This window comes from Phaenicophaeus curvirostris, chromosome 1, assembly GCF_032191515.1.
Source record: "Phaenicophaeus curvirostris isolate KB17595 chromosome 1, BPBGC_Pcur_1.0, whole genome shotgun sequence".
Taxonomy (NCBI): domain Eukaryota; kingdom Metazoa; phylum Chordata; class Aves; order Cuculiformes; family Cuculidae; genus Phaenicophaeus; species Phaenicophaeus curvirostris.
In genome coordinates, this window is record NC_091392.1 from 194,218,322 (window position 1) to 194,332,135 (window position 113,814).

At 47.2% G+C, this 113,814-nt stretch overlaps 4 protein-coding genes across 4 annotated transcripts; 3 read left to right on the plus strand and 1 right to left on the minus strand.

The window, feature by feature from the left end:
* The first annotated feature begins 17,978 nt into the window (after nt 1–17,978).
* On the plus strand, nt 17,979–21,248 carry LIPT2 (lipoyl(octanoyl) transferase 2). Its single transcript, XM_069850029.1, has 2 exons — nt 17,979–18,414; nt 20,565–21,248. Exons 1-2 carry the CDS (start codon nt 17,979–17,981, stop codon nt 20,795–20,797), a joined length of 669 nt encoding a protein of 222 aa, XP_069706130.1. The 3' UTR covers nt 20,798–21,248.
* An 823-nt stretch (nt 21,249–22,071) lies between these two features.
* Nucleotides 22,072–24,592, plus strand: KCNE3 (potassium voltage-gated channel subfamily E regulatory subunit 3). The gene is made up of 2 exons (XM_069883380.1): nt 22,072–22,280; nt 23,759–24,592. Exons 1-2 carry the CDS (start codon nt 22,233–22,235, stop codon nt 24,083–24,085), a joined length of 375 nt encoding a protein of 124 aa, XP_069739481.1. The 5' UTR covers nt 22,072–22,232; the 3' UTR covers nt 24,086–24,592.
* A 15,025-nt stretch (nt 24,593–39,617) lies between these two features.
* PGM2L1 (phosphoglucomutase 2 like 1) lies at nt 39,618–79,945 on the plus strand. Its single transcript, XM_069883340.1, has 14 exons — nt 39,618–39,767; nt 56,145–56,312; nt 61,951–62,057; nt 64,096–64,180; nt 65,159–65,242; nt 66,837–67,030; nt 67,974–68,163; nt 68,431–68,528; nt 69,362–69,542; nt 71,113–71,206; nt 72,637–72,766; nt 74,039–74,228; nt 74,791–74,924; nt 77,045–79,945. Exons 1-14 carry the CDS (start codon nt 39,657–39,659, stop codon nt 77,145–77,147), a joined length of 1,869 nt encoding a protein of 622 aa, XP_069739441.1. The 5' UTR covers nt 39,618–39,656; the 3' UTR covers nt 77,148–79,945.
* A 10,484-nt stretch (nt 79,946–90,429) lies between these two features.
* Nucleotides 90,430–93,611, minus strand: TPBGL (trophoblast glycoprotein like). Its single transcript, XM_069858348.1, has one exon. It carries the CDS (start codon nt 93,609–93,611, stop codon nt 92,568–92,570), a length of 1,044 nt encoding a protein of 347 aa, XP_069714449.1. The 3' UTR covers nt 90,430–92,567.
* Nucleotides 93,612–113,814: the final 20,203 nt, after the last annotated feature.

Genomic DNA, 113,814 nt, shown 5'->3' on the forward strand with positions numbered 1-113,814 from the left:
CGAGCTCCATCAATCCTGTGCAGCCAAGTAAGAGCTGGGACACAATGGGTTTCCCGCTCACATAGAATCATAGAATCATAGAATCATAGAATCATAGAATAACTAGGTTGGAAGAGATCCACCGGCATGCATATGTTTAAATTTTTCCAGAAATCTTCTGCCTATTCTATTAATTTCCAAGGACTAATTTTTATCTTATTATGAACGTCACAACAGTCAAACCTCTTGCTGATTTGGAACTTGGGAGCCAGCTCTGCCTGATCTTGCGTTTTAGGTGGGGAAAGACTGTAAACGGGTGATTACAGAAGAAGAGACAACTGTTCAGGAGAGATCAGACTGAACACAAGATGTTATCATCTCCGAAGACTGAGCAGTGTCTGGAAAAAACCACTGAAAGAAACCATGCTGTCAGAGGGACAATCTGTCTAACTTTCAAAAAATATAATTACTTCAGTGAAACTTAACTCTACTTTAGCTTGAATAAAAAATAGTCCACTTTTTATAATAGTAACTACTTTTTGTATCAATTCCATCCGTTCACATGTCCTTACAGCGTCTGCAACCCCTAGCAGCCCCACAGCCCCACATTGGCCCCTCAAAACCCCATGGCCCCACGTCATCCCCTCCTGCGTCCTTACGCTGTCCCCTCACAGCCCCACACCATCCTCTCACAGCCCCACAATCCCATACAATCCCCTTGATACAAGAAGTTTTTCCAGGTACTGTTCATTCTTCGGAGATGATAATGTCTTGTGTGAAGAGTGATCTGCGCCAAGCTGTTGTCTCTCCTTCTGTGATCACCTCTCTTTGCAGCCTTTCCCCATCTCAATTGCAAGGCCAGACAGAGCTGGTTCCAAACCTTCACATTAGCAAGAGGTTGTGACGTTTCTAATAACATTCGAATTAGTCCTTGGAGAGTAATAGAATAGGCACAAGATTTCTGGGAACATTTATACACGTGCATGTGAGTGGGAAATGTATTCTGTAGCTCTTGTCTTGCTGCACGCAATTGATGGAGATCACTCCCTCCTGTTGGCCAGGCCTGCATTAAAAGGGTGCTTGCTTTCTAAAACTCCAAAATTAATCTTAGAGAGTTTATTTGCCAGCATTTTTGGTATCACCCTCACATATCCCTGCACCATCCCCTCACAGAGTCCACAGACCCATGGCATCCTCTCACGGTCCCCATGCCATTCCCTCATGGACCCCTAGCCCCACACTGTCCCCTCACATGCCCTTACACCACGCCCTGATGGTCCCACAGCCTCAAGCCATCCGCTCACCTGTCCCCACGCGGTCCCCTCAAAGCCCAGACACCCAGGGCAGGATGAGCCACGGCGCGGAGCAGGGAAGGGTAAAACGCCCCATTGCTGGGAGTCACCAATTTGCCTTTTTTCCCATTTTCCATTTGTTTTTCAGCCTGGCCTGTGGCCCGGCAGAAGCAAACCAGGCATCAGAGTCTCGCTGCTCCCTCCACAACAAAACGCTGCTGGTGTTAAAGGACACGATGAGGTCTTATTTAAAAGCGTTCCTATTCTCAGTTACACCATCCCCAACTTTCCACTGAGAAATTTGCTTCTAGTTTGGTGACCACTTCCAGCACTTCTCTGTGTGTTTTTACTAAATCACTTTATGCTTTTTTTTAATGTAAATAACAAATGCTGGAACATGAGATTCCTAATCTTTGGTTCCAGGTCTCTAACTCCCAATTCCATCCCATTTGTGTCCTGTTTTTAACACAGCTTCACAGCAAGCAGATTTCTTCATTGATATATCGATATTGTTTTCTAAGTACTTCTCCATGATGAAGTTAATTTAAAATCTGATAACCTATGAGGTGGTTTACTGTGTGCCAGAGGGATTCTTTCAGTGTGGATTACACTACATTTTATTCACCACGTTTCTTATTGATGTGTCCTGGCTGGTTTTCTGTGTGGTCCCACGTGGTGCCTGGCTGGGTCTGAGAGACCTTTACCACCTTGTTTTAGCTCAATGAATTGCTTTTTTTTCCATAGACCATTTAGTTAGGTTAGCAAAATATTGCCTACAAATTGAGCCTAAGATTTAAATGATTGAGAATTGTCTATAATGTATGAAACTGCCCTGAGCCAATTCCATAGGCCTCTCCCTTCACTGAGAAAATAAAACAGCAGAAACCTGCTCCTTTGTCACTGCATGCAGGTGGCTTACCTAATTTTACTGACAGTTAGGTATAAGCCACATAAAAGGAATAAGTTCTTAGTGTCTAACACTGCCACGATATCTGGTTCCTGTGGGAGAGAATTGGTGCGTGTTTCCTCTGCACTCTACATTTTTAGGTGGGCTGCAGCACTGAGCTGAAAAATGTGCTTTTACGGTCTGAAGTGAATTCCTCTGACAGAGATATCACTGAAATGTTATCTTTATGAACATATAGATGTTTTTCTGATTTATATATTATCTCTAGGAGTACTGGCTTCTGGAAACTGAGAGGTCCACATGGAGTGTCACGGCTTGCAGGCTGAACCACTCGTCAGGAGAATTTCAGATGAAACTTGTGAAATAGCAGATATAAAGAGGGATACAAAGAGACCTGGAGTAAGTTAAGAGATTTCCCTGACATTGTATATCAGGTCAGGATGGAGGAAGAGAAATAGAATCACAGAATCATAGAATCAGAATTGTTAGGATTGGAAGGGACCTTAAAGATCATCTAGTTCCAACCCCCCGGCCATGGGTAGGGACATCCCACTAGACCAGGCTGCCCAAGCCCCCATCCAGCCTGGCCTTGAACACCTCCAGGGATGGGGCATCCACAACTTTCCTTGGCAACCTGTTACAGTGTCTCACCACTCTCATGGTGAAGAAATTCTTCCTAATGTCTAGTCTAAATCTGCCACTCTCCAGTTTATACCCATTCCCCCTTGTCCTATCACCACAAGCCTTTGTGAATAGTTACTGTCCAGTTTTCCTGTTGGCCGTTTTCAGGTACTGGAAGGCCACTATAAGATCTTCTCAGAGCTTTCTCTTCTCCAGACTAAAAAACCTCAGTCCTGTCAGCCTGTCCTTGTATGGGAGGTGCTCCAGCCCTCTGATCATCTTTGTAGCCCTCCTCTGGACCTGTTCCAACAGCTCCATATCCTTCGTATGTTGAGGATTCCAGAACTGGACACAGTGCTCCAGATGAGGTCTCACAAGAGAGAAACAGAGGGGCAGAATTACCTCCCTCAACCTGCTGGCCACGCTTCTTTTGATGCAGCCCAGGATACGGTTGGCCTTCTGGGCTGCAGGTGCACATTGCCGGCTCATGTCAAGCTTCTCATTGACCAGCAGCCTCAAGTCCTTCTCTGCACGTAGCTCTCAATCATGTCATCCCCCATCCTGTACTGAAATCGGGGATTGCCCTGACCCAGGTATAGGACCTTGCACTTGGCTTTGTTGAACCTCATGAGGTTCTCACAGGCCCACTTCTCCAGCCTGTCCAGGTCCCTAAAACCAGAACCAAGGTTCTGAATGGGGTTCTTAAACCTAGAACCAGAGTTTGCTGATCCCATTTGTGACTTTATGCTCTGAAAGTAGGCACAGATCAGTTTTCAGTGCCAGCATCAGCACCTGTCACAGTACAAAACAATATCCTTGCAACCTGGATAACGTTGTCATTTTTTTTTCATCATAAATCTACTGAATGCTACATTCATCTTGGAAATAGCATAAAGACAGCATTAACTGACTGGGGAACTGCACAGATCCTTATGGACTGTAGTGAATGTTACTCACTTTTGCTCATTGAAGTAGAAACGTGTAGCTACAGACTGGCTCATTAACTGGAGTGGGGAGCTGAAGACTAGAACTTACACTGTCTCCTACCCCTGCATGGTAACGCTTGTAAATGATCTTTCACAGGTGAAATACCTAAAGTAATTTAAAAAGAGAAATGTGAATGAGAAGTAATTGCACTGTAATGCAGCAAACTGGCAGATGCTGAAGAGCATGTGCCTGGTATTTCTCTTCCACAGCTGCTGTTGGAAGGCTGTATGAATCCTAACGCTGGATCTGAATATAATTTGGAAGTATCCCCCTAAAAGTTCAATAATACTGTTTTGTATAGGATCTTCTGTACTCTTACATGTGGCCCTGAAAAGTACGTAAGACATACATTCTTCTTTGTAGGAGTAGAGAAATGTTATCCCCATTTCAAAGATGACTACACTGAGACACAGAGAGGTTATATGATTTGTCCAAGAATCTTTCAATAGTCCCAAGTGCAAAGCTCAAGTATCCCTACTCCCAAAGTTTGTTTTTGTTTTTTTTTTTCTCAAAGCACTATAAAGGATTCTTTCAAAGATTGTTTGTTAGTAACAGAATGTCTTGTACTTACACCTGCCCACAGCCAAAACCACCAGCACCAGCAGAAATTGAGCCTGAGGACTTGTAATAATGGTTGTTTCACAAGTGCTTTCCAAAAACTGAAAAAGAATGGGCAGAGTCTCTGGAAATTTATTATATATAGTTGCTGGCAAGCATATGTCTGAGGAGGAATTTGAGTGAAAGGAGTTCTGTTAGAGTTTTAACTAATGCCATATGACAGGGGCTTCCTTGAGCAACGGAGCAATGCTGAAGGGAGAACAGCAATGTAGACATCCCAGCGTCAAAGCACAGTTAATTGACTCTGTTCAAAACTCACCTAGGTCCAGGCATCCATTTCCTTTCGAAGCTCATCAAATCTATTAGAGACTTAGGAAAATCCAGTTTTGGGGCAGAAATTCATCCTGTCTGAGCAAAGTGGAGGATTTCAGTAACAAAACAGAGGTCCTGAGACAGATGCATAAGGAAATGCAGAGCCTGACCTTTCTCCTGCCTTCCACTAAGATGAGTTACAAATAACCAGGTAGAACAAGTGGGACCTTTACAGCAGGAAACCTGTGTGATGGATGCGTCACGGCTAAGGAAAGAGTCAAGACGATGACTCCTTCCTAAACCATACCGAATGAAAAAGCTTAGCTGGAAGACTTACAGTCAAACACCATCAGAAAAAGTGAGAATTAGAATCATAGAATCATTTAGTTTGGAAAATAACCTTAAGATCATTGAGTCCAACTGTAAAACTAAGACAAGTTTCTAGGCTTGCAAGGGTCATAATCAGTACAAGTGAGTCCATAAACTAGAACAAAAATTGATACTGTAGAAGACAGCTATGTTTGAGACAGATGCGTATGTTTGCATGAGTAAGTGGTCTTTTCATGTTCTTGTCTACACATGTTCATAATAAAAAAATCTTGAGAAGCTCAAAGAGTGAGGCATCAATTATACCAACAAAGGAGAGGCAGCTAAGAAGCTACTAAGATAAGCTTCAGATGGAAGCAGGAATACATGTCCTCACTGACAACCAGTGGAGAACAGCAATGTGACTGCTGACAGCTGGTTGCTGTCTGTCTTAGCCAAATCACTCCTGGCACCCCCAACAGTGCTAACGACTGTCTCCACTAGCGACATGGAAAGTTTGAGATACCCAGCATATGTGAAGACACCTACATTTAAGTGTCTTAATCTGGCACTGGTTCCCAGTCCACTTGCATATTTTGTGGTGTCACAGTGTCACATGCCTTACTGAAAAAAAATGTTGCATTGTTAATCACAGAATCATAGAATGGTTTGGGTTGGAAAAGACCTTAAAACCCATCCAGTTCCAACCCCTCTGCAATAGGTAGGGACACATCCCACTAGATCAGACTGCTCAAGTTCCCATCCAACCTGACCTTGAACGCTTCCAGGAATGGGGCATCCACGACTTCTCTGGGCAACCTGTTCCAGTGCCTCACCACCCTCAGCATGAAGAATTTCTTCCTAATGTCTAATCTTAATATTCCCCCCTCCAATTTAAAGCCATTCCCCCTCATTCTATCACTCCATGCCCTTGTAAAAAGTCCTTCCCCAGCTTTCTTGTAGGCCCCCTTCAGGTACTGGGAGGTTGCTATAGGGTCTCTGCAGGGCCTTCTCTTCCCCAGGCTGAACAAGCCCAACTGTCTCAGCCTGTCCTCATAGCAGAAGTGCTCCAGCCTTTGGATCATCTTTGCAGTCTTCCTGTGGACCTGTTGTTGAAGATTCCAGAACTGGACACAGTACTCCAGTTGGGGTCTCACAAGAGAGGAATTGAGGGGCAGAATCACCTCCATTGCCCTGCTGGCCACGCTTCTTTTGATGCAGCCAAGGATACAGTTGGCCTTCTGGGCTGCAGGTGCACATTGCCGGCTCATATCAAGCTTCTCATCGACTAGCACCCCCAAGTCCTTCCCTGCAGGGCTGCTCTAAATCACATCATCCCCCACCCTGCATTGAAACTGCAGATTGCCCCGACCCAGGTGTAGGGCCTTGCACTTGGCCTTGTTGAACCTCATGAGGTTCTCACAGCCCCATTTCTCCAGCTTGTCCATGTCCCTCTAGATGACATCCCGTCCTTCTGGCGTGACATCTGCACCATTCATCTTGGTGTCATCTGCAAACCTGCTCGGGGTGTACTCAATCTCTCTGTCTGTAGCATTGCTGAAAATATTAAACAGCACTGCTCCCAGTATGTATCCCTGAAGGACACCAATTGTCATGGATCTCCATCTGGACATCAAACCACTGACCACTACTCTCTGAATGCAACCATCCAACTAATTCCTTATTCACTGAACCATCATCAAATGCATCTCTCTCCAATTTAGAGAGAAGGGTGTTGTGGGGGACCATGTCAAAGGCTTTGCAGAAGTCCAGATAGATCACATCCACTGCATTTCTTGTGTCCACTGATGTGGTCATCCCATCATAGAAAGCCACTGGGTTGGTCAGGCAGGACTTGCCCTAGGTGAAGCCATGCTGGCTGTCACTGATCACCCCCCTGTCCTCCATGTGCTTTAGCAGATCCTAGGAGGATCTGTTCCATGATCTTCCCAGGCACTGAGGGTGACAGGTCGATAGCTCCCAGGGCCGTCTTTTCTGCCTTTTCTAAAAATGGGCACAATGTTGCCCTTCTTCCAGTCACCAGGGTCTCCCTGTAACTTTTCAGATATCATGGAGATCATATAATGGTATAAGCACTTTACTTTTATACTTCCTACAGTCTTTTGAGCCAAGATTTCTTGCACTTTTGTATCGAGACCCTTTGCAAAACATAAAAATGCAAAGTTTAAGCATTGTAATAGAAAAAAGTGTATGAAGCCATCTGAGAATGTATCAGCCAGAAGAATATAATCCCTGCTAACACCAAGTACTTGTTATCACGCCTAAACAAAAGATGACTGACGTGAATGTCTTCAGAAGCATCATAACTTATTTCTCATGTTGAGCCACATTAGTAGCTGGCCTTTCTGACTTCAGGTTATTAACTAATACTCACACCTCCTGCCAAGAATATTCTTGGGGCTGTTTGCATGGGAAGATTGATGGAAGAGTTCCCTTATGAACTCCTGTTCTTGATGCCTTTTATTTCAAGATAATTAGTGTGCCTCAGCATGGAGTGTTTGACATTTATTCCATAGTAGGATGGGCACAGAAGGAGTTGTGGCAGAACAGCTTGTTTTCTAGCAGTCATGCAGATCTGTTTCCACAAGCAGACAGGTTATTAAAGAAGATAAACAAGAGCAACAGCCAGGAAATAATGGAAATCCTCTGAAGAATGACTGATAAATCATAGTTGAGTGGGTAGGAAAGCATCTCCCCAAACACAGGGCAATGCACAGCTACGGCATCTCAAGGGCAAGCAAGCAAGGGGATAGTAGAAGCAAAATCTTAGATGCCAGCTCAGCTGTATCACATACTGTGCCTGGGGTGAAAAACCAGGATCTGTTCTTCTCTCCTCCCTGTCTTATACCCTGTTTGAAGAAAATAATTAGAAAATCTATGCTACACCTTGCACTGCAAGATCTAACCTCTGGAACAGGCTGAAGATGGGTCCTTCGATATCTCTGTGCATCTTTACTGCTAGGGAGATTCACCTTCATAAAAAGGCTGTTTAGTGGCGCTGGGGGAAAATAACCAATAACAGAGTTGATAACTGTGAGCAAGAAACAGCAGTTCTGAAAAAAGACCCACTACAGTTGTCAGAGGGGTTATCTACTTAACAGAGCTAGTAAATGGCCGAACAGCAATGACAGCTGAGGTGGTCTGACCCCACGTTGCAGTGTGGGCACTGCATTTCCAAAATCCTCTCTTCTCATGCAATTCCCTGTCTGAGTCGGTAGGTGACAGCTGGGCACCATGCTAGCCTGGCAGCCCTGGAGGTGCAGGCTGCCAGCCTGGGTGATGAAGCTCTGCTGCTGTTGCTGGGAATAGTGAGACAGCTATGTTAGCCTGCAAGCCAAAGCTTCTGGTGTTCTTCCCTGCCTGCTTCCCACCACTCACCATCTCCTCCTTATTGCCAGCACAGGCATTTGTGCTGTATGCTGCCAACTGGGTCAGGAAAACCAACTTAGATTAAAGTAAACTTTTTCCTGAACTAATTTTAGATTGGATCAATCCCCCCAGAATCAGCATGCACCATGTCACAGAAACGGTGCTGCTGAGGAGCAGCAGGATGGTGGCATTGCTGTGTCTGGCAGCACTGCAGGCTTATGTCAGTTTAAAGTGTCAATGGAGTTGTGGCATGAATTGGAGAATTGGAGAATCCCATAATTGTTTAGGCTGGAAAAGACTCTTAAGACCATTGAGTTCTACTGTAAACCTAACACTGCCAAGTCCTCCAAAAGTCATGAAGTGCCATGTCTATACCTTTTTTGACACCTCCAAGGATGATGACTCCTCTACTTTCCTGGACAGACAGTTCCAGTGCTTCACCACTCTTTCAATAAAGAAATTTTTCCTAATATCCGATCTAAACTTCCTCTGGCACAACTTGAGGCCATTTCCTCTTGTCCTATGACTTGTTACCTGGGAGAAGTGACTGACTGTCATCTTGTTACAACCTCCTTTCAGGTAGTTGTAGAGAGCGATAAGGTCTCCCCTCAGCCTCCTTTTCTCCAGACTAAACAACCTCAGCTCCCCCAGCTGCTCCTCCTGACCCTCACCAGCTCCGTTGCCCTTCACTGGACTTGCTCCAGCAGCTCGATGTCCTTCTTGTATTGAAGGACCCAAAACTGAACACAGTATTCTAGATGCAGCCTTACCAGTGTTGGGTACAGGGGCACAATCCCTTCCCTAATCCTGCTGACCACACTATTTTTTAATGCAAGCCAGGATACTATTTGCTTTATTAGCCACCTGAGGACACTGCTGGCTCATGTTCAGCCGTCTGTCAAACAACACCCCCAAGTTCTTCTCTGCCAGGCATCTTTCCAGCCACTCTTCCCCAATCCTACCACATTGCGTGGGGTTGTTATGTCCCAAGTGAAGGGGCTGGCACCCAGCCTCATACAATTGCTGCTTCACAGCAGCTTCAGCTCATTCAAATTGTGGCTGAAACGGGCCCATTCCCTTTCATCCTCACTGCATGGTGTGCACGGGCACTTCTGAAATCACCTGCTGTGATGTCTTAAAAAGCTGCACAAGCTGAAGAATAACCCATTATAAACAAATACCTGGGTTTGGGGTGAACAGCGTTGTGTAGTCCCACAAGCAACTGTTCTTTTGCACAACTCCAGAGGGCACAGAGCCCCAAGGAAGAATTGCTGGTTGGAAAGGGCACGCGGCAACAGCAACCACATTTAGTAGGAGTGCACCTTGCTCTGAGCAAAGTCATTCACTTCATGAGAACTGCAGGCAGTTGCAGATCCTTCATTGAATGCGACAATTTTCTACCTGGCAAAAGCTGGGGAAGGAAATTGCACACTCTTAATAAGTGTTAAAATAAACTCACATGACGCACACAGCCCCACAGAGTGCTAGAGTCTTTCTTTTGTGGTCACAACAATCACATTAGTCAGCTGGCATTGTGTTTGTTTTGCTGGTAACAAATTATATACATCCTCTTCCTCCTCCAGTCCCATGCACTTTCTCTCCCACTCTCATTCTCTCTTTTTCTTCATTTCACTGTAGCTATTCCCATGCTGCAGCGTTTTGCTCCTGGGTTGACGTTTGTGTTTGGTTTATGGAAGAAGTGTGCAGGTCTTAATACGTTACTCATTTTTTTTTTTTAAAGAAAGGTCTCTTTTCATCTTTTGTGGTTTTTTTCGTCCTTTAAGTTTCCTGCTTTGAGCTGTCTGGATGGTTTCCTGACCTGGGTTAACATACCTGGTTATTTAGTTATATAGTTTATATATATATATATATAGTTTATTTATATATATATATAGTTTATATATATACCTGGTTATATAGTTAACATACCTGTAAATTTACACTTTTCACCTTCAGGGCACAGTGTGTGCCTTGGTATTGCAGTGTGGTTTGAGGGAAAGAATTAATTTGTTCTAGCTGAGGATTTATTTTGTTAATTAAAATGCCATGAGATCTGGTTCTGATCTCACTCACACCTGCTTTATACTCTGAGGTAACTAGATGGGCATAAGTTGGAACAAGAGAGGTTCAGACTGGATATAAATAGAAACTTTTTTCCATGCAGATGGTCAAGCAGTGGGAGAGGGCCCTGGGGAGGTTGATCATCACTATTCTTGGAGATTTTCAAGATAAAGCTCTGGATAAAGCCCTGAGCAACCCAGACCAATCTCAGAGCTAACACTGCTTTGCACAGCAGGTTGTACTTAAGACCTCCTGAGGTCCCTTCTGACCTGAACTATAATCTTACGAGCCTCCACGATCCTGTTTTGCAGCATGGAAATGGGAGAAGCAGCAGGTCTCTAGTATGGAAGAAAAGAGATGGAAGGGTAGGAGCTTCATTAATGCCTGAAGATTTATGCCGTTGCTCTTTGCATTCAGAATCTAGAAGCGTTTAACAAATAAAGGCAAACACAATTGTTTCCACGTGATACATGAGCATCTTATAATTCCTAACTAGTTTCTTCCCTACTCTAGGTCTTTAGTTTGCACAGCTTATGTCTCTCCCAGCTCATTTTCCAACAGAAGGTCACCAAGTGCAAGGAAAAAGGATCATCTGAAGAAGTCATTCTAGAGGGATTCATCCCAGCACTTCCTGCCCTGCTGCACAGCACTCTGGCTGCGTGAGAGAGGTGATGCAAGAGTGACCTGCTAGCTCTGCAGTAAATTAGATGGCATTTGGGGCTCTTGTGCACCCCAGTGCTACATGCGATCCTCTGCTGAAGGCAGAGCAAGCAATGGTTTGTTAGAGGGGATGTCTGAAAAGATTGCCCAGACCACACTAAACTGACTGTGAGGAAGGATGAGGAGCAGGGAGGGTGGGAGGTGGTGGCCTCAGTTCAGAGGAGCTGACCTTGACCCACAGAAGTCCTGGTGGAGTGAGGAAGAGCCAGCAGAAATCAGTGTTCCAAGCTAGTAAGACAGAGGCAGCCATCACATTGCTATCTGAAAGGATGCTGTGGTGGGTTCGTGGCCTCTAAGTCCTGCTTTAGCTCTGATTTGAAGAAAAAGGCAGTGCCTCGGACCCATACCTGTTGCTCGTGATGCCAGACCTTCTCTCCTTGTGACACACAAATAGCAAGCACACAGACAGCACAAACTGCAAACCTGCACCTGAATGCAGCAGAATGCAACCAGTCTTTCATATTTTTTAAGAATATTATTGATTTAAATATGACTAGAACAGCAACTGGTGTGAATCTATGGGTCCCAGTAAAAATGGAGTGGGTCTCTGAGGTGTCTTCTCAAACAAGTTTCCTTTGTTACCACTGCAGCTCGCAGCTCCCAGACAAACATTTATGGGTTCAACTGCTCCTTGCCACAGAAAGCAAAAGAATCAGGCCCAGCACCTGACAGTTGGAATAAATGATCTTTTTGTCTGGTTTGGTGCCTGAAATAAGACCTTTTGAAAAAGGCAACTGCTTCAAAGCAGAAATAACTTCTCTTGGGGGATTAATCCCAGGAAAACATTCTGAACAGGCAGGGTTTTGGCAGCAGAAAGGGAAGACAGAAGGAGTGGCAATTTTTACAGCCCCACTGTCACTTTTTCAAATTTCTTTGCATAAGGCACAAAGAGAACAGCATCAAATCGAAGGCACCTCGAAATACATGTTCAGTAGAGATAAAAATGAAATAGCTGGGACTGGGATGTGAAGAACTTTGCTTACCAGGATTGTAGCACCAAGCCTTGCTAGGTTAGCCATTAGCACGCACTTCTGTTTTCATAACATTAATTCCTGCCCGGTCTCTGCTAATTTTATTGATCCTCTGTCCACATCAGTCCCTGCCTGCATCGGTTCCTGCCTGAACTGTGAATGCTGGAGTGGTGTAGTCTGGCACAGAATCTGCAGTGGTCACAGAGCTGCAGGCACTTGGTTCGGGACCGGGTTCTCCTCCTGGTCCTGAGTTGCGGCACCACCAGGACTGCATTATGATATCTCTCTGCCTGTTTTCCCACTGGTAAAATGGATTCCGGTCTCCATGGTAAAACATTTTGAGATTTATCGATACACACTAGCTCTACATTTTTCTTCCGCTGTTGTGTTAACTCTGAAATTTAAGCTTCAGCTCTCCCAAGGTATGAAAAGCAGAGAGTCAACAAAACAAGGGTACTTCAAAAGAGCTGCATTTCTAAAGGACACACTGACAAGCAGATTTGACTCCCAGATGCTGGAGATATGTAACAACCTAGCAACTGACCTGAGCAACTTCTGCTCTTGCCTCTTGAGTCAGAGGCCGTGTGAAAGTGCATGGGAAAGTTATAAATCTAGCAAAATTTGAGGCTTGGCTCTATGTGTGATTTGTACCAAATTCACTTGGGTCAGGTAGCCAAACAGAAGCTATTTAATACGGCAGATGAAGTTTGTAGTGTTTTCAGAGCACACAACTAGAAGGTAAAACACCCTCAGGGCACTAAGACGGTTGTCCCTTGCAGCCAGCCTTGCTCTAATCTCTACACATCTCTACTGCAGCTCTGGAGACACATCATCGAATCATAGAATCACAAAAGGGTTTGGCTTGGAAGGGACCTCCAAATATTATCCAGTTCAACTCCCTTGCAATAAGTAGGGACATCTTCAACTTGATCAGGTAGACACAGCCCTGTCTTAAATGTTTCCAGGGATGGGGCATCTGCCACCTCTCTGGGCAAACTGTGCCAGTGTTTTACCACACTCAGTGTGAAAGGGGAAGGTGACCTCTGACTGGGTGACTGGCCAGCAGCTGGGGGCAAACTAGAGTTGAGAGCATCTTCATCGGCTCAATGAAGGCCAAACAATGCGTCCAAGCTTTGTGAGTGGAAACACCAGCTTCTAGTGGCGTGGGAAGCTCGGAGGAGCACAGCTGCCTGCCATGCTGACTCCAAGACGGGTCAAAAGATGACAACCACTGGGAGAAGCACGAGCAACACAGAGACTCACACTGGCTCTGACCCACCTCCGCAGGCACAGCACGTAGCTTCCTTAACTACTTCCTTAATGAACCCTATGGCGCATGCAGCCCAGAGCATAGCCTTACATGTGCGTTTACTTGGTTTTTTTCTCCTTTGTCACAGCTTCAGAGGACGTGGTTTTTTTTCAGTCAATGAATAGATGGGAGGCAGGAGTAGTTCTGCCTACAAGTCACGTCCACTGAGATCCTGCCTGAATGAACTAGAGATCTCAGCCTGAGTGATTCCCTCACAGCACTTTTAGGGAAAGATTTAACATGGAATAAGATTTAGTGTAAATGTTTGTCCTTCCAAATAAATGCAAGTGGCTGGTTCTTGCAGGAATTGTATGATGCTAGTGTCCTGTAAAGGAAACTTGGCTGACCCTTAGACGTTACTGTACAGGAACCTGCAGGCATGCAACTGCTGTAACGGGAATCAAGGAAAAGCAAGCCGACAGCTTGAGGCTTCCCAGCACCATGATGGGAGACCTCCCCATCACTGGAGATCTTAGAGACCCAGGTGGATGTCAGTGAGGATGGCCAGCCAGGATCAAATCCCACCAGGCAAGGGCAATGGAGAAGGTAGCCTCTGACCTCCCTCCAGCCTTATGGGAGAGGGAAGGCAGGCAGTGACAGTTCCAGAACCACAGTCAGGGATGCACCAATGCCTTTGGGACAGGTTTTATCTTCTGAACTTGTGTAGCCCATAGCATGGCTGGGCTGTAGTCTGAGCTTTGAACTCCTCTATGCTTCAAATAATCCTTGTTATTAGTACCTACAAACAGGGCAGAGTTGGTCCCACTTCTGGGGTGGCCCTTGAGTAAAATTTGCTTAAAAAAAAAGAGTTTTGCTCAAAGCCTTGGGGCTACATGGGAAGGAAGTTGCTGTTGCTGTACCTGGAGGTGCAAGGGCAAGCCCAGACTTGGCACTCTGCTCCTGGCTCTGCCTGTGATTCCGGGACAGCTCTGTCACCAACCTGTGGCATCTCAGCCTTGCCAAAGTCAACAGGAATTCTGTCCCGGACTTAACTGAAGCCAAGATGTTGCCCTTCGCATCCGCCTGTAGCTCTCTGTGAACTGTAACAATACCTTTTGCCAGGCACCTGTTTCACAGCCACCACCTTTGTCCTCCCCTTCCCTTCCTGCTATTAAACCCTGACTTGCATTAGCTCTAAAGATCCCCATGGGAGGCTTTTGTGCCGGAAAAATGAGCTCTTTAATCAAAGCAATTGGTGAGAATTCAAGATGCTATGTTAAGGTTTGAGGTACCTGAAGGAAAGATAGGGCAGAACAGCAAATTACCCTATAATGAAGAAAAAAACCCCAGCACTTCAAAACCACTCAGACCCTGATAGGATAAAATGTGAGCCATCTGTGACTCCTGTCCATACACATTTCCTCTTTGCTTCAAAAGCAGGATACTGACAGTAAATACCCCAGCAATGAAACCACGCTCTTCTCTGTCATCTTATCTACGAGGAACCCAGATCTATTACACAAAACTCTCCTTGTCTTACGCATGCAGTGGCACAGCAAGCCAAAAAGGAAGAGCATTTGGCTTTGATCTCCAGGCAAGAAGTTGATGCTTAATCATAAAAAAAGGAAATAACTCGATGCACACACAACGTTGGTGCAAAATATGAGTCTCTCCTGACAAAGGCAGCAATCCTGAAGCTGGTGATTGAGGTGATGATCCCACCCAAATCAAGCCAGGTGCTGCTCTGTGTGCTCAAATATAAGCTGACACAATGACCCAGTGGGGTTTATGGTGTTTTTGCCCCCTTGTTTTGTTTCCCCAGGCTGTATTTATTTTATCAGCCATTATAGCGCTCATTCATTTTCATCAAGAAAATGAGTAAACAAAGGGAAGTGCCTTCCCTTCCTTGCAAATACCCGCACAGAAGTGAACACTGATGTCAGATGACGGCTGAATTACCTGCAGTGGCCAAGGACAGATTACCAGCAAGGCGTATTTTTGATAAAAACAAGAGTTTATCAACACAGACGGTTGCTCTATAAAATCAAAACACACTTTCACACGCTTAGTCCAGTTGATAACTTGGTCTGGGAACAGCTTGCTTGGGTTTTAATGGTTGACTCATTAGTGATCCGACCAGACTGCGGTATTTTCTACATTTGTAATAAAAAATCAATGTGAGAACATTTTATCGCATGGTGAGTAATTACTGTGCAGATCAGTGCTTTAGCAGTACAATAACTTTATTTACAGTCCATGACCTTGAGGTGTCACCCCAGAATCCCAATTTTACCCCATTTTGAGTAGGTCTGTGATTGCCCAGCCCACCAGGCTGCCCCATCCATGTGCCCTGCCCATACCCCACTTGCCACTGGTGCGTTGTCCCCTGACCTCTCCCTTTCTCCCCTCACCCCCGGTGTGCTGTGCCCCACACCCTATGGCAACAGGGGCTCTGTCTCTGCTCCCCGTGCCCTTCCTGCAGCCCTAGGCCCTATCAGCCACCTCCAGCCCCCTGACCTCATCCTCATGCTTTATCCCCCCTCCTTAGGCCCCAGCTCCTATCTTTAACCCTGTCCCTGGCAAAAAAAAACCCCAACCCTATTCCCAGCATCCTATCCCCCATCCCCATCCTTTTCTTCTATCCTGCACTGCAGACTCCATTCCCTGTTCCATGTCTCGGGCCATGTCCCGTCCTCCATGCCCCAGTCTCAACCACCGTTCCTTATCACCCTGTCCCCATGTCCTGTGCCTGTCCCCTCTCCCCATCATCTGTGCCTGTCCCCTGCCCTCCATCTCTGTCCCCTCTCCCTTATCCTCCGTCCCTATCTCCCATCCCTGTCCCCCACCCCCGTCCCCTGTCCTCCATCTCTATCCCCTCTCGCCTTGATGTAAGAAGTAGTTACTATTACAAAACTTGGAATATTTGATTTAAGCTAAAGTACAGTTAAGTTTTGTCTAAACAATTGTGTTTTTTGAAAGTTAGACAGAATGTCCTTCTGATAGCATGTTTTCTTTCAGAGTGTTTTTCCCAGACATTGTTCATTCTTTGAAGATGATAACATCTTGTGTGAAGTATGATCTGTGCTGAACAGACGTCTCTTCCTCTGCAATCACCTCTGTTTGTGCTACTTTCCTATCTTAAGGTCAAGCAGAGAGCTGGAGCCAGCTCCAAATGAGCAGGAGTTTTGACTGTTGTGAAGTTGATCATAACATTAAAATTAGACCTTGGAAAGTAACAGAATATATATAAGATTTCTGGGAAAATTTATATACATGCATGTAAATGGAAAATATATTCTGCATCCAGCTTTTTTCTGGTTGCACATGACTGAGGGAGATTGCTCCCTCCTGTTGCCCAGGCCTGATAAAGGATGCTTGCTCCAAAACTAGTCTTGGAGAGTTTTATTAGCCAGCATTTTCAGTATCACCTGAACCCGCACCTCTGTCCCCCATCCCATCTTCCATCTCTATCCCCTCTCTACCTCTACCTCTACCTCTCTATCTATGTCTATGTCTATGTCTATGTCTATGTCTATGTCTATGTCTATGTCTATGTCTATGTCTATGTCTCTGTCTCTCTATATCTCTGATGCTCTGTGTCTCTCTCTACCTCTATCTCTAATTCTCTCTCGCTGCCTCTATCTGTATATATCTCTCATCTCCCTCTCTCTCTGTCTCTCTCTCTCTATATATTTGTCTCTATATCTCTGTCTCTGTTGCTCTGTCTCTCTCTATCTGTATATATCTCTGTCTCCATGTCTGTCTCTACTTCTCCGTCTCTGTCTGTCTCTATCTCTATGTCTCTGTCTCTCTCTGTATGTCTCTATATCTCTGTCTCTGTCTCTGTCTCTCTATATCTCTATCTCTAATTCTTTCTCTCTCTGTCTATCTGTATATATCTCTGTTTCTGTTGCTCTCTCTCTATCTGTATATATCTCTGTCTCTATGTCTCTGTCTCTACTTCTCCGTCTCTACGTCTGTCTCTATCTCTATGTCTCTGTCTCTCTCTGTATGTCTCTCTCTCTTTATCTCGGTCTCTATATCTATATCTGTCTCTCTCTATCTGTATATCTCTACCTCTAATTCTCTCTCTGTCTGTCTGCATATATCTCTGTCTCTACTTCTCTATCTCTGCCTATATCTCTCTCTCTATAGGTCTTTGTCTCTATGTCTCTCTATCTCTGTCTTCATATACATACTCTATCTGCACAGATCTCTATCTCTATACCTGTCTCTCCCTCCCTCTCCCTCTCCCTCCCCCTTAATGTCTATATATCTCTGTCTCTGTCCGTACCTGTATATATCTCTATCTCTATCTCTATCTCTATCTCTATCTCTATCTCTATCTCTATCTCTATCTCTATCTCTATCTCTATCTCTATCTCCATGTCTCTGTTGCTGTCTCTCTCTACATCTGTCTCTGTCTCTCCGTCTCTACCTCTAGCTCTGTCTCTATCTCTCTGTCTGTCTGTATGTCTCTATCTGTCTCTCTCTCCCTATCTGTATGTATCTCTATTTCTACACCTCTGCCCCGTCCGTGCCTCCCTCCCCCTTCCCCTCTCCCTCTGTCACCGCCTCTGTCCCTCCCCTCCCCGCCCCCTCTCCCCGCCGCCCCGCCCCCCGCCATGGCGGCCCCGCCGGTGCGCGCGCTGCGCCTGGGGCTGTGCCCGTACGCGGCGGCGGTGCGCGCGCAGGAGCGGTGCGTGGCGCGCGCGCGGGGCGGCGCGGAGAGCGTGGTGCTGAGCGAGCCGGCGGGGCCCGTGTTCGCGTGGGGCCTGCGGGGCGCGCCGGGCGCGGCGGCGGCGGCGGCGCTGAGGGCGCGGGGCGCGGGGCTGGCGGCGGCGCGGCGCGGCGGCCACATCACCTTCCACGGGCCCGGGCAGCTGCTCGCCTTCCCGGTGCTCGACCTGCGGCGGCGCCGCCTGCCGCTGCGCGGGTACGTGGCGGCGCTGCAGGCGCTGGTGCTGCGGCTCTGCCGCCGCCTCGGGCTGCCCGCCGCCCGCGCGCTGCCGCCGCCCCTCACCGGCGTCTGGGTGGGCGACAGCAAGCTCTGCGCCATCGGTGAGCGCGGGGGGCACCGGGGGGGGGTGCATTGGGGGGTGTGCGTTGGGGCTGGGTGTGCGTGGGGGGTGTGCCTTGAGGGGTGTGCATTGAGGGGTGTGACTTGAGGGGTGTGCGTTGAGGCGTGTGCATTGAGGGGTGTGAATTGAAGGGTGTGAATTGAGGGGTGTTCATTGATGGATGTGAATTGAAGGGTGTGCGTTGAGGGGTGTTCATTGAAGGGTGTGCGTTGAGGGTTGTGCAAATTGGGGGTGTGTGCACCGGGGTGTGTGCATGCATTGATGGTGTGCATGCATTGAGGGGTGTGCATGCATTGAAGGAGGTGTGTGCATTGAGGGGTGTATGTGCATTGGGGGGGTGTGCATTGGGGGGCCGCATTGTGAGAGTGTGCATTGGGGAGGGCACACGGGGACTGTGAGTGCTGGGTGTGCGAGGGGGCAGGTGTGAATGTGAGAGTGTGTATGTGTATTGGGGTGGCATGGGGATGCGTGTGCATTAGGGGGTGTGCATGGGGTGGCACAGGGGCAGCTGTTCACTCAGGGGTGTCTCTGTGCATTGGGGGGCACAAGGGTGGTTGTGCGCTGGGGGTTGTGTGCATTGGGGAGTGTGAAGGGGGGCATGGGGGTGGGTGTGCGCTAGCGAGGTGGGGAGGAATGAGGGTGGCTGAGGGCAGGGGTGCACTGTGGGTGTGTGTGCATTGTGGAGGGCACAGGTGGGTGTGAGCATTGAGGAGTGTACGGAGGCGTGGGAGGGTGTGTGTGTGTGTGTGTGTATGTGTATGTGTGCTCTGAGGGGGGGCACAGGGACAGGCTGGCACCAGTGTGTTTGTATGTGACATGGTGGGGATGTGGGCATTGAGGGGTGTACATGGGGGCGTGCATGCACCAGGGTGTGTGTGTACTGGGGTGTGCATGGGGACAGCTGTGCACCAGGGGGTGTGCAGGGGGGTAGTCATGGTCCAGGGGCTGTGCAGGGGGGCACTCATGCACGGGGAGGGTGCATTGGGGTGTGCATGGGGGTAGACATGCACTGGAGGGATTCAGTGGGGGATTGCACGGGGGCAGCTGTGCACCAGTGGCATGCACGGGGGTAGATATGCACGGGGAGTGCGTTGGAGGTGCGCAGGGGTAGATATACATGGGGGGGTGCTTAGAGGGGAGCATGGGGGTAGCTGTGTTCCAGTGGGATGCACGGGCCGGGGGTGTGTACTGGGGACATGCATGGGGGCAGACATGCACCGGGAGTGTGGGCACTGGCATGTTTGAGCATTGGGGAGTGTGCACGGGGCTGGATGTGCATGGGGAACACATGCACTGGGGCAGGCATGCACGAGGCTGTGTGCACTGGGGGGTTTGCACTGGTGTAGGCATGCACTGGGGGGGACACCAGGAGGATATGTGCACTTGGGGGATGCATACTGGAGGGGAGAGCATGCACTGGGGGTTTGCACTGGGGCATGCACAGCAGTAGATGTGCACTGGAAGGGCAATTGTGCATTGGGTGGGTGCATACCAGGGAGGGCATGCAAGGGGAGGGGACAGGGGATGTGTACCAGGGAGGCTGTGCTCAGGGACAGGTACAGCATGAAGAAGGGTGCACTGGGGACAGTATGGACAGAGGGGCATGCACTGGTTGGGGAGGCACAAGGGAGTGTGCACTGAGGGTGGGGGGCAGCACGAGTTTGGGCCCCTGTAGCCCAGCCAGGGCCTTGCGCCCGGTACTGGGTGCCTGCAGCCTGATCCCCAGCCTTGCCCTGTTCCCCTGACCCAGTCCTTACCCCCTGTGCCGTTCCCCCCTCAAGCCAGGCAGGCCCTGCACTGCAGTCCTGTGTCCTGCAGCTCTTCCTGGAGCCCTGCTCCCCCAGCCGCGTCCTGCAGCCCAGACCCCCATTTGCACTGCAGGCCCCTGCCCGAGCCCACCTGGAACCCCAGTGGTGGAGGTGCTGGGGGACACGGGGCTAAGTGGAGGGAGCTGCACCCCATCTGCCCCAAATCTGGGGAGTCTGTCTGTAGGTTAAGGGTTTTCCCTGGCAGAAGTGGGGAGCATGATATACCAGGGGTGGGCAGGTTATAGTGGCCTGAGTAGTGCAGTCTGACACCGGGGTGTCCCTGGGAACAGGCACTGACGCTTGGGTGCTTTGGCTCCCACAGGGGTGCACTGTGGCCACTACATCACCTCCCATGGCCTGGCGCTGAACTGCTGCACTGACCTCAGCTGGTTTGACCACATCGTCCCTTGTGGGCTGGAGGGAAAAGGTGTCACCTCGCTGAGCCGTGAGCTGGGGCAGCATGTCACCGTTGATCAAGTCCTCCAGCCCTTCCTCGACTCCTTCCAGGAGGTGTTTCAATGCACCTTGGTCTTTTCGGAAGACCCCGAGGACTAGAGAGCCACAACCTATCAGCAAGGTGTTTTGGCAAACTTGACATGACCAACAACGGTGTGACAGCCACATGAGGCTTTATTGTGAGATGAACTCTCATGCCTTTGCTTATAGACAGTGTGTGAATGGTGGCACAGAATTTTGGACTGTTGCTTAAACATTGAATCCTCTGTGGGGGCTGCTCTTTCCAGCCCCAAAGGTCTCCATCCGTCAGCTGAGACCTCCAAGGGTACCATGTCCCCCATCATTTGCTGAGGAAATGCCCAAACAGTCACTGTTGTGTTTTGGTTTTTTTTTTATTTCCTACCTCTCGCTGTCAAAACATCCAAAATCTGGGTGAACACTCTTACACCCGTTGGACAAGAGGAAGAGGGACTGGTTGGTTAATCGTCCTTCCTCACCACTGTGTAAAAAGAGGCAGATTTTCTATAAAGATTGTTCCTGGAAGCTTTGACTGCTGATCCTTTGCTCATTTATTTACCCCAAGACCTTATGAATAACGACCTTTTTCTCACCGTGACCCTGGAGAAATCCTCCCATGGGAAAGATCCTTGCCGTGATGCTGAGACAGGTGGAAAAAATGTTGATAAGAGGCTGTAAAAGGTGAATAAATGGAGCAATGCCAGTGTGATGGGAATGCAGGAGGAGGAGGGGAAGGGGTTGGCCTACCACAGGAGGCACAGCTGTCCCAGAGCCTGTGGGAACACACTGAAGCGATGAGCCATCACAGCCAGGCGGTGGGGACCTGCTCCAAGTGGGTCTGTGGTGCTGGAGGAGCTGCTGCCGTGGTTGGTGCAGGTGGTGCTGGCTCTTCCGAAATGGCTGCCCCGGCTGCTGGGGTTCTCAGCAGCTGTCCCAGAGGAGGGGATGCAGCCACCCTGGGGCTGCAGTGGGACGGGTGTCCGTGCCCATCTACACAAACCCATCAGTAGACACAAACTCATTTTAATCAACCAGTTTCTTAAGGAGTAAGAAGCCAGCCTGAGACGAGCTCCCCAGCGCTGCCTGCCACCCGTTCGGGATGGTTGTCACTCTCCAGGAGCAGCAGTGCCCAGTCTGGGCTCCCGGGAACCTTCCCCCGCTGGTGTGCAGCACGGCGGGCGGGCAAGGATGCAGCTGGGAGCAAGGGGGCTGGAAAAGTCCCGGGGGTGGGCGATGGGGAGGGAGAACCCCAATTGGTGGGGCCGGGTTGGGTCCCGGGGAGGAGGCGAGCGGGGACGGAGGAGGGACAGGAAAGCGTGGCCAGCAGCGTGTGCCGGGAGGGAAAGGCAGGGGCCGGCTCTCCCGGCCCCATCAGGCTTCTGGCACACGGCCCTTGGGGCTGGGGACGAGCTGGTGTCCCGGTGCGGGTGGCTCTGGCGGGTGGCTCTGCCCCGGGAAGGGGAGGAGGCTGCGCGGCACTCCCAGCCCGTCCCGCATCCCTCGCCGCCGCCCCGCGATGCTGCAGTCCCGGCTCAGCCTGGCGGCAGCGCAGGAACCACCCTGGGTGAGTGCGATCCCCCTTCCCAACCCGCTGTCCCCACCAGCTGTCCCCTTCCCCGCACCCTTGAGTGAGTGCGATCCCCCCTTCACACCCCTCTGTCCCCACCAGCTGTCCCCATCCCTGCACCCTCGGATGAGTGCGATCCCCCTTCCCACCCTGCTGTCCCCACCACCCATCCCTGCACCCTCGGGTGAGTGCCACCCCCCTTCTCACCCTGCTGTCCCCACCACCCATCCCCACACCCTTGGGTGAGTGCGATCCCCCCTTCACACCCCTCTATCCCCACCAGCTGTCCCCTTCCCCGCACCCTCGGGTGAGTGCCACCCCCCTTCCCACCCCGCTGTCCCCACCACCCGTCCCCTTCCCTGCATCCTCCCCATCACGGTGTCTCCCCGTGCTGTACCCCATCTGTGGGTCCCCTCCTGGGATAAACCCAGGTCTCGTCCGGAATCCTTAATCTCTCAAATTCAGCCTCCTTCTGCTTCGAACTTGCTTCTAAGTCAGGAAGACAGCCGGGTCTGAGCCCGTCCCCGTGAGCTTGTGGCTGCTCAGCCCCTTCTTCCTCCTTGCTTCCCGGGGTTTCCTCCTGGGAGGTGCAGCTTGGCTTTGGGTGACCCTTTCTGGGGGTCTGTGCGTAGGGCAGAGCTGCAGGCGCGGATGCTCGGGAGTGGGGGGCGTGGGGTGGATACTCTAGGGGATGACAGTGGTTTGTGGGGCTAGTGTGTCCTGGAGAACGGTGCATGTGGGTGCCCGTGTCCTGATGTTCCTCTCTGTACACACCTGCTCAGAGGCCCCGGTGAGGCAGGGGGGTTTGTGAGGGTGCAGAAGACACATGGGGTCCAGGGTGGGCTGGCAGAAGGGCACCACGTCCCAGGAGGTGTCAGAGGGGGTCTGGGACCCGTGGGGAGGGAAATGCCCTGGGAGGTTTAGGGCAGCGTCCCCTTGGGATGGGTCCACAGGGGTGTTTGGGGAGCTGTGCCACCTGGCTAGGACCAATGGGGAGAAAACAGGGCTCCCACTTGCTCACACCAGTGGGCTTGATGCACGGCAGGATGAATCCCAGAGCTGTTTTGTAGGGTGGGATATCCCAGCCTCTCCTCCCCTCCCGGGTCATCTATGTGCTGGCTTCGCACCCTGCTAGTGTGCAGGACAGGGGTAATGCCTGCCCTCCCCACACATCCCTGGGTAAAGCAGGCTTTGAACCCAACCATCCCAGCCCCCTGGAACAGCTGTGTGTCCCCTTTTGGCCCCAGGCATCGGGAGGAGAGGGGACAGGCAGCTGCCTTGAAGTTCCAGGGTCTTTATCCTGTCTACAGGAGTGAAATTTGAGGAGGGAGCTGTTGCAAATACAAAGGGCTTCTATGCTTGCTGAGTGGCAGAGGAGGTGCTTCAGGGACCATTTTGGGGTCATTGTTGGGTCTGGCAGGGACACTGCTGCCATGGGGGCAGCCCCAGCTGAGCCTCCCTGTCCTCCCCCACAGCCTGAGGACATGGAGGAAGACAACCGGTTGGAGACCTGGTACCAAAGCCTCCAGGCAGTACTTAATGCTTTGAACCAGACGCTGCAAGGGGGCATCTTCTGCCCCACCGACCGTCCTGCCACCACCACGGCTGCTGCACGCAACACCAGTGCCCCCCCGGGCCACTCCAGCCGTAATGACAACGCCTACATGTACATCCTCTTCGTCATGACGCTCTTCGCTGTCACGGTGGGGAGCCTCATCCTGGGCTACACCCGCTCCCGCAAAGTGGACAAGCGCAGCGACCCGTACCACGTCTACATCAAGAACAGGGTCTCCATGATCTGAGCCTGGCACTGATGTCTTGTACCCCAGGAGCTGGTGGGTTTGGGGTCATGTTGCTGCTACGCAGCCTGCTGCTTGTGGGATGGGGCAGCGCTGCCGGCCAGCCTGGCCCCAAAGCTGTTGGGAAAACCCCTCCAGTGCCCCCATGGAGGTGCTCAGCCCCAGAGTGAGCAGCTCAGGGATGTCCTGGCTGGGCAACGGCTCCCGCCTCGCAGGAGCTGGTAGGGTGTGACCCGCAGGCAGGTCCTGGTCCCACAGACCTGTCTTGGCTGAACCCCTGGAGATGGCAGAGTCAGCTCCTGTCTCACTGTGTCTCGCTGGTACTGGCAGGGGCCTTCAAGGAGAAAAATTCACCATTTTCTTGCTCAGATTGGCCACCGTTGATCTTAGTGGGCTAACAGCAACTGTGACATGGCTTGTGGGCTTTTCTGGTGCTAAAACCCTGTAATTCTTGAGCTGGGCTGGGCCCCGCTTTTCTGATTTGGGAATTAAATGAGGTGGTGGTTTCCAGTGGGGTCGTGTTTGGCTCTTCTCTGAGCAAACTCAGTGTTGGGCGTGATCCGTTACCTCTGTGCCAGGGCACTGCCCTGACTGCTGCAGCCTGAGGGATGCTGTAAGGGCTAAACCTCCTCCCTCTGTGCTGCCAAGAGGGCATCAAGGGCAACCCCTTGGTGGCATTGTAGCCCCCATCCCAGGACATGAGATGCTTTCTCCCTGCCACTGGCTGGGGTGCATCCCTTGAGCCATGGGCACATGCTGCGAGCACAGCCTGAGCCTGCCCAGAGGCATCCGGCTCCGAACGTCCCTGAAGGTCTCTCCCGGCGGTGATGGCGAAGTTTTTCCTGCTTCCTTCCTGCTGTCGGCTGTAGCTTTGGCCTTTTGTACCACAGGTCCCAAATGTGTTTTCCATGGGGCGAGGGTGCAGTGGCAGACAGGAAGGGGATGTTCTTGGGTCCTGATGACCGGGTTTGGGACTGGCCTATGGGGTGGCCAGTGTCCAGCACAGCAAATGTTCCCACCCTTCAAAACAAGCTGGAGGGCAGCATCAGTGACCCAGTTCCTAGTACGCCTTAAGCTGTTAATAATCATGGAATCATAGAACAATTTGGGTTGAAAGGGACCTTAAAGATCATCTACTTCCACCCTCTCTGCCACGGGCAGGGACATCCCACTATATAAGGTTACCCAAGGCCCCAACCAACCTGGCCCTGAACACCTCCAGGGATGGGGCAGCCACAACTTCCCTTGGCAACCTGTTCCAGGGTCTCACCGCTCTCATGGTGAAGAAATTCTTCCTAGTGTCTATTCTAAATCTGCCCTTCTCCAGTTCATACCCGTAACACATAATGACATAATAATGTCTTTAATTGTAGCTGGATTAGCTGGCCCATAGGGGACTTTCTGCCTGCATTCAAAGGTTAAACAAGGCTGTGATGCCTGAGCCCGGTGACGCCAAACCCTAATCCAAAAAATAATACCGGATGTGAGAGCATTTGGGGTAGGGCTGGAAGCCTTGGCACCAGGATGGCAGCAGCTCAACAACCAATTCCTGAATTCCCATGCCCTCTACTTGGGCACAAAACCCAAGGCAGAGAGTTTTGGGGAGCCAACGGTGGCTGCTTGCTTTGGGGCTGAGCCCGCTGGGATTTCTGTGCCAGCGATGTGGTGCCAGCGGGGCTCTCCAGGGGTGCAAGGCAAACACCACCAATGTCCCCTGGTGCCTTGCCCAAGAGGGAAGTAGCTCGAGAGACTTCACCATGTTTATCTTGTGGTTTTAGCACTGGGAAAGGAAAATAAACCCTTTATCTGTAAATAAATTGGGAGAATCAGGCCAGGTGGGGACAGCCAAGACAGCAGCCCTCTGCCAGCTTGGTTTGCATAAGCACACACGATGTTCTGGTTTTCTCCACTTCTTCAGTGTTTGTCCTCCTCTAATATCAGCTCCTCTGCTGGGATGAGCTGTGGAGCAGCTACTCGCACCAGGGCCAAGGTGGGTGTCCCAATGATGGGAAGGGTGCTGACTGGTGAGCCTGGTTCTCCAGCCCCCTCTATGATGTCTTCTTGCCTCTCCTTATGGCCACTGTCCCACCTGGGTGGCTGGGACAGATTTGGTGACCACAGAGTCTCTTCTGCTGATGTGACCTAGGGGTGGACAACCCTTTTACAGGGTGACATGTCATAAAAATTGAAAAGAAATGCTATTTTTCCCTCAGCCAGAAGACTAAGGGGGAAAAACCCTTCTGTGAGGCAGCTCCTGATCGTGAAGCCTCGGGCTGGCCACCACCGGGCTCAATGTCAAGGTTCCAGTGCCACCTTGTGGCAGCTGCCTCAAGGTCCCTGTGCCACCCTGGGAGCAGGGGACAGAGCAGCAGCCACTTCCCCTGAAAGACCCACAGCCTGGTTGGGTGTCCCCATGGCACCCATGGCTCCAGGCTGCCTGGTGTCCCCTTAGGGACCTACAGCTCCAGGTTGTCTTGACAAGCTCATCCTCGGCAGGAAGTTGCACTGGGCTGCTGAGGATCACAGAACCACAGAATCACCAGGTTGGAAAGGACCCACCGGATCATTGAGTCCAACTATTCCTATCAACTATCGAACCATATCCCTGAGCACCTCATTCACTGATCTTTTAAATACCTTCAGGGATGGTAACTCAATCATCTCCCTGGGCAGCCTGTTCCAGTGCCCAATGACCCTTTCCGTGAAAATTTATTTCCTGATGTCCAGCCTGAACGTCCCCTGACGGAGCTTGACGTCATTCCCCCTTGTCCTGTCTCCAGCTCCCTCCTCTCTACAACCTCTTTTCAGGTAGTTGTAGAGAGCAATAATGTCTCCCCTCAGCCTCCTCTTCTCCAGGCTAAACAACCCCAGCTCTCTCAGCCGTTCCTCGTAAGGCCTGTTCTCCAGCCCCCTCACCAGCTTTGTTGCTCTTCTCTGGACTCGCTCCAGAGCCTCAACATCCTTCTTGTGGTGAGGGGCCCAGAACTGAACACAGGATTCAAGAAGCGGTCTCACCAGTGGCGAGTACAAAGGGAGAATAACCTCCCTGGACCTGCTGGTCACGCTGTTTCTGATACAAGCCAAGATGCCATTGGCCTTCTTGGCCACCTGGGCACACTGCTGGCTCATGTTCAGTCACTGTCAACCAACACCCCCAGGTCCCTCTCCTCCAGGCGGCTTTCTAGACAGATTTCTCCTAGTCTGTAGCACTGCATAGGGTTGTTGTACCCCAAGTGCAGGACCCGGCATTTGGCCTTATTAAACCTCATGCCATTGGACTCTGCCCAGCGGTCCAGCCTGTTTAGATCCCTTTGCAGAGCCTCCTGACCCTCCAGCAGATTCACACTTCCACCACATCCGCAAACTTACTTAGGGTACATTTGATCCCCTCATCCAGAGGGGATCAAAGACATTGAACAGGGCTGGACCCAGCACTGAGCCCTGGGGAACCCCACTTGTCACTGGCCTCCAGCTGGATCTCACACCATTTACCGCCACTCAGAGGGATGCAGGAAAAGGGGTTACTTGAGAGGACGGCTTTGGGAGCCTCCTGAAATAGGTTTGCTTCAGCTGATGGAGGAAAGATTTTGAGACTAATTAGGTGCTCATCCCAGAGCTCAGAGATTCCTCATGGAAGCTAATGGGATTCTGACCTCACTCCTGTGCTGCAGCCCCAAGAGGAGACGATTTCTAGGTGATACTCATGTGCTTCATTTTAACAGCATTGAAATGCACTCAGGCTCACAGAGAGAAGAGCTGGGGCAGTGCTGGCCTTGGCTGACTCACTAAATCCAACCACGCAAATTGTAGCTGACTTACATTCAGGTTTTAAGCAACTTATCTAGAAAAAAAATAGGATTTATGGGAGGCCAATTTATTTAAGATTATTTTTCTTGGTACGCAGCAATGAAGCATGGGTGAGATGATGTCTGTAGCAGTCGGCCTGCTACTTGGAAAAGGATATTAAAATGTTGTGTGCATGGGAAGTTCAGACTGACCTTGGCTTAGTGAAGCAACGGTAGCATTGCTGGACTGACGGGAATCGCGGAGACCTGTTCCTGGGACTGCTTTGATACTGGGCATTTTGATAAGAAATGCGCAAGGTGAAACAGCAGCAGTGCAAGGACTGATAGCGATGGTATTGATGAGCAATGCCAGTGAGTATCAGTGAATGTTTAGCTAACAACATGAGGTGCCTCCAGCAGATTGTGGGGTGCTGGGTTTGGTAAGTGAATATGCGGCACAGAGGGACTGAGGCATGGAGGGGTGTGTTAAAGGGCAGCTCTTTCTCCCAGGCAGTGGTCAGTGCTCGGTGGGTATTCTGCACGGCCAAAGGAGCCCGTGTGCAGGCAAGGAGTGGCCGCTGGCCTGGGAGGGGCACACTGCTCTCCCATCAGGTGTGCCAAGCCAGGCTCACATATAAGAATGTTTATTTGCAGCACATGGAAGACAGGGGCTGTGATAGGGAAAACTAATGCTGGGAAACATTAAAAAAGAAGTAGGAAGGGAAAGGGAAAGCACTCCTAGTTCATGGCAGGGCAGAGAAGTGCTGGATAACCATCCCTTGCACTGCAGAGGACAGATGCCAGAGGAGCATCCCCTGCAATTCAGCAGATGGACGGCAAAGGAGTATTCCCTGCATTGCAGGTCACAGACACTGGTCAAGCCTCTTCCATGCTGCAGTCCTAACTTCTCCAGGCCTCTCTTGTCCTCCCCATCAGCCGTTCTTGCTGGCTGTGCTCATTGTGCTGGCTGGAGCACTCTGTGATCTGGGGCAGACACTGCAGCACTATTTGGCTGATAGTTTTGGTGGGTAGATACCACCGGGTGATGTTTATTTGCTACTTCAATGAGTGTTAGCTCCTCAGGAGTCCTAACAAGCTATGTTTGTTCCATGCATAGAGTTACAACTAAATACTATGAAGCGAGGGGTGGAAAAGCTAGGGAGGGCATTAAGGACAGTTCATATACATCAGTGGCAATCGCTGCCCACAAGAAATGGGACATGAAGCTGTCTTGATGTCCTGGCTATGCAGATGCAAGGCTGTGGGTGTCAGTGCTACGGGTGTCCAATGAAAGCCCCGTTGCACAGCTCACAGCATCCTATGGAGCAGTTTAAAGCAGTGCCATTACTTATTCATTATTGCCCATCTTCCTCTGGAGGGAGAGCAGAGTTGATGTCCTCCTGCAGGATAACTCAACCAGCCTTGCTTGGAAATGGGGTTGGACATTGCTTGTTCTACCTAAAAAAAAAGATTTTCTGGGAGGTTACAAGGTCGTTATTATGGAAATAGGCTGCTCTCAGACACACACGTCATTCAGGTCAGAATTCCACAGAATCCAAAACACACAGCCATTTCTTCTAATGACCAGTTCCTCCCAGCAAAGACACAGCTTGTTCCTACAGCCTGCCTTGCTGATGGCCATATAGCCTCACTGCTGGAGCAATATTCTTGTTCAGAGGAATGAGAAACAAAAGTGACCAAAGCCAAACAACGTGACCTGTTTTGAAGATCTACAGGAATCGTCATGCAGGGTCGGTCATTTGAAATCCTCTGTGGGCCTTTTTCTCTGTTTTCTCTCATTCTGCTGCATTGAACGTCCATCTGTCTGAGCTGCCTTTCTCACACCAGGCTGGTATCTGATGCTTTAGATAAGGATGCAGGAAACCAAATGATTTATGTCCAGGCATGAAAAACATTTATTCTGCCCCTCTCCATTTTCTTCCTCTCTAAGATAGCCTCCTCTGGCTCCTCTGTGAGGTCGGGTTTGTGTGGTGTTGTCAGCATGGGAAGCATCTCTGCAAAGGCATAGGAAGCACTGGTTCCTGACACCCCTTCTCCAGGGAATGCTCAGCCCAAACACCACCTCTGACGTGTCTATCTTCCTTAAAGCAGCTCTGATGTTTGCTTCTGCAACATTTTTCACTCCTGGTCCTTCATTGAGCAGTGCTGGGTGCCTAACCCGGATCAACCATTTTACAAATTTTTTATTATAGCACAGGATGGAAAAACACAGCATTCAGGAGACTTCAGCTTTCTGAGCCTCTGGGCAGAGCACCATCTCCCTTCCCTGGTGTCCAATACAACAGTGGCCGGCACTTGTAGTGGGATGGCTACCCGGTGTGCTCCCGAACTGGCACTGAGATCTGCCAAGGTAATTAGCGGAGGAGCCCTCAGCAGGCAGAGTCAGGGCTTGGGGCAACATTGGATCCTTTCTACCTGACACCGTGCACTCACAGATAACACATGGCCTCAGCCTCCTTTGCACCGCAGCTGTTCCAGCAACATAGGTCTGTCTGGCTCTCCTTTTTCTACTCCTTTTTTGCCCTTTTCCTCCCCAATTCTCATCCAGATGATGGGAAAGGAAGATCTGAGTTCAGCCTAGCTGAAGGATGATAATCACATGCTGGCATCAAGCCCTAGCAATGTTATCAAATGTTGGGTCATAAAACCAGCTGCTGGGACTGTGCAATCATAAGGCAGTTCAGTTCAGCCTCACTACGCTGTGAGTACCTACAAAACCTGCACCATATGGTGAGAAAAAGCAGCATTTCTTAGTAAACATAAGGGCATCATTTATTTTTGCCAACAATCAGGAAATCCTAGACACCTGGGATCACAGAATCACTAGGTTGGAAAAGACCTCCAGGATCATCGAGTCAAACCATTTCTATCAAACACTAAACCATATCCCTAAGCACCTCATTCACTGATCTTTTAAATATCTCCAGGGATAGTGACTTAACCATCTCCCTGGGCAGCCTGTTCCAGTGCCCAATGACCCTTTCTATGGACATTTTTTTTCTGATATCCAGCCTGAACCTCCCCTGATGGAGCATGACGTCATTCCCCCTTGTCCTGTCTCCAGCTCCCTCCTCTCTACAACCTCTTTTCAGGTAGTTGTAGAGAGCAATAATGTCTCCCCTCAGCCTCCTCTTCTCAAGGCTAAACAACCCCAGCTCTCTCAGCTGCTCCTCGTAGGACTTGTTCTCCAGCCCCTTCACCAGCTTCATTGCTCTTCTCTGGACTCGCTCCAGAGCCTCAACATCCTTCTTGTGGTGAGGGGCCCAGAATTGAGCACAGGATTCGAGGAGCGGTCTCACCAGTGGCGAGTACAAAGGGAGAATAACCTCCCTGGACCTGCTGGTCACGCTGTTTCTGATACAAGCCAAGATGCCATTGGCCTTCTTGGCCACCTGGGCACACTGCTGGCTCATGTTCAGTCGGCTGTCAACCAACACCCCCAGGTCCTTCTCCTCTAGGCAGCTTTCTAGACAGACTTCTCCTAGTCTGTAGCACTGCACAGGGTTGTTGTGCCCCAAGTGCAGGATCTGGCATTTGGCCTTGTTAAACCTCATGCCATTGGACTCTGCCCAGCGGTCCAGCCTGTTCAGATTCCTTTGCAGAGCCTCCCGACCCTCCAGGAGATCGACACTTCCACCCAGCTTAGTGTCATCCACAAACTTGCTAAGGGTGCACTCAATGCCCTCATCCAGGTCATTGATAAAGACATTGAACAGGGCTGTACCCAGCACTGAGCCCTGGGGAACCCCACTTGTCACTGGCCTCCAGCTGGATTTCACACCATTTCCCACCACTCTCTGGTCCCAGCCATCCAACCAGTTTTCCACCCAGGAGAGTGTGCGCCTGTCCAGGCCAGAGGCTGACAGTTTCTGAAGCAGAATGCTGTGAGAAACTGTGTCAAAGGCTTTGCTGAAGTCCAGAAAGACCACATCCACAGCCTTTCCCTCATCCAGCAGCCGAGTCACTTTGTCACAGAAGGCAACTGGGTTAGTTTGGCAAGACCTGCCTTTTGTGAACCCATGTTGACTGGGTCTGATCACCCAGTTCTCTTGCATGTGCTTCATGATAGCACTCAAGATCACCTGCTCCATGACTTTTCCTGGCACTGAGGTCAGACTGACAGGCCTGTAGTTCCCTCCCTGCGACCCTTCTTGTAGATGGGCACAACATCAGTCAGCCTCCAGTCAGCCAGGACCGCTGGAAGATGATGGAAAGGGGGTTGGCAAGCACATATGCCAGCTCCTTCAATATCCTGGGATGGATTCCATCTGGCCCCATTGACTTCTGAGTGTCTTATTGGGCAAGCAAGTCTCTAGAACCTCCTCTTGGATTCTGGGAGCTTTGTTCTGCTCACCTCAGGTACACTCCTTGCAGAAAGTTTTCAGTACAAATTTTCTCAGTTCCACGCAACTCACCCTGTACTTTGAGATTAATGGAGGGAATAAATTGGGGTGAAAAGACTGATTCATACTCCTTTCTTGTTCTGTCACCAGAGGCGATAGGCCCATCACATCTCTCTTCTGCAGATGGATGTGGCTGGACAACTGCTCAGCAGAGCATGCATGTGGGCTATTAATACTTTGAGGGGAGGATTAAAAATAACCAGGTCTGTGCTTGGTTTCTGGTTTGTAAAGGACAGGCACTGATATACGAGGGGACTGGTGACCAAAGCCAGCTTCCCTGGGGTGCTGAGGCCTGAGCGAGTGGAAGGTACTGAAATTTCCTGCAGCAAAGAGCAGCCCGGAGAGGGGCCGGTGCCCCAAGCAAAGGTTGGATGTGGGAGCCTCCTCCAGAGGTGCACTGGGGACAGGGATGCTCACAGTGGCTTTCCCACACCTATGCCTGACACATTAACCCCCTGCGCTGCTCAGCCCTGGTAAGTACCATCACCCCTACATGATGAAGACTTAGCTTAAGTGCTTAGTCACCAGAGCCTAATTTTTATCAGCTAGGGTTAGGGTTTATATCAGTTAGGGTGTGATCAGATTAGGGTGGGAAGAAGTGATGAGCCTGAGTTCCTCTCTGCTTACTGGCTCCAGGCTGCTGCCCAGAAACCTGCCTGTGGGCAGAATTGGACTTGCTGTGTGTTTCTGGCTCTGAGCGCCCATTATGAACCATCTCACCAGCTGCGTTTGCCGGCTGCTGCAGATCCCATGAACTGTGGAGCCAAGACTGTGGCAATGGCAAGGAGAGCTGGTCCCTGCCCTCCCTTTGGGCTGAGAGTGGAGGTTTTCTAGTGGCTCTGAGCTTCACACTATGTACTGCTTTTAAAGTGTGAGTATTTAGGGTGTTTTGCTCCTGAGGAAGCCAAGGAGTGTGTTGTCAGTGCCAGAAGGTCAGCAGGATCAAGCCCTCCCAGGGCTGACGTGATAAAGTACCAAGCCAGGAGCAGCTGAAGAATCTGAAAGCCTTTTCCTGATCTCAGTAGTCCCTGCTGCCTCCTGCCCACCTGCCAGCCTGCTTCCTTTCTTCGTGCTCTGCCTGCAGAGCGCCTGTACTTCTTCAGACAAAGCACTTCAGGTGATTTGACCCTGGATCAGATTAAAACCAGCATTCAGGCCCAAAAGAGTGCATGGCCCTCCCTGTGCAGCACGGTATCCACTGGCAGGGATGTCATTGCTGCCTGTGCTTAGAGTTCCACTGCATTTCTGGCAATACACGTCTCTCAGAGAGGGGAATAAAGGATAGGAGTTGCTGTGTTATTACAAGGTAACCTGAGAGGCATAGAACAGGGTGTTCAGGATACATGAATAATAAAACAAAAGATGCGCCACAGAGCAAGGGCATGCACAGCGCCTGCTGAGAAGCTCGGCAGCGAGCTGGAAGGATGTGCTGCATTCATCCTGTGTAACCCCAGCTCACTGCAGAGACCCAGAGCAGAAAACCAACTTGGAATATCGTGGGAGACCTAAGCCATTTGCAGGCAATCTGGAATAAACTGTCTGTGGTAAAATTGCCATGGAAACACCGTACTGGCACAAGGCTGGGCAGAGCTGTGTGATAACAGGGCTAATCCATTTTGGTGTGGGTGAGGATTTGGTCTGCGGTACCAGATCGCTGAGGATGCTAACGTGGCCATATAGACAGTTTTTATTTCTGATATTCAGTCACATCGCTGTGTTCTTAGCTGCTTTTCTGCAGAACAAAAATATTAAACACATTGGTAAGAACTAAATATGCACATCCTTGTTCAGGGGTACGATACTGAGATGCTGCAAACCCAAACCTGCTGAGAAGACTGGTACGTTTAACCATGTGAAGGAGAACAGATATGCTCTTCACCTCTGCATTGCATAGCTGCAAATCCCAAGCAGGAACTATGTGTTATTACTGGGTGTCTATTAACCTACATGATTTTGTTTACATTAGAAGAAAATTAATTTTGGGGGCACAGTCAGTTATCTGGCATTCCATAGTTGCTACGTATGGGAGCTCTCGGTTTCATAACAGTGGCACAACAGAGAGCAGGGCCTTTCCTTGAAAGCACGAGCAACACATGCGTGCAGTCATGTATATGCATATGTGGATGCACATGCTCCTTTTGGCTAGGAAGAAGTCATTCCCTGCAACTGAGCCCTGCCACAGTTCCTGCTGGCTCTGGCAGCTCCCAGCATGCGAGCTGGCTGCTGTCAGCAGCTGTCAGCTCTTCTCCTCCCAGCCTGGATGATACTCATCACTGGCAATGTGGCTTCTCTGTTGTTTTTTAACCCCCAGACTGTTTGCTGCTGCTCAGCTTGGTCTAAGTAAGCTGTGCCTCAATTATGCAAAATGATACGTGAGGGTGAAAAATTAGAAATGTTGGCTTTCCTTCACTTGCCTATTGATTTCATGTTTTCTGGCTTTCCTCCATGGCCGTAAGGACTGCAAATTTTGTCATTAGTAATAGATTAAAATGGAGATTTCTGCTGGCAACATGCATGGCCAGTGAGTGCACGGAGACCCTGCAGTCATCCCAAAGTCCCCTGGAGAGCCATAATGTGCCAGGCCCCAGCACAGTGTAGTCCAGAGTCACACTGCCTTCTTCAACATTGCTCTCTGCAACAGCATGAAAGCATATGGGACTCAGTTTAAATTTTCTATAGCAACATAATCAGCTTTAACAATTCTTCTGGTGGATGATTAACCCTTGAATGCGTTTGACTCAGTTGTCATATCCCGTGAAATCAGTGTTTTCTCCAGGACAACACAGCAAATCTCCATAATCACGATCTAAGCCGTATTGCCTTTAATCTTTTTATATGATTACCCTGCTCTGGAGCTGCGCAGGCTGCTGGGCATCTGCTATGTGCACCGTGGTGCCTCGGATCTAGCTAACCAAAGTCCTCCTTACACAGGGAAATATTTCGAAGCAAGATCATCACTCTTCGACTTTTGAATGCATTTGTGAGATTCTGATCTCCATGCTGCGGTTATTCCTGGCAAAGAAATAACAAGTGGAGACTTGTATCTTCTGAGGCTGTTTTATCTGTTCCTCAGGGAAATAATCATGGAGGAACATCTGACGGCATAATAATTCTCCTATTTAGATATCTGAAGGGAAGACCCTGCTTTTAAACTTGGTGACATAGCTGAGCACTGATAACGTAGAGTGTGGCATGGCTGCCACAGTTCTGTGTGAAACCACTTACTGAGGTTCAAGGTTTCATGTGCAGAAAGAGCCTGCCTGCTCTGATGGCAAAATATCACCATTTAGAATATTTGAAAGCTTTCATTACGCACATGGGGGGGAAAAAAGGAGAAATGAATGGAAGGATTTAGAGTATGGAGTTTCATTTTATCATCTCTTCCTGCCTTTCCAAATAGCTAAGAGTTTTTGTAAGAAATGTTCTTTGGATAGGTATTGAACACAGCCATTGTCCTTTTTTTGGTGGGGGGAATAAAGGTTTTATGGGTTGGAGCCCCTGTTATTTTGAGGTCTGGCCTTCTTTCCTTGAAGACAAAACACAAAGAAGGAGAAAAGAGATGCAAAGGTATGAAAGGCGGATGCTGTGCCTCATGCCGACTCTAGGGTGTAAAGTCACTGCAGGAGCCACCCTTGTCAGCTATTCTGAGCTCTGGAGAAGTGTGCCAGCATCTGCCTGTTTGGGATGTGGTTTAAATCAGACTGCTGGGCTCAGGATGGCATCAGCACTGCTACAGAAGCCACCTCTTTATGCAGAGATGTATGAGAACAAGAACAAACAAGAAGAGGAGAGGGAAAAACATGAGGGGCAGTGTGGCATCAGGTACAGATGCCCATGGGGTGAAGACAGAGCTGGTGGGAGGTGTGGCACTGTATAGTCCTCCCCTCAGGTGGGGCTGGCAGAGTCACCTCTTACAGGCTTCTAGTCCTGTAAGGCTCACAACACGGCAGCTCTGGCCTGAGGACCGTTTTCCTACTGCCTCGTAGGTGTGCTCCTTCTCTGAGCATCAGTACCAAAGGATGGAGCCCCAAATCCATGCAGAGACAGTCTCCCACTTACTCTCCGTTTAGTTTGTCTATTATGCCTGATTTCCTCTCTCTAGATTTATTGGCACCCAGATTATTCTATACCAGAAAAAACCTTAGGAGTGCTCTTTAGTGGTAAGAGAAGACTTATATTGACCTATCTTTATCTTAAGTTGACCCTATCAGCAATTTACTGTAACAGATCAATTTAATTGTCCCCACACTTGAGTCAGATCTCAGGAATGGAGGATTTGTTTGAGTCTGCAGCCAAGAAAGAGGCCCCTTCAGGACATGGACTTGCGAGCTTCAAAGGGGAGAGACGTTAAACTGAGATTTCTAATCTTTTTTAGGATGGATAGTTTCTGTTTTTATTTACAGTTTCCAATAACATCCTTTCCTGTGGTGCTTGGGTACCCCAAACTGCCTCCCCATGTCTTTGTCATTCCTTCCTTGCGTTTCCAGTCCCTCTTTCCCCCTCCCACAGGAGCCTGTGCCACTCACAGCCGTGGCATTTTGTACCTCCCAGCATTGCCTGGGCAGCAGTTCCATCGCTCTCCGCCTGTCTTCCTGAAGCCTTGCATCCCTCTACAGTGCTTGCTGTCACTATAGCAACCTCTGGGAGGATACATGGCGGGATGAGGATGCTCTGCAGCATGAGAATGCACTGTAGGATGTGCTCACTGCAATGGCCCTCTGCTCAGGAACAGGCAATTCAATAACTGAAGTGGCCAGGGAAGGGGAGGCAGGGGTTGTGATTTTCCTCCTAATGACAATTTAACTGCTGTTGAAGATCGTCTAGAAATGCTTCTAAACAACGTGCTTGTCCCCTGGGGTAGTGCTGTTTCCATCATCCTGTCAGAGGGAACAGATGATGCACTTGGCAGTGTTGGTCTGCCTCAGGGGCCGAAGCAGGGGAATAGTCAGGGAGGTTTTTAGCTTTTCCTCTTCACCCAGGTGATATCGAAAATGCCAGCAAATAAACTCTCCAAGACTCATTTTGGAGTTTTTGAAAGCAAGTGCCCTTTATCAGGTCTGGGTAACAGAAGGGAGTGATCTCCATTGATCCTGTGAAGCAAGACAAGAGCTGGGTACAGGATGTATTTCCCACTTACAGGCATATGTATAATTTTTTCCCAGAAATCTTATGACTATTCTATTAATTTCCAAGAACTAATTTTAATGTTATGATGAGCTTCACAACAGTCAAAACTCTTGCTAATTTGAAGCTTTGGAGCCAGCTCTGCCTGACCTTGCATTTGAGATGGAGAAAGACTGCAAACAGAGGCGATTCCAGAAGAGACATCTATCTGTTCAGCACAGATCATACCTCACACAAGACATTATCATCTCCATAGAATGAGCAGTGTCTGGAAAAACACCGTGTGAAAGAAACCATGCTATCAGACATCCTGCCCGACTTTGAAAAAATAACATTACTTAGATGAAACTTCACTCTACTTTAGCTTAAACAGAAAATATTCCACTTTTTGTAATAGTGAAAGCTTCTTGTATCACAGGAAGTGGAGAGGCCTGTTCAGTGGGATGCTGTGAGAGCTCTACAGTACTTTTTCTTCACATCAAGCAAGAGGAGCGAGCTCCCCCCTTCACCTCCAGCCCTCTCTGCCCCCCTCCCCCCCCCCCCCCCCAGTGCTGCTCAGGCCTCTGGAAAACTGGTGTCCACGGCTGCCACCCGTGGGGTCTGTACTGTGACCCACGCTGTTTAATATCCTCATTAATGATATCAACAGTGAGATCAAGTGCACCCTCAGCAAATTTTTCCATGACACCAAGCTGAAAGGTGCAGTTGTCATGCCAGAAGGACAGGATGTCATCCAGAGAGACCTGGACAGGCTGGAGAATCATAGAATCATAGAATAACCAGGTTGGAAGAGACCCACCGGATCATCGAGTCCAACCATTCCTATCAATCACTAAACCATGCCCCTTAGCACCTCGTCCACCCGTGCCTTAAACACCTCCAGGGAAGGTGACTTGACCACCTCCCTGGGCAGCCTGTTCCAGTTCCCAATGACCCTTTCTGTGAAGAATTTTTTCCTAATGTCAAGCCTAAATCTCCCCTGGCGGAGCTTGAGGCCATTCCCTCTCGTCCTGTCCCCTGTCACTTGGGAGAAGAGGCCAGCACCCTCCTCTCTACAACGTCCTTTCAGGTAGTTGTAGAGAGCAATGAGAGGGGGGGCTGGGCAAACTTAATGAGGTTCAATAGGGCCAAGCGCAAGGTCCTACACCTGAATCGGGGCAATACCCTATTTCAGTACACAATAGGGGATGATATGATTGACAGCTGCCCTGCAGAGAAGGACTTAGGGGTGCTGGTTGATGAGAAGCTTGACATGAGCCAGCAGTGTGCTCTCGCAGCCCAGAAGTCCAACCGTATCCTGGGCTGCATCAAAAGAAGCATGGCCAGCAGCTCGAGGGAGGTGATTCTGCCCCTCTGTTCCTCTCTTGTGAGACCTCATCTGGAGTACTGTGTCCAGTTCTGGAATCCTCAACATAAGAAGGACATGGAACTGCTGGAACAGGTGCAAAGGAGGGCTACAAGGATGATCCCAGGGCTGGAGCACCTTCCACATGAGGACAGGCTGAGAGTTGGGCTTGTTCAGCCTGGAGAAGATTAGGCTCCAAGGAGATTTTATAGTGACCTTCCTGTACCTGAAGGGGCTACAGAAATGCTGGAGAGGGACTTTTCACAAAGGCTTGTAGTGATAGAGTGAGGGGCAATGGGTATAAACTGGAAAGGCGCAGATTTAGAATAGACACTAGGAAGAATTTCTTCACCATGAGAGTGGTGAGACACTGGCACAGGTTGCTCAGGGAAGTTGTGGCTGCTCCATCCCTGGAGGTGTTCAGGGCCAGGTGGGATGGGAGTTTGGGCAGCTTGATCTAGTGGGAGGTGTGCTTGCCCATGGCAGCGGGGTTGGAACTGGGTGATCTTTAAGGTCCTTTCCAACACAAACCGTTCTGCCAGTCTATGACTACATTTCCCGTCATGCCTTGCGGCGACGCCCCCTCCCTCCAGCCGTGTGGGGAAGGCGGGCTTGGCGGGGGCGGGGCCCGGGCGGCTCGCGCGCTGTGGGCGGGGCCCGGGCGGCTCGCGCGCTGTGGGCGGGGCCCGGGCGTGGCGCGCCCGGCGTGGCGGGACGGGGCGTGTCGCGCTGCGGAGCGCCGGACTGGGATAAACAGCGGCCGCCGCCCCCCCCTCTCCCCCCCCCGTTCTCCCGCAGGCGATGCGCGGCGCCGCGAAGTGAAAGCGCGAAGCCTCCGCTGTCAGCATCACCACCGTCGTCGCCTCCTCCTCCTTCCGTCCCTGCTCCCCGGCACCATGGGCGAGCGCGGAGCCCCCGGGGACGTGAACTCGAACGTGCTCATCTCCCGCAGCACCGGCGACGCGCAGCTCGACAGGGCGGTGTGGCAGTGGCTGAGCTGGGACAAGGTGGGCGCGTGGCGGCGGCCGGACCCCCCTCTCCACCCGCCGGGTCCCCGTGGGAGCCGAGCCCCGAGCCCGTTTCCCACCCCCCCCGGCTCGCTGCGGCAGGTGCCCTCGGAAAAAACAGCGCCCCGGGGCGGGGACGGGCGGGCGAACGGGGCTCCGCCTCGGGTCGCGGCGACGGCGGCTCCTCCGCGGCTGAGATGGAAGCGCGGGGCTGGCGAAGCTGGGTTGTGGAGCGTAGAGTGGGTTGGGGTGGAAGGGACCTTAAAGGTGGTGAATCCCCGGCGTGAGAAGGAGATGGAGCTGTTGGAACGGGTCCAGAGGAGGCTAGGAAGATGATCCGAGGGCTGGAGTACCTCTGCCATGAGGACAGGCTGAGGGAGTTGGGCTTGTTCAGCCTGGAGAAGAGAAGGCTCTGGGGAAACCTTATAGCGACCTTCCAGTACCTGAAGGGGCTGCAGGAAAGCTGGGGAGGGACTGTTCACGAAGGCTTGTGGTGATAGGATGAGGGGGAATGGCTTTAAATTGGAGAGGGGAAGATTTAGACTGGACCCAAGGTGGAATTTCTTCACTACTAGAGCGGTGAGGCACTGGCACAGGTTGTTCGGGGAAGCTGTGGATGCTTCATCCCTGGAGGAGTTCATGGCCAGGTTGGTGGGAGCTTTGAGCAACCTGGTCTACTGGGAGGTGTCCCTGCCCATGTCAGGGGGGTTGGAACTGAATGGATTATCCTATCCATAGGATAGAATGATCCATAGAATGATAGGAATGGTTGGACTCGATGATCCGGTGGGTCTCTTCCAACCTGGTTATTCTATGATTCTGTGATGACCGTTCTATCATTTTTATGATCATCCAGTTCCAACCCCCCAGCCATGAGCAGGGATGCCTCCCACTGGGCCAGGTTGCTCAGAACCTCATCCAGCCTGGCCTTGAACATCTCCAGGGATGGGGCATCCATGGTTTCCCTTGGCAGGAGGGCTGTGCTGTGTTTGAGGAAGGACAGTTTAACGGACTAGCATGCAGTTTGTTGAATGGCACGTTTTTTTTCTTAGCTTCCTGAATTGTAACACCCTCACCAGGGAATAAACAGAATCCTGCCATCCGAGTTCTGTCTTGCTCTTTTTCCATTCAGCTCCAGAGGGATGTCAGGAGGACTGCAGGCTTTGTTTGTTCTGATTAAACCATCCAAGGCAAATTTGGGTCTGTAGTAATAATACAGTATCAGAGCTTATTTTGCTTAGCTTGCTGTTGAAAGTATTTATTTTTTTAAATTTTTTTTCAGCTGATTTGTCCAAATATCATGGCTTATGCTTTTAAAACTATCTTGGAGATGGGAGAGGGTGAAGACTAGTACACCAGTGGTTCAGATTTCTGTCTGTGGCTTCTTTTTTTCCCCCCTTTTTACTTTAATGAGAGTGATTATCAATGTGTTTATACTGTTTACTCTGTGGTTTCCTTCTGTCCCTGTAAGGATCAAAGCAGGAGGCCTACAAGTAAACCCTACCTGATGGCTCTTAGGTGAGCTTTCTCCTACTTGGAAATTTCTGCTTGCTTCTCTCATTTTCACAGGAATTAACACTTGCCATCTGCACATTCTGTGCTCAGAGTTGCTGTTGTGAAAATATGTAGGAATAATGGCATGGGGGGAGGGAAGGAATGGACAAGGGGAAATAACATTCCTGATGACACACTTGATAACCCAGATTGAACCCTAATAAATACGTTTTTGGGTTTTTTTTGTTGTAACTTCTGGTTTAGTGTATAGGAAGCTTTTTTTTAAATGCAGATTAATATATGTTTATCATAAAAATATATAAAGTAGGAAACTTACACTTTTTTAAGTTAAGGGTACTGAGGAAAAATACTTTGATCAAAACCAGCAACAGTGAAATGTTAACTGTTTCTATAGCTTCTTCTAAGGCTGTAATTAACTAATAATGTAGAAGCTGAAGAATCAGTTTGATTGTTCCTGTTTAGCCTTGCTTCCCTAGGTGATAATCATGACCTTTCCTACAAGGCTGCTTCAACTTATTGCTTGGAGAGGTTTCAGAGAAAGCTCCTGTAAATTTTGAAACTGGAGAATCACCTGGAGAAGGAGAACTTTGTTACCTGCAGGGGGGAGGGCTGCACAGCTGGGGGCATGGCTGGTTCTGAAGCATTTGCAGCCCAGTTGCTCTGTAGAGGATGCAAATGAACGAGGTCGTGGGGGACAGGAAGGAAGATCAGGAGAAACCAGCAATAAGGAGGGATTATCTGTCTGATGCTCTTGTATTTCACCACAAACCTAGGAAGCGCCATCTCTGTAGGTTTGTTGCTTATCAAATGGTATGACAAGGAGCTGACTATCTCACCCCTTCCCCACCCCCAATTTACTTGGCTGTAGGGGCTGCCTCTGATCAAGTAAAAAAAAAAAAGTGTGCTGTGTTCACAGCTGCATTTTGCTGTCGGGAGCTTTTGTCCTCTAGCTTAATTGAAATTGGCTTGCTGTAATTAATTCCTTAGAGCTATGCTCCTCATCCTTTTTGATACGCACTAACCTCTTCTAACGCTATAATTGATAATGGGCTGGGGCGTGGGAAACCTGACCATATGATCAACTTTCTGCTTTCCTCCTCTTTCTCATCAGTATTGTGCATCTTCATTAATGCTTCTAGCAACTGGCTTAAATGGAAGCTCACTTGAATAAATCTTCCTCCTTTCCCATTCTTTCTGTAACTTCTACATGTTTATTTTTTAGTTTGAGACAGGCTTGAAGGAACAAGGTACTTGCCTTTTGTTGGGCCCTCATTGGTAAACTATTAGTCAAATAGTAAATTAGTCATTGTTCTATATTTCCACCCTTTAATTCTTCTTCATTCACTCTCTCACTTTCCTGTTACACTTCCACACCTGCCTTGAGTGTCTTAAAGGCGTCTGGCTTGCATATAAAGCTGTGTCAGAGCGCTTTTCTCCTAGAAAACTACTTCTCTTTAGGGCTAATGTTAGATTTTTGAAACTTGGTTATAGCAATGAGTTTGTGTTTGTCTTAAGTGACTTTACCGAATGGCAAGAACATGCTACAGTGGTGTGAAAACGAGATGTGCTCAGTACAGTAGTTGAGTGTTTGTTGTATGGAGCAGCTGAGGAGATTTGAGTGCAAGTCTGAGGTTCAGATACTGGCAGCAGCTGGTGGGAGAGAGCAGTAAGATTAAGATCCTGATCTACTTAATCAAAAACACAGTCACAAAGAAAGATTCACAGCTTTGCCTACAAGTTGCAGTCATTACTAGGTATGCTCTTGCTTTCCCTCAGGAAGTCCTCACACTGTGAAAATGAAGCTTAAGCTCAAGTTGTTGGCTGCTGGCTTAGTAATTAGCCCTAGGATTGCTGACAAAACTCCTGTTCCCTGGGCATGCTCAGTGTAGCGTTGCTTTTCCCATCATCAATAAGGATTTGGGGAGTGTTTGTACACAAACTGTTCCCAGACTCTGGATGTTGTGGTGGAGCGTACCTGGAAGAAGGGGATGTTCTGTTGTTATTACAAAAGCATTCTTGGAACATCACATGGGGTAGAAAAACTTAAATTGATTCTCCAGGAGCTGTTTGTCCAGCCCCTTTCACTGTCCTGTCATTTTATTTTACTAATTTGTGGACTCGCTGTCAGTGCACAAAAGTAGCATGGGTAGCTTCCTACTTACTAACAAGTCTGACTTTTAATATGTGGTTGAAGAGGAAATGGTCTTGGTAATTAGACACTAATAACCTGTTCATGTCATTCTACTTACAGTGTTTTTTCTCATAAGGACTAAGTGAAGTTCTAAGAATAAAAATGGGAAAATGAAGTTTAAGAATTGTCTGTAAAGGCGAAGAGAGATTCTTCAAAATCGTGTGTTGCAAGCTGTAAACTAAAACATGGAAGGTAGAATTGTGAATTATCAAAATAGTTGATTCTAGGTCATCTGGTGCAGAAAACCCATCTTGGTACTATCAAGGCTACCGAGAGGGTGTAAACAATGCGGTGAAATGGGGGAAAGTCTGAAATAACACAAGTGCTGTGCTTTGGTGCCTGTTCTAAGACATTAAACTATATGAAGACCATCGGGTTACTCTTGAAGCTTATACATAATGTCATTTCTCTCTGTATTGGTAAAAAAGCTATTTTGCAGCTTTTGTTGTTGTCTTGAAGGTGGGAGGGGGTGTTGTTCTGTTTATACATTAACTTTCACATATCAGAAATAAGATTTGAGCATTAAGACTTTCTTTGTAACTGCTTTGCATTCATAAATGTAAGTATTGTGTGAAATCTAGGATTTTTTGTATATTTTTATCTGCTACTCTACACTTATTTGGGTAGCTTAATGTTTTAAAAGTGTTCTGAGACATGGATGGTTTCTATTCTGCGTCAGATCATAATGAGAGAATTGCAGAAAGAAGATAGTCTCGCTCTCCTGTGTTGCTCTATTTCCCCCTCACTACCTGCCTGAGCTGGTACAGTATTTGTGCAGTTGAGGGAATGGATCCAGGGTTGTGGTGGAAAAGGGTGTGGATTTGTTATTGATCAGAGTTGCTGCAGCTGCGTGTTTTCCTGTCACAAGAAAGGGGCCAGCACATTCGTGGGAGTGGTCCAGGGAAGAGAATTGTCCTTCAGCAGCAGAGAGCTATAAAGCCTTAGTACAACAAGTTTCAGTCCAGTTTATTTAAATAGGCATGTGGAAATGACTGTAAAAAAAAAAAAAAAAGCAGTTACGTAAGGTTTTCCTTTTTTTTTTTTTTATATTGGTCCACTATAAGGGAGTTGATTTGTCTGCTGGCCTGTGCAGCTTGCTCCAGGGGAGCCCTGCAGCACCCAGCCCTGGTGCCTTCCATTCACCTGGTGTTCTCTGTGCAGCTTGTGGGTTTATTCATATACTTTATATATGTATATTTGTGTGCACACCACATACATGTACACATACACATCTGTAAATGTAAGGAAACAAGGACAGAAGGAAACAACTCCAAGAGGTTACCAAAAAAGCACAGACTGGAAGAACCAGCTAATGGGTTCATGCATCAGAAACCTTGTTTTGAGGAGCTATGTATTTAAGGTGAGTGGTGGGGAGGCTACTCTGTTCACAGCTGTGGAGATTCTCTAGCTGCTGGTAGAGTGATGGAGTGTGATGATGGACGGTGGTGGGGTGGCTAATTGTGGCTGTGGGGGCTTCTGGCTACCTGTAGGACAATGATGGAGTACTGAGGCGGTGAAATACAGAACTTCAAAGGCACATGGAAGACAGGAAGGTGATTCCAGACTGCCAGCATGGTTTCACCAAGGGCAAGTCCTGCATGACCAACGTAATGACCTATGATGGAGTGATTGCATCCGTAGAGAAGGGGAAAGCTACAGATGTCTATCTGGACTTCTGTAAGACCTCTGACATGATCCCCTACAACAGCCTTCTCTAAATTGGAGAGTGATGATTTGATGGGTGGATTGCTCTGTGGGTGAGGAACTGGTTGGATGGTTGCATCCAGAGGATAGTAGTCAACAGCTCACTGTCCAGATGGAGATGGGTGACAAGCGATGTCCCTCAGGGTTCGATACTGGGACCAGCACTGTTTAATATCCTAATCAGTGACGTCGGCAGTGGGATTAAGTGCACCATAGGCAAGTCTGCAGATGACACCAGGCTGTGTGATGCGGTTGACATGCTGGAGGGATGGGATGCCATGCAGAGGAACCTGGACAAGCTTGAGAGATGGGCCTGTGTGAACCTTCAGAGCTTCAGCAAGAACAAGAGCAAGGTCCTGCACCTGGGTCAACGTAATCCCAAGCACTAGTCCTTTCTCCACCCAGACTGTATGGAGAGCAGCCCTGAAGTACTTAGGGGTGCTGGTGGATGAGAAGCTCAACATGAGCTGGCAATGTGCCCTTGCAGCCCAGAAAGCAAACCGTATCCTGGGCTGCATCTAAAGCAGTATGAGCAGCAGGCTGAGGGAGCTGATTCTGCCCCTCTACTCTGCAATGGTAAAACCTCACCTGGAGTACTGGTACTCCAGCTCTGGAGCCCTCAGCAGAAAAAGACATGGACCTGTTGGAGTGAGTCCAGTGGAGACCACAGAAATGATCAGAGGGCTGGAACGCTTCTGTGAGGGAAGACTGAGAGAGCTGGGGTTGTTCAGCCTGGGGAAGAGAAAGCTTTGGGGAGAGCTTATTGCCTTCTTTCAATAATACTAAAGAGAGTTTGTAAGAAAAATGAAGTCAGACTTTCTAGCAGGACCTGTTGATACAGGACAAGGGATTTTAAACTAACAGAGGGGAAGATTCAGACTAGATATGAGGAAGAAATGGTTTATGATGAGGATGGTGAGGCGCTGGCACAGGTTGCCCAGAGAGGTGGTAGGTGCACCTATCCCTGGAGGTGTTCAAGGTCAAGCTGGATGGGGCTTTGAGCAGCCTGGTGTAATGGAAGGGTCCCCCTGATGAGGGATTGGACTGCATGGCCTTAAAGGTCCCTTCCAACCTCAGCCATTCTATGAATCTGTAAAATTATGGAAGAAGAAAGCTTGTCAGGTTGACTGAAGGTAATGCTTCTTATGTTGAAGATTAAATACATGTCCAGTACCAAACCCTGCATCCGTGAGTTGCTGATGGCACTGAGGACATTCCAGTGTGAGCTGCAGGGGCTTCATCTTTCTCTCCCTGATATGAACCAAACATTTTGCCAGTGGCTGACATGTACTACATGCTTCAGTTAGACACTGGAACAAAATACATAAATTACCTTCTATCTCCTTGGTTCACTGCAAAAGTATTACCACCTCTGTAACTCACCGGACCAGAAGAAATAAGCACAAAATTAAACACAGGAGGATCCTTATGAACACCAGTAAACTTAATTTTGTTTTATTTTTTTCACTGTGAGGGTGCCTCAGCACTGTCATGGGTTGCCCAGGGAGGTGGAGTCTCCATCCTTAGAGATACTCAGTAGCTCTCTAGGCACGATCCTAGGCAACTGATTCTCAGCATCCCTTTGTGAGCAGTGGGGTTGGAAAAGATGACCTCTGAAGGTCCTGTTCTGTGAAACAAGTCTTCTTGAACTTATTTATATGTATTGTACAAAATCTTCCACAAAAATGGAAGTAGCAAAATTAATGCCAACAGAAAGATGCTCTATTTCTTACTGGATGCAATCTTGCCATGCCCCTTCAGAAGAGCAGAGAACCATGTGAAATCTGTGAGCTATTTCAGGTTGTTGGGACAGTGCAGCGATGTGACCTGCTTTGCTTGTGACTTCTTCCCGATTTGTACGCTGAGCCACAGAACTAAAGGACTTCAAGCTCTACTAACCGCTTGCTTCTCTTGCCAGTAGTGCTTGGTTTCGTTTTGTCTGTTTTTGAGATGCGACTGTGAGTCTTTAATCAGAGAATTGCTAGTTCGGAGTTTTTTGTAATGCTTCCCTGCAGATAGATTTCCAGGTTTTGGCATTCCTGAAAAGACATGATGGTGTGCCTATGCCTCTCAAGGGTAGTAGCACGTCAGTGGTGCATTCTGCATGTGCTTTCTGCACTACAGTGTGCTCTAGTCTTGCTGTTTGTAGCCTCGTATCCTCCAGAATGAGTGAGCACTATTAATGCTGTGGCTTAGCAGAGCCCATTGTGTACAGGACATGCAGCCTCAGGAACCCATTGCTCTCATTAGGTCAGAGTGGTGGTGTGATGGTTTTGGTAGCGTGAAGGCTGAGTCCTCGGTGCATGGTCTGTATGAGTTAAGGGGAAGGTATGGAGCCTTTGGGGGCAGTATGGGGGGGATGGGTTTTGGTGCATGGAGAAGTACTCCACCGCTCACTCCAAATGGGCAGAATGGATGTAGACTGACTAAAATGTTCTTTCAGCCTGGCTTGCTCCACTCTTACGGGCTCCCTACCAGAAGTGGTTGACTCTTACGGAGGTGTTGTGGCTCTCTGAGGCACCAGGATTTGGGAACAAAACAGAATGAGACAGATATCTTTGACAGAGATGAAGGATATTCTGTAGGGAGTCTTCTACCTCTCAACTATCTACAGCAATACATAGAGGCTCTGATTTGCTCCACTATCACCTTTCCCTCTCCCACTGCAGTAACTAGCCTGAGTAACCGCCTGCTTGCAGTTACCTGACTGGTTTTCACATAATGTTGGTATGATTGCTGATGTGAAAATAAATGTTTCTTGCTTAAGAAGAGAGAATCTACAATTTCTAAAAGATATGATTTCGAGGAGTGTATATAAGGTGGTAGGCTATGCCACAGACAATGCTGAGTTTCTCTGTGTTAGAGGTTCCTACAAATAGATGCTCTGGTGTGTTTGGATCTTATTTAATTTGGGAAAAGCTTAAAACAATTGCTGATTAAAAACCAAAGGCTGGGTCGCAGAGCTTGAGGCACCTAACTTGCAGCTGTCAAATTTGCTGAATTTTGCAAACTTGAGGGTTTTTGTTTTTCCCTTCTTCCAGGCTATATATGCAAAGAGTGTCAGCATAACAAAAAATGACTGCTGTGAGAGTTGTGAACTGGTACGTAGGTTGACAGAGTATTAGCTTTCAAACCTAACTGACAGTAAGTACGCATGCTTAATATGAATGGGAGTAAAAGAACCACTAAGAAATACTTGGGTAATGCCCCTGTAGTTTTAGTTCTGTATTTCTTTTGGATTATGTATCCCGATGAGCTACAAAGGAAAAATGTAATTCTGTCTCACTAGGTGATGGTGCAGTTTGTGGAAAACTGGAGATGAAGAAGCATAACACTGAATTTGGCAGAGAATTTTTTTGTTTACTAATACCTCAAGCCTTTCATAAATGTGTTGATGCTTCAGAGTCTCAACTCCTACAGTGGTCTGCTGTGGGATATGACCCCGCAATGCTGCTCTACATCAAATTCTGGCAATAAATTTGTATTAGTAGTTGTTTAAAGTATATCTTGCATCCCCAGCAGGCTCATCATTTTCTCCCTGCTTAAAAGCCATTGCAACCACTTTAAAATCTAACTCCACAGGACTGCTGATGTAGGTTGTGTGATGTTCTTGATGGAGAGCTGGTCAGAATCAACACAGGTAACTTGCAAAACACTGAGGAGAGGACTCCCTGAATCTAGTTGGTAGAGTATCTTTGAAATGGGATCGGAAAATGTTGCCTGACCTCTGGTTGCTCTTTGCTTCCCACGTATCAAATGGCAAGCCTCAAAGCTATTTAAAAATTAAGAATGCTTCACAAATTTGCATTGGAAAATGATAGATTAATGTCTCTGAGAGCACTCACATCAGGTTTGTAGATGCTGCTGAATTGCGAAGTACGCAGCTGAGGGGAGAGCTACTATTCAGAGGGAAGTAGGCCAGCGGAAGGGACCAGCAGGGACATTAAGAAAATTCAGTGAGGACAGGCTGCACTTGGGAAGGAAAATACCCTCCGGCAGTGCTGGGAGTCTCTGTAGGCAGCAGGTTGAACAGGAGCCAGCAGCTTCCTCTGACAGTGGAGGTGGTTGACAGCATCCTGGGCCATTGTGGGGAAGGAATTATCTCCCTTTACTCAGCACTTGTTAGCCTGCATCCAGATACTACATCTGGTTTGAGGCCTCCAAGTACAGAATAGATATGGGCAAACTGGTGTGCGTTCAACAGAGACCCCAAGAGGGTTGGAATCTGGAACACTTGCCCTGTGAGGTGGGGCTGAGGGAACTGATGCTGTTTCTCCTACTTTTCCTCTACCTGCTGGACCAAGGGGAAAAGAAAAAGGTTGAGAACCACAGTCAGGCCAGTGACCAGCCAGAGGGGCCTTTCTTTCCCCAGCCCTTTTCTGACTGCAGCACTGGGTAACACAAGCCTTTCCTTCCAGGGCACTCCTGACTGCTGTCACCTTATCTGCTGTCTCCTTGCACACTGCTGGGAGTGACCAGGACCCCTTCCACACCCGGAGCAGGAGGAGCAGCATCTGTTGCTTCTCGATTGCCTTCCTCCTGACCCGCACAATGTCTATGTGCGGCTGCCGGGGTGGGGCCCTATCGCGTGGTGGCCGCTTGTCAGATGCATGGGAAGTTTGGCTGGCAGCAGAGGTAGGATGTGGGTCCTCTCACCTCCACCCCAACGCTGCCCTCTTCTCTGCCCTCTTTGCCTTTGGAAGGTTGGCCCCTGTGGTCTTGAAGGACCCTGCTTTCTGCCAGTTGCCTTTCCCACAAGTAAGTAATCCTCTGAAAGCCAGTAGAAACGTGTGGCTCGAGGGCTTTGAAGGGTCTCTGCCTCCTTTGAGGAGAGTCAGTGCTGTTTCTGCCAGACATCCTGCCTGGTGCTGAGCTCAGACCTGTGCACACACATTCCTGTCGCAGCAGGCAGCCCTTGCCAGAGCCCTGGTACTGAAATGGACTCAGCCTCTTGTTTTTCCACCTTTCCTGGGCGCCTTCCAGTGTGAGACAGCAACCGCAGCCTAGTTACTGGGATATTCATAGAATCATCAGGTTGGAAAAGACCCGCTGGATCATCAAGTCCAACCATTCCTATCATCAATCACTAAACCATGCCCCTCAGCGCCTCATCCACCCGTGCCTTAAATACCTCCAGGGAAGGTGACTTGACCACCTCCCTGGGCAGCCTCTTCCAATGACCCTTTCTGTGAAAAATTTTTTCCTAACGTCTAGCCTAAACCTCCCCTGGCGGAGCCTGAGGCCATTCCCTCTTGTCCTGTCCCCTGTCACTTGGGAGAAGAGGCCAGCACCCTTCTCTCCACAACCTCCTTTCAGGTAGTTATAGAGAGCAATGAGGTCACCCCTCAGCCTCCTCTTCTCCAGGCTAAACAACCCCAGCTCTCTCAGCTGCTCCTCGTAAGGCCTGTTCTCCAGCCCCTTCACCAGCTTTGTTGCTCTTCTCTGGACTCGCTCCAGAGCCTCAACATCCTTCTTGTGGTGAGGGGCCCACAACTGAACACAGGATTCAAGGAGCGGTCTCACCAGTGCCGAGTACAGAGGGAGAATAACCTCCCTGGACCTGCTGGTCACGCTGTTTCTGATACAAGCCAAGATGCCATTGGCCTTCTTGGCCACCTGGGCACACTGCTGGCTCATGTTCAGTCACTGTCAACCAACATCCCCAGGTCTTTCTCCTCCAGGCAGCTTTCTAGCCAGCCTCACAGAGCAATGAGGGAGAAACTTGTACCTGGCAGTCAATTCCTGAACCCCTTGGGGTATCCCTGCCACATGGGTCACCAATGTTTCTGGAGTGTCTGGGGACCCTAGGAAAGGCCATGAGTTGTGTTGGTGGGGAAAGGCTGCAGGCACCAAGCTCTCACCATGGCATCTTTGCCCTCGTATCCCACCCTCTGTGCCAGCAGCAGTGATGCTGCACTTCTTGGCATGGTGGCTGGGGTCCTTACCCCAGTCTGTTTCCTGAGCTGCTCCACTGTGAGTGCTCCAGCTGCTCTTCCAGAAAGTCGTGTTGGCCAGCAGTGCAGAGGTTTGACACCTTTGGTGAATGCTGAAAGAAAAGCTATTTTCGTGTTGTTGACATCCACATACTACTTGACTTTAGAAGCAGCTCTAAATTCTGTGGGCTTTTAAAATCACTAATCCATGTTTGGGTTTTTTTTTTTTTTAAGGATATTAGAAATTATATCCAAACAGTGTAGTTGAAGAACTTGTCTTTTGCTTATGCTAAGCTTCTGCGTTGTGATTAATGGAGCTTACTGATGTATTGCTCCAGGCAACAGTTAAGAGCAGACACTTCAGTTGTCTGACTTTGTGCTTATTAACTAATTGAGTTTGGTGCCAACTTCATGCTGCTGCCTTCCTTGGTTTCAGAAGCTTGAGAAATTCTTCTTTAAGCAGTGATGTGTTAACAGTTATTTTTGAATATGTCAGTGAACCACTTAAAGCTGCTAGTAAGCCTGTCACCTCAATGTCTCATAATTGCATCCATAGGTGGGATTGATTCTCTTTCCTTGGAATTTAGAAATGCCCTGGGATGCTGCAGAACTTGGCTAATCTGCTGTAACTTCCTAGTGCCTCTTGCTTCACATGATGGGGAAGTTGGTATTGATGGAGAGGATGACTGTGCAGTGATGCTAATGACTTCAGAAAAAATGCTTTGGATAAAGGCATGCTTCTTCATAAACTTTCTACTCTAATGTTGAAGTTCTTTCTGTGTTTTAATATTACAGCTGTTCTGCTTTGCAAAATGACCCTTCCTAAGAGCTACTGTGAAACTTTTACATGTGTTACTTTATTTCAGAACTGTAAGCAAAACTGAAAAAAACCTGTTTGTCGAGAATTTGCAGTAGGGTTAATTGTCAGCAGTGGAAGCTGGTATTATCTTTTATTCCCACCTGACTGCAGTGCCTTTTGAAATGCACAGTTTAGTATGGGAAATAGTGGGTACCCAAGCAGTATGTTGCAAGAAGCTTAACTGGTCCATAGGCTTTGAAGCTCCTGCTCAGACTAAAACTGAAAAGTAGGGAAACAGCGAAAAGCAGTAAGGATTATGCTGTGGGTGGCTGTGCTGACAGCTGTGTTGACATCAGTCTTCGAATGCTATTGAATCTGTAACCCAGAGCATAAGACAGTGAGCAGATCTTAGGTTTATAACAAATCTTGTAGAATTCCTTCTTTCTGTTGCCCCAGGAGTTCCAGGTCATCTGTGGAAAACTGAGATTTTATTTTTTTTTTCCCCCTTTAGCTCGTGGCTTTTTTTTTCCTTTCTTCTTTTCTGATTGCAGGAAGCTTTATTGAACAGTGTGGCCTATGCAAATTTAAATGTTATTTGGGTGCTATTTTAGTTGACTCATTTTTGTTCCCTAGGAAACAAATAAGGTATTTTCAATCAAAAATGCATGTTAATCTATTTTGTAAGAGAAATGTTTGTGCTATTGTGTCAGGAAAGTCTTGTCTCAGTTTTGCAAAACTCCAGACTGTAAACTACGTCATGTACTATGTGTTATCCTGTTCTTGCAGGAAAGCAATACTACGTATCCTAAAAAGCTATTAGAGACTGTGTAATTTAATAACCTTACTTTAAAGTAAAACTAGTTATTGAATGATAGTGTGAAAATAGGTTTTAATCTGCTCTTGCCTCAGACTCTTTTAAGATTAGTCATTGGTTTTCTGGTTGACTGCCTATGAGAAGCTAAAAGAGGCTTTCACTTCTGGGATTTAATATTTGTTGTGCCCCATTGTTTTTGTTTTATTTTAGGCCTCCTTTTTAGCTGTGTTGTGAGTAATGGTTGCAGAGCTATCCGAGAGCCTGAACAATAATGACTTGCTTTTTTATTTTAAGGCTCAAAGAATTGAAAATGTATTTTAAATTCACATGACTCATCCTGCTGGTGTTAAAGAGCTGTTGTCAAGCTGTGGAAATAGTTTCAGATTTTTCAACAAGTTTTATTGAGTATTTTTTTTCCTATTGGAAGTCCATGCAGCTCATATCACTGTGCTTTTCCCAACATTTTTCAAATCCTCCTGAAAAACCTCTCTGTGCACCCGTGTGGCAGGCACTGCAGGAGCTGAAGCTGGCTGACCTCTATTTTAAATGTCAGGGGTGCTTCACCCTTGCCCTTCAGATTCCATTTGCCTTTTTTAACTCTTCCCTAGCACACTGCTTGAAGCACTGCTGTTTTAGAGAAGCACTTTTGCAGCCTGAGCTGTACTGTTACATGGCTGGAGTCATTGTTCTATATAGCTGTGTATCGATCACCTTCTACACTGCTTGTGTTGTCAGCAAGCCTGGCTGGGTTGTGCTGTGATTATAGGAGCTGTGAAGTTCTTGTCCAAATTGGATGGATGTCAGCCTAGCTGAATTTCTTGATGACCAAATGAATTTATAGAGCCTTCAAAATCCCTGTGTTACAAAATATGGGTACTTATGCATCGACTTCTCTCAAAACAGCATCCTATGAGTGAGTTGCTCGAAGTTACACATGCTATAAAAGGACACACATCAATATTCTTATGTCTTTCATTGTCAAACTGGACTTGCCTTCTCTCACTATCCTTCAAGCATGTCCAGGATAGTGTGGTTAGTATTACCTTGACTGTCTAATTCTAATCATCATAGGTAATTAATGTTCAAGTTTCCCTTTTTTGTCCCATTGTTTCCTAGCCTTAGTATTACTCAGTGGTGCAGAATAACTATAGTATGTGCGGATGTACATTTTATATGCTTGGAAGGTCGTAGCTTTGACAGTAATGCAAGTTTGGGAAGATACTGAATGAACAGAGACTTCAATAATTGGTGTCTCTTACCCACCCTGCTACGTAACACGCTCTGCGCTGTGTAGGATTTACTTTAAAAGATTGGTAGCATTGTAGCATTCCTTGCTGTGAGGTAAATACTCAAATTAAGCCTTGGAGAATGTATAATCACTCCCTCAGCTGAACTAGGAATGGTAGTAGATGTATCTATACATGGAAATGACAAATGCTCGTATTCTTTCATAAATGAAATAACTCTTTGAAATGCAATTAGTTTCAAATCAGAAGAATTGCTTACTACTCTTCTATTTAGCCAAACGTTTAGCTTGCTGGGTGGCCATTTGTTTTAGTCATAGGTTTTAGATAAAAGCATGGGATGAAAATGTTTTGAATGTTATGTCCTGAGTTGTCTGGTATTTATATCCCTTTTCTTGATAAAAAGTTCTCCTGTTTGCATCAGGAACTCACTACTCTAAGAAATACTGGGATTGTCCTTGCGCCTTTTCCTAGATTCCTGTCGTGATCGTGCTGTCCTTATACCTTTTTCTAGGCATCTGCTGACAGTTGCTGTCAGAGTGCTGCTCTGACCTGGTATGGCCTCTTTCAGGTAATGGCAGAGCAGCCAACAAGCAAGTCCGCGCTGCGATACATGCTGTACAAACCTCAGCATGGAACTGCATGGAGCCTTTGGTTGCAATAAGCTGTGCAAGTATAGGTGCAGTGATGTAACAGTCAGCCAACAGTGATTCCAGAAAGGGAAAATGTGTCTGTCTGTTTCATATGAAGCAGAAGACTGTTTATATATTGATGTACATCAGAGTAACTGATTATAAATCAGTATTTTTGTTTTAAATGTTTCTTCTGAGTGGGCTTAGTGGGTGTATATTTGGCTGATTTTGGGGGCAAATCTTAGAATAGTTTGGGTTGGAAGGGACCTTAAAGACCACCTAGTTCCAACCCCCCCACCATGGGCAGGGACATCCCACTAGATCAGGTTACCCAAGCCCCCATCCAACCTGGCCTTGAACACCTCCAGGGGTGGGGCAGCCACAATTTACCTGGGCAACCTGTACCAGTGCCTCACCACTCTCATAGTAAAGAAATTCCTCCTTATGTCTAATCTAAATTTGCCCCTCTCCAGTTTATAGTCATTGTCCCTAGTCCTATCACTCCAAGCCTTTGTGAACAGTCCCTCCCCAGCTTTCCCATAGCCCCTTCAGGTACTGGAAGGTTGCTATAAGATCTCCTTGGTGCCTTCTCTTCTCCAGGCTGAACAAGCCCAAACCCTCTCAACCTGTCCTCACATGGGAGGTGCTTCAGTGCTCTGATCATCTAGCAACTGATAGCAGCTGCTGTCTTTGTGTTCTCTAAGACCAGCAATAAAGTTATGTTTCACTACTGTGAGTACTGCTTTTGGGAGTAGAATTTTTTTCTCTTCTGAAAGATGTGAGCTCTTAAAGATACGTCCAGTGACTTCTTTGAAGAATTCTTTGTTTAGTGCCTGTATCACATACTGTGTGTAAAATGCTTTCTCCTGAACTTCTAAGTAATTGGAAAAGTTTGGTTTTAATTGTCTGGGTTTTACTGATGCAATTCTTGAGACCCTTCTAAATAAAGTTAAAAATCTGGGTTTGGAGCGTAGTGAAAGCGGCTGCTCTGGTGATGCGTGTGATACCTTCAGGGGTAGACATTTTTTTCAACCTGCTCATATCTAGTGCATATATTGAGAAGGGAAAGTGTCAAAAATGACTGGGATTTTCTGACATAGACCTATCTTTATTTGAGAGTTTGTGGTAAATAGCTCTGACTCTCACTAACGATTCATGTAAGAAAATACTGCTTTGAAGTTAGGATTTTTGTAGTCTTTCAGCAGCACAGATGGAGAATTCGTTTTTGCTACCCTCCTTGAATAAACCTGTTCTGCGGTCTGTGCTCCTCATTTACAGGCTTCACATAGCTGGAAGGTGTATTAATGACTGGGTAAACACATCAACAAGACCTCTTGAATCTTTTTTTTTTTATAAATAAGGATGATACAGGAAAGAGAATACAATAGCAATGATAGTTATAACAAAGGCTAGTTTGTGCAGATAGGCATTTTGTAGGATAGAAAGAACTTGTTGCACTGCAGAACTAGGAATTATCTAAAACCAGTGAGGGTATAGTTCAGATCCTGATTTCAAGAGCTAAATGAAGACAATCTTCTCTTGCAGAACCAGAAAACAAAAGAACAGATCGAAAGCTTGTTACAGAACGGAAATCATAGTGAGTTACGGGATCGTCTCTGCTGCAGGCTGACCTTTGGGACTGCCGGGCTTCGCTCTGCAATGGGAGCAGGCTTTTGCTACATTAATGATCTTACAGTGATCCAGTCAACACAGGTAAGCTGAGTAGTTGCATGTGAGAGAACTGAATGGTTTCACAGCAAATGTTTGGGTCAGGTAATGTACTGCTGAAATACAAGCTGAGGGTGTAACACAGCAGCTGCTCAACAATAGAGTGATAGCATGAAATGCATAGTGCTGGAAGGAGTAACTTGAACAGGTTTAATTGGGTATCCTAGGAGGCAAGTGTTAATAGCTTCCACTGGAATTTAGCCAGTAGTTAACATCCACTATACAACTCTGAAGCGGGAATTCAGAATCATAGAATGGTTTGGGTTGGAAAGGACCTTAAAGATCATCTAGTTCCACCCTCCCTGCCATCGGCAAGGACGCCTCCCGCTAGATCAGGCTGCCCAAGGCCCCATCCAACCTGTCCTTGAACACCTTCAGGGATGGGGCATCCACAACTTCCCTGGGCAATGTGTGCCAGGGCCTCACCACCCACACGGTAGGAAATTTTAGTATTTGTCAAAAACTAAACAAAGAACAATAAAGCTCAAAAAGCAAAACCATCCCCAGCAAAACGAGCCTTTTCTTTGATTTTCAGAGTTGTGAATAATTATGCGAAGCTATCATGTTTTATATCAAAATGAACAGGAAGTAAGAGAAGGAAGCAAGTGTAGACTCGCTGTGAAAAACACCGGTATTGTAAATGGTTTAACTTCTGGGGAATCCTTCCAGTAACACTTATAGTGCTTAGTAAACTAAGATGTAATATTTGTGTATTTGGGTTAGATATATCATTATAGAATTAGTTGCTAGAAAACATCGTAGACAGATTTATCTTTTTGAAGACTAGTTCTTTGGAGTTTGTAGTAGGGTGTTTTGGGATTGACTTCTTTGAGTATAGATAGAGACATCTTGGAACTTAAATGTAGCTATTGTCTGTCATATTGATAGTTGAATACTAATGTTGTTGGAAAGGGTCTGATGGGGTGGGTCTGCACATGGGGTAAAACTTTTAGCCAGAGAGGCTTTAGTCCTAATTTTCAGCTCCTCTGCTGGAGATCAAGGCTCTGCTGCTGGTGACACTTGATATTCGTTTAGAACGGCACAAAAGCTGCTATGTGGAGTTCAGGAGCTGGGTAGGGGTTGCCATGGTGTCACGGATGATACCAATGCTGTGATGGGAAAGGCTGATGGCAGAGACTCCTCACTTCTGATGTATTGTTTTCCTTGAACCGTGTTTTAAGTTTTCTTGACTAGCATTTTAAGTTGATTGACAACCAGAAATACAATTTTCTGGACTTTTCTTCAGTGTTTTTTACCTTCCTTTTTTCCTCTGTTGGTTTTGGTCTTACATGCCAGAAGAGGGCTGGAAAATGATCAGATTCTTCTCAGTTTCCTTATTTGATTCTCTTTCAAGCAATGTTAATGAGTTTTATGTGTGGTGATTGTCTAAATAAATCAACCTGTTGATTTATATAGAGCTTAAGCATCTGTGCTTTTCTTTAAGGTGCTGTTCTGTTGAGGGCAGATAATATATTCTTTCCCAAAGAACTTTGTCCTTTGTCTCATTTTGCTCTCCACCTTTTTGATAAACACCTTGGGAAGGAATAGTTGGTAATTGATTTAGTTTTTTATTGAACTCATCTGCTACAAATGCTACAATGGTATGAACAAAACTTATTGGTGGTCTTCACTGATCCACTGGGGAGGAGCTGAAAAGAGTAAGAAAAACAATAGTTTAAAGCCTAATAGTTTGTTGCCAGTGGTGGAATTGTTAAGAGTAGTGAAGTCGCCTTAAACAAGTCCAGTTTTCTTTGAAGAAGAGTAAATATCTTGATAATGCAGAGGAAGTTCATAATAGTCACTTTACTTTTTGGCCTGCGGAGCCTGAATTCCTAGTTGTTCACGCTCTGAGTGCCTGAATGTTGCATGCTGCCTTTGTTTCCAGTCTTGTGAAAGCATGACTGGGCTTGGATCGGCTGCCTGATACACATTCTTGGCAGGAAGCGAAGAGTTTAATTTTGATCAGCAGAGAATGTGTTTGCAAGTTCAGTTTTGTAGGCATCACTGTTTTCTGAAAGTCAGAAACTGGGTTGTATTCATTTGCTCCCGCTGGGAGCTTCTATTTTTAGTTGTTTATTAAAGCCATATTTCACGTTAGAGAAGGCAATTGCTGGGAAGCAGATTAAAGCTTCTTTCTGAAGTAAACTGTATTGGATTTAACCTCTTTGAGCACTCTTGTTTCAGAAGCTAATGACGTTAACAGTTTTGCTGAAGCTAATCTGTGAACAGGCAACCCTGTCTCTGTACATTTGTCTGTATTTTGTCCTTACCTGCTACAGGAAAAAAGACCATTCAAAAAAACTTCATTGTAATTATTTCCTTCAATTAAACATTAGCAAGTTACATACTTAAATGCATGCTGTGTTTTTCATTTGTGTGACTATGTGAATGTAATAAATCAGATCCAGAAAGGTATGCAACATCCAGAAGCTGCTTTTGACTCCTCTGAAAATTGTAAGTGTCTACTCATAAAGCCTAGATTTTCCTGTTGAAGTATTGCTTGTGTCATGTCAAACCAGTTGCTTTTATTAATGGGGAAGTAACCTGTTGGTGGCCTCCACAATGACAAAATCAGTCAGCTCTGGGTCACTGCTCTGAGATGCATGTTGCTGTATCAGCAAACCTAAAGATAATAGGTGAAAGATTTGAATCCTGGACTTCATAAAGCTGTGACTGTCTTTCTTGATTCATGGAACAAAAACCTTTCCACACCATTCTTGCTGCCTTCTTTCTTTCATTTTCCTTTTGAAATTGATCATAAGGGACTGGATGTGCAAGAGGATTATTTAAAACACAGCTGTAGAAGCCAACTAGGTCAGTCTTAATTTTACATGGGGAAATCCCTTGAGCTGTGCAGCAGTATAAATATTTGTCATGCTTCAGTGCACCTGAAGAGAATTTTGTTTTCTATCCATGGAGGTGGTTATACACTGGTATGCTGACATTTACTAGTCAGTTATTATCACCAAGTACGTAATGGCAAGATGGTTGACTTGGATATCTTCAATTTGGAGGCAATAGTTATCCCAGAAGAAATTAAATGGGGGTGCTATCAAAGCCCAAATCTTTTAAAAAGGAAATAGAAATTCTTTAATTTGAGGAACTTACTAAAGGCAGGACTTATCCCAAAGGGTGTTGGAGCTACTACCTGCCTTCTGAGAAAGAGTGACTTGTGGAAGAAAATACATATGAACTTGAGTAAAGGGTTCAGATAATCAGAGGCTGCATTCACTTCCTCTCAGTCATGTTTATTTTTGTTTCCTGCAGCTTTGAGGTATTTGGATAGTAAACTGGACTAATTTCAGCTTTCTTTGGCTAAGTTTAAGGTATTTTGTTGTTGTACTGCGGATTGTGCTGTTTTAATTAACCAGAACTCCATGGCTGAAAGTAAAGACACTGCTGTTTTTATTCTTATAAAATCTCTGATCTCTGTCAAACAGTGAAACTGATGTAAAAGGATGTCCTAGGAGAAGTCTTGTCTTGCCCTTCAGAAGAATGGTGTTAGATTGTGGTGGCACCCCATAGCTGCCAAAAAAGCATGGATAAGGTGTAGGGGAAAAAGTACAGAAGATGCAGTCTACTAAAAAGATAAGTATGGGCCCTTATTTTGCAGGAAAAATAAATTGGCTCTTCTGTGTTTGAGGATTGGAGGGGCTAGAAAGCTGGCGTTGAAGCCAAAAAACCTAACTGTCTATAATGGTTGTCATTTGCAAGTAAAGCGTCAGGAAGAAATTTGATGTGTGGGATCCTAGAGATGCCAGGGTTGCCAGAATGATCAAGGGATTCCTCTGCTGTTGAGTGAAAGCTCCTGAGCAGTAGGTATGAAATCATGTGTAACACTTGGGTTTGTAAAGAATTTTTATGGCTGTAATGTGTTGAATTTATGTGGATAGGAGTATTTTGTTGTTCTAGTTGAACTTGCGTTATTTCATGCTGCTTCTAACTAGTTTATTTTCTGCTCCCAACTAGTACCAATTTGTCTGAGATGGTCCTGTTTCTTCTGTAAGTCTTGTCCTTTTTTGTGCAGCTTCTTGATGTTTGAGGAGCTAACACACGTAACTCTGCAGTGTCCTCTGACCTCAAGATACAGCTAGCCTAAATGAGTGATCTGCTTAGAAATTTGCTGTTGATCTGTCTTGTATCTCTTTACCAACTGTGAATGGAAGTTCTTGGAGCTCTCAGGGAGGTGTAAGCATGTTTATGTAACAGCGCATTTTGGTTTGGTGTGGAGGTGACTTCAGCTGACGATCATGCAATGGCACAGCTTCCAGTTCCATCAATATTCAAAGAATTTGATTTATTGTAAAGTCTTCCTCTCTCTGTGAATCCCTCTGTAGAAAAACTACATCTGCAGCTGAAATGGTTCTCCAAAGATGTGCAAATATTCACTTGTTAGTGCTTTGAAGCACACTCTTTGGTGGAAAAAGGGAAGAATGTTTACAAATTGCAGCTCAACTGAACTTCATGGGTAGAAGTCAGACTTGCTTTCGATTGAGAGATTGTTTATTGGTGATACAGAGTCAGTTCCAGATAAGGACACTACAGAGAATTGTACTTTATGGGAGGATTCTAATTCTATTACAACCTCTCTGCCCCTTCTTTCAAGAGAAAGCTTGTACCCTGTAAAGGGCTGCCTTTTAAAGTTAAACTTGGCCAAGGTAGGTTCAGTGATGTTTGTGTTAGGGAGGGCTGCTTTCTGGTTGGAGTGAACTCTAGCCTCTGGACACTTCTGCCAGCAATAGTCCTTCTACCTTATTGTCTAAAACTGCTGATCCATTCCGTATTGTTTCTGTGATGGAATTCCAGAGAGATTCTATATGGGAAGTGAATGGGTGTGAAAGCCACGGGGATGGTGAAGCTGGAACACCATGTAATGCAGTATTTCAGAGCACCCATCTCCTCTTTTGAAAAGGTGTGACTAACAGAGGCTGTCTGTTTTTCTTCTGTGTATTTTTCAGCACATATTTCTTCTCACCCCGATGTGTTCTAAAAATGTACTTAATCTACTCCCCTTTCTTTTCACTGCATGGTGGTCTTCTCTGATATTCTGCCATTGGAAATGTTCTGCCTCGATGTATATAAAACAGTTTGTATTTGTGCTTTTCTATCTGCATAGTATATGAGTGGAGAACTTCAATCTGTTCACCTGCAGCAGGTCACTAGTAATAAACTTTTGTTTGAAAAAGTGGTGAGAACAGAGCATCCTCTAATGCAGATTTAGAACTAACTTGGGAAGCGGTGCTGAAAGGGTGTCTGACTTGCATGGTGAACACAAGGATAGTGACTAACTTGGGTATCCAAGAAGCTAGTTTGAATATGTAAAAGCACAGTATGTAAAACAAGTATGTGGTAGATGATTTTGCTGGCTTGAGCTTTGTTTATGCTGTTTGGACCCTTATTGTACCACTTTTATTTCCCACATCTGTTTGTCTGATTTATTTCTTTCAGTGAATACTTTGACAAAAAAATAAATATGCTGCTTTTGTGGGTATCATTGGAGATGTTTTTGCTGAGCTGTATTTTTTCTATTTACTTTATCCTTTGTGAAAAATATAATTTTTAATGCTTGCGTGCTGTATGAGAGCTAAATCTTTCCTACTTTTTCTTTTTTTTTTCTTTCTAGGGGATCTACAAGTATCTTGAGAGGTGTTTTTCAGACTTTAAGCAGAGAGGCTTTGTTGTTGGATATGACACACGAGGTCAGGTGACCAGCAACTGCAGCAGTAAGAAGTATGAGTATTGATTACATTTCAAGACTAGAAATTAAATTGTGGCTTTGAATGCATCCCATTCTATCAGAATATTTTTGTTATGAACTGTGTGCACTCTCTTCACTTAGTCTATTTCAGTAGTAATGAAGAGAGGCCTGGACTAAAGCCTTTATAGTACCAGTTGCCAGCAAATGTGTAATGTAAGGCTAGGCACTTCACCAAAGATTTTACAGTCTAAATGCTCAAGAACGTTAGACAGATATTAAGAAATTGATATGCCTGGAGAGAAATTTGAATGTGACGGTAAATTCAGAATACTAATGTCTCGTTTGAAATCACTAAATATTGGTGCTCTGTTAACAACATGTAATTTTTTGTATTACACATCTAATTTAATCTTGCTTGGGGAAGACTAATTCTACCTGCAGCCTACTGTAACCCAATATTTTGGTACCCTAATACTACTCTGTGATCTCAGTGCATTTCCACACTTGAAATTTCTTACCTGGAATGATTAAAATGTAAGTTTCCAAGGAGGACAAATTGTGCTCTTTGCAGGAGAAGAGGAGAGAGGATCAGTAATAGAATTCAGAAAGCAATTCTTTAGGAGTCTTAAACCCTTTTCATTTGGGGAGCAAAACATGTTGTAATGGTGTGCCTTACAAAAAAAGCTGACTCTGTAGCTAATTATTTTTAAGTTAAAGTAGTTAACTATGTTAACCTTGCCACATCTTCCTGTCTTATCTGTATATGTGTGGCGTATTATCTGCCAGGCTTTGGCTTAAGGGTTTTGAACTCACCTGTTGTGTTGTACTTGCAAGGCTTTTACCCCAGTTGTCTGGGTTGTGCACAGCTTAAGAATGTGGAAGTATAAGAAAAACATTCCTTTTCAGCCACAGAAAGCTTGGAGTGCAGACTTGATGTCAGTGCAATTGTGAAGCAAATCTGTTCTCTACTGTGTTTCTTTTGTCCCCTTGGGCTGACACACAGTTACAGTAATGCTAAAATCTAATTAAACTTTCCCAAGTGGTTATTTTCAATTGACTTGGTGTGCTTGTCCAGCACTGTGTGAGCAGGAGCGCCCCTTTCTTCGCATCAGTTCCAGTGCCAAGGGAGATGGCACACACCTTTGGGCTGTATCCCAGAACTGAGTTGGTGTAAACTGTTGTGGTACACAAGCAGAATTTCAGTAGCTTCAATTACAAGCTGAGCTCTCAAACTCTTCTAAGTGGTTTCAGGCTAGATTTGATGGGTGCCGCAGTAAAATGCTGAGTAACTGAAACTTAGACCGCACTATATTCATCATGGGAGATAAGGGAGCAAGTATTAAAGCTTGTCTGTAAGAACAATTGAGCAAAGCTAATTTAGACTATTTAATCTCTCATCTGTTTTGACTCTGAGACTTACTGCTGAGCTGTGTGTACCTGACTTGAAAAGAAGAGTTTCTTATCAAACAGTTACCTGAAGGAGAATGAGTATCCCTGCTGCTCGGAAGGAGAAGTTTATTATAAAGGCAAGGTTTAAAAACACAGGTGCTGTTACTATTTCCAAACTTTCTGAAGTAGGAGTGTGATGGTTTGCAGAAGTATATTCTAGGAATAATTCTGTTTCATGGATATTGTCTGAAGCTGCTGAACAAGGCTGGCAAATAAGTTTTTTCTGTATGGGATACTGAATTCTTTTCCAAGCCTGCTGTTGCAGAAATCTGACATTTAAAACTTTCTGGGAGATTAGTTCTGTCCTTGAATGAAGGACAGGTGTCACACCAGTAGGTTCTGTATCTTTGTTTTTGTTATCACTGATTTATTTACATAATTAACTGAAGTGCTTTATGCCTTTTAAGCCATAAATAAAAGCACTGTCTTGAATTCTGTAACCTTGAAATGGTATTACATTTACTGTGGAAACTGTAGGATCCTATTTTTAGTGTAAAGACAGGAAAAAAGGCTCAGGGTTAAAGTGAAGTGAAGGTGCAGTACATTAAAGTACAGTAATGCCATGTGGCTTTTGGATTGTCGTGGGAGTTGGGTTGACTGTTTTCTTTTTTATGTTTATAGGCTTGCAAAGCTCACTGCAGCAGTCCTGCTTGCTAAAGATGTACCTGTGTACTTCTTTTCCACGTATGTCCCTACACCGTTTGTGGTGAGTCATCTTCTCTGTTATATTGTTGAACCATGCAGTTAAAGGAGAATTGGAAAATCTACTAAAAATATGAACTAGCAATTTTCTTCTTAAATTCTGTTATTTTAACAGAAAAATGGGGGCTACTTGGTACACTTTGCTCTTCAAGGAGGCTGTAACAAGAATGTCTCTGAATTTTTCTGTGTGCGGGTAGTTAATAGAATCACATTTCACCCTAGATTGCTCTGCAAGGGCAATCAATACTGCAGTCCAGGCATTGCTGTATTAGTTACAGGTGAAGCATTCTGCTCTTCTTCTGTGCTTAAATATCTTGGTACCATTAAGTATCAAAGCTGATATTTATGGATGTGTGAATATATACATGTATATAGAAGACTATGTTTTTGTATAGAAGGCTTACGCTGCATGGAGTGGGAGAAAGGAAGGGTTGTCTCTACTTTTAATATCTCAAAAAATAGAGCTTTATATTCTACTCACAGAAGCTTTTTTCTTGCAGGGTTTTAAATCCTTGTTTTCTAGTCTGCAAGCTTTGCTAGTGTGCTTTGTATGCGGTGGATCTTGTTTTGAGGGGAGTACTGAAAGAACTGGATGCTTTTAACTGGAAATACCCAAAACTTCTATTTCAACAAGCCTTTTGGTGAATTGCTGCATTCTGTTTCAAGCTTTTTTCTCTTTCTCCAATGCTAGTGTAATCTGAGTGTAGCCTTTCTTTAGTTGGCCAGTTAACAATTATGTTTAGGTAGTTGGGAAATAGGATGGTGTTCCTATGCAACAGCGCGGAGCGAGGTTTCTCTCTGTTACCTGCTACAGAAAACAGAATGATGAGCATTCATGTATACAGTTTTCAAACAAAATGGTGGACTGTTAAGAGCCGCTTCTCCTATAGTGTCCTATTGTATAATTGTCCTAATGACATGATGGTTTTGTGCAAGCTGCAGAACTCTCATGCGAATGGACATTTCTGGGTTTTCTTTTTAGCCCTATGCTGTTCAGCAGCTCAAAGCTGTGGCTGGTGTGATGATCACAGCATCCCACAATCGGAAAGAGGACAATGGATACAAGGTATGGCGTGAAAATGTTCATAGCATGTTATAGCTGGCTGCTTTCCTGTACTACCTGGGTGCTTTTGGCATTTGGCATCGTCTGGAGCGCACGTATATATATTAGAAGGAAAAATGATTTCAAGTAATTGATCATTCTGTAACCTGAATTTATACACTTTCCACACTGCTTTTGTATATCTTGAACACAGATCTGTTCTGGCGTTCCATAGGGTCTAATAAACAGCTGAAGAAATGCTTGAGAAATGAATTATGTAACTTCTTACACTTAAAAATGAACTTAAAACTAAGCTAGAATTTAAGTAAATTAGTCAATACAGCAGATAGCTGTGCTGAAGATGGTGGTAGCTTAATAGTTGATGAATAAAACTTTATAGTAATGTATTGCTGCTTGTAAGGCTGTGGTTTTGGGCATTGGGAAAGAGGTGGGTGGCTTCATTTCAAAAGCTTGGAACAGGATAGCCATCTAGAATAGGAAATGCCACTTACGCAGTATTGTAACACAGTATTTCCTTTCATAATGTTCTAAGAATCTAAAATATACTCTAAAATTCACAATAATCTGAACTAAAACTAAACTTAGCGTTCTAGAGGCTTAGTAACTGGAGAGTGAGTAATGGCAGTGATAGAAAAAACAGTCTTACTCCACACAGGGAACTCTTGCAGGTGCTTGTACTGCACTTGTCCTCTGTGGAACAAGTTGCAAAATACTTCACCAGCCTTTACTTCTGCTTAACTACACCAGTGAATAAGAAAATAAGCCACATCCATTTTTTTGTGTGCTTCATTTATCAGAAAGCTCTTATGTTTTTTGTCTTCTGATACAAAGCATTTTACTTTTGCCAGGATATTGTTTTTTCTGGTTTTTCACAGTAATTGTCTTGTCTTTGACTGTTTCCCTTGTAATTTGGCAGCTTCTGAAGCTTTTGGACAATTCTAGCCAAACTTGACACACCTGTAATTTTCAAGATACCTATAGGTTTTGTGATAAACAGCAGACAGGAAAAGAAATAGATCAGTTTGAGTAGAAAGTCTGCACTGTGAACTAAACCATGCTATTGGAAACCAACTGTGGGAAAACTGGCATCTAAATAATTCTTTAACAAAGACTTTTTGTAGTTCAGGGTTTGATAGTGTTTCCAGTTGAAATATTATAGTAGTTCAGTGAAGGAAAAACATGTACCTTGGCACGCTGCTTATCTGTTTTGCTTTAATTTAAAAAAACAAGTCACGCTGCTTTGGCAAAAAAAAAAAAAGCCAAACTATGTAGAAGGTTGTGTTTTTCTTTTGTAAGAGTTTGCACAACACTCTTGAATGTAGGTGTCCAGTTTTTCTCACATTTTGGTAGTTTCAGTCATAATAGTTGAATACCAGCTTTTCTGAATATAGGTCATGTTGCTGAGTAGCTGTCTTCACAGAACTAAAATTCTAAACTGTATGATTCCAAATGATTTTTGAGAATCAAGTCAGTCTGATGCTTGCCCTTTGTGTGACTTCAAGAAGCAAAAAGTATGCTGAATGCTATAGAAAAGAACTTATGAAGCTGCTGATCTCTGTAAATAAACTGTATCTTGTTTTCCTTAAACTTATACGAGGTTTATTGGGAAAATGGAGCACAGATCACCTCTCCTCATGATAAGGAAATCATAAAATGTATAGAAGAGTGTGTGGAACCATGGAATGGCTCTTGGAATGAGAATCTAGTAGACACAAGTCCCCTTAGACGGGATCCTCTGAAGCAAATTTGTGACTGTTACATGGAGGATTTGAAAAAGATCTGCTATCATAGGTATTGTATAAACCAATATGTATTTAAATTATGTTTTTAAGTAAGCTCTGAGTAACGTGTGCAAAATTGACTTTTGACAGGTAGACTTCAGTAACACAGCATGGGGAGCTGCCATACATAAACGCTTTCGTTTGGGGTATAGGGCCTGAAATCTCTTCCAAAATTTTAATAGTTTTGAGCCTACCTGTACTGATTTTTGTCACAAACGAGTGACTTGACTTCCATCTACATGGTTCAGAGTAGCTGGGTGCTCCACTCTGCTGCAGACGTCACTATCTGCTTGAGGCCATTGTTCTGTGCCCTTCATGGTAGGAACAGCTTTCAGTCATCTCCCCATTCTGTCTCGCCTCACCCTTTCTCTAATCCCTCATTAAATTCAATAGTTGCTATTGCTAGGACTAAATGATAATTCTTGGCAATAAAGCAGCCTGCCTTTGGACACCAGGCTACAGTAAAGCACCCCGATTTGAACCATTTAATGCAAATTAACATGCTCAAAGAGTTCTCAGTAAAATGCAGAAATTTAGACTAAAGGTGAGGTGTGCATGCATGGGGTAGAGGTGAGAGGATTAAGTTCAAGTTAGGTGGGGTAGAAGGCCAGAATAAAAGGAGGAGGATGAATAATGTAGGTCGAGTAGAGCCAAAGTAAGATCTTCACGGTGGTGGAAGAGCTTGGGTTTGATGCAGAAATTAAGTTCATTACTAAGAGAATGACAGCTGATTCAGCAGAAGGTAAATATCTAATTTTCCAGGAGAAGCAGCTTTAAAGGAGTGATTTCTAGTGAAAGACCAAATGAACACTTTTCACTCATTCCTTCTTTGAAATTAATGCAGAAATCGGCAGTACAAAGCATAGCTGTGTTTTCATTTGCTTTCTCACATGAAAGCAGTCTTGTTAAATAACTAAAATATCACTGAAATTCTTGGGTTTTTTCCTAATTAGGGAGCTGAATGTGCGAACAAATTTGAAGTTTGTTCATACCTCATTTCATGGAGTTGGACATGACTACGTGCAGTTGGCTTTCAAAGCATTTGGCTTTCAGCCCCCGATTCCAGTACCTGAACAGAGAGATCCAGATCCAGACTTCTCTACTGTCAAATGCCCAAATCCTGAGGAAGGAGAATCTGTGCTGGTATTTTTTTTTCTACTTCATTGTAGTTATGTATTTATATGGATTTTTCTCTGCTTGGATACAATGCTGAGGTGAAAAACAGGAAGGAAAAGGAATACCTGGCTGGGGAAGAGAACAGGGAGTACTTGGCTTTTAGCAGTTTTAACGCAGTGGACAATCCATATGGGATTTTCTTTAACTGCATGTTATATATAATGTAAAGTAAGACTGTGGGTTTATTTGATTTTTGTGTTCATTTTTTTTCCCTGCTCCCTTTCCTCCTACCAGGAGTTGTCACTGAGGCTTGCAGAGAAAGAAAATGCTAAAGTAGTAGTGGCCACTGATCCAGATGCAGATAGACTAGCAGTGGCAGAACAGCAGGAGAAGTAAGTGATGGGACTTTTTACTTTATCTCATTCTGCAGAAGAGGTAGTGGAAATTGCAGGATGTCCCCACGTGGTAGACAGGCACACACCTTCAGCCCACTCCTTCCTGTTATGACTCAGCAAGAAAAATACCCAAATAGCTAGCTTCATCTTTTGCTGTAGCTCAAACTGAGAGAATGTATCTTCAATAAAATCAGTTAATAACTCAGAAAAGATTAAATACTTACCACTGTTACAGTAAATGGCCGAACGAAACTTAACTGCGAAGTTGAGTGGCTACTAAAAGTAAAACTTTGTGATTACTGTTTTTTTCACTTCTGTTAGGCAAACAAATTCTGCCCTGAGACAGCGAGCTGTTGTGGGATTTTGAGATTTTTTTTTTTTTGGTCTGTGTGTTTCCTGCCCCCCCCCCCCCCCCCCCCCCGCTTCATACTGAATAGAAATTATTTTTCTTCCATTAACAGGCAAAATTTCTGATCATTGTGTAAGTAACTGTCTATAATGTGTGGTTGCACAGGCGTTGCCTGGCTGCAGTGTATAGACTGTATAGGCTGTTATACTTATGTTTGATAAATTAAAAAGGTCTAGACTGTTTTAGAGCTGACAGCAAGGATACTTAATTGGCATCTTTGCTTGCTAACAGCCTGCACCAGGTTTGTAAATCATTGAGATGTGATAAACGTGGAGTCCTGTTAGTACAGTGGCTTTGTATAGCGCAGCTTGTCAGTGGTGTGCTCAGATTCTTATTCTTCCAGTGACTACAGAGAACATCTCCCCCTGAGGAGCTGCTCCTAGGAACCTGAAAAAGTTCTTATTTTCTGTCCTGTCTTCAGTGGCTGCTGGAAGGTGTTCACTGGCAATGAGCTAGCAGCTTTGTTTGGGTGGTGGATGTTTTCTTGCTGGAAGGAAAACTGCTCTGAAGATGCTGATGTGAAGAACATTTACATGTTAGCAACCACAGTCTCCTCAAAAATTTTGAGGGCAATTGCACTTAAAGAGGGATTTCACTTTGAAGTAAGTGTGACTTTTATGATGTCATCTTGGCAGAGTAAAATCTGATTGCAACATTCTCCATTTAGTGTTCCCCTTGCTTATGACTTTACGAAATGAAAAATGGACAGGTAACTTCCAGTCTCTTTCTGGGAGTTTTTGATGTGTTCCAACTTGCAGAAAATGCTGTTTTACCTACACAAGCCTGATTTCAGGATCTCCAGTGTTTCTCACTGCGTGTTATAGTGAATGTAGGCTGAGAGTTCAACTTTGGCAAATCTACAGAAATTAAAACATAGTTTACGTGTAATAGAAGTGCCATTGTCTTGGTTATTTCCCTGGACATAAATTCTTCTGTGTGAGAGAATGAAAGTATGTGCAGCTTGGAGCATTTACTAAAAAAATCAAGTGCTTTTTGATGGTTTTGTAGCAAATGGAGGTTGCACAGTCTTCCTTCAGTTGCCCAGATCTCTGGTAGGGTTTAAATTCGATTTTAGTTCAGAATTGTGACAGAGGAACTTGTATGTTCAAATCATTAATGTAGCTTCATTAAGAACTTGCTAAAAAAGAAAACAGGGGGTGCCCCTGCAGACTCACAGTTAATTTGAATGCAGGTACTAAAATTTGCCAGTTGGATGCAACATAAGAGATGCATGTCACCTAAAGCTTAACACAAACAAAAAGATCCAGATCTTGTTCGATACATGTTTTAATTAAATCCATGAATGATAGGAAAATATATTGTGCCAAACTATGAGAAATTAAAAGCTAAAATTAAAAGCACTCTGAAAACCGTTTTGAGTGACAGTCTGAATATGCTTAATTGAGTTAAATATCACGGCCTTGCAGTGAATTTCATTATATCACTGAATACCGTTCATATTTTTTTTCTGGAAAGGAGCACATTTGGCTGGTAAATAGCTAGGAATTCTCCTCTGTAAAATCTTCCTGTCTTTGTACCTTCCTTCTCTCCAGGAAGGAAAGCTTCTCAGCTTTTCTCTGCTTTTGCATGATTTACAGAACACAGGCAGTGCTTTTCCCTCATGTCACCCAAAATTGTTGTTTATATTTCTATAACTTTTCCTTTTGATTAACTTTATACTTGTCTCATCTGAAAAGCACCATGGATGATCTTATCTGATCTGATCTAACTGCAGTTTCTAGCGCATTCACTCCTTGATATTCCTGTCCTACTTGAGTATTTGCTAGTAAAATGCTATCCAGTGACTCTTAGCCTTAGGCTCATACTCTATACTGAAGATACAGCTTGGCTGATGTTTGTCTTTACGGTCTCTATTCTGTCAGTCAATTAATTAGATTTAAATTCAGGGAAATTATTTCAAGGAAATAAGAAAAATGTGCTTAAGCTTTAGTGTTTTGATGGTGTAGCAGTCTTTCCCATTGACCCTAAAATTCGGAATGGATAATAATTTTTTTAGTCTAAGGCTCCCATTATCTTCTGAACTTTGAAGTCTCGTACAGAAGAGTCTCATTCAAGGGAGCATCTTGGAGGTCAAGGGAATAGTGGCTACGCTTCCTTCTTTGACTTGAAACTTAATAGAAAATGTATTTTTAATGCAGTTTTCTGTTTCAGGAAACACTCCCTGGTTTTAAATGGATTGGAAGTAGAGTAAAAGATCTCCTAGATAATGGAAAAGAAGTTCTCTTTGCATTTGAAGAGTCTATTGGTGTGTATATTATCTATACCTTTAAAATGTTGAACTGTGGGGAAGGAATGAGCCTAAAAAGGAGTGGTCTTAGTTATGAAAAGAAATTCAGAAGTACTTTTTGTTCTTTGTTGTTGTAGTAACCAATAGTGGTGTTTTGCACGCATCAAATCAACTTGCCAACTACCATAATTAATGATACATGAGTCTTGGATTCTGATATTATGCTTGTGCGGTTTCCTGATGCAAACAGTTTCAGTCTGCTACAGATTGAAACTCCCGAGATACCAGATTCAAACAACTGTTGCTTTGAGGCCTTTTAGCTGAGATTAAGCGTAGGGTCTGTTCTTAAGCAATTCAAGATTTTACAGACTCTTTTAATAGGGACTCACTATCAATGGCTATGTGGATGTGGAGAGTGGCTTGCTTAGGTCATGTTATCCATCACACCCATACTGCAGCTCCTCCAGGAGCCATACACCATGCCCTCTGGAAAAAATAGGAATATTTCATGTGTCAGAACAATATGTGAGGAATTCAGCCATGTGCAGGAGTAGCACTGAATACCTTATGGAAGCGTGTGAATATTCTTGCTGACCTTACTTTGAATGATGTGTATTTATTTTGGTAACTTTGCTGACACTGCTCACCTCTAGAGAACTGGTGAGTCTTTTGGATATTGAAATTCTCCACGTCCTAGAATACAGGGCAGCTTTCTGGGACAGCATATTCACATACTATTATGACACTTGAAAATGAAGCACACACTGAAGAGGATATGTATCCACGCCACTTTCACTCATCAAATTCAAGAAGCTTTTAACCATAAGGAATTACAATTGTGCTCTTGCATCCCTTCAGCAGGAAGGCAGCCTGGCAGCCCTGTAAAGCCCTAGTTATGGATTACCAAGCCTGTACCTGCATTTCTTCACCATGAGAGTGGTGAGGCACTGGCACAGGTTGCCAAGGAAAGTTGCGGATGCCCCATCCCTGGAGGTGTTCAAGGACAGTTTGGATGGGGCCTTGGGCAGCCTGATCTAGTGGGATGACCCTGCCCATGACAGGAGGAGTGGAACTAGATGGTCTTTAAGGTCCCTTCTAACCCGAACTATTTGATGATTCTGTGATTCTATGAAGATTCTATGGTATCACTGTGCTTGCACAAAACAAGCAAATCATTATGTTCAGTGCTATACTATGAGAGATCCCCTCAGAGAGCAAGCGTTATCAGTCTGGAATTAATTGATTATAATGTAGCCTTATAACCCATAAGTTAAGTAGATTTTTTTAGGAAAGGGGAATGCATATCCAGTAATAAAACACCTGACATATATTAGCCAATTTTCTTCTACAGGAAAAAGGTTAAGACTTCAGTCAAGTAAATCCGTGTAATAACATCAGCTTAATATTTCACAATCTTTTTGTTTGTTTGTTTTTTGTTTTGTTTTTAGGCTTCATGTGTGGCACATCAGTATTGGATAAAGATGGTGTAAGTGCAGCTGTGGTCATAGCTGAAATGGCAACCTACCTGGATGGCAAGAACCTAACACTGGCACAGAAACTTATCGAGATATACGAAACGTAAGCTGTATTTTTCACAAGTGTGTTCTGCTTAACTATTGTGGAGCTGAGAATAATCTAGTAAATATTTTTAATGCCTTTGTCAGATATTTCCTCATTGTGAATTGTTTTTTCTGATTCTGTGATGGACTTCAGTGTTACAGATACTAGTTGAGTACTATAGCTCCCAAAGGACCGAAGAAGCCTTTTCTGTCATTTTTCTGCAATAAATTGTGCAAGAATAGAATTTTGCATATGGATCGTCAGGGCAGCCTTTTCTTTTGTATTTGATTCATGCTATGTTACTATTTTTATCTTCTGATGGGTGTTTTCTGTGTACCTCTTGTCACTTAAACGCAATCTGGGGATTGTTGGAAGAACACGTGCTGCTCTTGCAGAGATTTGTGATAGAAGAGAGAGTAAAGGAATGGCCTGTGTTCAATAGCTGTGGACACAATTCACAGGAATAAAATGAGAAGCGTTCTTATGTCAGAATTAAAAATCCTGTGATAAGGCCAGCTCATCAGCTGAAGTTCCTGTGCTTTAAAAGAATTGGCTGCATGGTTACAGAAAATCATAAATGCTATTCCTTTTTATGCTGGCCCAACAGACAGACTGTGGCACTTGAACTTGGAACAGGAAAGCAGAAACAATGGTCAGCATTTGTCTTTCTGTGGCGCTTGGGTGTTTCCTCTGTCATATGTAAGCTGTAGCAGAAAGAAACCTGTAGAGCTGGTCTAAAAAAGCTGTTGGAGAAGATAACGGAAAGATTAATTTTTCCAGTAGTTTAATTTTTTTAAACTGTGCAGACCTGTAGATTGAGGAGTGAGTGGAATATAGTGAAGAACAACTTAAATTTCGGTGTGCAAATGTATTTGCTTTTCCTAGTGGAGACAGTAGTTTTAACTTGGATGAAATCATTCAACACCTTCCTCGGAGGGTGTTGAAATAATCTGTTATTGTGGCTGCTCACATGGCTACAGCAGACAGTTTTTGATGGTGTGGGAATGATACCACATGAATTTCCTGAGGGCTACCAAGGCTGCACTTAGCCAAATGGTTGGCTTTTATTTCTTTGCAACTGAAGCCTTTGCAGTTTAAAAGTAGCTTAGGATGATCTGAGTAATGCAGTGAAATCTGCTTCAGAGTCCAAACATTTGTCTGCTCATATGTTTCCACGGCTGTGAGAACTGCTTTCTTTCTGTTGTTGCTTTTTCAAACAAGCTTTCTTTAGATACCAAATGTGCAGAAAACTTCTGAATCTTGTAACTGAAAATGTTAATCTGCTTGTAGGTATGGATATCACATATCAAAGACTTCTTATTTCTTGTGCTACGATCCTCCTACTATCAAAAGGATATTTGAGAAGCTTCGGAACTTTGATGGTCCACAGTCGTACCCAAGCTTTTGTGGTATTTACAGTATATTGCATGTACGAGATATTACCACTGGCTATGATAGCAGCCAGCTGAATAAGAAATCGGTGAGTTACAAAATATTTTTGCAGAAGGGGTTCTATTTTTGAAGAGACTGAAAGTTAAATACATCAAGAGCTGTGCAGGAAGATGTACTATGTCAACTAAGATGGCAGCATAATTATCATCATCTCTTATTACTGCTTAACAACACTTTCTGGGAAGAAAACTGCTTAAATGTGTAATGACTTGACTGTTTTGACTATTTTGGTATAGCAATCAATGAACTTCATTAGTTGAAGTGAGCTTGATGCTCCTGCAACTCTTAAATTGTCTAGTAGGCTTCCAGATGGTGGAATTTGAATAGGAGCAAGAGGCAATCCTGTTATCCTGAAATACGGAGTCTGATTTAGGGGATAGACCTGCCTGTTAAGCTGAAATTGCTTGTTCTAGTCTGCGTTGACTGGTGCATGTGTATTGCAAGGGATTTTAGCGTTTTTATTTGGCTTTATGTACTGAATGTTGTATGAACTCCCCCCCTCCCCCCCCCAAAAAAACCCAACCAAACCCAAATGCCATAACTTTTTGTTAGCTGAGGTGTTCTGTAATTAAATATTGTTATTTATGTAGGTGCTGCCAGTGAGTAAAAGCAGCCAGATGATCACTTTTACATTGCAAAATGGTTGTGTTGCCACCCTTCGGACAAGTGGAACAGAGCCAAAAATCAAGTACTACGCAGAGATGTGCGCGCTGCCTGAACAGAGGTCAGTAGATGATCTGCATGCACACACTGCCAGGTGCCTTTGGGCCGAGAGGTCAGTATGCAGGTATCGAGTCGTTACCTGGTGGGGATCTCCTCTGCTGCCTTCTTGGAGACCTGAGCCTCAGCTGACTGTTCCAGTCTTTTAAACTGGCCAGTGATGCACATTCTTGCTTGTTAGGGATCCTTTCTGTAAATAACTGAATTTTCAGCATCTACTACAGTAGAAGTGATGAAGTTGTGCTACTGCTGGCAAGTGTGCTTAAACCCAGCTGGATTCCTGTTGTGCTTGGGAGTTTGCTGTGTTGTTCTGAGCTACTAGGTGGTAACTATAGAGGTCTCTCCCCTTTTGACAGCCACCTAGATTGAGCCTGTTCCAGTTTAAAAGAGGGGAAAAACATCTAGGGTATGTTTACGCCATTCAAATCAGGAGTGCAAATGAGGAGGAGCCTAGGTTCTCAGTCTAGTTTATGGAGAGAAGCAAGCTCTTAAACTGGATTCCTAACCTGTACTACGTGAGTACACCTCCTTCAAGACTCATGGCCCAACATTCCTGTGGAGCAGAGAATGGAAAATAACATAAAGGGGCCTCTGATTCAGTGCTTATTTCTACTTATTGGCCTGAATTCAGAGTGAGCTGTTTTATCACTGAATGTTTTGGTCAGGTTTAGCCAGTTAGTGGGTAGTGAGTGGTAGATTGTCTTTGCTTGTGAAATGTGCACATGGTGGGATATGCAGATCCATGCCTAGACAGCTTTCCATAGGTTGCTGAAGTGTAACGTGGTTTAAAAACATGGTTAAAAGATGGTTTACTGCTATATGAAGTGTATTAACGCAGTTATGCCCCATCTTTTGAAGAATGTTTTTAAATTGTTCTGAATTGACCATGGAATAACAGCAGGTCAGAGAAGCAGTAGGAGTTCTACATCCTGATTTTCTGAATGGCAGCTCTTGCCAAAAGCTTGTATTTGCTCAGAGAGCTTTCTGATTGTCTGCCATATGAATGTGCTTTGTTACGTGGGTATGGAAATTCTCACCTCATTGGAACATGCTTCTCTAAACCTGGGAGTGGGCAAGGTACCACATGGTGTAAATGCTGAAGAAAAGGTGAGATATAGTACCTGAGGATGCTTTGAGGCTTCATTTGGGCTTCTGCTGTTGTTCATTCTGAATACATTCAGATACTTTGATCTTGAATTTTAGTAATAATGGCAGTTATTACCTGGAACATTGAATTGAAAGTCTTTCAAATGTCCCTTGTTCAAGGCATGAAGTGGTCTGTAGGAACCTCTCAAAAAGCAGTCTGTTTTTTGGGAAAGCTTTGCAAATACTTGAGTTGCTGTTTATTGATTGTTCTTAACTGAGCATCAGGGAAGTCAATGCTATTGCAGTGTTTTTTTAGCACTTTCTTTAAAAGGAAGTGGTGACCTGAAGGACAGTAATATGTATATTACCACTTCCACAAATGAACAAAGCAAATGTAAATAGGCCTGGTTTGCCTGTTCTGTTAAAAAAAGACTTGAGTTCCTCTCCCTTCAATGAGACTTAAGTGTTTTTAAAGGAGTGTTGCAATGCATTAGCGTTTGTGCACATGGATGTTATCTTTTGATGTGAATGTCTGGATGTTTAGATAGTGAAAAGATCAGTATATTAGGGTGTTCTCTTGTGAGCTGTGACACTTCGCCTGATTACTAAATCCCCCTAAATTACACTTTAGTCAAAACACAATTGGATGCCCTCGATGAGCATCTGGACGCTATAGAGAAGGATATAGGATATCTACCTCTTCTCTTAGTAGCTTTTCTTACTTTGTAATCCATTTAGAGGCTGTCTGACCAGTTTTGCATTGTTTTTGCTGTCGTTAGTTCTTGTGTCCTTTCTACTAGAGCCCTCTAGCGGCGATTATTTTTTCTTCAATTTAATTAAATGAATGTAAATTAATATTGCAGTAGTCTCTACTGAAAAATGGCTTGTTAAAGCAAGCAGGTTGGAGTGTCTACATGTTGGTGCTGGTACGAACCGTAACTGACCTAGTCCATCACTGTCAGATATTGCTTTTTTTCTTTTTTTTGATAGATGTCTGGTGTTTATCAAATCTCTGATGTGTTATTGTTTTCTTTCTAGTGACAGAAAGGTCCTGGAAGAAGAACTTCAGAAGCTTATTGAAGCTTTGATTGAGAATTTCCTTGAACCTGATAAGAATGGACTGATTTGGCGCTCTGCTTAGATCTCCTGTAACTGGTGTTCAAAGAAGTGACCGCCTGCACTGCGTCATGTGAAACAAAGGAACCAAGTTTAATATGTGTGTGTGTGTATGTGTGTTACACAGCTATATTTTTATTCTATAAAGAAGCAGCATTATTCTGTCAGGCTTTTCACTAAAGTCTGGGCTAGAAAACTGGGATACGGAGAAGCGAGAGGAAAGGATGGAACTTATAATTTTTTATCCATTTGACCAAAACACTAATTAATCTGTACCAATGCACATATACTGCCCTAATAGGTTTAAGACAGCTGATCTTAGCCAGTAGATCTTGTCTTAACCTAATTTCAGGTACCCAAAATCATGTAGTTGTGGTGTTTGAAGGAAGTGATCAGTCCAAACTGACAAAAAAGCCTGCTTCTTCATAGCTGTTGTGTGTGAATGTAGGTATCCTTGTTGCAGTTATTAATTACAAAAAATGTTAAAGTAGAGTTCAGTGGTTAGCAGTTCTTGTTTAGGCAAGGTGTTCAGTATGACATTTTTCAGCTACTTAAGTATCCTGTTGTTAAAGGTGCTCTTGGTGCATTGTACCTTTCCTGTGTGTATCTTAAAATATTTACTTGGCAGTGAAACTATAGTGGCAACACATGCAGTTCCATTTGCAGTCTAGGTTTTGAATTACATAGTGCCTTTCCAAGGCTCCCAAAGGAGTAGAAACTTGTTCATTCCTTGGTTAAATTGCCTACTCTAGATACTGTAGGCTTTGTAACCTTTTTTTTGTCCCACATCCCTGAAGGGTCTGAAGGCTTTTTTTAATAAAGGTTTCACAAACTTATTAACTTTGAATGAAAATTCCCATTAGTGACTTCTTTTGTTTTGGTTTGAGTTCATGCTGTCCACATTGAAAAAAGATGAAGATAAGATACTGACACAGTTGTTTGATTCTTTTTTTTGGTTACTAAATCATGATTACTTTTTTTTGTCATGCTTTGTAAGCCAATTTCTGCTAGAATAGCAGTTTGCAAATACTATTATTCTTTATCTTTTAGGGTAATTTAACAACTTCCCATTATCTGTTTCCTACTTTTGCTTGAGTAGAAAGTGATATTGCTAATCACTTCTTCCAGAAAAGTAGACAGATAAGGAAATTCTCATGTAGGTATCTAATATCTCAGAATATAAGCCCTGGTTTTGGCACAGAAAGGCAGTGGAAGATACTTTAACTGAAAAACTATGCTCAAAGAAAAACTATGTATTGATTAACTGAAAGTAATACTTGTTAGTGTGCTACTAAATTTCTAATGTAAGCCTTCAGAGTGAAGTCAGTGATGTTCTGGACATCTCCCCGCTATCACTTTAAAATAATTAAATAAAAAGAATAGGAAAAACTGAACACTTAACCACTGTGTTGAAGGTTACGTGATAAGAACCTAAGGTGCACTCAAGTTAAAGGCGTTGTTTTGCCACTATTGTTAAATCTATAAATTTGTCCTCCATATTATTATACTTTTATAGCTTGATGCCATAGGATTATGTGGAGTGGGTTTTTTTGTGTTACATCTAGGTGGCTTTAAAGAGCGCCAAGGTTTCTGTGTCTATGCGGGTATTTGGTATTTCATGCTGACAGCGGCTTTGCACTATGACTGTGGATAAGTATTTTGCTGTATGTGAATGTACATGTACTGCGGAAGGTCTGTGTTGTGCAAATTCTTATTTGCCAGCAATATTTATTTATTTTTTATTTTAAGAGAAAATATTTCAAAGTTGTTCTGCAATGAATTGAAATGTATGCCAAAAATCCTTTTTTTTTTCCCTGTACATTTGACTGATGTTGTGGGGAAAATGGGCAAAAGCATTCTCAGAGTATGTTCGTTATTGTACAGCACTGGGTAGGTCTCGGAAGGTCTCATTTTTGAGACTGCTGTGTTGTCTTCACTTTTCACAAAAAGGTGCAGATCTGGATCCTGACTGCACTGAATTTGAAGGGGGTCTTGCTATTTGTTCCACTGGCAGGAGATTGAAGCCTTAGGTGTTTTGGATTTTGTTTTTAAATAGCCTACTAGTAGCTCAAAAGAGAACAAGTGACTTGGAACTTAATTTTGAACAAAGGTAAACGCTGTAAAAAGCGTAGTGTGCGTGCTGAGGCCAGTTATGTGTATATTGTAGCAGTTAGCATTAGGAGTTATGTCTTCTGAATTACGTTTGTGCTTGTACAAAGAGCAGGAATCTGCAATTTCTCCAGAGATCTGCTTTGTATCAGTAGGCAACTGTTGTAAATGTAGTATGGAAGAAAGCTGTGATTATGTTTTCTGATTGGCATCCTTAGAAGTTGGTAACTGTTCATAGTCTAAATAAATAAAAACAAATATGGGAAGTTAAGTACTTGGAATTCTTCTTGACAGTAGATTTGAGCAGTAAGTTCTAGGTGTACTCTCTACCTCAGGAGAGGGTATTTTGAGGACACAAAAGGGTCCTTGTGGGCCAGCTATAGCCCAGTGGTTCCTTTGGTGTTTCACAAGCTTGTTGTGCGTTTCTGGAGAACGCACACTCCGTGTTACAGTCTGATTATAAGCACTCTGTCGAGTGACATGGAAGAAGGATTATTTCAAATGATGTGTTTGAACAAATTAGAGGAGATTGCTCATGCAGCAACCCTTGGTCCAGGTTGAGCGGGACAACATGTAAACATTGTGGTCTGCACTATGACTGGGGAGAATGGCCCTGCCTGGAGTCTCTGGCAGAAAGCACCAGGGGGAAACTTGAGGCTGACCCAGGGGCTTTAGAGTCAGGGATACAGAGGATCTGAGGCTTGCTATACTCTGTCTGAAAAAGAGATATTGGCAGCCTGTGAAGGGGTTTGAACTGCTTTGGAAGGGGTTGGTACAGAAGCACGGCTCCTGTTAGCACCTTCACTACCAGTGCTGGGCTGGATGTTCAGAGGGAAGGTTCCTTCTTCACGTTTTGCAGCTGATGCTACATGGCGTAATTAGGTCACACTGATCACACAGTGGGCTTGAACAGGAAACCCCAGTTGATCGGGAATCTTAGAAGTGATCATGGACTGGACAGAAGGGGAAGACTTTGGAATGGCAGTAGAGAAGGAGGTGATGTGTGCTGAAGAGGGTGCTGTGGCTACCCAGACCCTGACGAGAGGCATTGCAGCCAAATCCAAGAAACAACCGGTACTGGCATTGGTCACCCATACACGAGAAGAAATGAACACTAAAAGTTCATTTAGTACAGGTGGATAAAGCAGGGCTGTCAAAAGAAGAGGCAGAACTCTACCTTGCTCTTGTCAGGCTGCACCTGGAGTATCGTGTTCAGTTTTGGTTCCTGCCAAAAAAAGGGTCACTAATATGATCAGAGGACTAGGAAACCTACCATATGAAGTGAGGCTGAGAGAACTGGGCTTGTTCAGTCTTGAGAGAAGACTTAGGGGAGACCTTATTACCGTGTACATAAAGGGTGTCTGATGAGGACTCCCTTTTTGCAATGAGTCACGTGGAGAAGACAAGGGGTAATGGATATAAGTTGTTCCTGGGGAGATCATGATTGGATTCCAGAAGAAAATTTTTCCCCATGAAAACACTTAAGCGTTGGAATAATCTTCTGGGGGAAGCGGTAAGTTCTTCTACACTGGACACTTCAGGCTCAGCTTGATAGGGTACTGGGCCATCTCATTGAAACTATATATCACCTAAAAAGGTTGGACCAGATGATCCTAGGGGTTCCTTCCAAGCTGGCATTCTAGGATTCTATGACTCATTTGGAGATGGTCACCACTCCCTATCCTTGCATTTGTAGCAAGGGGGAGTAATGGCAGATGGGAGTTATTCCAGGAAAATCGCTGCTCTGTTCTCCAGTCCCATTACACATGGTGGAGTCTTGCTTCCCTGGAGGTGGCTGAACACCTGCCTGCCAATGGGAGCTAGCGAATCCAAATCCTTCTGAAAAACAGTTTTGCCACAAAACAGAGTAAGGTCAAGAGACCTGCATGTGAGATCCAGGTTTTAGGAATAAGATCGCAAGATGAGCATTGCCAGATCCCACGACGGATGTGAGCATCAAAATACCAGCTCTGTCTGTCTCCACCAGCTAACAAAAAGGACTTTTGTAGTTTAGCCCTTAGTCAGTAGCTGAACAGTATGTAGCTGCTGCTCCTAGGCAGCTGCCTGCACCCCTGGTGTCTTCTCCACCAGCTTCAGCTGCACCGCCCTCGCCAGTCAAGCAGACAGATCCTTGATCTTGGCCTGCATGGGGACGATGCAGCTCACCCATCCTCTTCCTGCTGTCCATCTGGGTGGTAAAATCAGCTTTGAGGTGCTTCAAATGTGACAGTGACTCAGGCAAGGCTGCTTCTCCTTCACCACTGCTGCTGCCTGGGTATACTTACATGTTTCCTGGGTTCGGCTGGGATAGAGTTAGTTTTCTTCCCAGTAGCTGCTGTGTTTTGGATTTAGTGTAACAATTATGTTGATAATGTTTATTGTTGTTGCCAGGTAATGTTTATGCTTGGCTGGGATATAATTAATTTTCTTCCTAGCAGCTGTTTTTTAGGTGTCATATGAGAAGGGTATTGATAATACATTCATGGTTTTAGTTGTGAAGAAACCAAGGACACTTTCAGTTCTGCATGTTTTGCTAATGTACAGGTGCAGAGTGAGCTGACCAGACTGGCCAATGGAATATTCCAGACCATAACACCCTATTCAGTATAAAAATGGGAATTGGACTGGGGGGACACAGAGGCGATCCAGGTTGTCTTTGGTCCTCCATGTTCTGTGCTCACTGCAATCTCTGCCGGCATTCCAAAACCAGCACATAGTGCTTTTGGAATGACAGCAACAAGCACAATGTGTTGAATGTATCTTAAGGATATAGTAACTATTGCTGTTTTTAAACTGCTGCTACCGTTTTCTTACTGTATTTGAACTGTTTAATATATTTATACTGTTCCATTTGTGGAACTCTTCCTTTATCCCTTCCCTCGGATCTTGCTTCCTTTACTTGTGTTACTGTGAAGGGCTGCAATTCCCTTATTTTACTGCCCTGTAACTTTGTTATATGTCCTGTTTAGAGCTGTTGGACTTATGTACAACCCACTTCCAGTTGTCAGCTGTCCTTTACTGCTTTACAGATAGGAACAAAGGCTTCTCAAACTCGAGTAGGAAGGAAGCAGATAATAGATCGAAGTATGCTGTGGATGTTGTTTACTAGGTGCTTCCAGTTAAAATACACCTTTTCAAAGGTTGCCTACAGCAAGTCATTGATTACAACTACAGTCGTGCAGCCAATGATTTGATTTCAGCATTTGATAAAGTTGAGGGCTTGTTCTTCTTTTCCCCTTTTGATGTGACAGGCTTAATATCTATCTTGCTCAGATACATGGTAAAGTTGTGTTTCCGTGGGCCTAAGACAGGACCTTTATAAGTACAGGAGACTTTGAAGACAAAGTTGAATGTCTATGATACAGAGCTCGTAGAATTTATCCTAATTGTGATGTAGTGTCTAGTGTGTGGCTTAAATAGCTTCAAGTGCTATTTGTGTCTTTCCTCCTGCACCTCTAAAGGGTGCTTCCTGCACCCGCACGAGTGAATCGAACTTTTGCATGGACAAGAAGGAGAGAGTGTGTTTAACACTTATGAGTTTGACTGGAAGCTTCAAGCACAGCTCTAGCTGTTTTTTCTTTGTCACTGGTGCGGTGTCCCATTCAGATGGTGAGCCGGTTCTACTTCATGTGCCCTTCCCAAAGTCAGCAGGACGCAGCTCAAAGGACTCAGTTTTCCCGTGCACTGCAGGAGAACTGGGATCTTGCTTAAGTCTCCTAATGTCCATAATTTTAAGTATCTATCTCTTCTTAGGACAGGAAATACTTACGTGTCATCCACAGACTAAATTATGAATTAAAATTCGGTGGTGTTTGTTCCAGGTGCTGAGGTGACAATGTCCAGCACGCGCTGCCTGGGGCTCCTTTACCTGCCTCAGGCAGTTCTTGATTGATCTCAAGCTGTTGCTGTATCTCTAGTTAGAGGATACTTGCATGTTGGAATTGATGATTTAGTGGTACTCAGGTAGCACTTTGTGACTTCCGAAGTCTTAGGGATTTCAATTCCTGTTTTTTTTAAACGAGTGTGTTTGTGTGAAACTGTTGGAGTACGGTGGGAGAAAACTCCAGGGGGGATGATGGTTTCTGTCATTTGGAGCAGGGTGGGACCGGTGGTCTGCTTTAGAAAACATTTGAATGTTCTCTTTAATTTTAAAACTATTATTGCCATCACTTCATTTTGTCTTCCCTCCCCTCTTTTTGCCTTCTTCTCTCCCCAAGTGAAGGAGAGGGACTTTTTGCACGCTGACGCCTGGATGATCAGAGTCCATCCTGATACCAAATTCCTGGTGCGCGGCACGTTTTCCATCCTCCATCACCCTTTACGTGCTCAAGAATAGCTTTGTACAAGGTGGTGGAAGTATCTGAAGTTGCATTGTTCTCCTTGTCTAGAATCCTGGGGAATTCTGGATCTGTACTCTTGTTTACCTGGTGTCTGTTCTTCTGTGAAACTAGGGCATATTACAACTACAGAGTGAGAATTTGCACTTTTCTGAAGTATTTCTGTGTGTATTGCTATGTGGATTTAGCTGAATGAAGTGTTATAAGTAATAAAATATTCTCTTTGTAGTTGCAATCCTTTGTGTTTCTTTATTCTTCTTTAGCCAAACACTCCAAACTCCAAAACCAGAGCTGACAGTGTTCCCGACTTACTGTAGGAGGAATATTGACTATGTGCTGCTTAGACACCTAAAGCCCCACAAACTACAGCATTTCCAGAAGCTGTTCAGAGCCTCATCCTTCTGATGGTGCTAAATGAGATCTCTCCTGTCTAAGTGTGATGCCATTTCCAAGGATCTCAGCACTGAAGGTGTCCCTGGGCAGAGCACCAAGGACTGACAAGCAAGTTGTAACCTTAAGTCACCACTGATGCTGCTACAGCACCAGTGGGAAGAAAATTGGATGTTTAGGGCCACAGGACAGGCAGGCACATGCCAGAATGAGGAGAGGCTGGTGTTTTGAGGATGAAGTTCCTTCAGAAAGGGCAACAGCCTAGAAGGGAGCAGGTGAGGTGAGCGAGGGGTTCTGTTAGTGAGCCTGTGGCACAGAAAGGGGAATCGAGGAGTGGAGTGGCTGCTGTTGCAGGGCACTGCAGGGGAGAAAGTAGGTCCAACCCAAGGGGAACACTTGTCCAAAATGAAGGTTTCAGCTCCACAGAGTCCCACAAGGGAAGCTGGTGAGGGACAGTAACAGTCTCTTGCTGTCATAGAATCACCAAGTTGGAAAAGATTTCTAGGATCATCGAGTCCACTAAACCATTTTTCTGAGCACCTTGTCTACCTGTCTCTTAAACACCTCCAGGGAAGGTGACTAAACCCCCTCCCTGGGCAGCCTCTGCCCGATGACCCTTTCCGTGAAATTTTTTTTTCCTGATATCCAGCCTGAACTTGCCCTGGCGGAGCTTGAGGCCATTCCCTCTTGTCCTGTCCCCTGTCACTTGGGAGAAGAGGCAGTTGTAAAGAGCAATAAGAGCAGTTCAGGTAGTTGTAAAGAGCAATGAGGTCTCCCCTCAGCCTCCTCTTCTCCAGGCTAAACAATCCCAGCTCTCTCAGCTTCTCCTCATAAGGCCTGTTCTCTAGCCCCTTCACCAGCTTCGTTGCTCTTCTCTGGACTCGTTCCAGAGCCTCAACATCCTTCTTGTAGCAAGGGGCCCAGAACTGAACACAGTATTTGAGGTGCACTCTCACCAGTGCCGAGTACAGAGAGAGAAAAACCTCCCTGGACCTGCTGGTCATGCTGTTTCTGATACAAGCCAAGATGCCATTGGCCTTCTTGGCCACCTGGGCACACTGCTGGCTCATGTTCAGTTGCTGTCAACCAGCACACCCAGGTCCTTCTCCTCCAGGCAGCTTTCTAGCCCCTCTTCCCCTAGTCTGTAGCTCTGCAATGCTACTGTCCTCAAATGACCATCTGCTGAGGATTTTGTGGAGTTCTTATGTTGAATTTGGAGGCAAGAGTTGATTTCACCGTGGCTTGGCTTTATTATTTTATGGCTATAAGTTGTTGTTGTCAAGGTTGATATAAGATAGTTCCTAAGGGCACAGCAGGTCCAGGACAATTCCCACATCCCCTCAGTGGTGGCTGCAGGTTTCATCTGTAGGGGTTCTGCATGTTAAGTCATTATTTTTGCTCCTTGCCAAGGCTGAAAAGTCTCCCCCATTCCACCTCCACTTCACTAGAACTCTGAATTATTCCCCATGCTGTGCTGATGGTGCAACAGATGGTGCTTTCCAGGGAGAAACTTGACTGCATCCTCGCAGCGTTCAAACTGGCTGTTAAATGAGAAAACCCTAGAAGGATGTGGAGATGGAGGTGTTGATTTGGGCTGGGGGAAAGGGGAGCAGTGGCATCTCCCACGGACAGAGGAGGGCAGGGAGTGATGGCTGAGCCTCTGCAGCATCCCCTGGTCTGTAGTTACAGGATCTGGCACTGGATGTCACCACGAGCCCGTGCGGAGCCCTGGAAGGTGCTGCAGCTGGCCTGCTGCATCCCTCTCAAGGTACGAGGGCAACCAAAGGACACCTGGGCACCTGGGTTTGGGGATGGGGTGCAGAGGAGCTGGCTGGGTTTCAGCAGGGAGAAGGGGATCCCGGGGCAAGGTTCTGCTGCTGTTATCCCTGCTCACAGGGATGTCTCTGCCAGGAACAGCACAGCACAGCCTGCTCCTGGAAACCTGGGAGCAGTCTGGGGGACCAGAGCATTGCATGGAAGCTCCGGGGTCCATCTGTGCTGCTGACTGAGCACTGGGATCCAGGGACATCGGGCTGGGAGCAGCCGCGGTCGCTGGAGGCTGGGAAGTCCTGGCAGAAAGCGGTGCTTGGCTTCACACTCAGGTCTTATCAATTAAAATGTGAATTTATTAACTAAGTTATTACCAACGTGCCAAGTCTGCCCCTTGGGCTCAGCATTTCCAGGGGCTCACGAGAGTCCCTAGGGTGTCCGTGACTCATGGTTATGTCCTGCTGGTTGGATCCAACCTCACCACAGGGGGACTTGGCTGGTGCCCTGGATGCTGGTGGGGGCCACGGGCTGCTGCTGGGTCAGGGCAGCAAGAAGTGATGAGGGTCGAATCCTCCCACTGCATTGCGAGGGAAAGTTAACGAGTGATTTCTGTGTGTTTGCAGCAATATATGGAGCATAACAGAGCACCTGAAGTCCCATCAAAGGGGTTTGGGGTTGGAGCGGGACCAGCAGCACCCAAAACATGATCCTTGGGGTCAAGGGGAGACCCTTAACTGTGCTGGTTCCCAAATGGGAAACTGAGGCACAGAGCAAGAGACAAACACCACCCGAAAGCCAGCAGTACGGCCAGATTCAGCCGATGTTCCCTGACCACCACTTCTGGTCCGTGGGTGATGGACCTTGACTGCGGGTTACTGATCGATTATTGGGATACAGGGTCGACAGCAGTGATGCTCCTCCCTCAGTGCCACCAACGTGCTAGGCGTGGGCAACCTGAGCAGCTCTCACTCCTGCTGAGCCAAGAGGGTCAGGACAGGAGGTGAATCCCCTGGGACTGTTGCTTCAAAATTGGGTCCCATCCGCCAGGTTGCTTACCCCAATGGCACAATGTCACCTTGCTGCAAGGAGGTCCCCTCATTCGGCAAGGAATAGAGAGCTGGGTAGGACTGAGCTGAGCTCTAGGTGTGCTCACAGTCCTCAGCTTCTTACTCCTCCCAAGCCCGAGCCAGATAGCTGCGAGTGGCTGCCAGTTTGAGCTGTCCTGAAGGGAAGGACAGTTGTGCAAATTGTACCATGACATCGAGAGAATGGAGCTGTGAGCATCTGTAATGTGGCAGCATCACCGAGTGCTGGGCCAAGGGCTGCGGCCAGTCACACTGGTGTAAAACCACAGGAGGGGAAGGAATTGAAGGGAGGGAGCTGACTTTATCTCTGTCTGAGCTGAGGATGTGTCCTGAGGCTGAACAATTAGAAATGATGAAGATCATCTAAAAATAGGTATTTGTAAATGTCAGGGTGGTGAGAGCTTGAAAAACGTGCTGGGAGGATGGAGCAGCTCTGCGGGGTTATCTATGCTGATGCATTCTTATATATATATCTCAATAGCTGAGCTATTGATCAGGGATCAGAAGCAATCTGCTCTGGATTGATGCTGATCATCCTCGCCCTCTGAGAAACCCCCAAACCCTCAGAAACCAGCTGACATGGACCACCCTGGGTGTCTATGGCCAGAGGCATCTTCTGTTCTGTTTTGTCCTGACGGGAGCTGCAGAACTTCCCAGCTCTGCTTCAGATGGTAGATGGGGTGGGTAGAGATGGGCTTCAGGGCTGACACTGATCCTTTGATATAAGTTATTTCTCAGTGGCTTTTAATGGGGGAAAACTCCAGCAAAGACCTCCCACTGCCTGCAGTAAGTACTATGGGATGATCCCAGCCCCGTGAACCGGGGGGCTCAAACCACCTCAAAGTTGCACTGGTCACTGCTCTCCAAGCAAATGACGGGGGCCTGGTAGCACGAGGATACCCTGCAGACATCCATTCCGTTGACTCCAACCCTGCCAGCTTCTCTCCCATCCCCAGAATCCCACTGGTCCCCAATGTGCCAAAAACTTGCTTAAGCCAGCTGGGAAAGCTGGTTTATTTTGAAAAATAATCCAGATTGGGATAGATTAGTGGAAACACGTTCTTCCCCATCTGCCCGGGTGGTGCTGTGCCAGCTCCCTGCAGGGCTGCCCAGAGCTAGGGTGAAAAACCACCCCCAAAGGGGATGATTTGGCTGGGAGGGCATGAGGCCGTGGGGCTGCAGCCTCCGGGAGTGCCCTGGGGCGTGGGGGGAACTGCTGGAGTTCAGACCCCATTGGGGAACGTGGGGAGTTTCTTCCTCAGCCGAGCTCTCATCAGTCTCAGGTGCTCTGCCTGTCAACAGGGCTCTGTCCCAGGGCAGGGGGGGTCACGCCACTCTTCACGCCAGCAGCTTTGACCTCCCACCCTGTGACTGGGTCCCCCATCCCTTCTTTCCCAGGGCAGGTCCCCAGCCCCCTCCTTACTACTGGGGGCTCATCACTGCGCTGAGCAGGTCAGTGCTCAGCTGCAACCAGGAGACTCCATCTCCCCAGCTAATTAGAAGCACCTATAAATAGGTGGGATGCTATTTAACCCTGATTTCTTTGGCAGGGCACAGGGGACACCTCTGAGCTGGAGGAAATGCAAGCAGACTGGGGACTGTCCTAGGCTTGGAGGTCCCAAAGCAGCCCGGACTTGTAAGGAAACCCAGCTGATCTTTAAAATCCATTTCTGTGGGAAATCCATTTACATTTTTCCTGCCCAAACTCTTCCCTTCTATTGGGCACTTGGCCCTGCTTTGTTTGTGCTTCCATTTCCCCAATGCACAAGGGTAACAGCTCCCACTTGCTCTTTCTAAAGGAATAAATAAAGAAGATAAATACATTTTAAAAGGGATTTTTTTTCTCTCTGTAGGTTTGGGTTAATCCTCGCTAATGGAGGATGAAGGAGCCTAGTGTGAAGCTTCTCAGAGGTGAAGCTGCTTGGGGAGAATTAATTGTTATTAATTCTGTGTAACTTTGGAAGAAGGAGGGAGCCAGTGGCTGACTTTCTTCCCTGCCTCAGTGCTGGGACGTAGCAGCCCCGTGGTCAGTGGGGACAAGGACGATGCTCCAGCCCAGTTACTTCCACTTGTTGAATCATGTAGCAACCGCCATACCAATATTTTTGGTCTCTTCTGCACTAAACGAGACCATGCTCAGACACCTCTTCTACAGCTCTGGGTGCTATGGAAAAACTTCCACCACACTTGAGCAAAAACACTTCTCAAAATACCGAGCGATACCCTGGTCCAGTGACATGAGCACTTCAACCACCCAAGGGCATGTGCAGGTGGAGGAGGGATACAGGCAAGGCAGGCACCGTTGCCTTGCCCAGCTCCAGCTACACCTTCACCTACCTCTTCAGCTAAATCTCACTGCTTGGCCAGATTATCCCAAGAAACAGCTGAGCTCTTTGGAAAACAAGGAAGGAAAACCAGATCTGAAAGACCATGCTGGGTTGCAAAGCACCAGTGACTTATAAGCATCTCATACGCAGGACATATGAATAGACATTTTTGGTTTTCCCCCTGTTTTTCAGTGATGAGCCTCTGCAGAGGGTTCTGAGTGTCCTTTGCTTGATTTGTATCATAGATGCTGTTATATCCAGCATTTAATTTGGCTCAAGGAGCTGTCGGGGTAACTTTCCACTCAGGCAGCAGCGCGCTGTCAAAGGCTTGAGGCACTGGGAGGTTCGCATCCCCTGGCCAAGCCCTTTACAAAAAGGGACCGCACAGAAGCATGACGGCAGCTGAGTTTCTCTGAACACAGAGATGTCTTTGGGAATCCGAGCAGCACAATTTGAGTATCAGCTTGGTAATAAGTCTTGGTTTCACTAATCCAGTGGTTCCTTATTACTACTGACTTGTCATGCATGGGGTATGTGCTGTACAGAATAATCCTAACACTCACAAGCCACAAGAGCTACACTCCTACAGCTGGTTGTCCACCCAACCACCCACATCTGACTGCTCGCATACGACCTTTGCGGGGCTGATGGGGCTTTGCCTCCTCGGGGAGGGTCAGCACACCCCCCTGCCGGGGTCTTGGTGCACCCGGTGAGGATGGGGAGTGCAGTGCTCCAAACCTCCCGAGGCTTGGTGCTGAAAGGAGGAGTTTCCTCATTGCTGGGGGCTAAAAGCCACTGCATCCCTCCCTTTGGCCTCAGGGAAAGCCAGAGCAACCAGCTGCCCATGCTAGCCACCCCTTTGGGAAAAGGCTTTGGGGCAGAATGTGTTTGACCTCTTCTCTGTCTGCCCAGAGATTTCCTTCCCATTATTTAATGCCAGGCACTGGTGGCCACTGCTGGGTGGATACCGGTCAAAAAACCCACTCGTCTGCCTGCAGACCCCTCCAGGCACTTTTTTCTCCTTGCTGCAAGATGCTAAATCTTGCCAGGACTTCCCAGCATTGTCCCCACAGATTGATGCTGCTCCAGGGAAGCCGCAGTCCAGGACAAGCCGCGATGCTCAGCAGCACTTGCTCCTGGCACAGGGTGCTCTGCCAGATGTGCAAATCCACCCTGTTGCCCTTTCTCTTGCTCAGGGGCTCTGTTTTGGCTGCATGTAGGTGCGACACAGGGTGGAAAAGCAGATGAGGGCGAGGGGCAAGCCTGGTACCTGCCTGGTAACTCATTGCATGGGGCAGTGAGGTGGGGATGGAGCCCACGAGCTCTGAGGATGGGGAGGAAAAGGTCCCCAAACTGCAACAAGTTTCTGCCAGAGCAACTCATCTCTGATGACTTGAACTGTGGGGTCTCTGGGGCTTCCCTGAGAACTGGGACAGAGCCAATACCTGGCTCTGTCGGCAAACCAGTTCCTTGCTTAGCCAGACCAGCCCAGAGCACCCAGGAAACTAATTCTGACTCCCAGTGCCATATCCCTACCTGAATACAGCCAGATGCACGGCTTTGCACATGTCCCGGTTCCTGTCCCTACCGGATTGCCCACCTTGATCCTGGGCATGCAAGGGAAGGAAATGTACCGGGGAAAAACGCAAAGGACCCTGCACCAGGTCACATCATTCCCAGAGCCTTTGGGCACACCTGGGATGGAAATAACTGTGCCTTCCCCTGGCAGAGATTTCTGCCTGGCATAGGAGCTGAGTATGCACACACATACAGAGGCTCAGGGGACCACAAATCCAACAAAACTCTTATTTACAAACCAAACACACTGTGTACCTGCTGCTCTTTGCGTCAAGGATCCCAAAGCACCCAACAAACATCAGTGCTGGCCCCAGTATGATCGTAGGCAGTAAGGATGCAGCCCCCTTTCTTCCCCTTTCCCACCCGCCTGTACCAGCCTCCCGGGATGGAGAAAGGCAGACACAGATGCATCAAAATGCAACACTTACTTAAGTTTTCAGCCCAGCACTGAAATTCAGCATTTTAAGAGAATACCTTGCAAAAGCCACAGCTTCATTTCAGGGTAATGCTGTGAGTCGCAGCCCCACACTGTCTCTCCCCACATGTGCTGATGCTCAGCACACTGGTGTCTCAAGAATTAGGTACCAAATTACCTAGGAGATAAAACCTTCTTTAGAAACCTATTACCTGGATAGTTTTCCTCCCCCCCACTACCAGGGAAGGATCAGGACTGGCAGAACCTACGCTCTGTGCACAAAACGTTTATGCATTTCTGGTCACCAAACCAGCCCAAGAAAAGAAGTTTCTGGGCACCCATAAAACTACAGAGGAGCCCACAGCTGCCTTTCTCCAGTAAAGAAACCGCGATAACATCACCTTAGCCAGGGGCATACTCGGAAATCATTGCAAGAAGCTTTACAGAAAATAGACGATAAAGTGGATGCAGCTTTCAATATATTTGCTCTAGGATATAGTAACAGGCACAGTTCTAAAGCAAACACGGGCGGCTGAACTAGATCGAGAGCTTTTGCTTTGCTCATTTTAAATTACAAAGTGCTGAGAGAGCCTAGTCTAGGATACATTTTAGAGTCAGACAAGAGCTACCCCTGCGTGCCCTGGGGAACATGCACGCAACCGGCGAGCATCCTACACAGCTGCATCATTTTGTGCCTTGAAAGAGCTAGAAATGTCATTGAACAAAATCAAATGGAAAAACGGGCTCAGAAAAGCATATTGCTTCTTGGGGGGAGCAGTTGGGCGGTGTGTTTTCCTCTGTGTTTGAAGAAAAAATAAAAGGAAAAAGAAAAAAAAAAAGAAATCAAGTTAAGTTTTGCATCCGTCAAATAGAAATCTAATAGGAAAGAGAGCTGTACATGGTCAAAGTCAAGTCCAGGTTCCAGGAACATCCAGGACAGTTTCAGGTACTTTCAGCTGCTTCCTTGGATGTGCCAAGCCAACACTCAGGTGCGCGCAGTGCCGAGCTCCGCCAGCAGCGTGACATCCCGCAGCCTGCCGAGGAAACTCGCTGCTGGAGAGGAGGCGCGGGAAGCAGCTCATAATCCTCCCGGGAGCGCTGGGAGCATCCCGTGGGATCGATTCGGACCTGCTTGCCCCTGCCCACGGGCGCTGCCATGGGGGGGAACGGATCCATCCTGGTCCCCTCTGGGATCCGGCAGGGCACGGGCAGCGAGCGCCAGTCCGGAGCCCTCCGAGGGGAGCGCGCCCTACTGCTTCGTGCCCGGGCACCCATCCCCGAAGCCGCCTCGTCCTCGGAAACTGGTTTTCAGCGGTGCCACAGCAGGGAGACGGGGACGGGGCTCGGGTAACGCGGATGCCGGGAGCCGAGGCGTCGAGGAGCGGCACGGCGGGCGGATGCCGGTGGAGCAAGACTGGGGCGTCGAGGGCGCCGTCAGAGGCCGGGGGTGCTGACGGCGCTGGTGCGGCGCGGGTCGGCGTCCTGCTCGTAGCGGTAGTGGTAGCCCTCCATCTGGTCGCGGCAGGCCTCGCGCAGGTTGTGCAGCCAACGCTTGATGCCGCGGCGGTTCAGGTAGAGCACCATGAGGAAGACGACGCCGATGAGGGCCAGGACGATGCCGAAGAAGACGTAGGAGGCCGTCTCCAGGCGCCCGGGCTCGCCGCCCTCGCAGGGCAGCCCGTCGGGCCGCAGGCGCAGCAGCGCCGTCCCGCGCAGGGCCGAGGGGCCGCCGCAGCGCAGCCCGCGGGCGTCGGGCACGCGGGCGGCCGAGGCGCGAAGCCAGGCGAGGAAGGGCCGCAGGGCGCAGTCGCAGCTCAGCGGGTTGGCGCCCAGCGTGAGCCGCAGGCCCCGCAGCCCCGGCGCGTCGAGGCCCCGCAGCTCGGCGGGCGTCAGGCGCCGCAGGGAGTTGTTGCGCAGGTCCAGCTCCTCCAGGCCGGCGGGCAGCAGGGCGAAGGGCAGCGCTCGCAGGGCGTTGCCCGCCAGCTCCAGGCGCCGCAGGCTGAGGTTGCGCAGCGCCAGGGCGAGCTGCTCCTCCAGCGGGGCGGCCAGCAGCGCCTGGTTCAGCTGCAGCGTGCGCAGCAGCGGCGCCCCGGAGAAGGCGCCCGGCGCCACCGACAGCAGCGGGTTGTGGCTCAGGTCGAGGGTCTGCAGGGCGGGCAGCCCCTGCAGGGCCATGTCCTCCACCACCTGGATGTTGTCGCGGTGCAGGCGCAGCAGGCGCAGGTCGGGCAGCGGGCGGGCGGCGAAGGCGGCGCGGGGCAGGGCGCTCAGGTTGCTGCCCGCGATGCTGAGGTTGCGGGCGGCCGGCGGCAGCTCCCGCGGCGGCGCCTCCAGCCGCTCGTAGCGACACTGCGCCAGCTCCGGGGTCGTCACGCAGTAGCAGGCGGCCGGGCAGCCGGCGGGGGCGGCGGCGGGGGGCACGGCCAGCGGCAGCAGGGCGAGCCCCAGCCAGGGCAGCCAGCGCCCGCCGCGGGCCATGGGGGGCGCGGAAGCCCCAGGGGCTCCGGCGCCGCCACCCAACCCCGCGGCTCTGCGGGCGCCGCCGACCGCGCCGCTGGCCAAACCGCGCTGGGGAGGAGGGGGGAGGAGGGGGAGAAGGAGGAGGAGGAGGAGGAGGAGGAGGTGGAGGAGGAGGAGGGAGGGGGACGGGTCGGGGCTGCCGAGGGCTGGGCGGGGGGAGCCGAGGGAGGCGGCCGTCGGGGGGATCGGCTCGGCACAGCTCGGCACGACTTAACTGGGCTGCGCTCGGCTCGGCACGGCGCGTTTTAACTGGGCTGGGCTGGGCTGGGCTGGGCTGGGCTGGGCTGGGCTGGGCTGGGCTGGGCTGGGCTGGGCTGGGTTGGGCTGGGCTCCGCTCGGCTCCGCTCGGCTTGACCAGGCGCGGCTCGGTTGTGGCGGCTCGGCTCATCTAGACTCGGCCCCGCTGCGAGGGGCGGGCTCGGTCCCCTTCCAGCCCCGGGCAGTGGGTGGGGGACGTCGCGGTCCCCGTGGAGCCCGCGGAGGGTTTCATGGAGTCGTAGAACGGTTTGGGCTGGAAGGGACCTTAAAGATCGTCCAGTTCCACCCGCCGTGCCGCGGGCAGGGCCGTCCCCGCAGAGCAGGCTGCCCAGGCAGCCGGGGTGTCTCGGTCCCCTTCCAGCCTGCGGAGGGGCTGGGGCTGTCGCAGGCTCTTTTCAGCCTGGGAAGGATCTCGGGGCTCTCCCGGTCCCCTCACAACCCGGAGAGGGATTAGGGGATGTCGCGGCTCCTTTCCAGCCCTGGAAAGAAGCTGGGAGCTGTCCTGGTCCCCCTCCAGCCAGAGGAGGGGTTAGAGGATGCCGTGGCCCCCATCAGACCCGGGAGAGGTTGAGGGATGGTACGATCACCCTCCAGCGCCGAAGAGGATTTGAAGCGGGGTGTGGGGGTGTCCCGGTTCCTTTCCAGCACCGGAGAGCGTTTTGTGGTTGTGCCGGTCGCCCCGTTCCAGCCCAGGGAGGACTTGGGGGCTGTCCTGGCCACCTTCTAGCACTGGTCCCCATTCCCCGACCTGCCCCGTGAGCTGGACGCGCTGCAGCATCCTCGAGTGTTGCTGCCTGGAGAGAGGCGCAGGCGGGGTTGGCGCTGCTGCCTCCAACTTCCCGCTGCTTTTGCTTTTTGGGACTTAGATGCATCGTCCCTCGTGGATCCCCGTCCCTCCCCAGCTTTGTGGGGAGCCATGGGGTCCAGCCACCAGCACGGTCCATGCCCCTGGGAGAGGTGGTGCAGCGGGGTGGAGGGGTCATCGCTTTTATTAGACAGACTTGGACAAAAACTGACCAGCACGGGGCACACGGTGCTGGCCATCGTGTGCTCTCAGATTTATTTTCTCTCGATTGTATCCGCCAGGCTAATAAAAGATACTATCCCTGCTGCAAAGCCTGCCTTGGTCTTGCTGCCACCCTGGGGGGCTGCCGAGGGCCAGGGGGCACAGGCTGCCGTGACCCTGGGGATCACAAGGTCCTGGCTGCGGGGGATGGTGTTACGCTGGGCGCGAGATGTCTGGGTGCTGGAGTCGTGCACAGCCAGGAGCTGCGTGTTCTCTGTTTGGATCCAGACATAGCAGCGTAGCTGAAAGGAGAATTTGGGTGCTGGACTCTCTTTAGGTGCTGGGCACTCTTTGGGTGCCTAAACATCTCTGCAAACCTGACCTGGGGGTCACATTAAATAAACTGCATCCTGGCTCCTTTTTCTCTCGGATCTTGATTTTTCTCCTTCGCTCTTCCCTCATCTCTCATCCTGCCCATTTTCCCCAAGGATTTTTTCCACCGTGGGATTCCTCCTTCCTGATGCTCTCCTGAATTTTGCAGGGACCCGGTGATGACACTCTCCTGACTTTTGCAGGGATGACGGAAAGTTTGGATGCTGGTGTAACTGCATGGTTTGAGGTGCTCCTAACCACCCTTTCCTATGCTCCCAGAAATTAGGCAAACCCTTTATTTAAAGTGACAGCATCTAGCAGCAGCCAGAGAAATCGAGAGAGCTTGTGGGAGGGGCAGGAGGAGAATAAACCTGGGAATATGTCAAATGAATGTGCATCATCAAATATGTTAGCATGAGACAGCATCCACTCTTGCAATGAAGGAGGGGGAGTGAGGAGAGCCAGATGTACACAGCGGGTAGTGCTGAGCCAGCACTTTGGCACTCATGGATGGAGACTCCTTTTCCCCAAAATAGCACTTTGGGACCCATTTATCAGGTTTAAGTGCTATATTTAACAAATCCATAGCACAGTGGAAAACAAAGCAGCTGGTGGGCCAGATACACCACTTCACATGGAAGTCCTGGCAAGCTTTCACCTGCTTGGCTGCAAAAATCCCAGCACTTTTTAGTCCTTTTCTATGGCTGCTTGGAGAAGGAGCAGCTGCTGTAAAAATGGAGCCTGAGTCAGGGTACTTTTCCTCCATCTCCAAAATCCATAAAACATGGTTGGTGAGTGACGTTAGAGGTTATGGGAGAGCAGAAGGCTGTCTGCAGCTGAAAGGGAGCTGAACCCTTAGATTCTTCAAGGGTGGAGATGCTCCAAGGTTTGGAGGGGCTGTGTGCTCTGAGGCTGTACTGTGGCTAGGTGGCTCTGGGGACTTGGGGACTCTTGCCTGGTGGGATGATGGTGCCCTCCTTTCCTGCTGTAAATATCATGGGTTTGCCCAGGGACAACTGGTGTGGGTCCTGAGGGCTGTGATGATGTCCTATTGTGGGAGCTGGGTGCCACTGTCATCTCAGCAGAGCTGTGAATCACGAGGGAGCTGGGGCTGGCACTGTGCTGAAGTCTGTGACTGCTTCTTCTCTGCACCTGCCTGTCCTTCTGCTCTTCCTTTTCACCTTGTAGCAACCCTGCTCCTCTTCAGCCTGGTCCAGTCCCAAAACAGCTCTGTCCTTTCAGATGCAGGTGATTTCCTCCCTGTTTTAGTTTGCAGCCACTGTTTCCTGGCCTCTCTCCAGTTGGGTTATAGCTTTCTTGAAGTGCAGAGCCCCAAACTGAGCCTCTAAGCACCCCAAGGAGCAGAAGGACAGCCCTGTCTTCCTCCATCCCCAAAAGAATTTATGGTCTCCTTTTGCTATCCATCCTATTGTTTCGGTATATTCACCTCCCCTCTAGCAAAATCCTCGTGTCCTTGCTGGGTGGTCCCGGATTGGTTTTCCACCTTTTACCAGTCTTCAATCTCAGTCCTGACATCTTGGCATCAACTGCCAAGCTGATGCTGTTCATTCCCAGTTGTTAATGGTCACATGGGATCCTGGAGCCCCTCAAGCACCTGCTCCCCTTCAAGCTCCCTTTGAACTTGAATCGGTTTGTGGTTCTCCTACATCAATTCTCCCGGACCATAAGTCTGCATTAGAAGCAGTGTTGACTTGATACCAGGAGTCCATCACCACATCGCGGGGGTGAGGTTGGGTTGGTCTGATGCGATTTGTTCCTACAAATCAATACAAACCATTGCTCACCACTTCATTATCTTCTGGAGGCTTCCAAAGAGAATCGATTACTTGCATGGTGTCTTCAGTAACTGGTGTACAGCCACCTGCTCTGCAATATTGCTTCTCCTTCTTCAATGACAGCCCATGTTATTTTTGGTTTTGCAGCCCCGGGATATGCAGGCTGAGCTCTGGTTCAGAGCTGAAGGCCTTTGGGCTCCCCAGCTCCTCTCTCCCCACATCCCATCCTAGTTTCTTTGCTGCTGGTGCTGCCCGTGTTGGCTGATTGCGGATGACTTTTTAGCAAAGGGTGGAAAAAGAAAGACATTAAGTGCTACGGCTGGCTCCTTCTCGAGGTAAGGGCATTGTTCCTCCCCTCTCCATTCTGCCATTCCCTCTTTTGCAAAATGAGGCTGAAGGCTCTACTCCTCCCCATATCACCCGAGGGTCTCAGGCTCTGTAACCATCTGTGTGATGTTGCTTGCATTTTCCATGCTGTTTGCAGGCAGTGTGAAAGCCACAGCTTTGGGTGGAAGGCTTCCCATTGTCCCAGCGTTTCCCTGCTGCATTTCCACACCAGGATGGCGCTGGGAGCAGTGGAGCAGGAGACCGTGGATAGCACAGCAGTGCTGTTGGTGCTTGTCAGCCTTAAACTAGCAATCAACAGCACTAAAACCATGGCTCCTTGTCTTCCTCATCACACAGGAATGGTTAGAAGGGAAGATCTGAAGATATAGTGGATGATTAAAAAAAAATAATCTATTTTCTAGCCTCCACGCTTTTGCCAGGCACATTTTTAAGTCTTGTCTGCAATTTCAAAGCTGATATTGCTTTTGCAGGGGAATGCTCTTGCACAACCTCATGCTGCTCCGGGAATCGGTGATGGGGAAAAGCTGATGTGCCAGTTGCGATATCATCATGAGATATGTCAGGACAGAGGGGAAGGAGCAGATTGGAGCTTGCCTCGTGCAGCGGCTCTCTACCTCTCCTGCCCTCTCGGATAGGGCATTTCCACTTCTCCTTCTGGCTCCCTTTTGGGTGATTTTTTTGCTGCTCTTGATAGTCCCTTTCAAGTGGTAGCTTTCTGCCCTGGTCATGTATTTTGGGGCAGATCGATGCTCCCCAGCAAGTGTAAGAGCAACCCTTTCCCTTCTAAGAAATCCCATAATCCGCAAATTGCTGTGTTTGAATGAAACTATTAACATTTGCTCAGCAAACGCTGGCAGCAGCCAAGCACAGCATCCCTTTAAAATTCATGCCTGTGACATTGGAATTGCTCATTTCTCTGTGAGAGGATCCTTGGAAAATACTGGAAAAGGAGAAATACCTTCTTTTGACATTTTCCACATGAAGCCCTTGGAAACAACACTTCTTTCACTTAGAAAAAAATCCTTCCACCTGTGTTTGCAAGAGGTTTGCCACTGAACTGAGAGGTCCCATTTCAGGTTTTGCTTTGTCCTAGATGATTTCTCACTCTCTTGGGACCACAAAAACAATTTGTAAAAATTTACTTTTAGCCCAGTGTGGGACATTTTTCAGGATGCAGGAGAATGAGAGAATGGACACTGGGACAGGCTGCCCAGGGAGGTGGTTGAGTCACCTTCCCTGGAGGTGTTTAAAAGACACCTGGTGGATGAGGTGGTGAGGGACATGGTTTAGTGATTGATAGGAATGGTTAGACTCGATGATCCAGTGGGTCCTTTCCAACCTGGTGATTCTATGATTCTATGATTCTAATACATCCCAGATTTTGTCTTGTTCCAGGGATGGTGCAAAGAAAAGACATGGTGGATGCTGGGGCAGGAGGTCAGGCTGGGACTCCCTGGTCTGATAGCCAAGCTGTTGCCCTGTGACTTGGCAGAAACCATCTTCCCCCATCCCATTTGCTCAGCACAAGCAGATAAGACTTGGGAAATGAAAGGCAGGCCAGGCCAAGGAGAGAAAACAAGGTGAAGATGGCATGTCCCAGCAGGCTGTGGCTGGTGCAGTTATTGCTGCAGCTGTATGTTCATTCACGGGGTTGGTGGTTGCTGCTAGAGACCCACCACCAGCCAGGTGATTCCCTTTTCTTGCTCCACAGCTCCCGTGTCTGTACATCCCAGCCAGTAGCACCCAGATCCCACATGCCACTTGCCTAGAAGATGGTGAGGGTTGTTTTTGTAGTAGCAGCCACCGTCTATCCGGCAGGCTCTCAGTCTGACATGCTTCTGCTAATTAGTTCATGGACGTACAGACAGCTGGGTGGAATAGGACCCGCTGAGCTAATTGGTGCATATTTTAAGATGGTATCAAAGATTTTGCATTTAAATATTAAGGACTTGCAAATGCAGCTGTGGGTGGGCAGGTGCACTGGGTCTGGTCATGATCCCTGTGGCATCAGTTGGGTTGAGCAGGTGGTTCCTGATGAGCTGTGGAAGGAGAGGCAGAGGCCAAATGAAGGTAGTGAATTGGTGCCCCCTGGGCATGGGATTTGGAGCCATCAACTGGTTTTTCACCCTCAAAAAATAAACCCTTGCAGTGCCGGATTGTTGCAGCCAACTCACTTTTCTGTGCTGAGAAAAAAGATGCAGATTAATGGGCATCAGAGAGTGGGTGTTTTGGGTGCCCACAGCCAGGCTTGGCTTTTCTGTGTATCCAGGACCCAACAGATGCACAGAGCAAGTCCCTCACCAGCCCAGTGTGAAATAAAATCTCCCATGGAAACACCATGAAGCGCGGGTGGGAAGAGACAGCCCCTCTCACTCCTCAGGGCTCAGAGAGAAAGGCAATGGGTCAGCAAAGCCTGTGTTGTGTCTAACTGCTCTATTTATACCGTGATATCCAAAGGAGAGGGGACCTTTTCCCCAAATGTCTGCAAAGCACCGCGTGCTAGTAATGCTCTATAAATACATTAGCAATAAATAATGAATAACCTGGATGGGCATTAAAGTGTAAACAGGAGGTGAAGGGCTCTCTCCCATTACCAATCTCCTGGGACCCCTGTGCAACCCGCTCTCTGACTCCGGCTTGATGCAATTCCAACTGCAGAGTCACAGCAGCGACAAGATCATAGATCAGTGGCTCTATAGTTACGAAAAACAGCCAAAAATAGTCCGGAGGGCACAGTCTTCCTCACAATGGTGTGCTGGACTTGCTTGCATCAGCATCTTTGCCGGCGGTGCTCCTCTGCCCGGATGGGCTGACCCTCCCAAGGAGTCAGAGTCCTCTGCCTGGCACTCCCCATCCCTGGAAATCTCGGGAGCTCCCTGATTTGGGAAGTTTTATCTTCCTCAGATGTCGGAGTGGGGAGCTGTGCCAGCTGGACGCAGTTCCCAAAAGTCACTGCTCTGTAACTCAGAGCGACCCCATCCCTGGCATGCGGGGGGTAATTGTCCCTGCTGCGATGGGGTCAAATGACATAATGGAGATGGTACCAAGGGGCAGCACAGACACCCACCCGAGGTGTGGAGAGAAAAGATTGTTAAATGCATGTATGGATGTGACATGGGGTTGTTCATGGAAGGAACTCCTGTGCTACCAAGGTTACGTATCCTGTAGATAATCATGGACTGGGGCTGATCAGAAGCCTTTGGTCTGTGTTTGCACATCAGGGGGTCCCATGCTACTTCCAAAGGATCCTCACAATCCCAAATAAAAGCAAACTCTCTTGCTACCATGTGTGAATGATTCATCCCAGGGCCTTCCATCCTCCTTGTGAGGACGCCTTGGCTGGGACTTGGAAAACAGGGTTGCCAACTCTGAGTCCTTCTCCTCCTACAGCTTTGCTCTATTGGAGCTGGGCATTAAAACATCAACCAGCCGCAAACAGCTCAGAAGTGTCTCTGATTCAAGAGAGGGGAAAGAGGTGAGCTCTTCATCTACCTGGCTTTCATGGGAGCCTCATGCTGAGCCATGGGGATGTGATTTTGGAGCTGTGCCAGCCTGGCTTGAGGGCTGGGTACGAGCAAACCAGTGCATCATAGTCTGGTTGGGCTCTTCTGTCTGGCTTTACTCTTGTCTGTGGCTCTAGCAGTGAGCAGGTTGGCTGTCCAGTGGGTCCCATGGCCCCATGGCAGCCCTGCAGCAAATCTGGTCTGGGGAGGTAATACATGGGGTGGCGCGGAAGCATGGGAAGGGGGTGATTGCAGGTTCTTCCCCCTTGCAGAGGGGTGATCTTGAGATTTGGCTGCTGCTGGGAGCTGCTGACCTGCACATGTGGACGTGATGCATCTCAAGGATCTCAGAAGTTCTCCATCTGCTAAAAAGAGTGAGAGGGAACCAAAGGGTTTGGGGACCAAGAATTATGTCCTGCAGTAAATTGCTTTGCTGGCATTTCTGCTGCCCCATATTTAGGGTAGGTTTTGCATTTCTCTGTGCAATGCAGCCCCTCAGCTAGTGGGAGGATACAGTGCCTGCTAGGGATGGGAACACGAAGGTAGGACCTTGGCTGTAGGATCGGGCTGCCCATCTCCATCCAGTCCTTGTGAGACGGGTCTGTAGTAGGACCTGGACATAGGCTGGGGAAGCCCCATCTGAGATGCTGCATGCAAAACCAAAAGGGAGCAGGAGGTGTGGTCAGGGTCCAGTTAGTCTTAACCAACCTCTGTGTTGAGAAGGGTTTTTTTAATCCTGACAAACAGACAAGCAGCCAAAAGGGGAGGAATAAAAAGTCCCCATAAAATTTCGTGTGCATTTTATCTACTGGACCTCTCCCACCCACCAACAAGACCAGGGCTAGTCTGTATCAATAAGATACAGTGCATATATTTAATAAGGCAACATTAATATTAACATTAATTTACATTAAAAAATGTAATAATAGGATTTAAAATATAATATAAAATAATAAATAAATATAATATAAAATATAAATTTAAAATAGGATTGCTGGGCTGCAGCGGAGAGCCACCTCCATCCATCACTGAATTCGCCTCTCCTGGTACAGCTGAGCAGGCTGACAATTGCAATGCTTTTTAATCACCTGCCTGACACTTTCTGAGTGCTGCAGGATGGGGAACTGGGCAGAGGGCTCTGAAGTTTTCCTCAGTTGTATCGTCTCTCTCCTCATTGCAGAACCCATGCTGGAGCCCTTCGGGCCTGTTTATCTTTTATATTGCTTCAGAGAACTGTTGTTTCATGCTTTTCAGGTTGTCAAATCCATTTCCAGAGCTTAACGAGTGGGTTGGAAACCACATTAATGACGTGGTCTGCTGGAGAGGGCGAGCGGGATGGCAGCGGAGCTCGTGAGGGAAGCCTCCCTCCTGCTACTCCGTGCTGCTTGGGGCTGAGATTTATACCCAGGCGATGGCTGATGCAAATCTGCTTGTAGCATCCCGAATTACCAAGTCAAGTTGAAGCCAAGGGAGTGATGCAATTAGAGAGCAAGGAGCTGACAGGCTGCTGTGTGTTCCCTCTGCGATTCCGGCATATGCTTTCCCTGGATATTTTTCATCACCAGCCAGCTGAGCTCTCCCTCCTATACCAAGTAAATAAAAAGCTATAAATTTTCCCAAACTTGGGACTGAGGGGTGCATGATTACTCATATTGGAGCTGACAATTAATAATGGAGACATGAAAAATTATGCGCTCACTTGCGATAGTGTACGACACCTTGAGAATATTTAATTAAACCTTGGCTCTTTGGCTCCAGGGCACCCTGGTCATGGAGCTGTTAAGTGCTGATTTCAATATCTGACAGCAAGGCTGAACTCAAAGCTTCTACCTTGGGCATGGTGAGGGCAGGACTGAGGCATCCTTGGGGACAGGGCTGTCATCTGGGGACATTGCTATTGGGACACCCACTTGGAGCAACCTGCTCCTGGAGGCTTCCCTCTCTATCCTTGCAGGATGGAGGATGGCATGAAAGAGGCTGATCCTGGCCCCCATGAGGCTGTGAGGATGCTGATGATGATGGAGATTCCTTCCTGGGGCTGTGGAAATTAGTTCTTGGAGCTGTGAATACACATGGGCTGGAGGCTGTTGCAAATCCTTTCCCTTCCTGCTATGGGAAATTAAAAAATAGCTATGGAGGATAGAAACTGGGGGACATGGCAGGAACTTGTAACTTCACCTCCATCATCTCTGCCTGTGCTGCATCATGGAGCAGTGTTTTAGCATAAGCCAAGGATGAAGGTGTTGCACAGTCCCACCTAGGCTTCCCTTGGGCTGCTCAGTGATGGCCATCCAAATTTGGTTTTTCTGGACTGCTGCAGACCTGTAAAAACATTTCCCTATCTGCCCCATGCTGCATCCCATGGGATGGATGGGAATGTCAGGTCCTGCCTGGATCAGCTTTAGGGGGAGGCTAGGTCCAGTGATGCTTAGGAAAGGTCTATGGAGGAGACTCCAGGGGCTTCTTCCACCCAACAAGTTAATGGCCATTCTCTGGAGCAGTGAGCTGGGGACATGTCTGCACCCTGCCTCCTCAGGGTATTTGTGTCTTCTAGCTGCTGAAACTCTGCAGTAGGACCTGGTTTTGCTTTATTCAGGCAGTGTAAGTGGTCTCCAGAGTCTAAAGGGGAAAAGAGGCAGCGTAAAATGTACTCAGCTGCCATGGCCATGCAGAAGGTGGCCGGGGTTGACCCTCCACTGGTGACAGTCCTGCTCTATCTGTGGAGTGGACAAACATGGCTTACTTGGAGACAAGGAGAAACTAATACAAGACCTCTGCAAAGAAGAGCACAAGACCTTACTGTCCTGTAGTCTCCAGAGACCCTAAGCGATAACCCAGACTTTGTTCCTCATCTCCCACAGGCAAAAGGATTTTCACGGTATTATATTTGGGGCTACCTTGGATTTGGGAGGTTTCATGAATGTGTAGCATCCAGCAGCGACTGAACCTGGGCTCAGCAGGCAAGATTTATGGCAAATACTTCCTAAGGGGGATTTGATGATGATTTCTGAGTAAGGAGTGACAACAGAGCTAATTGCAATGTTTGAAAACTCCTGCCTCCTCCCTGCAGAAGGGATGCTCGGGGAGGCCAGTGATCAGCAGGATTATAAATAACTTGCTGTGGGGGCCTTCCACCTTCCCTTCTGTGGCACAGTCATAAATAGTTTGCTTCGGGAAGCACCAGTGCATTAGTAAGAGCTGTAAAACATCAAGGGCTTTGGCTTGCACTGCTGACTGAAACCCCAGCGAAAACTCAGGGAGAAAAGCAAATCCCATTTTCTCTTACGAACCACAATGATCTGCTGGCTTAAAATGCAGCTTAGGACACTCACGAAGTAAAGTTCAGCAAGGACAGACTTGTCCCTGAGTTTCACCCAGGGGATAAGTGGTTCAAATGAAGGTGATACAAAACGTGTTCCAGCAGAGCAGTTACAACACTCCAGGTTTTGTGTTGTCCCATGTTGCATAGAGAGGGACCTGTAGGTGATGCTGTATCCTTGAACACTCTGTCCTTGGTGGCATTGCAAGGAAGAGGGATTCAGAGGGGCAACAGAGTGAATTTTGTGGATGCTATCAGGGAGCTTCTCCCCAGGGAAGAGAAAGGTGCAACGTGGAAGTGGAGAGAGGAGGTGTTGGACTTGCATGGTTATGGGCAGGATTCAGCCCAGTAGTGCCAGCTCTTTCAGGGGATAAATGTTGCCCCAAAAGGGTGGCTGGAGGCCTGGGTCAGTCACCAAGTGATTGCAGCAGAGCTCTGATGGGTGTGGGATGGACAAGCTGCTTTGCCACTCTACACGGGCAGGTCTTGTTAGATTTGTGCTTAGAGCAGCTGACAGCAGCCAGAGGTGTGGTGAGCTTGGACCATCTTGCCTTCAGTATGCAACATGCAAGTGGCAGGGCTGGGGCTGCCTCCCCACATCCATGGTGATGTCTCCAAGCCTCCTCCAAGTCTGTTCCTGACCTTACTGGACTGTCCCTGGCCAACATCTTTTCCTTCAGCCCAAACTACACCAAGAGATCCCATTTATGAAGCCTTGGAAAGAGTGTGGTGTCAGCCAGCATGCTGGAGTGCCCTGACTGTTCTCCTGGGCCCTTGGTGGCTGCCACTCTTGTCCACGTATAACAAAAAATGGTGCACTTGGAGGTGGTATTGGACAGAGGGCCCAGAGCTGGATGGGGAAGGTGTTTGCAGGAAGGAATTGCTGTTGAAAGCTGCGGTGTGACTCAGCAGAGCTAGCAACCTGATATTTTCCGCAGGGGCATCTCTAGCACCATGAATCAAAGTCATGAACAACCCACAAGGTAACTGCCCTCCAAAGCTTTCTGAGACTGGGCTGGGGCAGAGCCTTGGCTCTTCTCCGTCTTTTTCTCCTCGTGCTTTGCCCACAAGCAGGATGGGATTTTCTCTGCAACTGGAGATACCTTTGCCACTATGGGCAGAGCAGCAGAGGTGGTACCTGAGCAAAATGTTGCAGCCAGAGTGTTTTGCAGAGTAGGTAGTCAAGGGAAGTGATAACATCTGGTAAATGATCCTCTGTTATTGCAGTTTTATTGTTGCTTAATGGCTGGCCTATAAAACCCCAACAAGCTTCATCAAGGTTGCAAGGAAATGTTTCTGCTCTGAAACTTCTACATGGGAGGGGGAGCAAGGAGAGCTCCCAAGTCTTAACTTCTCAAAGACGTTTTCTGAGTCACCTCCCCAGGGGATCTCTCTGCTGATGACATGGGAATGGAGGAAGATGTCATCTTTGCAGGGTCCGTACACTGGGGGGGGAGGGGGCGGGAAGGGGCCGAAACGTTTATGCTGGGCTTAGAATAGAGGTTTTTAAAAGCCCTGCTACGTGGAGGAGATTTTAGGGATGAAGAAGGCTGATGTGAACACATCCAGAGTTATTATTAACTTCAGAGCTGCTAGAATTGCTCAGCTCTGGTGATGCACCAGGCATGTGGGACCAGCTGGCCTGGGAGCAGAGCCAGCTCCGGCTGCCACTATCCGCCCTTAGCTGGAGGTTGTGTGCATGGGGGACTGGAGCAGAGAAGGCGACCTCCCTGAGCTGGTCTTTGGGGACACATGATTGTCCCTCATGCCTTTTTCAGGGAGAATTATTTAGTCTTTGGCAGCCCTGCTCCTCTCTCCCAGCCGCGATCACCTCTCCAGATTGAAAGATGTTCTTTAGCGTCTTTTCCGTGGGCTGCTGTGAGGAGGAATAAGTGAAACATCTGCAAGAAACATTTCTGCAAGAGGAGTCTGTCCATCCCTCTTTGCCCAGGGTTGTCTCCTCCATCTGTCCTCTAAGGATCTTTCTCCAGGTACCGTGAGGGTGTAGGATACTGCTCAAAGGAACCATCTCCGTTGTCTCTGTTGAGGAATCATCTCTTTGGCTTCCAGCACCAGCCCATGCTGGTGGTTCTTGACCTTTCTGCAGAACAATTCACCCACGCTTTGCCATGGTTTCCCACTATCCCCAGGCCTGGAAGGAATCACTCGTTCCTGAAGACCTGAAGGTGTGGTTCCTGCAGGCATCACCCTGCAGAGAGCTGGTGGGTTCTCATGGACCAGCTGTGGTGGCTCTTGCTTGCTGGTCTGAAGCCTGCAAAAGATTAGGAGAAAACAGATGGCTCCTAATTGGCAGTGTCAGCTAACTTCCTGCTCTCCAGATAAACCATTAATTAAGGCTTAAATCTAACTTCATACAAGTTAGGAGGCTGTTTGTAATTATTTTGAAATCTAGGCATACTTAAAGGCCTGGATTAGAGCTCTGTTTACTGTAAAGGATAAAAATGCTTGCTCTTTCCTGTAAAGATGTGCAGTGGAGGGATGAAGTGCTGGAGGTGGTACTAGCAACCTCCACGGCCTCTGATGCCTAAGGTTTTGAGTGAAGAGCAAGTGGTTATGGACTTGGTCCGTGCTTTTATGCGGTAGTAGATGTGTGGGGCCACCTGCAATGGAGCTACTGAGGACCATGCAGCTCCCTGTGGGACATGCTAATAGAAGCAGGAGACTCTGGAGCTCCATGGGGAGCTAGAGCTTGGTGGCAGCTGGGGAGAGGTTCAGGGCTGATCAGAGACATAGGATATTTTTAACTAAAGCTGACTTCAGTCAGATGGAGCTCAATTAAGATATATAAAAATAAATGAGCTAGCCACCAGCTGAGGCTGCTTAAAAGGGGGTGATGCCTCTGGAGCACCTTTGAGCAACCCCTACCAGAGCAACATGTGTTTGTGGCTGGTTTGAGGATGCACAAGTGCATAAACTCATGTGTTTGGGAAAGACCTGTTTCACCTGTGTCCTTGTGCCAAGGCAGGGGCATTTCTACTGAGCCGTTCCCACATTTCCAGGGTGCATGAAGAACCCCTCCTGTTCTGGCTTCAGGTATATTCACACTTCAGAAAACGCAAGGGTCCTAAGCACACGCCTAAAGGGTTTTTCACTGTGGGACTGCCTGAAACCTCAGATTTTGTTGGATTAGAACTTGAGTTCCTGGCCTCTGTGCATTTGGAGCTGTACACAGAATTTGGAGCTATTTGGTTGTCAGTTGTGAGTGTGGCTTCTCTTTCCCTTAAAAGCAACACGTAGCAATTTGGTGCCCCCTCCCCCCCAAGTTCTAAAAGGTAAGATTTTTGTTGTTTGTCCTCAAAAAAATAGCACGCTTGCAACTCTGATCAAGCAACATCTGAAATGTCTCCCTTTCTCTGCCCATCCTAGCAGGGAAAACTGCCCTTGTTTCTACCCTAAAACCACCGAGGAGCTGCTATCTTTTCTTAAAATTTTGTTTGGGTGCCAGCATTTAATCTCTGCAGGAACTTTCTTGTCTTGTTACTACTACAAGAAAAGCACAAACCTCCAGAAACCTCAAAAGGGGGGGAGTATCTATAGAATGGTGAGACTTATGAAGTATAAGGACCCATCTTTGAGGTATTAAAGCAATCAACTTGCCCCGAGTCAAGGCAATGCTAAGGTGATGCCAAGAACTGGGCTCAAATGCCTTGGCCAGGGTCACACTGGGAGTCTGTGGCCGATGTCATGGTCTTATGTGCTGATAAAGCGCTGGAGACATTGAGCACAGTGAGTTACGGGAGATAAACACTACCCCTTCACTACTTTAAGTTTTGCAGCTTAAATGCCAAGACAAATGGGAGGGTTTTACAAATTAAAACCTTTATTTTTGGGGAAAAAGTGGTTTACTTGAGGATGGTATGAAATTTTAACCTCACGTGTTACATGGGTGGCTATGCCTGTTATTCAACAGTGTTAAGATGTTGTGATTTGTGCACCACAGCTCCCTCCTCCCTCCGTCTGTGCAGGATTAGCCTCTCCTGCCACATGCTTTACTCTCTGTAATGCCCGTTAATAAAGTTTCCTTTAATCTCAGATGCTTCACAGGCAGAAGCGAGATGCAGGGAGCAGAGAAGTGAAGCTGGGGCCTTGTTTGCGATGCAGGTCAGCATGGTGACTCCAGGGGAGATGCATCCCAGAGCTGCTTTTCCTTTCCCCCTAACTGGATTTAGGGGATAGTTAAATCTCATCTGAATCCATAACGGTGCATAGCATGAGAAGGAGAGATGTCTCCTGTTGAGGTGGACTGTGATTCTGCACCACCCCCAGGAGAGGTTTCCCATGGCAGCAGGCACCATGGGCAAAGGCTCCTCTACCCAGTGGCATCTTGCATCTCCACTGCTCTTATCAGCTGCTCCGTCCTTCCTCCCCTCTTGCCCCCTCATGAACTTTCCTCCCAGGGTAGCTTTGCTGAGCCCTGTTTATTTGGCATCCCTGGCTGACAGCTTGCTACAGCACTAATCACCGCTCCGAAAAGGCAATTAGATTTGTTGTTCATGTGCACAGTACAAGCAGCCAGATTTACTGTCCTCTACAGCTTTGCATGCAGACACTGCTGCTCTACTCAATCTTCATTAGCAGCGCCGTATGCCACACACGGTAGGGAAAGAGGTGCAATTACAACAAAATTCAAAGGTGCTTTCCCAGGAAAGATAAGACCCCTAGCATTTCTTGCACAAGGTCATCTTGGTCTCCTTCCTCTGCAGCATCTATTGACCCAGGAGGAGGTGAAGAGCTCAGGAGTGCTGGCCCAAGAGCTACTTTATTATTTACTGGGTTGCATGGTGAGAGTGGGACTAATATAATAAGTGATGCTGAAGTGTCACCTTGGTGCCTATCCGTGATGGCAGTAGTAGGAACTTCTGTACTAACACCTGAGAGCTTGGTCCCCATGGGGGCCTCTTCAGCTAGGAAGGGGAAAATTTGGTCTCTGTGATGCACGCTGTCTCCTAGGTCTTTCATTGTGCTTTGCTTTGAGTAACTGGAGTTGGTCTGGGGTCTCCATGGCAAGCTGTAGGGGGAGAATCCTTTTGACCCAGGGTGACCATCTGTGCTCATCCTCAGGGTTTGGAATGCCACTTTGCACTGGATTCATCACTCAGATCAGATCCAGCCATGAGGCTCAGAAACCAGAGGGTTTGCAGAGGACCAGGTGTTTACTGGGCTGTAGGATATTCATTGAAGTACAGTTTGCTCTTCACCAGAGAAGTTTGTGCTATGGTGCAAACTGAGTTGTCAGGGAAGTTTGCTCCGTGATGGTCCTAGTCTGAGGGTTTAGCTGAGTGTCTCAGGGCTGGGGCTGGATTTGGAGTGTGATTGTGCATAGGCAGTCCCCCGAAGCTGGGAGGAGAAAAGAAAGCATCTATTGTGGCGTTTATGGATGAAAAAGAAAACGGCAATGCTGGATGTGAAAAAAATGGAACTAAAGGTATTGCACTCCTGGAAAAGGTGGTCTGGGACATGGCTATTGCCCACCGAGAGGGAAGGGAGGTGGGCTTATGTCCTAAAGACTGACACCCTGGCACAGAGCAGAGGCTTACCATGGCCATAACAAATTGCTATGCAGCCTTATGACACCCCTTGAGACCCTGTTTCTAATCTCTCCAGCCATCACTAATCTTAGCTCAGACTGAGCTGAAAATAAAAAAAAGAGAAGGTTTTGATGGAGTCTACTCTAAAATCTCATGAATAACCCATACAGGGACTATATTAACCTCTCAGCATGAGCAATAGCTATTGCTAATTAAAACTTTTTTTAGAGCAAAGGGCTCCCAACAGGGAAAATGCCACACCATATGCCCTGCCTCCTCTGAGATGGTGTCTGAGTCTCTCAGAACCATGGTGAGATGGCTGAACATCCTTTGATGGAGGAGTGAGGGGGAAACATTGCAAGTCCCATACAGCAATTGGTCATGGCACCTCCAAGGAGAGCAACTGACTGAGAACTTTGATGTTCTGTTCCTCCCCACTAAGCCCAGCCCATGCCAACTTCCCCAAAATCAATTTAACTCTGAAAGAAAGGATATGCAGGAGATCTCCATCCCACATCTCTTCCACCTACGGGCTATGTCTCCCTCAGGTATGATGGGCATGGTGAGCAGAATGAAGGATGTGAGCTGCCATGCACCAAAGAATCTGGGGATGAAAGTAGGCAGGGTGTAGCAAGGGGATGACAAAAGCATTGGGATAAAAGAGAGAGGGACCATGGGGACACCAGACATGGTCCTGGGTGCCCTGCTCTAGGTGCCCTTGCTTGAGCAGAGGGTTTGGACCAGGTAATCTCCAGAGGTACAATTTCCTAGCAATCTAGGAAAGTATTGATTATGTCAAATAGTATACTCGTGCTTCATCTCAGAGTGAAAAATACAGTCTTGCCATGCGGTAAATTCAGAACAGCATTCACAATTAATGCGCAGTTCCTGGCTGTGTCTTTCGGATAGGCTGCCATGGACTGATTGATAACAGGAATTTTGCTAACTGCTTTAGGAGCAAATTAAGGATCAAGTTAAAATATAATGCTTTGGGCACTGAAAAACAGCCTCAGCGAGTAAGCTTTAAGTCACATTAGATAAGCCTTTCAGTTTTCCCTATAGGATCTGCCTCTTAATCAATACTGCCTGCCAGCCCCACTGAAAATGAAGAAGATCCACAGGCACATGCAAAGGCAGACTTAGGGCTCAATTCTTGCTCCCACAGGAGGTTTCTAAATTCAAGCTCAGTTTATGTAAACCCATGCTGGCAGGCAGGCCTGGTCCAAAGTCATCCTGAGGTCTGAATTCACCCACTAATCCTCCTGTATCTTGCAGACCTATGCTTCGTGGTTGTCCTAACTGGAGCTGAGGAGCTTCTGGACCTCCAAGAGCTGACAGGGCTGGTCACTGGCACTGGATCAACCAAGACTAAAACTTCCGTTCATGCAGTATGGATGGGGAGGTCAGAGAAGACTGCAGCCCTGCAGATACTCCAGAGGTTGCTCCTCTTGATCCCTGTGCAGATGTTTTGGGGCTGGTTGGCACCAGGCTCATGGGCAACGTGTGGAAGGAGACCACGGGAGTCAAGCGCGAACTAAAAGGAACATGGCAAAGGAGAGACTGACACCCACATGCAGTGCTCCAAGTGCATTTGCCAGTGTAGGAAAGATCTGACTAGTTAAAAAAACCCCAGTGTAATGATGAAAGGAACTGAAATGCTGTCATTCTTTTTAGCAGATGGACGTGAAAGCTGGAGGTGTACTAGACCTTACGGCAACAGCAAAATACCTTGGAAAGCAAATGTCTCAAGGAAAGATTGTCTCTTAAATGGAATAACATATACCGGTATCAATATTCACCAGAGATCTCACAGTCACTCCTTCCTCGTCATCCAGGAAAGGAGGTCAGGCAGGGCATCTGATATAAAAAGAAAGGAAATGTAGAGGCTTAACAAACAAGATCCCTTCAGAAAACACCTCTGGGAAAGAGAAGATGAACAAGACTTTGCACAGAGCAGACGTGCAAAAGGCTGGGCAGGACTAGAGATGTCTTGTTTGCATCCCAATGGGCTGCACGAGAAGAGTTTGGATACAGAGAACTTTGCCAGCCCAATCTCGTAAGACCTAGCTCACAAATCCTCTTTTCAGGAGGTTGTTGGGCTCTTTTCCATCTAGGACTGTTATTAAGTGACCCTTCTTGCCTCTGCTTGTATTCCCACCTTCCTGTTGAACACTGCATTGTAAAATAAAACAGCATTGAGCTGCACTGCAAAGTCTCTGGAATGGGAAAGCAGTTCAGGCTGACCAAAGCAATGTCTGGTCTACAGCTCTACCAGCTTCTTAAACACTGAAGACTAAGTTCCCTGTTGAGTGCATGCACCACCGACATAAATGCTTTTGAACAGTAGAAGACGGGCTCAGCTCTTTGTGTTTGTGCATTTCAAAGACTTTGCTGCTATTCTTGTTTCGTTTTTAGAATGGCCACATTCAGCTGGATGGTAATACCAACAGGAGAAGTTGTGTAACCTTCATGCAGTTAGGTGTCTCTGCAGGAAAAGCAGGCAAAGGTTGTTTAAAGAACAAAGAAGCGCAGAAAAGCCTAATAGCATTGCAGAGTATGCACAGAACAGGGCTCTAAGAGCCCATTGAAAATCAAGTGACATTGAGGTATGAATAAGAAACCGAGGGGAAAAAAAAAACAACAAACTAGGCCTCTGTTATAAAGAGGGATGAGGAAAAAGGGAGAAATGCACAGTAAGGAATCGAAGTGTTGCATCAGTCTGATGGCTCCATCAACAGTCAGAGGGACTGATCTGTATGTGTGCTAGGAAACAAGCCACCATCCCACATGATGTCTCCCCAGAGCTCTCCTGGCCACAACCTCCTCTCCTGAGTTGTATGGGTGACTGGGCGCAAACCTACAAGTGCAAAGCACCTTCATGGTCATGCTAGTGTGAACGGACCCTTCTGGAGAAAGGATCCCAGTTGTGATTGCCTGTTAAGAACTGCTTGGGTTTCTTAGCTGGTTTAGAGCTCTGTTTCTTTGTTCCCATGGACTTCTGTGTTTGTGTACTGAGGGAGAGGTGATGCTGATAGGCGTCAGAGGAGGAGAGCCAGAAGTGCCAGTGGGTGATGGATGGCTACAATGCAGGGGGCATGACTGAGAGCGTCTCCTCCCCTGAAGCACTGGTCATGCAAGGAAGAAATAACGAAGGGGAAGAAAAAACGGATAAGTGGATTGAAAGGATTTACAGATCCTGTACAAAGAATAGAGGAAAACTCTTCAAGGTCATGAGGGAAAAAGCAGGTATGATTGCACCTGGCTTTACAGCTGGTGTGGTGGGAAGGTGACCCAGCTGCCAGGCATTGCCGAGTTAAATGACTTCCCTTGCTTGCTGAATTCTGACATAGAAACATGATTTGTTTGGGAGAAGCTGTATTTTAATAGCATGACATTCTGGACCTTCAGTATTCCCCTGGCAAAGTGCTGTGTGAATGCCATTGCTGGTAAAGTCTAATGACGTTTGGAAACTGAGGGGCAGTTGTACAGCCTTTACTCTGAGGATTTTGAGTTTTATCCAGGCAGCAAAGGACCAAATTCAGACCACTACATATTGAACAGCAAATGTCCTATGTCTCACCTAATGCCACTGTGCTACCAGCTGAATGCTGTAATGCCCTGAAACTGTGGATGCCGAACAACACGAGAGGTCCATGGCTGTGGTCTGTTGCTGTACAGACAATGTAGTGCAGCAAGAAACAGCTGGGAAGAATGTTTTAACATGAAAAAAAAAGGGAAATAAAGTGATAAATGGATAGTGTGCGTGTAGAGAGATATGGAGCATGCCCCAGGTGCTAGGAAAGTTATTTGTAAGCAGCCAGGAGTTGTTAAATTAATTTCCCTACATTATCAGAAGCTGACTGTAGCTTCGTCATCTCCGCCCATGACGTAGGATTATCGCCAAATTATTTCTTGCTCTGCTGATGGCTCCTGAGCTGTCAGAGCTTTTCTTGCAAACGCTCACAAGCACAAAGCTGGGAGATGTTTTCAGTGAACCCTGGTTCCTCTCT

Excerpts from the sequence above, each read along its gene's own strand:
- LIPT2 (XM_069850029.1), top strand. The coding sequence starts at position 17,979 with ATGGCGGCCCCGCCGGTGCGCGCGCTGCGCCTGGGGCTGTGCCCGTAC. Across the intron at positions 18,415-20,564 it reads CAGCAAGCTCTGCGCCATCG|GGGTGCACTGTGGCCACTAC; the intron begins GTGAGCGCGGGG and ends TGGCTCCCACAG.
- KCNE3 (XM_069883380.1), top strand. The coding sequence starts at position 22,233 with ATGCTGCAGTCCCGGCTCAGCCTGGCGGCAGCGCAGGAACCACCCTGG. Across the intron at positions 22,281-23,758 it reads CAGCGCAGGAACCACCCTGG|CCTGAGGACATGGAGGAAGA; the intron begins GTGAGTGCGATC and ends CCTCCCCCACAG.
- PGM2L1 (XM_069883340.1), top strand. The coding sequence starts at position 39,657 with ATGGGCGAGCGCGGAGCCCCCGGGGACGTGAACTCGAACGTGCTCATC. Across the intron at positions 68,164-68,430 it reads AGGAAGGAGAATCTGTGCTG|GAGTTGTCACTGAGGCTTGC; the intron begins GTATTTTTTTTT and ends TCCTCCTACCAG. Across the intron at positions 71,207-72,636 it reads TGCATTTGAAGAGTCTATTG|GCTTCATGTGTGGCACATCA; the intron begins GTGTGTATATTA and ends TTTTGTTTTTAG.
- TPBGL (XM_069858348.1), bottom strand. The coding sequence starts at position 93,611 with ATGGCCCGCGGCGGGCGCTGGCTGCCCTGGCTGGGGCTCGCCCTGCTG.